The sequence below is a fragment of the Carassius carassius genome, chromosome 9, assembly GCF_963082965.1.
Source record: "Carassius carassius chromosome 9, fCarCar2.1, whole genome shotgun sequence".
NCBI lineage: Eukaryota > Metazoa > Chordata > Actinopteri > Cypriniformes > Cyprinidae > Carassius > Carassius carassius.
The window spans coordinates 35,516,360-35,660,538 of record NC_081763.1 but is presented as its reverse complement, the minus strand read 5'-3'; the positions used below and the strand labels follow the sequence as shown (position 1 = coordinate 35,660,538).

The 144,179-nt window shown below is 39.1% G+C and overlaps 3 protein-coding genes and 1 long non-coding RNA gene across 5 annotated transcripts; 1 reads left to right on the top strand and 3 right to left on the bottom strand.

The window, feature by feature from the left end:
* Positions 1 to 53,585: 53,585 nt before the first annotated feature.
* On the bottom strand, positions 53,586 to 64,326 carry LOC132149706 (uncharacterized; the record flags this gene model as incomplete). The annotated part of the gene is made up of 6 exons (XM_059559115.1): positions 64,215 to 64,326; positions 56,260 to 56,592; positions 55,478 to 55,798; positions 54,573 to 54,698; positions 53,980 to 54,291; positions 53,586 to 53,656 (listed from the first exon to the last, which is right to left on the bottom strand). Coding segments are annotated over exons 1-6 (1,248 nt in total), but the record flags the coding sequence as incomplete, so codon positions are not given.
* A 12,558-nt stretch (positions 64,327 to 76,884) lies between these two features.
* LOC132149697 (uncharacterized) lies at positions 76,885 to 116,333 on the top strand. 2 transcript variants are annotated; one of them, XM_059559097.1, is made up of 17 exons: positions 76,885 to 77,118; positions 80,020 to 80,367; positions 80,463 to 80,807; positions 93,603 to 93,704; positions 101,151 to 101,237; positions 101,331 to 101,423; positions 101,628 to 101,702; positions 102,163 to 102,276; positions 105,102 to 105,236; positions 109,970 to 110,053; positions 111,183 to 111,281; positions 111,393 to 111,476; positions 114,165 to 114,260; positions 114,839 to 114,937; positions 115,245 to 115,273; positions 115,854 to 115,910; positions 116,038 to 116,333. In XM_059559097.1, the coding sequence occupies exons 1-17, from the start codon at positions 77,067 to 77,069 to the stop codon at positions 116,203 to 116,205; spliced, it is 2,067 nt and encodes a 688-aa protein (XP_059415080.1). In that variant the 5' UTR covers positions 76,885 to 77,066; the 3' UTR covers positions 116,206 to 116,333. The 2 variants fall into 2 exon arrangements, with proteins under 2 accessions (XP_059415080.1, XP_059415081.1); XM_059559098.1 differs by having other exon boundaries at positions 76,886 to 77,118; positions 116,080 to 116,333.
* Positions 116,334 to 124,752: 8,419 nt separating this feature from the next.
* Positions 124,753 to 125,502, bottom strand: LOC132149725 (uncharacterized). The gene is made up of 3 exons (XR_009435054.1): positions 125,352 to 125,502; positions 125,163 to 125,231; positions 124,753 to 124,998 (listed from the first exon to the last, which is right to left on the bottom strand). It is a non-coding gene; the product is annotated as an uncharacterized LOC132149725 (long non-coding RNA).
* A 37-nt stretch (positions 125,503 to 125,539) lies between these two features.
* On the bottom strand, positions 125,540 to 131,670 carry LOC132149716 (uncharacterized). Its single transcript, XM_059559126.1, has 4 exons — positions 131,526 to 131,670; positions 130,867 to 131,193; positions 130,459 to 130,764; positions 125,540 to 125,740 (listed from the first exon to the last, which is right to left on the bottom strand). Exons 1-4 carry the CDS (start codon positions 131,584 to 131,586, stop codon positions 125,691 to 125,693), a joined length of 744 nt encoding a protein of 247 aa, XP_059415109.1. The 5' UTR covers positions 131,587 to 131,670; the 3' UTR covers positions 125,540 to 125,690.
* Between the last annotated feature and the right edge of the window lie 12,509 nt (positions 131,671 to 144,179).

Genomic DNA, 144,179 nt, shown 5'->3' with positions numbered 1-144,179 from the left:
CAACAGCTGTTCATCTGCTAATCAGCCGTCATACGAACAGCTAAGAGAGTACAGGGGGTGTTGCCCAACATTCTAAATCACAATCAAACAATAATATGTGCATAGAAAATAATCAAAGAAAATCAAAGGAAAAACAACAGTGCAAAATACACACGCACACAGAACACAGCCAAATAAAATAACCCATAATCTCTACATATGACACATGCTTTTTGAGACATGTATGATGTTGGGTAATGTAAACACTGTGTGACGACAGCCGATGGCACTGAGCGAGGCCGGTGGAGCTCATATCGAGTCGCTTCGGAGGATGGACTGATGACAGTGTTGGACGAGAGAGGACCAGGCTCGGACTTTATTTTGGGTTTCGGTTCTGTTTGTGTGCGACAGTCGTCCACGAGAAGGGGCTGTCGCGCTCTTTTAGCTATATTGTATTATTAAAGTTTTGTTTGAATGTTCGTCGGTTCCCGCCTCCTTCTTCCCGTGACTACGAACGTTTGTTACACACTGGATGACTAAATTCAGTACACAGACTACACACCATATTATTAAAGCAAAATATAGTATATATAAATAAATAAATATAAAATATTGGCTATTATGCACAGGAAAGCAGCCAAGCCCAGAATTATGGAATGATATTGCGGACTTTATTCAAAAGGAATAGCAAATTGTATTTGCAATTGCGTTTTCAATTTGTGGACGCATAAAATATTAATTACCACATTTGCCTTTTCACTCTATCTGCACTGTGCATGTAAACTGCCAAAACTCAAATGGAATCGCAATTCCTTTTGCATTTGAATTTCCAACGTCTACATGGAAACCTGTCAATCAAGTGACAGGGGTGGGGCCATTTTATTGGGCGTGTTTGCATTGGGAAGTGACGCCACTCACAGTCAACGGTAATAAATAATTATTAATTAATTTGTGTGGACTTTGTCATCTAAATACTTAATAACCAATAAGATTAAGGATGTGTCTTACAAATTACTTCATCTTTTCTATCCTGTGAAGCTTTAAAAAAAGATGTTTCCTGCTATTGACACCTTATGCTCTTTTTGTGGTGCTGAACTACGAATCCATTTCTCATCTCTTCTGGGAATGCACATATACAAGTCTGTTCTAGTAGAATTTTTGTATCTTCAATCGTACTAAAATGAACCATGTTTTTACTAGGGTAAATATGAGTTAACGATAGTGTTTATAATTAAGCCACAGTAGCCACAAATGTACAGTTGTCTGAGACGTAATGAAATGTTCTTTAACATCATGTACCATAAAATGTAGTCAGTGTTCTGCTATTGTTTATTTACATACAATAAAATATGTAATTTTGACAATTTGCAATTCCTTTTGAATAAAGTCCGCAATATCATTCCATACAGAATAGCTAGAAACAACCCAAAACCTAATGTAAATGTAACGTGGCGGTACAAAAGCAAAGGAGGTCGTAAGGGTGTTTTCCCACACTCTTAACACAAAATATGCATATGTATGACAATGTATGGTCGACTACGCCACCCCAGACCACTGGGGAAATAACAGCCCTAAGGGCACACAGGTTCGTCTTGAATGAGTGGGTGAGGAGACATGAATAATATAAAAAAAAGTTTATTATGTTTGTCAATATTGACCAATAAATAGCTAAAAACTTCCAAGTGAAAACTCTACATTGGCCATATAATAAACAGGAAGGCACACCATCAATCTGCATCTACACACACACAATAAATCAATTCCCATTAAAGAAAACCAAATGGCCAACAGGAGCGGTAGCTGGGGGTCCGGGTCGGCTGCCAAATTGTAGAACGAACCCCCCCCACAATAGTCCACTACAAATACCCAAATGCACACGTGAAAGTTAGATGGCAGCAGGCACACAGCACTATAACGTGAACACACCACACAAATGGCAGCCTCGCCTTCACCCCCCAGAGACCCAGCTCCTATAACCGAAAAAAAAAGAAGAAAACACAAACTGATAACTACAATCTGACAGAAACTCAAATAAATAAATAAAACAAAAATAACAAACCAAGGAAAACCAAATAATCAAACAACCACACGGTAGACACGAGATGCTGATTCCAAGTTAGACCAAGGGAATTCCATATGCGGCGGCCCGGGGAGACGTTCAGCCTGCCCTCGAAACCATGCACTACACCCCGATAGCAACGTGAATCAACCGCTGGGTTGCTATCGTGATAAAGGTCGAGGCAAAACAGCGACGCAGTCGCGATCACGGTTCAGTGTTGATGCTCACTTCCCACTAATTAGCCCAAAAAGACTCAGTTATGCAGGAGAGCCCACGGGATGATCCTGCACGCAAACCGCTTCATAGTTGCACACCATATTCAATATAGCGGCTCAGTCAGACCATATGAGTGACGTGCTATCAATGCCACGGTGAAGAGTGGGCAGCCAGCACAAAGCAGCGGGAAGGAAAAGAAAAGAGCAGCTTACAATCCAAGCCTGTGGCGACCACGGATGACGTCACGAGGGAAATACAAGGACGCATCCCAAGTGGCCATAACATGTCCTTTATATATCTCAAACCAAATAAGGAGGAGGGGTTACTAAACTAAGCACAGGTGGATGACATTCCCTACAGTGGATTCAACCACCCTGCTACAGTCTACCCCCCAGTTACACATCGTCGCCCCGACGATGAACTCGCTTACTTTCCCCAATTAGTCCCAAGGTCTAAAGAAAGCAAGTATTGTATTAGACATCAGGCCCGGGGGTACAGCCACCATTGCCGTTTCAACCACAGCCCTGGGCAAGCGGTGAATATTAGAATGCTGGCCAGCTGTGGCCCGCTTCGGTCTCCCTGGGACCACCTCAACAGCAAAAAGCTGTTCCATGGCTGAGGAACCTGGAGATAACACCGGGCAAACCTCAACAGGAGCCTGCTCCATAGCTGAGGTACCAGGTGATAACACTGGACCAACCCCCATGCCACAGGGTTGGTGTTGCTCACCTGGGACTCCAAGCTCGGGTACTGAAGGGGCAGAGTCGACCGAATCCAACACGAGTTGGGGGCCTTCGGGTCTTACTAGCCAGAAATCTGCCTCCTCCATCTCCTCCGCCGGCTCCTGTTCGAGCTCCCCTACTGGCCCACCAAGTACAACCGGGGTAGGATTCCTTTGAATCCTAGCCTTTAGTAACGACCGATGAACTCTTTTCACCTTACCCTCCTCATGTATAGGTGCAATGCTATACACTGCACCCCCAGATCTAGGAGCCTCTACCACCTTATACACCACTGGACTCCACAGATCCTGGATTTTATGGCGCCCTCTAATGCCATAATCGCGGAGGTAAACCAACTGGCCCTCTTCCAGGGGCGTATCTCGAACATGTCGATCAAAATGCGTTTTACGCCGGTCAGCAGTCAGTCTCAGCCGTTCTCGTGCTCCCTCAAACGCCACTTTCAACCTTGTCTGATGTTCCACTACCCATTCGTGCACGTCGCCAGCCACCGGCTCTGGAACTCTACCGAGCAAAAAATCAATGGGAAGTCGTGGCTCCTGGCCAAACATTAAAAAGTAGGGGGACTCACCAGTGGCTTGGTGCGGGGTGGTGTTATAGGAGAAGAGCACCTGAGGGAGACTGGAGGCCCAGTCCCTCTTACGTGAAACCGGTAAGGTGCGCAATAGGTTGTGCAATGTTCTATTGAACCGCTCGCACTGCCCATTACCAGAAGGGTGGTAAGGGGCAGTACGAGATTTCTCAACGCCGTACAATTTACAAAGTTGCTGGATCAAGAATGACTCAAAGCTACGGCCCTGGTCAGAATGAATTCTCCCAGGCACCCCCAACCTGTAGAACCACTCAGTAACCAGTACCTGAGCTACTGTCTCAGCCCGTTGATCCCGGGTAGGAACCGCAATAGTATACTTTGTAAAGACATCCGTCATTACTAGAACATTCTCCAATCCCGAACAGGATACTTCAAGCTGGGTGAAATCGATGGCCACAATTTCATTTGGTCGGGAAGCCAGCAAATGACCCATAAAACTACGGGCACCCGGCTGCAGATCTTTGGCAGCCTGGCACCTCTCGCACTCTTGACACCATTTCGCCACCATGGCCGACATGCCTGGCCAATAACAGCGCTGGCGCACCAGTTCTGTAGTGCGTTCGATACCCTGGTGCCCGTGCTGCTGGTGTAACCCTGTTAAGACCTCCACCTGCAAGGCAGAAGGCAGCACTAATTGAAAGAGCTCCTCGCCACCATCAGAGCGGAAAATGCGACGATATAATACTCCCTCTAACTCCATCAAACGATCCCACTGACGAAGTAAAGTCAAAGCATCCCTAGGGAGCTGCCGACGCTCATCAGGCCCAGGGAACTTACCCCTCCTAAAAAAAAATAAGACCTCCCTAATCACTGGGTCTCCCTCTTGTAGTGAGCTCAAGTCGGTGGGGGAATGCCCAGGCAAGGCCACCACAGAGGCTTGGCTGACGAAAGGGACAGACCTTGGTTTCTCAGCATGCCGTATGGAGGCAGGAACCGCCGCTCCTGGCAGCATGCTGTCCAACACCCCTCTACTTGGGGGCTGGCATCTTGATAGGCCGTCAGCATTTTTATTGACCCTGCCTGGTCGATACTTGACCTCGAAATCAAAGCATGCCAGTTGTGCCGCCCACCGTTGCTCGGTGGCACCAAGCTTCGCCGTCATAAGATGGCTGAGAGGGTTATTGTCGGTGAACACTACACATTTATTGCCCAATAAATACTCTCTGAATTTTTTGGTCATGGCCCATTTGAGCGCTAAAAATTCAAGTTTCATTGAACTATAATTCAGCATATTACGCTCGGGGGGCCTAAGACCGCGACTTGCATACGCAACAGGTCTCACCTTCCCATCTTGTTCCTGTGAAAGGACTGCCCCCAACCCACTCAGACTGGCGTCTACGTCTAAAATAAACGGTCGGGAGAAATCTGCGTAGGCAAGCACCGGGGCCTTAACAAACATTGCCTTGAGCTCATCAAAGCTATTTTGACACTGAGCTGTCCAAGCGTCAGCAAAACTCTGCTCCGCTCGCTTCTTGGGCCTAGCACTTCCACACTCCGCCACCACCCTATGCAGAGGGGCCGCCAACTTGGCAAACCCCTCCACAAAGCGACGGTAATAACTAGCGAATCCCAAGAAGGAGCGGAGCTCGGAAACACTGTTTGGCCTCGGCCACCGAGCCACCGCCTCAACCTTTCTTGGGTCAGTTGAAACGCCGTCCGCTGATATTACGTGACCAAGATAGACTACCTCTGGACGAAAGAATGAACACTTCTCTAACCTTGCTTTAAGGCCCTCACGCTTCAGCCTACTCAGGACGACCTCCAGGCGCTCCAGGTGCTGTGCCACAGAAGATGAAAATATTACGATGTCATCTAGGTACAATAATAGTGACTGGCACTGTTGGTCACCGAACAACCGTTGCATGAGGCGTTGGAATGTACCGGGGGCATTGCACAGCCCAAACGGCATCCGGTTCCACTCAAACAGCCCGAATGGTGTACAAAACGCAGTCTTAGATTTATCCCTTTCACTAACAGGAACCTGATTGTACCCGCTGGCTAAATCCATAGTGGAAAACCAGCGGGCACCTGTTAGAGCATCCAAGGACTCCTCGATTCTCGGAAGGGGGAAAGCATCCTTCCTAGTCTTGGAGTTCAGTTGGCGGTAGTCCACACACATGCGCAGACTACCGTCCTTCTTTTTAACCAAGACTATCGGGGAAGCATACGGACTGCAACTTTCCCTTATAACCCGTGACTCCAACAGTGTATCAATGTGGGCCTTCACTACCTCATACTCTGAGGGTGGTATCCGGCGATAACGCTGCCGAACAGGGATGTCATCCAGCAAAGGGATGTCATGTGACAGTAAACTGGTACACCCCAAATCTCCCTCATGAGCAGAGAACACACCCTGATACTCCAGTAATAAGGCCCTAACCTGGTCCTGATCTTGCAATGACAAAACAGATAGGTCAATAGACCTAATCTGTTCCTCCATAGTGGAAGCAACCTGAGCACTATGGGAGCCAACAGCAGCAATGACAGAGCTAACCTCAGTAACCCCCTTGGGCAAACTCACCACATAAACCCTTGTGAGAGAGCCCAAGAGGGTTCGAGGATATAACACTACGTCCGTAGTCCCCACGTTTACAACTGGTACGGAGACAGTTCCGCGACTCACCCGCACCAACGATGTTGATGCTAACAATCCAGCTGGTAGGCCCGACTCTGCAGGCTCAAATAACACAGTCTCCTTCGTGAATTTCTCAGAACAAGTTGCCAGTACTAGTTTTAACGTACCACCTGGAATACGCCATGCTCGACGGCCTTGCATTCTGACCTGACCTACCCGATCGACATCCAAACGGGCACCCACCTCATGACAGTGTTGAAATGCCTGTGTTACAAAATTGGGGGCCTGCAGTAAGGATGGTAATTCAAATAGAGCAGGACCATGTTGCCCAAAAAGCTCCTGGTAACAACGACTGAGAATATTCATTCCCACAATACCTGGTACTTTAGAACACAAGCCGCCAGGGGGATCCCTGACCACAAGCACCCCACAATTTGACACTAACCTGCCACAGAGTTCTACATCCAATTCTACGTACCCAATATAAGGGATGTCCAGACCGTTGGCCGCCCGCAACTGCAACCATTGGCACGAACGAAGGCGATCTTGACCCCATGGCTCGAAATGTTGTACGAAGCAACTCTCAGTAATGGTGGACACCATAGAGCCAGTGTCTAACAGACAAGGCACCTGAACCCCCCCAATAAGAACAACCAAATGCGGGCATGACGACATCAAATGAGGCACCGGACTGTTATTCTGACAAACGTCTAAGCCATTCTTTTCCCCAACCGAGCTGAGGCTCTGCAGCCCGGTGGGAATTAGTTTTCCGACGGCCGCTGAAGATGAGGCTGCCCACTCCCCCCTGCACGAGGAGCCGTAAAGGGAGACTTAGAACGAGAAGGGATACGTTCCCCATCACACTCCCTAGCAAAATGACCCGGCTGCTGACATCTTCTACAGATTACCGGATTAGTATTAGAAAATTTATTCCGTGGATACGAGGAATAACCCACCGGGTGAGGAGATTGACTCCAAGCAGCAGGGGCAGGGCCCTGTAATAATGCCAAACCCTTAGTGAGCTGATCCAGCTGTACCTGTTGGGATTTTAACATTTCCCTCAACTCACTTAATTCAGAGTTTGGCATCAAACTGGTAGTAGTCGACGATGATCCCCCTTGTACCCCATATTGAATCAAAGGGACTAGTGGAACGGACTGACTTCGCCCACGTGCACCACCCGGCATCCCCTCCCGCTCCCATCTTATTGCTTCTCTACGAACCTCCAGCAAACTAGAAGTAGGTTGGCGGCGTACTAGCTGTTTAAGTTCACGACGCAGAGAACTATCCACTACATGTTCCACAAATTGGTCGCGTAACAGATTCTCAGAATTTGACATTATGTATGGGGACTGTTGCTTAACGCCCTCAAGGAGGCTCATTAGAGCGAGGGAAAACTCCAACAAAGTCTCCCCTTCCCGCTGCTTTCGTGAGAAAAAGGCCTCCTGTAATGCCACATATGATTGAGAGCAACCAAATACCTCTCGCAATGCGGAGAGAATTTTGTCTGGGTCCCCTTTTTCAACCGCGGAACGGTGCCGGATCTCCTCCCGTGCCTCCCCCTCCAAATGGTCAAACAAAAAAAATGCCCTATCAGTCACAGAGAGGTGACGCAACTGCATGCACGCTTGTACTTCCTCAATCCACTCCTCAATGCTGATGCCCGTATGGCCATTAAACTTTGGGCACCTTCGATCTCGAGGCACAAAAACAAATCTTTCCGGCTGGGTGGCACCCGTACCCAAGGGTACGGGTGCCCCCACAGGCATTACTGGAGCACTAAATGCTGCACTGGGACCCGGAAATTCAACAGTACGTTCTTGATGGAGCTTTTCATTATCAGTTTTTAGCTGCGCCACCAACTCTCTTAACTGTTGCAACTCTTCCTCCATAATAATGCACTCACCAATCGTAGAGGGAAGCCAACTGACAGGGGAGGTCCAGTTCACACCAACTACGCCGCTGTTTTGCCTCAAAAACAAACAAACAAAAAAAAAAAAAAACACAAGATACAAACACACAAGTATGCAAAAGTATATATATTTCTTTTTTTTTTAAATATACATAGTCACGTCCTCACCCAACACACCCAAAAAAAAAAGTAATCCTGCCGACTACGCCAATTTGTAACGTGGCGGTACAAAAGCAAAGGAGGTCGTAAGGGTGTTTTCCCACACTCTTAACACAAAATATGCATATGTATGACAATGTATGGTCGACTACGCCACCCCAGACCACTGGGGAAATAACAGCCCTAAGGGCACACAGGTTCGTCTTGAATGAGTGGGTGAGGAGACATGAATAATATAAAAAAAAGTTTATTATGTTTGTCAATATTGACCAATAAATAGCTAAAAACTTCCAAGTGAAAACTCTACATTGGCCATATAATAAACAGGAAGGCACACCATCAATCTGCATCTACACACACACAATAAATCAATTCCCATTAAAGAAAACCAAATGGCCAACAGGAGCGGTAGCTGGGGGTCCGGGTCGGCTGCCAAATTGTAGAACGAACCCCCCCCACAATAGTCCACTACAAATACCCAAATGCACACGTGAAAGTTAGATGGCAGCAGGCACACAGCACTATAACGTGAACACACCACACAAATGGCAGCCTCGCCTTCACCCCCCAGAGACCCAGCTCCTATAACCGAAAAAAAAAGAAGAAAACACAAACTGATAACTACAATCTGACAGAAACTCAAAGAAATAAATAAAACAAAAATAACAAACCAAGGAAAACCAAATAATCAAACAACCACACGGTAGACACGAGATGCTGATTCCAAGTTAGACCAAGGGAATTCCATATGCGGCGGCCCGGGGAGACGTTCAGCCTGCCCTCGAAACCATGCACTACACCCCGATAGCAACGTGAATCAACCGCTGGGTTGCTATCGTGATAAAGGTCGAGGCAAAACAGCGACGCAGTCGCGATCACGGTTCAGTGTTGATGCTCACTTCCCACTAATTAGCCCAAAAAGACTCAGTTATGCAGGAGAGCCCACGGGATGATCCTGCACGCAAACCGCTTCATAGTTGCACACCATATTCAATATAGCGGCTCAGTCAGACCATATGAGTGACGTGCTATCAATGCCACGGTGAAGAGTGGGCAGCCAGCACAAAGCAGCGGGAAGGAAAAGAAAAGAGCAGCTTACAATCCAAGCCTGTGGCGACCACGGATGACGTCACGAGGGAAATACAAGGACGCATCCCAAGTGGCCATAACATGTCCTTTATATATCTCAAACCAAATAAGGAGGAGGGGTTACTAAACTAAGCACAGGTGGATGACATTCCCTACAGTGGATTCAACCACCCTGCTACATAAAGAGAAACTGAAAGTATGGCCTCACGTACCGCTCTCATTCATCACAAAACCAAATGTTTCCATATTCGAAATGCATTTGAAGCTAAACCATTATTGATTAAATTAACTGGGCTCTGTACGTTCCAATTAATGTACCAAAATAAAGTAACTAAAATTTATAAATAAGTGAGTGATTTTGTTGTTTTTACAGAATAATAAAATAGAATACTCTCTACAAATGTGTTTGTGTGTGAATGTACGTATATATATATATATATATATATATAGAGAGAGAGAGAGAGAGAGAGAGAGAGAGAGGCTATATACAGTTTGCAAAAGTATTTTTTATTATGTTTTTAAGTGTTCATTTAATGCAAATCAGCAAATAAACCAAATATTTAACAGATGTTATGTCAGATTAAACAAATGGTTTAAACTGCAGTGGTGGCTGGATACTGCACAGGTGTCAGGAGGTGTCAGATATAATAAAGGGAGACGTGAAAAACTGACATCGTGTTGTTTTCATATTGAATTACTTTATCACAGAATATTTGTTTTCAGTAGTAAAACTTTAAAAGTAGACATATCAAGCTTTCTATAGATATATCTATCACGTCTCTTTGTTGAGTATTCACTGAGTTAAAGTTCATTTTAATGATATCCACTGTCTCCCAGCAGTCAGCTATCACCAAAGCCATGCACCCTCTTCAGACACCTGGCAAACTGCAGAAGTGGCCCACACAAAAGAGTCATGTGTGCTTCCATCACCCACCCATCAGCCCATCACCAACCACCTCCATACATTTCCAACAGCATAATAATGCAGTGTAGCTAACAACTGAATTTAAAGCATTGTTTCTTCTTATTGCCATCTGAAGATGTGAAGCCTGATGATAGAGGTCCAGACAGGAGGGGGTCTGATGTTGGAAGTCAAGGGTGGAGAGGGCCTGATGTTGGAGGCCCAGGGTGGAGAGGGCCTGATGTTGGAGGGTCAGACTGGACGGGGCCCGATGTTGGAGGGCCAGGGTGGAGAGGGCCCGATGTTGGAGGGCCAGGGTGGAGAGGGCCCGATGTTGGAGGGCCAGGGTGGAGAGGGCCCGATGTTGGAGGCCCAGGGTGGAGAGGGCCCGATGTTGGAGGGCCAGGGTGGAGAGGGCCCGATGTTGGAGGGCCAGGGTGGAGAGGGCCTGATGTTGGAGGGTCAGACTGGACGGGGCCCGATGTTGGAGGGCCAGGGTGGAGAGGGCCCGATGTTGGAGGGCCAGGGTGGAGAGGGCCTGATGTTGGAGGGTCAGACTGGACGGGGCCTGATGTTGGAGGCCTGAACTTTGAAGGCAAAGGCCTGGTTGATGCACACGTATACCTGGATCCTTCCATTGCAAAGACCCTCCACTTATTCCTGACTTCGTCTGGGCTTTGTCCATATCCATGGCCAGCATCATTTATTTTTTGGGTGATTTCTGCCCAGATTTTATTTTTGTCAGATTTTGTAATGCTATTTTTCAGCTTTGAAAATAGACTTTTAGACAAAATAGACACTTCCTCCAAAAGAATTGCAATTTCATGCTTTGAAAATTGGGGTGTTAATGTAATTTTAATTAACACATGCATGAATGACAAGACTTAAATAGGAAAAATTGAGCAAAATAAGCATCAGATGTCCAAAGCAGTACATTACAGTTTACAGAAATTTCATTACAGAAATTATTGACATTGGGATAAAAAAAGAGCACATTTTTAGCTCCGTGTGTGTATACAATGTAGGCTATTGCAGAACAAATGAATGATTCGTTACAACTCGACTCCTATGTAACGTCATTTAAAAAGCATAATTCAAGTCGAAGAAAAGAGAAAATAAAACTAAATTACTGTATGTGGCGGTATGTGCTCATGTCTCCAGTCATCCATTAGATCAAAGAAGAAGAAGAAGAAGAACGACTGCTCAAACCAACATGTGCTGTGTCCGAAACCGCTCACTATCCACTATATAGTGCACTATATAGGGTGTCAGCCATTTTGTAGTGCTGTCCGAATTCTGAGTGAACTATTCCCGAGTGTACAACCGATGTACACTCGCTGAAGCACTATTTCCCACAATCCAATGCGGAGTAGCGTCGAGCTGGAAGCGAGAGCGGGAGCGAGCGAGTTTGAATGAGAGATGAAGTTTACATCTTTTTTTCTGTTTTAACGTTTTTCCTACATTATTTATATTAAAATATGTTATGTAGGCAATAACTCAGTTTAATATTTGACTACTTTTACTGAGGTGGCATCGTTGTTAACTTACAAAAATTATGATAATTTGGTGGATAATTGACATTTTTCCGTTAATAACAGGTAGTGTATTCCGATGTAAAATTAACAGTCGCCTGTGGACGCTCAACAACCATCTTATCTGAGCTCAAAACACTGCTTGAGCGAGTGTCTAGGTACTAAAAAACAATAAATACATAATTATGAATGTGTTTATGTGTGTTTGTTTTTGTTCTCAGTACCTTATTTTAATAGCATTTACTGATTATGAACATAAAAGCATTACTATATATATATATATATACACCATCGATGACACCACAAAGCTGACGCGGAGGTATGTATAACTGCAATATAAAGTAATTTTGAGTATTATTGCTATTAGTATTATTTTCTAAAATTAGGTACATGTAGTATAAAAGTACACATGGCAATGTTTTTGCAACAGCTCCAAGTCTCACGCGCAGTGCAGTGTAGGTTATACGTCACTGTCCGAATCCGTTCACTTATTTATTTGTTCACTCCTTCCTGATAAAGTGAACTCAACTGCCATACACTATATAGGGATTAGTGAATGAGTGAACGAGTGAGCGATTTCAGACACAGCAATAGTTTGAACGATGGATCTGCGACACAGGTATCATGGTTTCGGGAAACAGTCATGACTAGCCAGTTCGTTTCCATAAAGATGCATTGTACTATGGTGGTTAATCAGCCACTTACGTCGTTGTACGGGAAACGTACCCCTGCTTGTCTGTATGCTTTATTAATTAGGGTGTGTACTGAATTGACTCATTCAATGTTTTACATTAAGCTTTTTAGTATGTCCCAAAACTGTACCTTTATAAGCATGCTATTTCGTCCAAGTTCAGTATAAAACTGAACGGTTCTATTGTGAACTAATGGAGCTGTATGATCCACTTCAAGCTCTAAAGAGAAGTGTTTGTCCGAGTTTAGCTGGTTTTGCGAAAGCACGCAAAAAATCGAATCATTTTTTTCTTCACACCCCAAATGGTTTCACTCACTCTGATTATTTTCCACCACAGTGATCCTTTAGGGGCTCCGTAGAACTAATTTAGATGCGCACAATTTCAAGATCATTTTATATTTATAAATTACACATCTGAAGGAGAGAGATGTACGCATGTAGTGTTTATTGATCAAACACTCTGAACAAATAAATTGTTTGAACTGGCGTGTAGCCTCTTTATTATCAGAACATACAATTCTAACCTGAGCTTAGCTCTCTGTCACTTCTTTTGTGACCCTTTTAGGTAATTGTTCACTCTATTAGGTATTACTGCCATCTAGAGGACGATCATAGGAAACACACCTAATCACCACATCCCCTTTCCTTTAGAAGAAAAATATAAACTAAAATGCATGAAACAATAGAAATAATATAACACAATTATCCATTTGACACTAAACAGAAATTTCAAAACAACACATTTGTTTATCACATTTCAAAGGTAACTGAGCAGAGTTATTTACAAATTAAGTCGATCAGGTTTCTTTATTATGCGTGATGATCTTCTTATTATAGGAGGGTCATTTGTTTTTGCAGAATGACCATTTTCCAGGGGAATGGAAGAAGATGAAGAAGACTGCATGCTGGGTGGTGTTACATCTTCAGGTGAGACCAGAACTTCTTCTCCTTTAATGTCAGTCAGTGTCTGGCTCGTTTCTTGCGTCTTAAGAAGACTTCTGCGATTTCTCCGAAGGACCTGCCCATTCTCTGTTCTGACAACATATGATCTCGGATTCACCTCTTCCAAAACAACAGCTTTCTTGTCCCAGCAGTTGGTATCTTCCACTCTCACAATGTCATTCTTTGATAACACTTTCAGCATTTTGGTTTGCTTGTCATAGTTTGTTTTTTGTCTCTTTTGAAGAGCCTTCTGTTTCTGCTTTATTGCTGCACTGTTCATCATGTCTTGTTTTGTGTCAATCCGGCAGGGAAGTGTCGTTCTTATCTTGCGATTCATTAAGAGCTCTGCAGGAGATGCACCATGTTCCAGAGGGGTTGCTCGATAGCTCAGAAGAGCTAGATATGGATCTGACCTTCCTTCAGATGCTTTCTTCAACAATTGCTTTACTATATGCACTCCTTTTTCTGCCTTCCCATTAGACTGAGCATGATGGGGACTTGAGGTCACGTGTCTGAAATCATAGTGAGCAGCAAAGTCCTGAAATTCCTTTGAGTTGTAACATGGGCCGTTGTCACTCACTACAACCAGAGGAATGCCATGCCTGGCAAAAATCGACTTCATCTGCTGTATCACACATGCACTTGAGGAGCTAGACAGCAGGGCTATTTCTGGAAAATTTGAAAAATAATCCACTACCAGCAAATACTCTTTACCATGGAAATGAAACAGATCAGTACCTACTTTCTGCCAAGGATGCTGAGGTAGGTCTGTTGTGATCATTGGTTCTCTTGCTTGCTTGTTTTGATGCTTCAGACAAACTTCACAAGTACTGACCATTTTTTCAATGTCAGAATTTATTCCAGGCCAATAAACTGAATCCCTGGATCTCCTCTTGCACTTTTCCATCCCAAGATGTCCCTCGTGTATCCTGGAAAGCATCTCTTTTCTCAGCGCTAGTGGAACAACTATTCTGTCCCGTCTCAGAAGAATGCCATCTGCCACACTGAGCTCATCTCTAACATTGTAGAATTGTGAGCAGGAACTTTTGACCCAGACATTGTTCAGATTTTCAATTACAGCCTGGAGAACTGGATCTTTTGCTGTCTCCTCAGCTATTTGCTTGAGCTTCTGATCAGACACGGGAAGAGATTCAACAACAAGATTCACATGTGTGTTCACATCATCTTCTGTGGAACTCGCATCTGAGGATGTGCATGTTAATGGTGCACGGGACAGCGCATCAGCTAGGACTATGTATTTCCCTGGTGTGTAGACTAATTCGAAATCATAACGTTGCAGTCTCATCATTAGACGCTGAATACGTGGAGACATCTGATTCAGATTCTTTCTGATGATTGCAATTAAAGGCTTGTGGTCCGTCTCTGCTGTGAATGACGATAAGCCATAGACGTATTCGTGAAATTTCTCAAATCCAAAAACAAGTCCAAGACATTCCTTTTCGATCTGAGCATATCTGCACTCAGATTGTGTCATTGTTCTAGAGGCATAGGCTATCGGTTTCCAGCCATCAACATCTGCTTGGAGCAAGACTGCACCTAGACCATCTTTTGATGCGTCCGTGGATATTTTGATACACTTAGAGGAATCAAAGTAGGTTAGCACTGGTGCATTTGTCAAGGTTGACTTGAGCATTTTCCATTCTTGCTCATGCTTACTTGTCCACTTGAACTCAGCTTTATGATTCAACAGTTCCCTGAGGTTCGCAGTTTTTGCGGAGAGGTTTGGTATGAATTTGCCAATGAAATTTACCATTCCCATTATCCTCAGCACACCTTTTTTGTCCACAGGACTCGGCATGTCCAGAATCGCCTGAATTTTGCTTTTGTCAGGTTCAACACCACATCCAGACAACTTGTCACCTAGAAAGGTCATTTCAGTGACACCGAACAGACATTTAGCTCTGTTTAACTTGAGGCCATATTTCCGAACTCTCTGAAGTAGCTGGAAAAGTCTCTGATTGTGTTCCTGCAAAGAGGATCCCCAAACGACTATGTCGTCGACATATGCACGAACTCCCTCCAGTCCTTCTATGATATGCTCCATGGCACGATGAAAGATTTCTGAGGCTGAAATTATGCCAAAGGGTAGACGAAGAAATGAATACCGTCCAAATGGAGTATTGAACGTACAGTACTTGGTACTGTCTTCATGAAGCTTCAATTGCCAGAATCCCTGTGAAGCGTCCAACTTGCTGAAATACTGTGCACCAGTCATTTCACTCGTGATCTCCTCACGTTTGGGAATCTGGTAGTGCTCCCTTTTTATGCTCGCATTCAAGTCTTGAGGATCCATGCATACTCTCAGATCACCATTTTTCTTTTTCACACAGACCATCGAGTTCACCCAGTCTGTGGGTTCCTCCACTTTCTTAATTACTCCTAGAGCTGTCATCTTATCCAGCTCCTTTTTTAGTTTCTCTTTCAGTGGCGCAGAAACCCTTCTCGGAGCGTGAACTACAGGGTGAGCATCTTCTTTGAGATGAATTTTGTAAATGAATGGTAGAGCTCCCAGTCCCTTGAAAACATCATCAAATCTGCGAACAATGTCATCTGTAGTTTCCTGCTGTGTTGCTGTTACACCATGACTATTGATACAGTACACTCTTTTTACCAGTCCTAATTCCTCACAGGCTTTGTCACCAAGGAGAGACTGATGATTATCTGGAACTACAACAAAGAGCAGGTGATGAATTTTGTTCTTGACACATACTCGGAGTCTGCACACACCTTGAGTCTTTATTTCCTGTCCATTGTAGGTTTTGAGCGACACAGTGTTTCTTTTTATCTGAGGCTTGATTTTCATTTCCTTTATGTCACTTATGCTTATGAGATTGGCCTTTGCTCCTGTATCAAGTTTAAGAGGCACAATGGTTCCATTGACTTGTAGTGACACAATCCATTTGTCATCAGATACACAGTTCACATCGGAGTCATTTTTTTTATTTTCTTCTTGTTTTTGCTGAATATTTTCTGTGTCTCCACTGACCATGCCCACAAAGAAAGTGTCAGACAACTCTGTCTCATCCACAACATGAACAAATGACGATTGCTTTGTTTTATTCTTCGAAAAACACTGCTTAGCGAAGTGGTCCATGCCTTTGCATTTTGCACATTGCTTTCCATATGCTGGGCATTGTTTAGGCTGATGCTTTGAGCCACATCTTTTACAGCAAAATGAATCTGTGCCAGCCTTAGGTACTGCTTTTTGACTCTGCCTTTTCATTTTGTGGGTAACAGCACCAACTACTGGACAGTCAGCACCTGTAATGCCTTCTTTACCGGTGAAAGTCCTAGAATGCAACAGAGCGAGCTCACTCGCATGACAAATCTTAATAGCACTTTCTAATGTCAGCTCTGTTTCTCTGAGCAGTCTTTCTCTTATTTTCTTGTCATCGATTCCGAAAACAATTTGATCTCTGATCATTGATTCAGCTAAGACTCCAAAGTTGCATGTTTTTGCCTTTAGCTTCAAGTCCGTCAAGAATGAGTCAAAACTTTCTCCCTGAGATTGAATGCGTGAACGAAACACATACCTTTCGTATGTTTCATTTTTCTTGGGTGAGCAGTGCTCGTCAAATTTCTTTATGACCTCATCATATTTTTCTCCGTCCGCAGCGTCCGCGAACGTAAAAGCAGTGTGCGAATTACCCCACCATAATTGGGGGGTACTGCTCCTTCACTTCTATGACCATCATGGTCCACTACCATATCAATCCCCACCGTGATCGCCAAGTGCAACATGTGTTGTGCAACACACATACAAGGTCTAAACATGCGACAAACTGATAATCAGTAGGCTACAGAACATCTCATTGTTATTATATATCCAGAAGAAAACTGTTTTGATCAACTCCCAAAAGTTAGAAGTTAAGTGCACTGAAATACCATTCTAATTACTAGTAAAAGTAATACCTTTACAGGAAGCCTATTTCATGAAATATTGATTTGGTTTATTTTTAGATTTCATAAGACCTGGAGGTAAGACCCAACCCTCTCATATACTGTATAAACAGAAACCAATTTTCCATTATAGTCTATGGTAGTCAGTGCCAAATCAACACAATGACTTGGAGATATGTGAAACCTGAGCAATCTTTAATGTGATTAAGGAGCATACTATGAAAAACCATACCACCACAGAACTACATAGCGGTAACATACAAGAATCCGATAACCTGTTAATGTCAGAACAAGCTGGGTATCATCAACACTACAGTATCCTACAAATGAGTCACATATACACACATGCACAAACACAGATACACTACTTCCATTGTATTTACATTATATAGCACTACATTTCTAGACCTGTCCAAATCTGACATAAGTATGTTATGTATGAGTATGTGTAAAAGGTGTATATTGTATATGTATTATGCTTGAAGTGCACTGAAAAATAGTAAACGACTATGTATTCCAACAAACACTGTTGTAATATATGCAGCAAAGCAGGCTTGTTTTAAAATACTGACCACAGTGGTCGGGGTTTTGCCTCTTTTGCCTTCCTCCCTGGCACCCATGATTTAGAAAGGCGATGCCCTGCCTTTACCCAGGAAATCACATATGGAGCAGGGTTAAAGATCTCCAAAGGAGGGCCATTAAGGTCCACAAAAAGCAGAGAAGACAGACTCTTTGCACGGAGCTTGTTGCGCGTTTTTCTATCTGTATCATTTACTGCCGAAAATCCTCTCTCACATTCAGCAGAGGTGGCCAAGTACGTGTTACTTGCAATGATAAGTTTTTTCAGAGTCCCTCCCTCCAGTGTTCCTTGTAATTTATAATTTCTGAACTCCTCCACTGCTTCTCTCCCTGGCTCACCAAGGAGCTTTGCCAATGTACCGACCTCAGTCTCTCCAAACAGTACTAGGTCCTCACGTTTTTCTGGCCAGCTGGACTTCTCAAGTGGCTGGAGGATGCAAATGAGGTCATCAGCTGGCATTCGGGCCGTCAGATTGTCCACTACCGCTTGATAAAATTGTTGCCTGTTGATCTTTCCTTCTCTGTCACCCACAATGTTCACCCCCTTAAAAACACCAGCTGACAAGCCTTGTTGTGCCTTTGTGGCAGACTTTCCACCTTGCGATTTCATGGCATTTAGAATTTCTGTTGTCTGTTTGATGTGGTGGTAACTCTGGACAATGGTTGTCTCCCGTTTTTGTAGTTTAAGTGACAGGCTCTTCAATTCACGCAAGACATCTTTCATACAGGCTAAATCATGCACAAAGCTGGCATTGCTAAGGTATTTCAATAGTCCCAGGAACTTCTTCCTCACTTTATCAGAGTTGCCAGTATTTTCACTTTCAATTTGAAAAAGTCTAGCCAGTGCAGGGTAATTTTTCCAAACAGCTCTCACAGTGTTAAAGCTGCTGGCAACCCATCTGATTGTAAAGATCTCCCCTATCCTCAGAATTTGAACATTGAGCTCATCTGCTACTTCTTGTAGCAATCGGGCCAGTTTGTGGGATTGATTAAATAAACTGTACAATTTAGAGATGAATATTTCAAAATGATTGCAGGCAGTCAGGGATTTTATGGAGTCATGGACAGCCAATTCCAACCTGTGAGCCATACAGTGGATGGATTTTAGCTTTGGAAATTCAGATTTAAATCTAGTAATGACACCAGACTTGCACCCTGTCAAAACTGAGGCCCCATCAGTTGCAATGCTTATGAGTTTTTTTTGTAAGAAGTCATCATCTAATCCAGCTGTCTTTAGGCTTTGTCTCAATGCATCATAAATGGAACTGGCATCTGTACCCTCCTTTAATTCAACAAGATCTAAGAAGATGTTCTCAACATCCCCATCACCTGTAACATCACACCTGATAAACACTATCAAATATGCCAGCCCAAATACTGTGCTCTCATCAACTGTCAATGAAATTTGTGAGTTTTTTTCTTTAATGTTCTTCACTACTACTTTTTTCATTTCTGTGGCAATGTGGTTCACAATTTCAGCACAAGAATGATCTGACCTATGCACATTCCCTATGACAGAACCATTAAGTTCTTGCAGAATCATGAGAGGTGGCATCTTTCTGAAAGCTAGCCTTTCTTTCGCTACTGCATATGCAGTTCTGAAAGAGCTGGTTGTTTCTTGCACTAAAGCTGCATTGATTTCCAAAATGGCTTTTGGCAGGACCTCCTTTTGTTTCTGTTGTGCTATCTCAGTAGACCTCTGGTGCGAAGCACTATCTCTGTGTTTGTATATTTTTTTTGCTAATGTCCTTTTGCAGGTACTCCCTACTGCCCCATTAACCCATTCACTAGCAAAATTCATCCCCGGACATTTACCAGACAATAGCAAAGTCTTTGCGTCTGCATGGCTTGCAACCAAGGCATCCATCTTTTATGTATAACCAGGGGTTACGTTCTATCCAGCCCTGCCATTGCTCTCTGGTCCAGCAGTGTGGTGTCTGTCCTCACTGTCCCTCCATCTCCAATGGCCTTCAGACATAAATATTTGCTTGTAAGACTAATTTCATTCTTGATGACACAGTAGGCCTTAAAGGGATTATCTGGAGTGAATCAACCCATAGCCCTGTTGTTTGATGTTGCAGAGTGCTGTAGGGAGGTATAAGAACAAAAGAATTTGGTACAACATGGGCCAAATAGCGAAATAACAGCCAACTCTAACTCATGAGGGTAAGGAAGCTTTGTTTTAGTTTTGTTCTTCTATGCCCCCATTAGTTAGCATTAGCTAGCAGTTTGCAAATTCGGTTTACATGAACCAAATTCTCTCTTTCCTATACCTGCCCGGACAACAGGGCTATGAGTTGATTCAGTCCAGACAATCCGTTTAAGTACAGCCTAATTTCTAACTCACCTCTTTGCCACATGCTGCCTGCTCAATGTCCTGCATTCTGCCCTCATCCTGTTGTGTGCCTGCTGCCTGCTCAGTGCCCTGTACACTCTCATCTTCCTGCCATCTCCTTTCTGCCTGCCGAATGTCCTGCACACTGTCGTCTGCCTGTTGCCTGCTGAATGTTCTGTATACCGTTGTCCTGCCGTCTGCCTGCTGAATGTCCTGCACACTGTCATCCTCCTCCCGCCCTCCTGCTGCCTGCTGAATGTCTTGTGCAATGTCGTCCTCCAGCCATCTATCAACTGCCTGCTGTATGTCCTGCACTCTGCCCTCATCCTGTCGTCTCCCTGCGGCCTGCTCACGGCTTTCATCCTGTGCCTCTCCTGTCTGCTGGGCACCCCTTTCCTTAACACATATTCAGTGTATAAAACCTAACCGCACCTACACTTTTAATGTAATTGTTTGTAGATCTTAGTGCTAATATTTCCTGCTTACTCTTTTAGCACCAAAAAAGTGCCTGATGTCTGTGTGCCCTTTCCTTTTCCTCATAGTGTCTCTGTGAATAAAATCAAATCCTAGTTTCATTAAGATATTATTAGGGTTCTCAGATGAAACTACATTTATATGATACGAACAAAAAATGATACGAACAAAAATATGAAATAATAGAATGTAAAAACAATACTAACCAATTAAAAACAAATTCAAATACTAGCATGTACTATTTAGCCTAGGCTACTTGGCTCTTTTTTATGTTTCTCTCAGTCTCAGTCTCATCTTGCCCTGTCTCTTCCCCTCCTAAAGCTGAACTTTTTTAATTTACTAAAGGCTACAAAATGTATATTAATTCTCAACATGTACACATTCATTATTAATCTTCTGCCAAACATGATGAAAATGGCTTTGTTAATGCTCTGTTAATGTCCCCTTACAATGACAGTAAACTTATTATTAGTCACATTACATAAGTTAGGCCTATTTTCAGTTAAAAATGGCGAAATTCGACAATAGTATATTCGTTTGTCTGATTATTTTTGTCATTCGTTTCACATCTATGACTTAAAAAAGCGGTCAAATATGAAATGTTTCAGTTACTTACATCTCATCTCGCACTCGACGTAAACTGAAGCGAGTCACCCTGCTCAAATTCGCGCTCAGCAGCCTCTGGTTATATAAAGCCCGCCTACTTTGATTTGATTGGCCATCTCAAAAATTCTGACATTGACAGACCAATGAGACTGAGGTGAACACAAACACACACACACACACACACACACACACACCATGTACTCTGTTTCTGACGTCTGCTCTGCTCGGCGCCGCTGCGGATTGAAGATGAAGAACGCGCTGAATCTGATTATAACAAGACTGAAGCGAACACTATTTCAGATAGCCCTTCGGGCAGGCCGGTTATGCATTTTGGTAGCCCGACTGGAAAACACAATAGCCCCGGGACGTCGGGCAGGCGATTTTGCGAGCCCTGGTTGCTTCTAGCCACGGTGGTTAAAAATGGTACGGTCCACAATAGGGATGTCTGAAATCGCTTTACATTAAAATGTTCCTACAGTGAAAATAGCAGTTGACTTGTATTGTAACTGTAATTATATTTTTTCACAATATCAGAAAAATTATCTGACCCCCCCAAAACTGATATTTCTGTCCCTTTGGGGGGTACTGGGTCTTCATTGGGGGGTATAGTACCCCCCAGTACCCCCTGTAATTCGAACTATGCGTAAAAGTATTGTATACTTCAATCGCCTGAGGTCCAGCAACAGTCAAGAGCAACGCTATTTTCCGTGAATCCGCCTTACCATCCAGACCAACAGCCTGCATATATAGCGTGAATTGCTGCTTGAATGTCCGCCAGCTGCTATCAACACTCCCGGTGAGTTTCAGCGATTGCGGGGGTTTGACAGCATCCATCTCTGTTGTATCACAGGACAGTTCACTCCTGGTACCATGTAGTGTTTATTGATCAAACACTCTGAACAAATAAATTGTTTGAACTGGCGTGTAGCCTCTTTATTATCAGAACATACAATTCTAACCTGAGCTTAGCTCTCTGTCACTTCTTTTGTGACCCTTTTAGGTAATTGTTCACTCTATTAGGTATTACTGCCATCTAGAGGACGATCATAGGAAACACACCTAATCACCACACGCACATATGGTTTTTGTACGTGTTCGTTCTCTGAATGACTTGGAGGGTGTTTTTATGTAAACTGGCTGGAGATTTGAACGTGTTTCTGCTGATGAAGGGGTTTACAGTGGCACTTTTCCCAGATCCAGTTTCTCCGAAACCAGTCTTTCCTGCAGGAATCACATCAATCTCAATCTCATCTGGATCTTCTGCTGGAGACTCTCCTGAAACTACAACAGAAAGATCAAAATCACAACATGATCAGTATGGTGTTCATTTATTGGCTGTGGCATGCATCAAGTCAATCATGTTATCATTTTAAACACTGCACCATGTGTTCTTCGTTTAGTTTAGGGCTTTTGAATTTGACAGATGAGGTTACATAACATGTATAGATAATTAATTACTATTTATATAAATTATCTTATTAATTATTTATGAAAAAAATAAATGGCACGTGTGTCTACTCTCGAATCGTTCTTGCCGTACTTTGATGTCAACAACGAGTTGATTTGTGTAATCAGGTGAATCAATGATTCAGTGTTCAAACAGAGAGACATTTGAACAAATCTAGTGAACGAACCAACCAATGACCTTATACATTTAGAATTCATTAAGATATTTTTACTGACAGTTTTAGTTTCTTATTTAGAGTAGCCTATTATTTCATTAAAAACGAATTTAATACTTACATATTGATTAAAAAAATTCTAAAAGCAAAAATAAAAATCTATATTAATAAAACTAATAAAAGGGATAGTTCACCCAATAATAGAATAAAACAAATAAAACCCGCCGTCAGATTTTAAGGATTATTATTGACGCTTTCCTTAGACAGCAGTGTATTTAACACACACACAAACATCAGTGTGTATTTGACAACTGTCTAAAGATGAATGTGGTTGAAAACACTGAATTCTTGTGAAACAGCTCAAGATAGTTTGGTTCGATATTCAGATTTCGTTTGGAGGATGTTCAGCGCTCCTCAGTCTTTATCAAAGGAGCCCAAACAAATATCTAGGATGCTAAATATCTGGTTGTCCTCCAGTCAGAATCACACCGCTCCGCTCATCCTCTGCTCGGCAGTGTGTCTCAAACACACGGGGAGGGTTGAGCCCAATCAGAACTAGCCTACGGGAGCATTGGCAGATGTAAAAAAAAAAAAAAAAAGATTTTCATTCAAACAAAACGATGTAAACTAAACATTCGAATTTATCGATAAAACTGGGCTCTGGGCGATAAATCGATTATATATATGCGATATAATCGATATGCGTGCTTGCAGTAGCTTGGCATCTTAACCCCCCCCCCCCCCCCTGCAAAGAACGAGATGAGGCTCCTCCCACCAGCAGTGATGTCATGTACATGTTGAGTCATGAAAAGTTATTGTGCACCCGCTGCAAGTAGATCTCCACTAGCGGACTCGTGCACGCGGCGTATAACAGGCTGGCACAGCATCAGGGGAGCTGGGGGTTTATACAGACATCCTTGAGCAGCATTTCTGTTTAGCACTGTGTGTGTGCCTTCTTCTGCACTGAAGCTCCTGTCGCCAAGTCAAATTCCTCTTGTGTTCATGGCTCCTTCTGATTCTGTTTCCCTGTTTATCATATTTTTGTGCTAGGAAGTGGTGAAGAGGTGATCAGGTGAAGAGGTGAAGAGGTCAGGTGTGTGACAGAGTCCAGGGACACGTTTTACTCCCAGTGCTCATGTACACTACACAAGCCAAATATAATGAACAGTACTCTCTTCCACTCTCAGTATCCACAACTAGAGTGTCCTTGAGCAAGACACTGAACCCCCAGTTACTCCCCGGACCACTGCTCCGGGTGTGTGTGTGTGTTCACTGCTCCGGGTGTGTGTTCACTGCTCCGGGTGTGTGTGTGTGTGTGTTCACTGCTCTGGGTGTGTGTGTGTGTGTGTGTGTTCACTGCTCTGGGTGTGTGTGTGTGTGTTCACTGCTCCGGGTGTGTGTGTGTGTGTGTTCACTGCTCCGGGTGTGTGTGTGTGTGTTCACTGCTCCGGGTGTGTGTGGGTGTGTGTGTGTGTGTGTGTTCACTGCTCCGGGTGTGTGTGTGTGTGTGTGTGTGTTCACTGCTCCGGGTGTGTGTGTGTGTGTGTTCACTGCTCTGGGTGTGTGTGTGTGTGTGTGTGTTCACTGATTCCGGGTGCGTGTTAACTGCTCAGGGTGTGTGTGTGTGTTCACTGCTCAGGGTGTGTGTGAGTGTGTTCACTGCTCCGGGTGTGTGTGAGTGTGTTCACTGCTCCGGGTGTGTGTTCACTGCTCTGGGTGTGTGTGAGTGTGTTCACTGCTCCGGGTGTGTGTGAGTGTGTGTGTGTTCACTGCTCCGGGTGTGTGTTAACTGCTCAGGGTGTGTGTGTGTGTTCACTGCTCTGGGTGTGTGTGTGTTCACTGCTCAGGGTGTGTGTTCACTGCTCTGGGTGTGTGTGAGTGTGTTCACTGCTCCGGGTGTGTGTTCACTGCTCAGGGTGTGTGTGAGTGTGTTCACTGCTCCGGGTGTGTGTGAGTGTGTGTGTGTTCACTGCTCCGGGTGTGTGTTAACTGCTCAGGGTGTGTGTGTGTGTTCACTGCTCTGGGTGTGTGTGTGTTCACTGCTCAGGGTGTGTGTTAACTGCTCAGGGTGTTTGTGTGTGTGTGTGTGTGTGTGTGTTCACTGCTCAGGTTGTGCGTGTGTGTGTTCACTGCTCAGGGTGTTTGTGTGTGTGTGTGTGTTCACTGCTCAGGTTGTGTGTGGGTGTGTGTTCACGGTGTGTGTGTGTGTGTGTTCACTGCTCCGGGTGTGTGTTCACTGCTCTGGGTGTGTGTTCACGGTGTGTGTGTGTGTGTTCACTGCTCCGGGTGCGTGTTCACGGTGTGTGTGTGTGTGTGTGTGTGTGTGAGTGTGTTCACTGCTCCGGGTGTGTGTTCAAGGTGTGTGTGTGTGTGTGTGTGTGTGAGAGTGTGTTCACTGCTCCGGGTGTGTGTGTGTGTGTGTGTGTGTGTGCGCGCGTTCACTGCTCCGGGTGTGTGTTCACGGTGTGTGTGTGTGTGTGTGTGTGTTTGTGTGCGTGTTCACTGCTGTAGTCATCATCCTTGGCAAATGTCACGACTTTCACTTTCACTCTCAGTCATCAGAATCATTTTTTTACTTTCCAAGACAGTTTAATCTGACACAAACACTCGTGACTCACCTGAGCTTTCTTCCCACAGCATGAAACAAATCATGATGATGAGAAGAGCAATGATATAAGAGCAAATAGCCCCCACATCTGATCTATAAAAGCAATGCAAGAAAACAAGATAATTATCAGATGAACTGAATTAATAAACCAACAAAACCTGATGTATTTAAAATGATAAAACAGTATACATTTTTGTTTTTTTAAGTCTTTGGACTGAGTGTGTCTTTTATTTGACACAAGCTGCCATGATGTGCATCGTCAGCTGAACTCACATGAGTTTGGGGTTTGTGTCGATCTGCTGATGGGCTCTGTCTCATTCCTCACTGAAACACACAGACGAAATTAATCTTCTGTCATCATCATATCCTTCAAACCTCTGTGACTTTCACTGTGTGGGAGATATTTCTCAAAGCATCTTCCTTTGTGTTTGACAGAAGGACATTTTGAGGGAACTGTGTCTATGAGGATCATATGTGCATCATCATGAGAGCTGAAGAGTTTCTCTCACCTCTGAACATGGTCTTCAGTCTGAACTGTGATGAAAGACAGGAGCATCAGAGCAGGGTTTATAGTGTTCATGAACAATTCAATATGAAAACAGATAAACGTGATGTTGAGAGAGAAATCATTTACTCCTGAAGCGTGACAGATGATCTCATGATTCAGATTCACACAGTGAGACGTGACGAGACGATCAGGAGAGACAGATGTCGCAGGATCAATCAATGTTTGAGGATCTGATGGATCTGCTATCAGACGATCATCCTGAACAAATCAAACACACGAGGATCAGAGTGTGTGTGTGTGTGTGTGTGTGTCTCTGTACACACTCACATGTGAATACCAGCTCTGATCACAGTCAGTGTGTGTGTGTGTGTGTGTGTGTGTGTGAGTGTGAGTGTGAGAGAGTGTGTGTCTGTGTCTCTCTCTATACACACTCACCTGTGAATACCAACTCTGATCACAGTCTGTGAGTGTGTGTGTGTGTGTGTGTGTGTGAGTGTGAGTGTGAGAGAGTGTGTGTCTGTGTCTCTCTCTATACACACTCACCTGTGAATACCAACTCTGATCACAGTCTGTGAGTGTGTGTGTGTGTGTGTGTCTGTGTCAGTGTGTGTGTGTGTGTGTGTGTAATGGTGTAGTCTGAGGACAGAAACACACTCACCTGTGAATACCAGCTCTGATCACAGTCAGTGTGTGTGTGTGTGTGTGTGTGTGTGTGTGTGTCTCTGTACACACTCACCTGTGAATAGTCAATGTCAATGTCACCTTTATTTATATAGCGCTTTAAACAAAATACATTGCGTCAAAGAAACTTAACAACATTCATTAGGAAAACAGTGTCAATAATGAAAAAATGATAGTTAAAGGCAGTTCATCATTGGATTCAGTGATGTCATCTCTGTTCAGTTAAATAGTGTCTGTGCATTTATTTGCAATCAAGTCAACGATATCGCTGTAGATGAAGTGTCCCCAACTAAGCAAGCCAGAGGCGACAGCGGCAAGGAACCGAAACTCCATCGGTGACAGAATGGAGAAAAAAACCTTGGGAGAAACCAGGCTCAGTTGGGGGGCCAGTTCTCCTCTGACCAGACGAAACCAGTAGTTCAATTCCAGGCTGCAGCAAAGTCAGATTGTGCAGAAGAATCATCTGTTTCCTGTGGTCTTGTCCTGGTGCTCCTCTGAGACAAGCTCTTTACAGGGGATCTGTATCTGGGGCTCTAGTTGTCCTGGTCTCCGCTGTCTTTCAGGGATGTAGAGGTCCTTTCTAGGTGCTGATCCAGCATCTGGTCTGGATACGTACTGGATCCGGGTGACTGCAGTGACCCTCTGATCTGGACACAGACTGGATCTGGTGGCTACGGTGACCTCGGAACGAGAGAAACAGACAAATATTAGCGTAGATGCCATTCTTCTAATGATGTAGCAAGTACATAGGGTGTTATGGGAAGTGTTTCCGGTTCCGGTTTACCTAATTAATGCAGCCTAAAAATCCTTTAACGGATTTGGATAATAAAAGCATATTAGTATGTTATGTGTATGCCAAGTTAAAGAGATGGGTCTTTAATCTAGATTTAAACTGCAAGAGTGTGTCTGCCTCCCGAACAATGTTAGGTAGGTTATTCCAGAGTTTAGGCGCCAAATAGGAAAAGGATCTGCCGCCTGCAGTTGATTTTGATATTCTAGGTATTATCAAATTGCCTGAGTTTTGAGAACGTAGCAGATTTTAATGTAAAAGGAGCTCATTTAAATACTGAGGTGCTAAACCATTCAGGGCTTTATAAGTAATAAGCAATATTTTAAAATCTATATGATGCTTGATAGGGAGCCAGTGCAGTGTTGACAGGACCGGGCTAATATGGTCATACTTCCTGGTTCTAGTAAGAACTCTTGCTGCTGCATTTTGGACTAGCTGTAGTTTGTTTACTAAGCGTGCAGAACAACCACCCAATAAAGCATTACAATAATCTAACCTTGAGGTCATAAATGCATGGATTAACATTTCTGCATCTGACATTGAGAGCATAGGCCGTAATTTAGATATATTTTTGAGATGGAAAAATGCAGTTTTACAAATGCTAGAAACGTGGCTTTCTAAGTAAAGATTGCGATCAAATAGCACACCTAGGTTCCTAACTGATGACGAAGAATTGACAGAGCAACCATCAAGTCTTAGACAGTGTTCTAGGTTATTACAAGCAGAGTTTTTAGGTCCTATAATTAACACCTCTGTTTTTTCAGAATTTAGCAGTAAGAAATTACTCGTCATCCAGTTTTTTATATCGACTATGCAATCCATTAGTTTTTCAAATTGGTATGTTTCACCGGGCCGCGAAGAAATATAGAGCTGAGTATCATCAGCATAACAGTGAAAGCTAACACCATGTTTCCTGATGATATCTCCCAAGGGTAACATATAAAGCGTGAAGAGTAGCGGCCCTAGTACTGAGCCTTGAGGTACTCCATACTGCACTTGTGATCGATAGGATACATCTTCATTCACTGCTACGAACTGATGGCGGTCATATAAGTACGATTTAAACCATGCTAATGCACTTCCATTAATGCCAACAAAGTGTTCAAGTCTATGCAAAAGAATGTTGTGGTCAATTGTGTCAAACGCAGCACTAAGATCCAATAAAACTAATAGAGAGATACACCCACGATCAGATGATAAGAGCAGATCATTTGTAACTCTAAGGAGACTAGTCTCAGTACTATGATACGGTCTAAATCCTGACTGGAAATCCTCACATATACCATTTTTCTCTAAGAAGGAATATAATTGTGTGGATACCACCTTTTCTAGTATCTTGGACAGAAAAGGGAGATTCTAGATTGGTCTATAATTAACTAGTTCTTTGGGGTCAAGTTGTGGTTTTTTGATGAGAGGCTTAATAACAGCCAGTTTGAAGGTTTGGGGACATATCCTAATGACAATGAGGAATTAATAATAGTCAGAAGAGGATCTATGACTTCTAAATAAAAACAGCTACACGGAGCTACGATTAGCTACAGAAGGCCAACAGGAAGTAGAGAAAACACTGTCCAACAGCGACACCCGCAGGCTAGTTAGGGTTCAAGCAAACCCTTTTAGAATACCAGCTCTGATCACAGTCAGTGTGTGTGTGTGTGTGTGTGTGTGTGTCTCTGTACACACTCACCTGTGAATACCAGCTCTGATCACAGTCAGTGTGTGTGTGTGTGTGTGTGTGTGTCTCTCTGTACACAATCACCTGTGAATACCAGCTCTGATCACAGTCAGTGTGTGTGTGTGTGTGTGTGTGTGTCTGTACACACTCACCTGTGAATACCAGCTCTGATCACAGTCTGGATCATCAGTGTGATTCAGTAAAACAGACAGAATCACGTACACGAACCCCACAGGAGTCTGAATCTCTGCACAGGACACTGTGACGTTATTCATGATTCAAAGCTGGAAACAGAAGCGTGTTTTAGTTATAGCTTAAAAGAAAAGATGTATTGTGCATTTACAGAAATGAAAATGCCAAAAGCCTAATTTTCGATAATTTCTCATTTAAAAATAAAATCTTTTGATGAATAATTAGAGAGTTTTGAGGGCAATACAATATTAGTTACTTGCACAAATGTGCACTTATTTTCAGTGTATTTTTGTTACTCTTTTGTAACCTTTGTTTCTAATTTTCACAGACATTTCATGGAAACCCTTCAGAATAAAATCAAGATGGTGACGGTTACTGCATTAACTGCTCCTCGATCTGTTTTTGGAGACTCGCCACAATTTTAAAACTGATCGATTTTCAAAAAGGCTTCGCTGAATAAACATGAGTAACATTAACTACTGCACGTTTAATAATAATAATTCCTTACATTTATATGTTTAAATATCAAAACGAGGCACAGGTGTATGGCTGTATTTCTGAAGGAAGACTTGCGTGTTATATGCCTGATAAAGCAGCGTGTGTGAGCGTAGCTCTGCTCTGTTTACAGCCGTTACTGGGGAAACCTCTATTTCTCGCGCTCTATGCATCTCCTGCTCAGAAATAAGTGAAGTGACATTCAGCCAAGTATGGTGACCCATACTCAGAATTTGTGCTCTGCATTTAACCCATCCGAAGTGCACACACACAGAGCAGTGAACACATACACACACTGTGAGCACACACCCAGAGCAGTGTTCATCTGCTGCGGCGCCCGGGGAGCAGTTGGGGGTTCGATGCCTTGCTCAAGGGCACCTAAGTCGTGGTATTGAAGGTGGAGAGAGAACTGTACATGCACTCCCCCCACCCACAATTCCTGCCGGCCCGGGACTCGAACTCACAACCTTTTGATTGGGAGTCCAACTCTCTAACCATTAGGCCACGACTCCCCAAATAATTAATTAGGATTTTAATTAAGTCCACCTGATTTATGCAGGAAACATATTTTGTTTGTTATCAGAAAAAAAATCTACTCTAGAGGGACTTGGCTGTTGTTATTGATTTTTTTTTTTTTTTTTTTTTTTAATAAAACAGATATCACTGTGGCTGAATGAACACTTTGACTCACACGATTACTACAAGTGTGTGTGTGTGTGTGTGTGTGTTTTAACTCATCTCCATGTGTTTCCAGAAGAATAAAGCGTGCTAATTGACATATGCAATGAAATCATGTTTTACATTTTATAATATGCATGATAACTTTATTCAAATAAAATAAAGTGGTATAAGCTACATAAATAAATCATAAAAATATTATTTGGAAAATACAGGGAAAAAAAATATTAGCCTAAAGCAGTGGTTTTCAACATGTGGTCCTGTGGTATTGCAGGTGGGCCGCCAATTATTTTGTTCATTTCCAGTCCATTCTAGGGCTGTGCGATTAAAAGAAATCGTCATAAAATCACGATTTGAGCGTGCGCAATTTCTAAATCGCTTTATAGCACGATTTTCCGCGGCCCTGACCTCCCGCAGTATGCTATCAGAACCAATCAGAATGCAGCGCTCCTAGCGCGAGATCAGAACAGACTGGACATATGCCTGTAACTCCAGGGTTCACACGCTGTGTGTGCATTATTTTAATGTGCTTTCGTGTTATATTAATACGCTCTCGCTGCTCACCGCATACACATACTGTCAGAGGTGGAAAGTAACGAATTACATTTACTCGCGTTACTGTAATTGAGTAGCTTTTTTGTGTACTAATACTTTTTAAAGTAATTTTTTAAATCTGTAATTTTACTTTTACTTAAGTATATTTTGTTTAAAGTATTGTACTTCGCTACATTTTAAAACACATTAATTACTGAGTAAAAAAAATAAATAAATCGCTCCCTGGAAACTACGTCAGTAAATAATGGGCAGGAGGGCCAACTGGCGCTAAAATCACAAGAAAGATGCAGACGGACAAAACAGGCGTTAGTGGTGCAGACACCGCTGAAAACGAAACCCCGTCATATTCTGAAGTTGAACTCGAAGGAAATGAAGTGAACCCTGGCCATATGTGTGCTCTATTATGCAGTGTAAGCTGTACTTGCTTAGGAAGACCAAACTAGCAGCTTATAAAATCTTGACAAGACATCAACCCTTCGCAAGAATGTAGAGGTAAGCTAAATGTTTGCATCGTTGCATTGGTGGTTAAAATGAAGCTTTGACATTTTAGCAAGAGGTTTTGCACAAATTAGCCAAAAAGACAGTGGTGAGGAGTGTGCTATTTTTGTTTTAATAGGGGCAAAAAAATCACATTTATATAATTTCATATATTAAATCAAAATCACACAAAGAATGCCGTCTTTTCCTCCAAAAACCATCATGAATATATACATACATATATATAACAGTTCAGTAAACAAGTTAATTAAGAGACTTGCGTTTTAGACACCATATTGCCTTTTTAGCTCTATTTCTAAAACAGAAAATAATTCCAAACACAGCCACCAAAGCACAGTTTTGCGTCTCTGAGCAACGTGACAGTGTTTCGTTCCTGAATGAATCAACCGTTTAAATGATTCGGTTCAATCGCAATGACTCACTTATTAACAGTGACTTGCTGACACATACTGGCCATTTTAATTTCACATTTAAAGTATCTTTTGATTTTTTTAAATAATTAATTTCTTATCATTTCAAATGAGTATTCAACATTTTATGTCTTGTATATCAAAACATTATTCATGCATTTGTAACTGCAGGTTAAATGCATTCTTGTCCTGCACTAAACAGTGTAATACTTCTAAATGCCACTTCCAATTAATCTTCTGCATTTCCTCTGCATTAAAAGATGAGTTTGTTGATACTGATTTGCCTGGTAACAGCCCAAATGTTTTATTATTCTAAATAACTGATTCCTTTAATTAAAAACCTAAATGATTAGATTAGCTGGATCAGGTGTGTTTAATTAGGGTTAAATCTAAACTGTGCAGGACTGTGGCCCTCCAGGAACTGAGTTTGACTCCCTCCCACTGTTAAAATGTAACTAAGTAATTTTTACTCTGAGTAAATTTTAAATGAGCTACTTTTTACTTTTACTTGAGTAGATTTTTAGACTGGTACTTTTACTTGTACTTAAGTAAAATTTCATTAATGTAATGGTACTTTTACTTGAGTAGAATATTTTTGTACTCTTTCCACCTCTGCATACTGTATACACACTGCAAACACCTGAGGCTCTACTACAATTAATGAGCTCTATGAACAGTGCATGGCAAAAAAGAAAAAAAAAAGTCCCTGGACACGGGATTTTTTTATTTATTTTTTTGCCATAAGTCTATTCATTTTGTTACATCTTAACTATAGTGATAATTTTGACTTATGTCTGTTCTAGAGACGTTACAACTTTTTGATAACGCTCTAATTGGTTTTCTTTTGGAAATATTTCAAATTAATCCTGAATGCATTTATGACTGTAAAAGCATATCTGTGTGTGTCACAATCGCAAAATTGATCAAAGAAATCGCAATAGGTTTTTTTTGTCACAGCGGGGTCAGTTATTTTTTCTTTGCAGTGTGCCGCGCAAACATGTGTGTGTGGTTATGTGGGCCGCGAGCTGAAAAAGGTTGGGAAACACTGGTCTAAAGAATACATTTTTCAGCAGTGTATTGATTTCTCAGCCAAAGAATCAATAATAAGAGATCAAACATGTCTCATAATATCAGGACCGCTGATGGCCAAATTATATATTATTTACAAATGAAATTTGCAGCTCTCGTCAGTTACCTATAGATATGACTTTATTAGTACAGTGGATTTTATAGTTTCAGGCATTCAGAAATCATGCAAAAGAAAATTAACCAGTGATAAAACCATGGTTTATTTTTTTAAGGGTTGTTATATCCGCATTAATTTTGTTGAAGAAATTATAGAGGTTGTGTTATCTATTGCAAAAAGCTGACCAAAAATGAAAGATTAAGTGAATATTTGAATTAAATGTTTGGCCAATAGCCTAAACAATGATTTTATCCTAATTTTTTTTTTTTAACAATAACACCATGATTTTGGTGTTATTGTTAAAACCATGGCTAATCTTCGTTCGTTAGGGAACCTGGGAAGTCAGAGAGAATATTAAATGCGTTGGACGGTGAAATTATCTCGGACAATAAAACTCGTTAACAGCCAAAAACATACATTTCACAGGATTATGAATGTGCCTGAAAGTGATACACTGCCCTCGTTTTAACCTTTAACAAATGATTTACAATTTATTTCAATAATTAAGAAAAATGTAAAAGGTGTGATTTTAGCTGACACCCAAATGAACACATTACAGTTGTTTTATGACTGTAAGTCTTTCTCCTCAATTGCTATTGAGCTTTACATTTTAATTTGAGCCCATTCGTTGTGAAAAAGTAGCATAATTTACATATGATTTACAGTTTATTTTAACGAATATAAAAAATGTAATGATTTCAGATCGGAATGCAAGGGACTTCATCTGAACAGGACTGAACTCACGGCTGAAGATGTAGATGTGCTTCTGCTCCAGTGATAAACCTCGTGCTGTGTCAGTACAGAGTGCTGGAGATTACAGACATAATGATTTATTAAAACACCGAACTTCTGTGTACGCGCAGTTTCGCGCTATGAAACTACGTAAGCGAGACTTTTCGTTTTATAATGTAAATATAAATATTTTCCATACCTCAAACACAGCCTTTCCCAAAAACAGAGTAGACAGCACCATAGACATGTCTATGGACAGCACAATGAAACTCTGACGCTGCTGAAGGAGCTTATTTAAACCCGACGAGACTTTGCTGTGATTGGTGGAACGAGACGGAGAGGGCGGAGCCTCTGGAACGCAAAGGACCAATGAGTGACGACCACTTGAGCGATTCTTTGGAACTGAGCCGCCTTGTTCTTTTAGAAGAATATTTAGAGCCTAATGAAATCTGTATAAATACGTGTTTAATACTGGAAAACCGGCTCGATGTTCCAGTCAGTGTCCTGCAGTCCAGAATAAAAGAGAACAGGGGTCGACAACCTTTTTCATTTTTCTGATTAACCACTTGTGCCATCAGCCCCCCCCCCATTTAATGCGTTGATCAGTACATACACATTTCTAAATTATACGATAAAAGATAGCATTTGATTTTCATGCAGATAGCTAGTTTTTTCATAAATTTATTTTTTAATTTTTCAAAAGTTAATTGAACCACAGAAATACAGTGTGGCCGTCCTGAACATCACTATATGTGTGTGTGTGTGTGTGTGTGTGTGTGTGTGTGTGTGTGTGTGTGTGACAAGGCCAATGCATTCAGTTTAATCACCGTTCAATATCAATCCGCTACTTTCATTGATGCGCGTGCACACACACAAACGGGACAAAATCTTCCAGAAAGAAAGTGATAATGTCTGTCAATAAGTTCTGAGGTCAATCTCTCTTGATGTCTTAACTTTTGAAGTTTTAAAAACACATCAAAAATCATCATCTTACTTGAATCACATAATAATCAATTAAACAAAGAGTCGCCTAAATAAATAAAATAATAAGAACTATTGCTAAATGCGTCTTCTAAATGCATAACACGTAAAAACGTATTAACTGTAAATACACATTTGAATACTGTAGGGGAATTACAGTTAAAAGCCAAGGCCCAGATTTGATGAATGAAGACCAGGAGTCAATGAGATGAGAGATGAGTTCAATTATTAATAATAATTTTACTGAAGAAAATGGTTAGCAGGTTCATCAGCAGAAGTCAGCTTCAGTTCTCTCGACGGAGTTCAGAATCAACCACAGTTATACCCTGACAGAGGAAACTAAATGCTCAAGGCATTAGTCAGCAAAGTTCTGATTGGTTCCAGAACCTGGATAAACTCTCCTAAGACGTGTATCTGATACGCTGGACATCGATCGTTTGTCCTGGGACTGTCTGAGCTTCTCCCTGTACAGACAGATACTAACACACACACACACAAAACAGATCAGATCTTCAAGGCCTGGTCCTAGCTTGGATTTTATCAGTATGGTTTGTTACACACACACTATGAAACATCATCTCAGAGAATAGAAGTACAGCATAACGCAGGATTCTTTAATATCTCATAAGTGCACATAAAGTTACACATTTCAATCTTTTCATAACTTGATTAATAGTCAAACAAGAAATAATGTAACAATATAATTAATATCAGTAATGAAGGATATAACACTGTTTAGGTTTGGCCAGCAGCAGCCCTGATAAAACCAGATTGAGTTTGTAAAAGAAAAGGAAATCAAAAGCATTTGTTGCATGGGCTAATGAAGAAAACACTCTGGATTTCTCAGAAATGGGCTACAGAAGAACTAGATAGGAAACCACTTCCGGTAAGGCGTGAAAACCTCATTTTGGTCGTTTGTATTGACGGAGGAGATGCCCAGTTGCCATGGCTAGGCCTAAAGCCTGTTTTTCTCCACTGCAGAAGTGCTGCAGACACGTGATATGATATGATATGATATGATATGATATGATATATCTTCATGGTCTGTTGTTTGCTGCTTTTTTTGGCATGTAAAATGAATCCCCTAGAAACAAATGTTAGTATTTTAAGGGGTCACAGACACTGATCCTTTCTAATATAATTAAATTCCAGTTTAAAATAATGGTATCGGTTAACGGTTAATAATCGGTTAACCAGTGTCGGTCGTCGGTGATGAATAACCGAAATGAACATCCCTTCTGGAGTGCATGATCTCAAAATGTTTATTGCTAAATAACACTTTATATGAACTGTATTCAAATTGAAATATTTTAGCTGGACCCTAAACTTAAAATAAGGGAAAAAATATCTAAGTAGGCCTATCTAAATAAAGATTCCCGCTTTACGTAAATTCACGTCTTCTGAAGCTCAAATCTTTTGAAGATATCGCTGAACATTTATTTCATCACAGCACGAGTATATTTCTGACTGGAGCACTACATTGTTCATCTCAGGTTTTAGTTTTTATTTAAAACGAGACAAATCTGCTATTATTTTAGCCTTCAGTCTGTTATTTAGCAGTTTATGTAGTTTTTAAAGCTTTGCTAACTAACCAATGATGTAACTTCACACTTTCCACATCTATTAATCAACTCTCTGTTATTCTAGACATCAGCGATGCAGTGTACAATATTCACTTTTACACGTGTGAATGAGAAAAGAGTCAGTGTTTAATAATCAGTTATAAAGCACTTTGGCTTTTTTATTTATTTTTTATTATTTATTTGAAAACGTTAATTTTATTATATTGACAAATGTTTTAGTTTGTCTTGTATATATTAATTCTATCAGATAAGATCTTAAGCTGTCACGTGATCGTGAACCCCAGCTACGGGGCATGTTGTCACATCTCACCCGCTGTGGATTTACACAAACTGAGAAAGTTCTCCTGTGTGTACCCATGCGAAATAATCCACGCAATTATGATAAAGAAAAAAAAATCCGTTTTTTTTACAGTGTATTTCTCTCTCTCTCTCTCGGCATGAATTTCGTTTATTTGGAGATAGAACCACAACTTGATAAGTTTATTTATCCCCAATGTAATACAATTGTTAATTGAGCATTTGTAGCCTTGAAAATAGGAGCCAATTTGTGCTAGATGTTACAGCGCAAATGAAAATGAATCACATGTAAATGTGCAGAAAATGATATATATTGCATTCTGGCATTTATGTGCTGCCTGCTCCCGCCCTATATTCACTTTTTTTGTACATGGAGATTCAAAAGAGAACATGATACATTTATTTAATATAATGACGGAACGAATGATTATTATTGTGCATGATTTAGTTTGTGTTCCTCATGACATGCACCGAGCTCCGCACTGCTTCTGTAACAACCACGAAAATATTCTACATTCATTTTTCTTAGTTCGAGTTAATTGTTCTCTCTCTCTCTCTCTCTCTCACACACACACACACACACACACACACACACACACACACATAGCTAGACATGCTCGGGCATATTCAACAATCTTCCTCGTGTACAGGTTGTAGCACTGGGGACACATTTATTTTTAGCAAAACAGTTTCAGATCTCACTATCTTTGATCACAGGAAAGAGATTTTGTCTAAGAAAGTAAAATCAACATGCTTAAAAAAAGAATGAAGGGTTACCAACAGCATTCATCTGATCTTCTCTTTCAGACACGCATTAAATGAGACCGGGCTGACTGTGTGTGTGTGTGTGTGTGTGTGTGCGCGCGCGCGCGGCATCCATGTTGCCTAGTAAGGATCCCGTTACTAATAATTTACCCGGAAACAACACATTCTAATCTCTGATTGGCTGACAGGTGTCATTTAAACCTGTTTAACTCCAGACAGAGATAGTTGCAGTATGATTGAGTTTAATTCAAAGGTTTCTCTATCGAATTAACAACAAATTCCAACAGCAAAATATTACTTTTAATTCTTTAAAAACGAATGACGTATCACATTAGAGTATCTTTGTATATCAGTATATACCCGTGAGCACAACAGTGATCTTTAGAGCAGAAAGAGCGACATGCAGCGATTCAATCTCTCTCAGAGGAACGAGCCTTTAGTGAACAGACTGCACAGGTTTACAACAATATAAAGCACTCACACTAGACACGAGTTCTGCTGTCACTTCTCATGTGCTCCAGGATTTATTTCCTGATCTTTCAGTGAAACAATGACTCGTTTATCATCGCTCTGTTCTTCATCATCTCCTCATCTCAACAGACTGATGTGAATCAATGACCTCCTGGATCCAGTAGATCTGGACAGCTGTTTCTCATCCACATGTTTCTTCATCACACTCTTAAACTTCATGTGTCTTCTGTTCCTGAACTTACACTTTCTTGTCCTCAGTGCAGTGTTTCAGATCTCCAGAATCTGTGTAAAGTTCAGAGTAGAATTAAAGCTGTTCGCTCAAATCTCCAGTATCTCTATGAATGTTTATTATTCAGATATCAGGAAACAGATCACGTCACAATCGACGAGGAAGCACGAGAGCCAATGAGCATTCGAGGCGCCAATTTTTAAATCTTTCTGACGAGTGACATATTTGACTAATCAGCAAAAACAAGCGTCTGAACTTCCTGAAGATATTCGTGTATCACTGAGTAATGCAGAGTTTAATACACAATGGAAGAACTAATGCGGGCAATTTTACAGTCTCCAAACTCACGTGAGTACTAGAACAGGTCAATATAATAACTGTCTCAGAATAGCACTGTTAGACCCCCCCCCCCCCTCAGTAATATTGGCTGTATTCTTAAAGGAGCAGTTGATATGAAATATGAGCCTGTGATCGGGCTGCTGTGGCAGCTGAACTAATAGCCTAAATATATACTAGTGTAAATAAAAAAATAATAATAATTCTGTGAAAATTATACGTTCAAACATATGTGTGAAAATAGCTGTTCTCTTATTTTATAGTGTATCAATAATGAACTTGTATACGACTTGGTTAAATATGAAAGCCCTGAGCCACAACATGAGGGAAGAAATAAATAAGTAAAAGTGTTAATGTCTTTTTTATTGCAAAAAGGGTACAAATCACATGTGATTAGCCATAACATAAAAAACATACAGAAAACACAGAGGTAAACAGAAAATCAAATCAAATAAAATAGCCAGGGGAAGCTTACAAGTCATTACAAAGTGAAAGAGGACCATATGTTGGTAGGTTTAACAGCCTTTTTGTTGTTTGAGCCAGGAATCAGATTAATATAATGTTCAACTTCATGGATAAAAAGTACAAAACAAGGTTTTTTTTAGAGCTGAATTTACATTTATGAATGTGAAATTTTGCCAAAAGTATTAATACATTTATAATGAAGTACGTTTTTCTCTACTCTGACTTCTATAAAAGCAAAAAATAACATCCTTCCACAATAAGGCAAAGTCTTTATAAATATGGTCAATGATGAATCTGCTGAGGTTTTGCCAAAAGGTTCTGGAGTGTGGGCAATACCAAAAGAGATGCAAAAGAGTTTCAGGGTGGTGTTCACAAAAAGAACAGTTTGTATTGATGTCCCTTTTAAATGTAATCATGTAATGATTAGCAGGGTAATATCTGTGAATTATTCTGATAGATACTTCTTTCACCTTGTTTACTAATAAATAAATATCTGTGAGGAATCATCCAAACCTTTTTCCAGTCAATGCCATTTACAAATTGGTTCCAATAAAATGTAACATTTGGAATAGAAACAATCTCTTTCTGAAATAATGCACAAATGTTCTTATTATAATGTGGAAGTTGGGAAAAACAGATTTTTCCAACTGATGAGTCAGCCACATCAGGGAGGGAGACAGAAGTAGGTGGAAGTCTGCCAGTATACTTAAAAAGCATGATTGTGCCTGATGGAATGGCGTCAAATACGATTGCGAATTCTTTCGGTGTAACAGGAATGTTATATGTTGATAGAAATTCTGTATAGGAGAAAAGTCGCCCTTCTGCATTAAATAACTGGTCCACCAGCAGAATCTGATTACGTACCCAACTCTCAAAATAAAGACTTGTTCTTATATCAAATATCTCTGTTATTCCAAATTAGATAACGGTGGGGTGAGAAATTATGCTTGTAGATAAGAGACCAAGCTAAAAGGACCTGCTTATGAAAAGTGGACAGTTTTACAGGGAGTTTGTCTACATTGTAGTTACATTTCAAAATAAAGTCCAGACCACCAAAACGAGAGAATATATAATGGGGAATACAATTCCTAATCGAAACGGGGTTTTTAAGAAAATGCTTAGCCCGGTTAATCTTAAAGGTATTATTTAGAGTATTGAAGTCCAAAAAATTGAGCCCACCAGATTCATATTTATTCATAACAACACTTTCTTTGATATGGTGGATACGATCTTTCCAGATGAAGTCAAAAAGCATTTTATCAATGTCTTTACAGATTTTACTGTCCAAATGTAAAGAAAGAGCTGCATATGTAAGCAGGGATATTCCTTCAGCCTTGGTAAGCAACACTTTGCCTTTTAGAGATAAGTCCCTTTGCAACCACTGGTTCAGTTTGTTCTGAGTTTTTTTAATGATTGGAGAAAACTTTAACTGAGATCTAATTTTCTGATCTTTAGAGATAATAATACCCAAGTACGTTACTTCTTTCTTGATCGGAATGTTGCAAATAGTTTGTATATCACAGTCTTTTAAAGGCAGCAGCTCAGATTTATTAATATTTAGGCATAAACCAGAGGCCTCTGAAAACTGGTTGATTACTTGAAAGGTGACAGGTATCTGGCTTGCATTTTTTAAAAAGATTGTGGTATGGTCAGCAAGCTGACTAATGATGATATCCCTACCTGCAGTAGAGATTCCTTGTATAGCACTATTAAATTGTGAGAATCTGTGTACAAAGTAGAAACAAATAAGGGAAATTGAGCATCCCTGACGAATGCCCCGTTCAAAGTTAAATCTAGGGGAAGTTCCATTTTTCAGTTTTATAGCGCTATTGCCATTAGCATATAAGGTTTGAACTGCTTTGCTGAAAAAGTACCCAAAACCAAATTTCTCTAAAGATAGAAAAATAAATTGGTGTTGTATTGTATCAAAGGCCATGTAGAAGCCTAAGAGGAGGATGAAGCTATCTTCAGATATTAAGTCAGAGTAGTCAAGAATAATTAATACTAGTCTAATATTATTAGAGATATGCCTGTTTCTCATAAAGCCTGATTGTGTCTCATCTATAATAGTGTCAAGAGTTTCTTTAATTCTACTGGCAAATATTGAGGCCATTATTTTGTAATCATTGTTTAGCAGACAAATGGGTCTCCAGCTGTCAATAAAGAGCGGATCTTTCCTAGGCTTGGGAATCAGTGTGACCAGCCCTTGAGTGAGGCTTGGAGGAAGGGAATCATTCTCTATACTCTCCATAAAAACCTGTAATAAAAATGGGGCCAAAAGTTCTGAGAATGCCTTGTAAAATTCTGCAGTCAACCCGTCAGTGCCGGGGGACTTATTGTTTTTAAGTTGAGCGATCGAATCAGTGACAGTAAGAGGGGTGTCACAATAATTTTTGTCTGCCTCGTCAATCTTTCTTACATTATTTATTGAGTTAAGAAAATGAGATGTAACTTCTTTATTATATTTTGTGCTGTATAAATTGCTATAGAATTTTGAACAAAAAACTGATTTAATTTAGCATCATCAGTGACGACCCCATTAATATTTAACTTGTAAATGAAATACATTTTAGATCGGTATCTTTCAAGATGGAAAAAGTAAGCAGAATTTTGCTCCCCCTCCTCCTCCAGCCATCTTTTTCTAGACCTTACGAAGGCTCCCTCTGCTTTTTGTCGATATAATTCATCTAATTTGTTTTGGAGTTGTAAAAGAAGTAGTCTATCCTACTCTGAAACTTCATCTTCTTCTGCTCTTTTAGCTTTGGCAATAGAACTTCCATACTGTCTCAAGAATTTTCCAGACTCGAACTTAAGCAATTCCCAGTTAGTGTTGTAGGATTTTTCCTTTTTAGCGTTGTTGTAAAAATGAGTTATTAATCTAATAATTTCAGCCTTAACCTTTTCATGTTTTAACAGGGAATTGTTTAATTTCCAGTAGCAAGATCTATAAAATGTATTAGATGCACTAAATTGAATGTTTATATGAATTGCTCTATGGTCAGTAAGGGGTGTGGCATGGATATTAACTCTAACATTCTCTTTATCAATGTTACTGGAGATCAATACGAGACTGACTGGATCCTGACCTGTTGCTCAAAGTAAAGGATCTTCCATCAGGAAATTTCTCTCTCCATACATCTACAATGTTAAATCTTTGCATTCGTCTTTTAATGTTTGTGCTGATGGATGAGGGCCGCCCAGGGGGCCACCTATCAATAGCATTATCTAGGGCAATATTAAAGTCTCCGCCAATTAAAATTAAAGACTTTGGGTATCTGGTGAGCCAAAATGTAATTCTTTCCTCTATTGAATCAAGTAATTTATCATTCTCAAGTTTATTATTGAATGATAAATAAATTATCACCTGAGAAAGTATTTTTAAGCGTGATTACTCAGCAGATCTCTCTGAGCCTTGAGAGAACCAAACATCGTTAGCCCATTGAGATTTCCAAAAATTGACATCAGCAGATGTGGAATGGCTCTCTTGAAAAAAACAAAAATCAGTACGAAGTTGTTTGGCAAATAAAAATAAGGCTTTCCTTTTACAAATCTGTCTTAGTCCCCTGGCATTTAAAGAAACAATAGATAAAGACAAAGTAATTAACGAACACGAACAAGGAATAAACTAGAAAGTGATCAATAACCAGTTAGTTAGAAGGGTAATATCGGATAAGGAGACCGAGCTCTGCTTCATTTAAGACAACAACAACAACAACAAAAACGGTGGAAAAAAAAATAGTTACGGCAAACTAAAAAGCGCAGCGTTCCTAAACAGCTTCCTCGTTTATTAAACGGTCTAAAAAAACATATGAAAGAAATGGCAGCGTTTCGTAAATTAAAGTGCCTTTGTAAAGTCCTAGTAACAGTCCAACAAAAACTCTAACATTACAATATCAACTCTGAATGCAGTGCGAATCAAACCAGTGGGTATCCTTGTGTTAACAGGCAGCAGGCAAGTCCGTATCTTAGGTGGGCAGGGGGATTTCTGATCCATTGACAAATCCAAGACCACCAACGAAGAAGGCTGGTTTGCCCTCCTCTCTGGCTTTTTTAATCACTGGCCAAAGTTTGCTTCTTCGTTCTCGGTCTTCTTTAGAGAGATCCTCCGCAAATCTTAATCCGTTGTCTCGCAGGTGCGGTGATGTCTTCGCAGCTTTCTATACGGCGTCTCTACAGACACGTGCAATGAATTGGATGATGATGCCTCTGGGTTTGTAGTCATTCTGCCGCTTAGTGCCGGGCCGATGTACGGTGTCGATAGCGTCAGCCAGTCTATTCTTTTCCTCCGGCAGAACAGTCTGACAGACATCGATGGCCTTCTTTCGTACGTTTTCTTTTTCTGATTCTTCAACTCCGTAAAGTCTAAGGTTCCATCTCCTGGAGTATCTCTCTAACTCCGAGACCCTTTACTGATATGTGTCTATTCGTTTTTCTTCTTTTGCCATTTTCACCTCAAGTGTACACACTTTGCTTTTTACATCCTTGATCTCTGCACACACAAAGTCAATTGTCTTTTTAAGACCTTCAATTTTAAGTGCATTGGTACTGACCATGCTATCAATGTTGTCTGACCACGTGTTTATCAGAGCTGAGAGGCTAGCTATGATATCGTTGGAGTTGGTTTGTTCAGATCCGACTGAGTAGCTACATAATTTTCTTCGATGCTGGCAACTTACTGGGAGTGACAGGAAGCATTGGAAATTCATCCATAAAGACTTCCGCAGTGGCGAGAGGCAGAGAAGTGGAGGTATAATCGTGACAGTTATCAACTAAAACATTGCCAGCCTTAAGAGTAATGTTGCTAGCATCTGGATTTAGCTTCTGTCCGGTGCTTTCTTGGCCTCTTTTCCTTTCGTGTTGGTTTGGCATTGCTCAATATCTCATTTTACAAGTGCTGTAGTATTTATGAAAACAAAATAATAGTGCTTGGCGAGATAATAAATTTAGTTTTACCGTTCCCAAAACTTTCTTTGCAGAGCTCGGTAAAAAGCGCCTACTCACTCGGCCATCTTGGCGTCCTCCCTCAAAAATCGGAAATACTGTCTTACTGTGAGATCCTTCCAGAGCCTGACTGTAACCGGGTCAAAGGTCACACCAGATTCTGACCACAGCAACACAAGTTCAAGAGCCAGTAAATGAAGGAAGAACAGAGACTGACCTTCAAGTTTAACCCTTTAGGTAACATGCAAATCTCCAAATAAAATAATTAACTGGATATTTGGTTTGGTCCTCACACTGCATATAGTATGAACCATTAAATATAACTATAAAAAATGAATTAATACATTTATTTTATAGTAAACTTAAAAATAAATGCTATATTTACTACTACTTTCTTTGTTTGCCTCTTTAAGAAGAATAGCTTTATGTATTCCCTAATTTTAAGTAGCTTTGGATAAAAGTGTCTAAAAATAAATAAAGCGTTTTCATCATATTCAAACTTAAAATCAGCAGGCTTTTATTTTGGCGGGTTGCCGGCAAGTAAGTATATGCGCTTCGGAATTTAGCACCACTGCTGATCAGCGTCAGTCGATGAATGTCGCCGTTTTGCATTGTGCTTTGAAAACGCAATGAGATAGACTAGATGTCACAGTGTCTGGGTTGTGTTCCCTGGGTTTCCACTAGGTGTCCTCCTGTTTCCACGGTGTGTATCATATTATCACTTCCTGTCTCCTTATTTGGTCACCTTCCTCCTTGTTTAGTTAATTGATTGTTCCCCACGTGTCTCCAGTTTCCCCATTATCCTTTTGTGTATTTATACCTGGTCTGTCTGAGTCTTTGTCACGGAGTCCTTGTTGTATGTTTGATACTTCCCAGAGTCTGCTCTTATTATATGTTCTTGTTCTTGTTATGTTTTTTGGATTTTCTGGTTTTGACCCTGCCTGGACTGTTTACCCCTTTGGATTTGCCCTTGTAATAAATCTCACACCTGCAATTGGATCTCTCCTTGTTTCTTATATCACCGTACGTGACACTAGATTTATGCTTTCAGGTTGAAAATAAAACTTATATAGTGCAGTTTGTGATCTAAAATGGTAACAGCTGTCAACCATGTCGGTACGCAAATGCGCTGTCAGAACATATTTATATAACGCATTTTATTTTGTTCGCGCATGCGGACTTGCTATACCGCGGACCCTGACTATAACACCAGCTGGGAGAGATGAGACAATAAGAGATCATCTGGTGAAATAATATCCACACTTTCCAGATTTGGGAAGAACTTTATTGAAACACAAAGTGAACAATTTAAACTAAGAAAACATATTCTGGAGCTTTAAACTTAAGACTATAACACATTTCTGTGTGTGAGTGTGTGTGTGTGTGTTTGTGTGAGTGTGTGTAGTGTATATTTCATGAGGGTTGAGTCAGTCTCTCAAGTTGTCAGATGTAGATGGCTGTTATGTAAGTCAAAAAAATTTATCTACATTACAATGAATGCTAGGCAAAAAAATAATCTTGATAAAAAATAAAAAAAAAACCCTGAAAAACACTTTTTGGTGATAAAATTCACAGACACATGCCACTTCTCCTGTGTGCTCAAAAGCAGATGGGAGTGTATGATATTAATGACATCACAACAGGTTGTGTCTGATTGGTCAAACTGACAGCGTTACACCTAACCCCATGTGACTATCATCCGGGTCTCACACCATCTTCATCACTAACTCGGTTACACGCAGACCTTTTCTCTGTCTCTAAACTTTTATTATTTATTTTAGGTTTGTAATATCCTGTAAGACAGCAGAGACTAGCTGATAACTCTACTGTACTCTACTGAACTCTACGAACTCTACTGTACTCTGCTGTATTTTACTGAACTCTACTGAACTCTACTGAACTCCTCTGTACTCTACTAAACTCTGCTGTACTCTACTGTACTCTGCTGAACTCTGCTGTACTCTACTGAACTCTGCTGTACTCTACTGAACTCTGCTGTACTCTACTGTACTCTGCTGAACTCTGCTGTACTCTGCTGAACTCTTCTGAACTGTACTGTACTCTACTGAGCACTGCTGTACTCTACTGAACTCTGCTGTACTCTGCTGTACTCTGCTGTACTCTGCTGAACTCTTCTGAACTCTACTGTACTCTACTGAGCACTGCTGTACTCTACTGAACTCTGCTGTACTCTGCTGAACTCTTCTGAACTCTACTGTACTCTACTGAGCACTGCTGTACTCTACTGAACTCTGCTAAACTCTGCTGTACTCTGCTGAACTCTACTGAACTCTACTGTACTCTACTGAGCACTGCTGTACTCTACTGAACTCTGCTGTACTCTACTGACCTCTGCTGAACTCTGCTGTACTCTTCTGAACTCTACTGTACTCTACTGAGCACTACTGTACTCTACTGTACTCTACTGTACTCTGCTGTACTCTACTGAACGGTACTGAACTCTACTGTACTCTACTGTACTCTGCTGTACTCTGCTGTACTCTACTGTACTCTACTGAGCACTGCTGTACTCTGCTGTACTCTACTGAGCACTGCTGAACTCTGCTGTACTCTGCTGAGCACTGCTGTACTCTGCTGTACTCTGCTGAGCACTGCTGTACTCTGCTGAGCACTGCTGTACTCTGCTGTACTCTGCTGAACTCTTCTGAACTCTTCTGAACTCTACTGTACTCTGCTGTACTATGCTGTACTCTGCTGAACTCTACTGTACTCTGCTGTACTCTGCTGAACTCTGCTGAACTCTGCTGTACTCTACTGAGCACTGCTGAACTCTGCTGTACTCTACTGAGCACTGCTGTACTCTGCTGTACTCTGCTGAGCACTGCTGTACTCTGCTGTACTCTACTGAACTCTACTGTACTCTGCTGAACTCTGCTGAACTCTGCTGAACTTTTCTGAACTCTACTGTACTCTACTGAGCACTGCTGTACTCTGCTGAACTCTGCTGTACTCTACTGAGCACTGCTGTACTCTGCTGAACTCTGCTGAACTCTACTGTACTCTGCTAACTCTTCTGAACTCTACTGTACTCTGCTGTACTCTGCTGAACTCTGCTGTACTCTACTGAGCACTGCTGTACTCTGCTGTACTCTGCTGAACTCTACTGTACTCTACTGTACTCTGCTGAACTCTTCTGAACTCTGCTGTACTCTGCTGTACTCTGCTGAACTCTACTGTACTCTGCTGAACTCTTCTGAACTCTACTGTACTCTGCTGTACTCTGCTGAACTCTGCTGTACTCTACTGAGCACTGCTGTACTCTGCTGAACTCTACTGTACTCTGCTGAACTCTACTGTACTCTGCTGAACTCTGCTGAACTCTTCTGAACTCTACTGTACTCTGCTGAACTCTTCTGAACTCTACTGTACTCTGCTGTACTCTGCTGAACTCTGCTGTACTCTACTGAGCACTGCTGTACTCTGCTGAACTCTGCTGAACTCTACTGTACTCTACTGAGCACTGCTGTACTCTGCTGAACTCTGCTGTACTCTACTGTACTCTGCTGAACTCTTCTGAACTCTACTGTACTCTGCTGTACTCTGCTGTACTCTGCTGAACTCTACTGTACTCTGCTGAACTCTGCTGTACTCTACTGAGCACTGCTGTACTCTACTGATCTCTACTGTACTCTGCTGAACTCTACTGTACTCTGCTGTACTCTGCTGAACTCTACTGTACTCTGCTGAACTCTTCTGAACTCTACTGAACTCTGCTGTATTCTGCTGTACTCTGCTGAACTCTACTGTACTCTGCTGTACTCTGCTGAACTCTGCTGAACTCTGCTGAACTCTGCTGTACTCTACTGAGCACTGCTGAACTCTGCTGTACTCTACTGAGCACTGCTGTACTCTGCTGTACTCTGCTGAACTCTACTGTACTCTGCTGAACTCTTCTGAACTCTACTGTACTCTGCTGTACTCTGCTGTACTCTGCTGAACTCTACTGTACTCTGCTGAACTCTGCTGTACTCTACTGAGCACTGCTGTACTCTACTGATCTCTACTGTACTCTGCTGTACTCTGCTGAACTCTACTGTACTCTGCTGAACTCTTCTGAACTCTACTGAACTCTGCTGTATTCTGCTGTACTCTGCTGAACTCTACTGTACTCTGCTGAACTCTGCTGAACTCTGCTGTACTCTACTGAGCACTGCTGAACTCTGCTGTACTCTACTGAGCACTGCTGTACTCTGCTGATCTCTACTGTACTCTGCTGAACTCTACTGTACTCTGCTGTACTCTGCTGAACTCTACTGTACTCTACTGAGCACTGCTGTACTCTGCTGTACTCTGCTGAACTCTGCTGAACTCTACTGAACTCTGCTGAACTCTTCTGAACTCTACTGTACTCTGCTGTACTCTGCTGTACTCTGCTAAACTCTACTGTACTCTGCTGAACTCTTCTGAACTCTACTGTACTCTGCTGAACTTTTCTGAACTCTGCTGTACTCTGCTGAACTCTGCTGAACTCTGCTGTACTCTACTGAGCACTGCTGTACTCTACTGTACTCTGCTGAACTCTACTGTACTCTGCTGAACTCTTCTGAACTCTACTGAGCACTGCTGTACTCTGCTGAACTCTACTGTACTCTGCTGAACTCTTCTGAACTCTACTGTACTCTGCTGTACTCTACTGTACTCTACTGAACTCTACTGTACTCTACTGAACTCTGCTGCAGTGAAAGCTCTCTGTTAATGAGGTCTCTCTCTAGTGGTCACAATCACACATTACATAACACTCAATACTTCACCACACTGGATAAAACAAGTCCCTCAACAACTCTCAAATATACCAACACTATTATGTGAACCTTCATTTATTATTATTATTATTTATTAACTTTATCATCCTGTTTGTTAAAGTTATGCTCCAAAGGTGGGATCCTCCAATCCCCTGAGCACATACTCTCTTCCTCGTGCTAAAACAGCATCTTTAACTTCTTCAGCTGCTCAATCCATTTGATTTAGTCTCCTCAGAACCTCCATCAGATCCCTTACATGCTCCTCTAGATCTGTCTCTGTGACTGATATATCATCCACTTACACATTCACACACAGAGACAGAAATAACAGAATCAGTGTCTCGGGAATTGTCTTTTCACATCTCTTTTATCATCTCAAATTATTTGCAATAACTGGCTGTATTTCCGTGAAGTTTTTCTGTTCAATAAAACCAGCATAAGTTCCCAGTAATGCAGCTTTTGATTCTTTAGTAATATCAATGTAATCTTTACCCAGATATATATCAATAATATGCAAGTCAAGTATTTTCATCTAGGAGCCTACTGTTGTTGTTTTCTCTCTGTAAATTGTCCATGCAGTAAACCAGTCTTGTTATTTCTGACCGAGATTGAAGCTGTTTTGGACCCCATGACTGTCTTCTCATGCTTCTCTTGTGTTAATAGTCCACTCACAAGTGATGGCCATCTTTGTATTAGAAAAAATAAATAAATGGTTTATAACAGTCTGCATTTATTGATTGTTTCTTCTTCTATAAAATAAAGGTAAAACTTTGTTTTAAGACCAATACTCACTATTAACTAGCTTCTTCTTATGCTGCATATTTCTAGAATTTTAGCAGTTTATTAGTATTTATAAAGCACATATTAATGCTTTATTCTGCTTGAGCATATTTTAGATCTCTTAACCCGACTCCATACCTACAATGAACAACTACCTTACTATTAATAATTAAATTAGGAGTTTATTGAGGAAAAACTCTAAATATAAAGTGTTACTGAAATAATCATTATTAATAGACACAATTCATTTGTACCTGTCCCAGATATTGCTCTGAATATTTGTAATAAATGACTGAGAACTGCACACATGTGGATTCACAACTCAAATACATCAGTGATATTATAGATGCTCAGTTTTTAACCAAAAGTATAAAAAAGTTGCACACATCCCACAAACCCACACAGGGCTCAGATGCAGGACAAACAAGTAAAACTATAACAAAAGAAAAAAATGATTGTCCACACACTGATATAATAAGAAATATTTATTGCAATGTTTCGACCATCAGGCTTTCATCAGGCACAAAATACATGAACTGAGGTACAGCTCTTTACAAGTAACAGGTGGACATCATAATTAGACACGTTCGGTCACTATGTAGGTGTGCTCCGACAAAAAAAAGATAAAAAATAAATAACAATTATAAAAAAAAATAAGGAAAGAGAGAGAAGGCTTAAACTTGATTAACATACAAATCAATAAAAGTAAAATACAAATCAGTACAGATCAATAATCACTCAAAATATTCAAACAATACAGAAAACAGATAAAGAAATTCACACTATCCTACAGAAAAGGCTTAATGTCAAATTCTCCATTCAAACCCAAAATGTAACGATGTATCAGAGTACAAATCAAAAATCATTCCCTTTGTAACCACCACACACTCTCCTGCTAAAGTCTTAATTCCCTGTTTGTACTTTACTGTTTTAGTTTTTCTAAAGAGAGTGTTACAGTATCTGAAACACTCTTTTCCTTCTTTAAATATATCAGTACCATTGTTTTGTCACAAGATGCACACCATAGGCACCTTTATACAAGCTACTTAAATGTCCTAATTGACCTATGGCCTAACCCTGGCTTAACTTTAGCCCTTTCTGTGAAACCAGGCCTTCTGACACACACACACACACACACACACACACACACACAGGATTTAGACCGTATCATAGAACTGAGACTGCTCTCCTTAGAGTTACAAATGATCTGCTCTTATCATCTGATCGTGGGTTCAACTCTCTATTAGTTTTATTGGATCTTAGTGCTGCGTTTGACACAATTGACCACAACATTCTTTTGCATAGACTTGAACACTTTGTTGGCATCAGTGGAAGTGCATTAGCATGGTTTAAATCGTACTTATATGACCGCCATCAGTTCGTAGCAGTGAATGAAGATGTATCCTATCGATCACAAGTGCAGTATGGAGTACCTCAAGGCTCAGTACTAGGGCCGCTACTCTTCACGCTTTATATGTTACCCTTGGGAGATATCATCAGGAAACATGGTGTTAGCTTTCACTGTTATGCTGATGATACTCAACTCTATATTTCTTCGCAGCCCGGTGAAACACACCAATTTGAAAAACTAATGGAATGCATAGTCGATATAAAAAACTGGATGACGAGTAATTTCTTACTGCTAAATTCTTAAAAAACAGAGGTGTTAATTATAGGACCTAAAAACTCTGCATGTAATAACCTAGAACACTGTCTAAGACTTGATGGTTGCTCTGTCAATTCTTCATCATCATTTAGGAACCTAGGTGTGCTATTTGATCGCAATCTTTCCTTAGAAACGCGATGGAGAGAAATGAATACATGAGATGAGGTTATTTCTATGAAAAACTCCTTCACCTGAAGAAAACAACAGATTGAGGAGCTTGAAAACAGAGTCTACATCTACACCAGATCAAACAGAAGTCATTATAACTAGTGATGCTGTCTGCAACAACCGTCCATGTGTTTGATAATCAATGATGATATATGGACATATCAACCTATCAAATGGCTAGTTAACAATTTAACAGCATCACTTTAGTTTAGTTTTTCTATTTAACAATTACATTTAGTCTCATTACTGATAAAATCACATTAATAAATTATATTTTAATAGAGATTCTCATAGAAAGCAGTTCCTTTAAGTAGAAAAAATGTTTCACAATATTACTGCTCTAGCTGTATTTCTGATCAAACAAATGCAGGCTTTGATAGGCAGAAGAGACCTCTTTAAAAACATAATTTTTTTTTTACTGTTCAACAATGTTGGACTGGTAGTGTATATATATATATATATATATATATATATATATATATATATATACGTATATAAATCTGTCAAACACTAGTGCCGCTGTAGATCTTGAGCAGTGGTATCTCCTCTGTGTTTTCTCTCTGAGTGGACTCCACAGTGTCTTCTGGATGGATCTCTCTCTCTCTGTCCTCTGTAAGAAAACAGAAAGAATCACAGATGGTAAAACTACAGTAATGACTGCTGATGATGTCACAGCTACAGATTTAATTAGTCAGCAGTACACTGTATATCTTAGTAAAAGTGCAAAACCAAGAGTATTTACTTTAAATCAAAGTCAGTCTTTATTTATATATATAGGCTGTTGAGATATATATATATATATATATATATATATATATATATATTTTTCACTGGGACACTGACAGGACATCAACATTTTATTTTTACTGAATATAACTAGCAATTTATTGCTTTCAGATAGTATATTTAACATCTGAAGATTGATTTCATTAAGTGTAGAGTTGTGTGTATTTTACAGCATCTAAACGGTTCCCAGATATCATATTTTAATAATCAGTAACTCACCACAGACAGTAACTCTGAATCGCTTGTATCTGGTCTCTCTGCTGCTGATGATCTTGAGTTTATAAAGTCCAGAGTCTGTGTTCGTGGTGCTTGTGATGCTCAGAGATCCGGTCTGATGGTCCAGCTGCAGTCTGTCTCTGAATCGTCCACCAACACCATCATATGTAGATATCTTACGGTTCTCCAGGTCAGCTTTAGCTATGAGACGGTCTCTGGGGCCGAACATCCACAGGATCAGAGCGTCTCTCTGTAGCTCACTAACATCAGTGTTTAGTTCGGCTCGGTCTCCCTCCGTCACAGACACAGTGTTTTCTTCATTTGACAACAGCACCATGTAGAAGAGAAAGAGACACATGTGCTTAATTAATATATGTATATTTAAATAAAATTAAGATGACATATGTTTAGATAAATGTTATGGTTATTTTATTCTAATTTAAGATCTGCTTTTTAGGGTGAATTCATTTCAAAGCATACAAATTGTAGTTCTGTACATTGGAACACCCACAGTAAAAATGACTGTGAATATAACTGTACATTACTTTATAAATGCTACATTAATACCTGTTAAATGGTTAACGATAAATTCCCCTAGTATATACAGTGAAAAACTGTATTGAACATTACATGTTATTTTACAGAAGTAAACCATTTTCGGATTAATTTACAGTGAAAAACCATAAGTTGACACTCCCAGAATTCCCTGTTACATTCAACTTTTATGTTTTTTAGTTGAAATAACTGTTTCTTCTTCGTTTTTTTCTCCTATCAGTTTTGTATATTAGGGTTGTGTGTTACACCAAATGTTGTTAAATGAAAGTTTATTGCATTATTTCTGTTTCATATGTGTCACCGTGATGGTGATTAGTGTTTGTGTGAATGATGCATTCCTATATGTTTTATTGTTTAAAAGCTGCTTGTGATGAGCTTTGGTTTTTCATGTGACTTTCTCATCAGCACCTGCTTTTGGTGGATATCAGTGTATTACAAAGGTACAAAACTGATTTCAGTACTTCAGTAGGTTGGTATATTAACATTATATCAGTTAATGTACTTATGGTATTTAACTGTAAATCTATGACGGTACATTTTACGAATGTTTTATTTTATTTACAGTGCATCATTATTACATTAAATGACACAAGATTCTCACCATTGACAATAAGCACAAATCTTTTGCATTTGCTCTGTCTGCGGCTGCTGATCCCTCTGTAGTTCACTAACACCGGTGTCTAGAGAGACGTTTTCTCCCTCCGAGAATTGCAGCGAGTCCACTGCACCAACACCACAAAACATCAAGAAATATAAACACGGGAACAAATAAGAGTGGTCTGCTGAAAATCTGAGTAAAACTAATAAAGAAATAGTGTAGTACTAGTGGGGAACTCTCTATTTGTGCAGTGTGCGCATGTCAAAGCTTGTGTTGAATTGTCTGGCTATGCATCTTCTCACTGTTATACAGCATGAATACATATTACAGGCCATAGAGAGCACTGGGACTATTTTGGTGTAAATGATCAGAAGCAACATTTGAGTAGCATTATATTTGTTATAATTGTTATTATAGTTATTAGTTATTATTGACTGAGCAGCTCACCACAGAGAATAAGCTTGAATTTTCTGGATTTGGTTTGTCTTGCTTTGATGAGCTTCAGCTGATAGTCTCCTGAATGTGTGATTTTCACATCTCTGATGGTCAGATCTCCAGTCTTACTGTCCAGCTGCAGTCGGCCTCTGAATCTCTCATCATCCCTGAATGAAGTCTTACTGGTCCTTTCAGGAATCTGAGCGATGACAGAGCCTCGAGGTCCAAAGCTCCAGAGTATTTGATCATATCTCTGTGGTTCAGTTATACCAGTGTGTAGAGTGACAGAATCTCCCTCTGACACTTCTTCTGTCTTCATTTCATCTGTTCCTACCATCCAGAGTGGAAAAAAGGACATTTATATAACTGTCAGTAAACAGACACAGGTTTAAATTTGCTTGACTAATAAACCTCATGTGGTCTGCCAATACATTTAAATTGTATAAACAATCCAAAAAAGTCTAGAATATAAGTGTGGAAATGACCTTAAATCATAAGCACAAGAAGTATAAGTATTGCTAAGTTTATTTATAATTTGAAAACATGAAGTGAAGTGAGGCTGGAGGAGTGAATAGAGAAGGAAACCGGTCTCTGTTAACACTTACCCTTCAGTGGAGAATACTTGCGGCGAGAGTAACACACTCCAGCGATTCCAGCTGCAGCTAATATCATCAGCACACAAACACAGATCAGTGCTAAAACACCTGAAGACAGACCTGGATCAGGAGCATCTGCCACACATACAGACAGCCATTAGTGTGAACCAGTCTGACCTTAAACGGAGAATTGAGGGATTAAATCTGATTTACATGTAGTTTATGTTGCACTAAATGGCATTTTTTGAGATTTTAACAGAGTTCTTGGCGTTTACATTATTGAAAGCAATTATAGCATCTCTTAGCTGGTTAATTTTGAGCTTTTTTGCTCCACAACTGACTGTAGTAATTCAATGATATGTGTTATCCTTTGAGAAGATGCTGTCTCTTAATTAAAGATGATTGGTGCTCTCCAATGACAGACGAGTCAAGCAGCTATCATGTGGTAGTTAGAGGTGTTCATGGGTCGGACTTGGGCTTTATAATGTATTAATCATTACAGTGACACCAATTCAAATATGATTTATTGTTATGGTGCTCTTACAGATTTCTTATTTAACCTGTAAACATGACCATCATATGTCTGCAGTTTGATGAGACGAAACTAAAAGCTGACGCATTGACACTAGATTACACTCCTAAAAAGTACACACTTGAGTGTTTATTTATAACAGTGATGAATGGATATTAATTTACTACATATCTGTCCAGCTACAAGTCATTAAAATAATCAAGTTTAAACATGTTAAACAAGTTTGATATTCTTATGAAAACAGTTTCAAGGTATTTCCCATGATATATCATGAACAAAATATTATACACAATTTTTTCCACATGTTCTGTAATAACTTTAAAATAAAAATAATAATAATAGTAAGCATTAATTTAAAAGCATCAAAATATGATCTACTGACCGACAAACACATTGTATCTCTTGTAGAAGGTGTCTTTGCTGTTGGTGATCTGCAGCTGATAAAGCCCTGTATCTGTGCTTCTGCTGTTGCTGATGGTCAGAGATCCAGACTGATCATCCAGCCGTACTCGGTCTCTCAGTCTCACATCGTCACTATATGAGATCTGACTGAGTGTTGTGTTGATGTCAGCTATAAACGTGTCTGGACTCAACTGTCCGAACATCCACAGAATCACATCATGTTTCTGTATTTTATGAACACCAGTTTGGAGAGTGAAGGAGTCTCCCTCTTTCGTGTTTGTTAAACCAGCAAAAACCACATCTGGAGAGGAAAAATGTTTTTAGATTTCACTGCTCAATCTAAAAATACATGTGCATGTAAGAATGAAAGAATATGTAAATGATTAAATTTAAATAAATATTAAAATATCAATCCTTTGCTATGCTTATTAATAGCTAAAATGTAATTTAAACTTTAAAGTAAACTTTAAGTAAGGGATAACCAAAGGATAGCTGTGCTTTAAATAATTTAAATGTGCAACATGTATGAAGGCAAAGAAATGTCCGAGGTGGAGCAGAGAATGCACAGTTAGCTGTGGATTATCACATTTATACCATGGTCTGTTATTGGGGTTTGCAGAGAGAGATGTAACTGCACCTGTTCAGATTCTCTACCTGTTTTACTGCACACCTTCCAGCCAATCAGAATCAAGAATTCAGACAGACCATGGTACAGTTGTTTCTGCACTCAGACAGCTGATGATACTGATGTGAGGTGCTCACCATGGACAGTCAGACTGAATGACTTGTACGAGGTCTCGCTGCTGATGATCCTGAGCTGATAGTCTCCAGATAGTTTGGTCCTGATGTCACTGATGCTCAAGGATCCCGTCTGATTGTCCAGCAGCAGTCTGTCTCCGAATCTCCCATCATCAACATCGTAAAAGGAAATCATCTGATTTTTGCCATTGAGTTTAGCGATAATAGATCTCTGAGCTCCATACATCCACATCACCAGATCAACGTTGTGTATTTCAGTAATGTTAGTGTGTAAAGTAACAGAATCTCCCTCCAGAACGGACAGTTTCTTTATTTCACCCGTGTCACCAGACACACCTGCACACAGGAGCAGTTCCTCAAAATACACAGAAGAAGAGGCACATCATCCAAATATGAAGCAGCAGAAACCATGGAAACGGTTTAATGCTATTCTGACCTGGCTTAAATGCATTAAAACAGGAATTAAAATCAACAATGCTTTGACTGTAGTTTTAAAATTAAGGTTTTAAGTGTTATAATTTTCTCATTTAAACCAATTGAAGTATTGCCTATAAAACTAAAATAAATTTAATAACATTTCATACGAGTGCAAGACTATATCACACACTTTGATATTTGTCATAATTCTGTGGTACTGGATATTTTATATTTCTGAATAAAATTGTTCCAACTGGAACCAACACTACATCATACAAATTGCATTTAGCAGACACTTTTATCCAAAGCCACTTACAGTGCATTCAGGCTAACAATTTTCACCTATCATGTGTTCCCAGTGAATCAAACCCCCAACATTGGGCTTATTAAAGCAATGCTCTACCACTTGAGCTACAGGAAAACTTCAAGATTTTGTGACAAAAATAAGTGAAAATTTCACTTACAAATCTGATATAATTAAGTAAAATCAGTTGTTCTTGTAAATACATTTTACGCATTGCTGGTAATTAATTTTAATTTAATTTTACTGTTATAATGTCACAATAATACAATGTGTAGTTAAGAGTCTTTTATTAGGAACAAATAATGCAAGAAATAGCCAGCACACAGAAACCTATGATGCTTAAGATCACTTTAAAATAGTTTAAACAGCTTATAACCTTATAAAGTGCAATAACCCAGCACTGCCTGCTGTCTGGGTTGGGTCTGGGCTATATAAGGCTCAGATGTGGCTCAGATTTGGGGATTCTGGTTTACTTAAGGCTGAGAATTGGCACCAATAATAAAACCTGTTTTGACCCAGTTCAGGGCCAGCTAAGGCTGATTAACTGGCTGAGATTCGGGCCGGTTATGGCCCATATGTGGCCCGATACTTTAATCCAGTTCTGGGCCACTTCCAGGCCGTCATTCTTTGCGGTACTTGGGCCAAGGGAAAAGTCATGTGTGGCCCGGATCTGGGCCAGAAAACCTTTGCTATGTGGGGTGGCGCTGCAGTCATCAAACGTCTAACTTCTCCTTAAGATATTGTAGTCTATATACATTTTAAGGGGGTGGGATACACAGAGGTGGAGACATCCTAAACAAAGCATGCAAATGCAATACAGGGATCGGCCTGATACTGGCCATTTTCCCATCTTTGATCTTGTCAGTATAACAGTTTCATTTAAATACAGAGGTGCCTGACAGTATCGCTGATACCTTCACATTATCATAGATACAAAAGGCACAGCTTTGCCTTGAGCTTAAAAAGCCAAATGGCAAGGAAGAGCACAAAGACAAAAGGTTAATGTCTCAGACACTTGCTTTTCCTGATTTGAGCTTCTTGGATGTCAGCTTTATTACCCCAAAAAGTCTACTATTATATTGGAACCTAGATTTAACATTTTATAAATTTGTAATCCCACACCTTCTTTTCCTCACTCTCCTTCGCTTTTAAATAGCTTGTAAATGCCCATGCGCGAATTAGCAGTAATTCGACATCAGTTGCATGAACAGACAACAAAACGATAACTCACTTATATTAAACATATAACTTTTATTAACAGAGCAAATAAACATACAGCTTGCTATAGGTCTTATATAAAATAAATAACTTACACAATAAATACATATAAAAAAAGACAACCCTCTAAGGTGAGGGTAGCACTGCCTGGCTTGTCCCGAATAGAGACAGCTTATCAGGGAAGCAGCAATTGGCCCAAATACCTGATGTCACTGCCACAGAGCTCAAGAGCAGAGCGTTCAACTCCTGGCGAAGAGAGAGAGGGACCCAGCTGAAACGAAGAAACCAATAACACAGGGTAGAGGACCTAACTCTCAATACCAGAAGAGGACTCACCCAGTCTGCCCAGGACCGGCGAGCTCAAAGTGACCCTCCCGCAGTGAGGGGAGCACAGCCATGCCCAGTGCAGATAGATCTCAAATAGGACATCAGAAATGGGATCCTGCTAAGGGAACAACATGCTCCCAACACAAAGGCAACTGACCAATGAGGCAACAAAGATGGAACTGAACACTTAGTTTGTTGCATATGGGGTCCTTTGGGAGCAGCGCTCTCAGCTCTCAAGCTGAGGTGGCCCTTACAGCACATATTGGGAGCGACTCAAAGCTAACCCTCACAGAGAGGGGAGTACTTCTTAACTCGACCAGAAGGGGCACTAGATTAGAAAAGGTAACCCAGAAGGGCCCAATAAGAGACAGTCCCCTGGTGTAGCTGTACACGGTCTCATGATCGATGGAGAGCGTGGGTCCTGTATAAACAGAACCGATAGAATCTGAAGAAATAGCAAGACCAAATAATAATTAATGCTTATAGAGATTACTGTGCCTCTGAGCAGAAGCACAAAAGAGGGTTAATTACTGGTTCAACCATAAGGGCAGTGTGACAGTGAGGAACCACGAGCCCGACCGTCTATGGATCGCTGAGCAGCTCAATGCATCAGCGAGACGAGCTGTAGTAGGAGGTCCCTCTGAAACTGAAATCAGTGTGTGTACAGTAACTCCACCAACACCAGAAATGTGGCCATGACCCTTGAAGCCACAGTTATGCTGTTCTGATATTTGAAATTAAGAAAAGATATTTAGAAATAAATGTCCCTCCTATGCACGCTGCGGATCTATGTAACCTTACAGAGTCACTTGTTAGTTTAGTGTGCGTCAGTGATGCGCGGGTTGATCCAAAATGAGCGGGTGCCTGCGGTTACGAGTCATCCAAAAATATTTTTAATGATATTCGGGTCACGGTCGGTCGGTCAGATCGTTTGAAATAAAGATGCCAATTAAACTTTTGTAATTTATATAGTACTAGACACATTATTGAAATACACAGGCCTACACTTTATTGGCTGATTAACTGGCCCGAATAGAATGACCACCTGTCCCGGTTTACGTTGTACTGTACAGCAATTTTACCCTTTGTCCCGCCACACGCAAATTGAACATCTGTCCCGCTTTTTCATCCGACCCTGCCTAATAAATACACAGATACGTCCATAGGTGTACTGTTAACTTATGTCCAATAGTTCAGAGGAGAACAATAAAAGCGTTAGTCGATAGGCTGAGTCATAAGTCAATCAAACTGTTGACTGGTGCACGAACTCCTCCTCAATAATCAACAATTTCAAACTGGAGAGCGCGCGCGGCCACGAAAAAGAGAAGATGCACTTTTAATAGCGAATGGACCGCAACATACTCTTGGTTAAGACCTGTAGATGGCAAAGCCTTTTTTTTCTTTCTGCGGGAAAAGAATGGTGCATGTGAGTACCACAGAAAAAAAGCACATCATCAAGAAACATGCAAATCAGTGCAATCGTTTTCCAATAAACCAAAAGACCACAGGCTGACAAAGTTTGGGCAGCAGAAGTGACGAGCATTTATCATGCCGTACATCACACACATTCATATCTCTCTATCGACTGCAGTAAGCTAGCCCCAGTCATTGTTCCAGATTCTGAAATAGCTAAGAAATATCTGTTGAAACTTTGGGTGATATTTTGGGTCAGGTAGTGTCCTAATCTTTTAGTCGGTTGGTTTAAAAAGAAATATAGGCAATATATTACAGAAAGCTTGAAATGTCTACTTTTAAAAGAAAATATTCAAACCACAATAAATAGTCTACTCTCTGATGATGTAATCCATATGAAATGTGCATTTCTCTCTGGGTTCATGGCGAGTCTGCATCGTCAACTTCATCTTTGCAGCGATACAGAAAACACCAGTTAATTACTAAACAATTAAATGACTCCTTGCTAATTTAAACACATTCATAATCATTACTTTAACCGGCTTTAACAAGCCTGATGTGTGCGGTCATAACGCTTATTATCCTGTAGGCTAAAACCTATTTAAGTAACTTAATTAAATTAATATAAAGGGATTTACTACTTTTAAAAAATGCGGGTCGGGTACAATATTTTCTTTTTCTTTTTTTTGGGTCCGAGTTGCGGGCTGGTTAGTTGAAAACGTCGGTCGGGTGTGGGTTGTTTATACATTGACCCGCGCATCACTGGTGTGCATGGATGGGTTAAATGCAGAGCATGAATTCTGAGTATGGGCCACCATACTTGGCTGTATGTCACCTTACTTTAGCTTAATGCTAACATAGACAAACAGCAGTGAAGAAGAGGATGACGTGTGATCGCACAGGGTAATGATGTCATAAGCTGTCACCTGGTAATGTTATTGCATTTTTTCAGATGTATTTGCTTCAGACACCAGTCACACTGAAGGCATTGCCCAGAGCCACTCCTAGAGGATGCAGTTCAAAGTTCCCTCGAAAGGGAACAAGTTCTGCTAACAATTCACACATAATAAGATTTAACTTAAAACTGGAAGCTTTAGGGAAAAAAAAACTTAATTTGTTCTACAGCAATTGATATTTGTGACTCATCTTTAAGAAACAAAGTAGCATCATTGACTAGCTGACTAATAATAAGTATATGCTTATTGGCAACAGTCTTTTGTGGCTGTTCAAACACTTTCGACCACATGACTATCTACACCAGGGGCGTAGGAGCCATTATACTTGAGGGGGACACATCCCCCCCACATTTCAAAATCTTAAGTTTTGTCCCCCTCACTATTTCCAAATGTCAGATTTTGTTTTGCATTGCTTGCCTATCTCTGCCGATTTCAGAGTCTCCAAATTAATCCATTCTGAAACTTTTAAATGCATATTTAAATTTTTTAAAACGAAATTATAGGCTTAAGTGCAGGTTCCGAAAGTTGGTTGTTTTGTCGCTATGGTTATACACACACACACACACATGCACCGTTGGCGGTGCGCTCAAAGTCTGTCAGTTGTGCAGTTACCCAAAATCTCCTGAATGAAGTTAAAACCCATCATGTCACTGGATGAAATAAAATCGACTAGCAAAGATACAAGAGGCCGCCTTATAAACGAGTGTGTGGAGGATATTGTCATTTCGCCGTAAGGTTTTGATGGTGTCATTTATTTATAAGGAGGGCAACACTCCAGTCCAAAAGGTGGCGCTAATGCACATAAAACGGTTTATTTTATGTATGCTTCGGCAGCCAGTGTTTATTTCTTGTATGTAAATGTAACCAACCGTAACATAGTAGAACAGAAAAACGTGGAAGTAAAAATACTGAAATAAATACTGATCAGTGATAACATATTTTTGGTGGTTTTGTGTGCATTTTGGCAGTTTTTGAACAGTTTTTGAGCTGGAATACATCAGCTGGATCTGCCAAACCGATTTGGACGGTTGATTTTAACGTTAAACAACATTATTTACAGACGCACTTTGTATTTGAGGGAGATTGATCAGTTTGATCATTAGTTTTATTGTATTTTTAAAAACTGTAAAATTTAGCCTACTTAGGAGCAAATTTTTTAATTTTATGTTGTGTAAAACAGGCAAATGATAGCTAATTAGCTAATGTAAATTCAATGTGCCATTGATACGTGTCCATAAACTATGTAGAAGTAACATTAATCAAAATGTTCAAACAGATAAGTATTCTACAATACTTTAAGAGGAAGAAGACAGAGGAAAACGAGCTTGTAAGTTGTATGGATAGCTACATACAGTATATTCTAAAATTCACATAGTAAAAGTACTTTAGATCAGTAAAATTAGGCCATGTCATCAGAGTTTGCATTGAAACCAGTTCTGTGTCCTCAAACATGTTACTTTCCTAGACAGGAGATGAAGAGACCACAGAACAGGGAGAGTTAGGTCCAAGTGAGAAACAGGTAATGGGAATATGACAGAATGCTAATTTTTGTAGGATAAAAGAATACATGGGAACTGTGTCCAACTAATTTAACTAGTTGTTGTTATGATTACCGTATTTTCCGGACTATAAGTCGCACTTTTTTTCATAGTTTGGCTGGTCCTGCGACTTATAGTCAGGTGCGACTTATTTATCAAAATTAATTTGACATGAACCAAGAGAAATGAATCAAGTTAAAACATTGCCGTCTACAGCCGCGAGAGGGCGCTCTATGCTGCTCAGTGCTCCTGTAGTCTACACTGAAAACATAGAGTGCCCTCTCGCGGCTGTAGATGGTAATGTCTACTCTTGGTTCTAAATAAATGCAACTTATTGTCCAGTGCAACTTATGTTTTTTCCTTGTCATGACGTATTTTTGGACTGATAATAAGACTTATATTTAGGTGCGACTTATAATCCGAAAAATACAGTTTATATATTTAAATGTAAAAATAGTTTATTGCTGAAGCTTTATAATGAAAAGCTACATAGGGGCCCTTTGAAATCCTTTTTTTTTATTCCAATTTTGTCAGATTCTGTGATATTCTACATTTAAAAGCTGATTCCATTTTTTTATATTTCCACCTTTACTGCATTGCGTTTACTGTAGTGGTCCACAGATATTGCCTTTTTGATGGCCGATATATAAAGCCGTATAAATCTATATATGTGTGTGTGTGCGTGCGTGCGTGCGTGCGTGTGTGTGTGTGTGTAACGCTGTAGCGGTTCAGCCTCCTTGTTAGTGCGTAACGCTGTAGCCATTTAGCTTCCTTGTTAGTGCGTCTGCTTCCCATGCCGGAGACCCGAGTTCGAGCCCCACGAGGAGCGTCAGGAGAGAGGAGTTATATATATATATATATATATATAAATCTGGGGAATTTACTGTCCCCCCCAGGTTCAAAATCGCTCCTACGCCCCTGGTCTACACCACAAACACAATCCAGGAGAATGTGTTTCGACTTCCTCTGGAAGTGGTTGAGAGTGGATAAACTCAAAATGTTTTACATCCCATTTACACATGTATTTAGTGTTACACTTGTGCTGCGATCGACCAAAACACATCTTAATACTAAGTATAAACAGAGCCTGCTATTCAGAGATACATGTGTTTCATCAGACAAGTAGAAATGATAAACAAACAGGAAGATACAGATAAAGTGGTTGTTGAAAAACTTAAATAAGGTGATGTTGGTATTAATTTCATTATGTGAGGACTTTCCTTTGACATCTATTGTTTTTATGCAGAGCTAAAACTACCATTGAATTAAGAAAAAGTGGACAAATTGATAGGAATATAGCAAAGAATTACATTTTCTACTAGTGAGTTTAAGCTTGTGCAAAAAATAAAATAAAAGTAAATAAATCAAAATAAAATAAAAATGAATAAATAAATAAACACATCTGCCACCGCAGCTAGACAAAAATATGTTTTCTCTGAAAACAGCTATAGTACATACATTTCAAAAATGTTTTATATTAGACTTGAATTTTACAGGAAAACATGTAAATAAATAAATAGCAAGACGTTATATTTACCTTAGTATATGTCATTCAACCTTTAAACCAGACTGCATTAAATCCACTCTCCACTAACGTCCAGTATTTGCAAACTTCTTTAATATATTTTCTGAAATTGTACTTTAACCCTTGATATGGATGAGTTTTTTTGAGTTGCAGAAATGGAAATCTGTCATTTCAGTGGTTTGCGTCTTGATTGTGGATCCTGTCACAGCGCATGCGCAACACCAGAAAGTGAAACCAAAGCTGTTAAATGTCCCACTCACCGATCCAAAATGCCAGGAAGACCGAGGGTAAAATAATGTCCCTCGCTCCGCTGTAGACTCCCGTCAGATCTGTTGTAATAAACATTATCTTTCGGTGGAGGAATCTGCTCCGTCTCTCTCGAGCCTGCGCAGTTATAAAACACGCCTAAAGCAAATAGATTTTTATAACGACTGCGTTTCACTAACTGTTCATGGTTATTTTATAGAAAGAGGAATCCTTAGTGCAAAACATAAAAGATTCGTTGCTTATCGACTGTTTGAATGGGATGTTGTTAACACCCATCCAGTGTTGCCAGATGAAGTCGAAGACGTTCAGCCCAAAAAGCTCTCGAACCCCGCCCACTCAACAAAAACTAACCAATCACGTGACTTCATGGCCACAAGAATGTGATCGAATCCTATACTGACCATGGTTGATAATACATTTTTTACTTTTTTTTGTAGCTTTTACTAAATATTGAAAATGATAAAAATGAATTAATTTCCCAGAGATAAGAGCAATACAACACGAAAACAGATCAAAACATTGGCTACATAGTTGGCAAATACAAAGTAAAAAAAGTAAAAAAAAATTTTTATATATATTAGCCTAATTATTAACAATCACGCGCTTAGCTTCCCGTTTCTTCAAACAGAACAGTCCATGGTCTGGTCTGAGAGTTGGGTCTTTCTTTCCTGTAGCTACAGCTGATATTCATACAGCTTTGATTTTCACATTTGGATTTCACTGCGCGTCTATTTGTGGATTTACGGAACAGAGAGTGGCCAAAAAGCTTCGAAGCCCTATATTTCAATGGTTAAAAACATTAATATTGGACATTATAAAAGATACAGTTATAATACATTAGACTATATTTCACTGTGCACCCTTCCTGTTGAGAAAAAACGCGATTGGCCATCACATTTGTCTCAGGGGGTTTTTGCATAATACCACAGAGCACCAGTCTACAGGCTATTGTCCTTATGTCTTGATGTTTGGACAAGAACCAAATTTACCAGTAGATGTTATGTTAGGATTGGATGACTATGGTCAAATGAATTGTGATTGGATGGCTGACCATCAAGATAAACTGGAGAAGATTTTTAACTGTGTCCAAGCTCGTCTCCAAAAGGCTGCAGCTCAGCATGCAAATGATGCTAAGGAGTGTCATGTGTCTTTACAGGAAGGCCAGCTGGTATATCAGAGAGCTCACGGTCACAAAGGTAGAAGTAAAATCCAGGATGCCTGGGATCCAACCACGTACAGAATTGTCCGATGCCCTGAAGGTCAAGGGTCTGTATATTCTATTGTTCCAGTCGATGGTGGTAAAGTGAGACACATCCATCGTAGTGAGCTGCGATCAGTTTATGTCCCATCAGATGGCCAAGCGGAGTATCTGGGATTACCCCCTTTGAACAACGATTATGAAGATTTTGATTATGAAGATATTGGAGGGGTCATGGTGTCGGGTGAACTGCCTGATGTAATTGAGGAGGATGAATGCATTATGCCCCCTTTAGCAGAAGAATATGTTGGGGGCATCATCCCAGTTGCTAAAAAAAAAAAAAAAACTTGCGCCTTTCCCCCATCAACGCTCGCGATAGCTCGAACCTCCTTTTTGCGGCTGAATGTTCATATTTGATGGATGGACATCTATGCCCGGTTAAAAGACATCAGCAATCCGGCGCAGGAAAAAAAAAAAAAAAAAAAAAAAAAACAGACATAAAGTTGGCTTGACGTTTGTCGTTCGATACTCGCAAATTTAGGGACCGTCTCTAAAGTTACATGGGATATTGGCAGGGTTCGAAATGAGGGGGGTCTGGGGGGGGGGGGTCCCGGACCCTGTGTTATGTATGTAATACTGCTTTCCCCCATTGTGTCTGCAGGTGGCACTGCCCCTTGTAATTATTAGTTGTGTTCCTTAAAGAATAAATACAGAAGAAATTAAGTATCCCTGAGTGTTGGCTGTTATTTTGAACGATGTTATGTCAGTGAAAAACATAACATAATTGGCGACGAGGTGGATTAAATTACCACGAAGCTACTACAGTGAATCGTGAGTAGTTAGGCGTAACAATACTACAATTTTTATTTTATTTTCGCTGCGTAGCTAAAGTGATCTAGGTTAGCTAGGATGATGGCTGCTACCATTGGCCACATGGAAGGTTTTGATGAAAGCGTCGAACCGTGGACCACATATATTGAAAGATTTGAACACTTCATTGAAGCTAACAGTATTGAGGCCGACAAGAAAGTTCCTGTGCTGCTCAGTGTGATTGGAGGAAAAACATATGGACTACTCCGAAGTCTGATCGCGCCGGACAAACCGAGAGAGAAAAGCTTCAAGCACATCACAGACACACTACAGCAGCACTTCTCTCCGAAGCCCCTGGTCATCGCGGAGCGTTTTCGTTTCCATCGACGGAATCAGGAGGAGAGTGAGTCGGTGACACAATATGTTGCAGTGCTTAGAGGATTGTCAGAACACTGTGAATTTGGGGGACATTTGGATGATGCACTTCGCGATAGATTTGTATGTGGCTTGAAGAGTGAGGCTACTCAAAAGCGCTTGTTGACTGAGTCTACGCTGACGTTTCAGAGAGCGGTAGAGTTGGCGGTCTCCATGGAAACAGCGTCACGCGAAGCACACCAACTCAGCGGATCACTGACGGTAAATGCACTGTCTTTATCAAAGAGTCAGACTGCAAACAAATGCAAACGATGTGGGAAGAATAACCATAGTGATGATGACTGTTGGTTTAAAGACAAAAACTGTAATGCTTGTGGAAAAAAGGGCCATATCAGTCGCGTTTGCAGGAAAAGTAACTTTAATGATGACAGAAAAACAAAGACTGGAAACACAGCAAAAGCTGCACGGCCAAAGAAAGCATTTAAGCAGAAAGGCTATATAAAAAAAAGAAATGTACACCGCCTTGATGCTGATTTAGTGTCCAATGATGATGACACAGACTCTGATTTAGCTCTGTATAAACTGTCACAGCCAGGAGAAAAGTCCAGTATCACTGTGAAACCAGAAATTGAAGGCATGTCACTGGAAATGGAACTGGACACGGGCGCAGCAGTGTCATTGATTTCAACAGAGACTTATGAGCGAATTTTGAAACACCTGCCCCTATGCTCAACGGACATTGTTCTTCGAACATACACTGGGCAAGCATTGCGTCCTGAAGGTGTAATCCATGTACATGTAAAAATGGGCAAGCAGACAGCTGTTCTTCCATTGTATGTCGTGCAGGGGGACTATCCACCACTCTATGGCAGAGAGTGGTTGCGTCAGATCAAACTGAACTGGAAAGAAATAAAAACAGTCAAATTGAAGACGCTAGAAGCTGTGCTGCAGAAACATGCCACTATTTTCTCTAAACAGTTGGGAGAAATGAAGAACATCAAAGCTAAAATAACATTGAAATCTGAACACAAACCCAAGTTTTGCCAGCCCAGAGTCGTTCCGTATGCTCTTCGTCCAAAAGTCGAAGTGGAGCTGAACCGTCTCGCTGAAATTGGAGTATTGTCACCGGTAGAGTACAGTGAATGGGCTACTCCAATAGTCCCTGTTGTAAAGAAAAATGGAGATGTGCGCATCTGTGGTGACTTTAAGGTGACGGTAAACCCTGTCTTACAAATTGAACACTATCCATTACCGCGCATTGAGGACCTATTCGCTTCATTAGCGGGAGGACAATGTTTCAGCAAATTGGACTTGTCACATGCTTACCTTCAAATGAGGGTCGAGGAGGAATCTAGGAAGTTCCTCACAATTTCCACACAGAAAGGGCTATTTCAGTACAATCGCCTTCCGTTCGGGATTGCTTCGGCGCCAGCCATATTCCAGAGAGCTATGGACCAAATATTACAAGGTCTGCCTAATGTCCATTGTTACCTGGATGACATTCTGGTTACCGGGCGGACTGAAGCTGAACACCTGGAAAACCTGGATGTAGTCCTTGGACGACTGGAGCAGTTTGGCTTGCATGCTGAAAAAGGGAAATGTGACTTCTTCAAGGACTCACTGGAATACCTGGGTCACATAATTGATGCAGAAGGTTTGCACAAGTCACCTAAAAAAGTAAGTGCAATTGTCAATGCGCCAATTCCATCAAACATCACACAGCTGAGATCATTTCTCGGCCTGTTAAACTATTACGGGAGATTCATACCCAATCTGGCAAACATAGCAAATCCTTTGAACGCCCTGCTGTGTAAAGGAAAACGCTGGCAGTGGTCTGCAGAGTGCGATGCTGCATTCAAAAAGGCTAAAGAACAACTGGTGTCACAAAATGTCTTGACACACTATGACCCTCAGAACGCCATTCGGCTTGCATGCGACGCATCACCTTATGGCATTGGTGCCGTCATTTCCCACATGCTACCCAACGGTGAAGAAAAGCCAATAGCCTTCGCGTCACGCACACTTAGCAAGGCAGAACAGAATTATGCACAGATTGAGCGCGAGGCTCTGGCCATAGTATTTGGCATCAGAAAATTCCACCAGTATCTCTACGGACGGAAATTCACGCTTTTCACAGATCACCGCCCTTTAACTACAATCTTTGGGCCGCAAAAAGGAATTCCGTCTATGGCGGCTGCGCGGATGCAAAGGTGGGCATTACTTTTGTCTGCGCACAACTATACAATAGAGTACAAAAGAGCTGAGCATCATGCAAATGCCGATGGTCTTTCCCGTCTGCCGTTACAAGTAGAGCACAGTGAGAAAAAGGATGCTGTAGAGCTGTTTTACCTCGGACAGATGGAGAAACTCCCTGTCAGTGCCACTGATATCCGACGTGAGACTATGAGTGACCCAACCTTGTCTACAGTCGTCGAAATGGTCATTAAAGGGACTCAAGCTGTCAACCTGACTAATAATAAAGAGCTCTCACCTTTCATCTCCAGACACAATGAGCTGTCTGTCCAACACGGGTGCTTAATGCGGGGCATGAGAGTCGTTGTTCCCCACAAGCTGCGGAAAAGAGTACTGGAGGAACTGCACACTGGCCATCCAGGAATTGTCCGAATGAAAGCCATTGCTCGCAGTTATGTGTGGTGGCCTGGTATTGATGCTGACATTGAACTGTGTGTGAAAATGTGTCAGTCATGTCAACAAATACAGAAAATGCCATCCCAAGCACCCCTCCACCCATGGGAGTGGCCAAGCAAACCATGGGAACGCATACATGTAGATTTTGCTGGGCCATGTGAGGGTCACATGTACCTAGTCGTGGTTGACGCACATTCGAAGTGGCCTGAGGTGCAGTTGATGACATCAACAACTGCAGGGAGAACAATTGAAGTTTTGCGGAATTTCTTCAGCCATTATGGACTGCCTGAAGTCCTGGTGAGTGATAATGGACCACAATTTGTCTCTCAGGAGTTTGTAACTTTCCTGAAGACCAACCATGTGAAACATATCCGTTCCGCCCCATATCATCCAGCAACCAATGGGCAGGCTGAAAGGTTTGTTCAGTCTCTAAAACATGCACTGAAGACGTCTAAGGGCTCTTTTACTCTTCAGAGACGGCTGGAAACATTCTTGCTGACTTACCGTAACACACCACATCCGACGACAAGAGAGTCCCCGTCCTTGTTGTTTTTGGGACGACAACTGCGCACACGTCTGGATGCCTTGAAACCCAGTGTGTCAACTGCCGTGCGACTCTCACAGACCTCCCAGGTCCTCCGCCGAGCTGGTCGTTCGAAGCCAAGACAGTTTGAAGTCGGTGATGCTGTGCTGGCTCGTGATTACAGAGGGAGAGAAAGATGGACATCAGGTGTGGTGACGGCTCAGAGTGGTCCAGTATCTTATACTGTGGATGTAGGAGCTTCTGCAGAATGGCGACGCCATGCTGATCAACTCTTGTCCATTCCAAATCAAACAGCTGAAACTCAGGTGACACAACCACCTGACATCAGTGATGTGTCTGTTCCTGTACAAACGTCTGTAAATGACACTTCTTCAGCACCACCAACAAAGGAACAAGATGTTAACAATGACACATCAGCAGAGTCTCAGATAAACCATCGCAAACTCAACATTCCATCAGTGCATGTCAGACGTTATCCAGCCAGAGTGATTAAACCGCCCAACCGTCTGACATTATAGAGCCATGAGAAACCTCTGCTCGACATAAATGTAATTAGTTATGTTAGTGAGCCTGTTCTGACATGGGGCAGAATAATCCCCGAACTGGCTCGAGGCAAGAGGCAGTCTACCCTCTACCTCTAGAGTAAAAATAAATAAATGCATCATTTTTGTGTAGCTGAGAATGCATTGTTTTCTTTGTTTCTTGATTAAGAGGGGAGGAAATGTTATGTATGTAATACTGCTTTCCCCCATTGTGTCTGCAGGTGGCACTGCCCCTTGTAATTATTAGTTGTGTTCCTTAAAGAATAAATACAGAAGAAATTAAGTATCCCTGAGTGTTGGCTGTTATTTTGAACGATGTTATGTCAGTGAAAAACATAACACCCTGCATAAGTCGTTAGGGACCCCCATAAGAATTAATTTTTGGATTTTGGGGGGTCCCCGACAAATATATTTTAACATTTAAAATGATTGTGAAAATTATAGGTTTTATTTACGTTTTGTATTTATAAAAGGAATTAATTGATTTCCTAGTGCGAAGCAGCAATCTGTGCAGGTATTAGCCGAGTGAGTTCCTATACAGCGTCACAGATTACTGTGGTGCTCCCGCAGACACGTACTAGATGAACGCGGCAAAAAGAGACATCATAAAGAGTGAAATCCTGAATGAAAATCCTGTAAGTTCGAGATCATATATCAAAAGTTGCATTAACTAGAGATACCCAGTGTAATGTAGAAGAGTACGTTTGTCAACGTTTCTCGCTAGCTGTAACATGTGTATGAAGCCAAATGTTCTGCCAGCTAACAGCAGACCTAGCAGCTAGACTAGTTATTCAAAGCTATCTTAACAACCTAACGTAACTCGTCCAGTCAGTGATTACAAAGATAACCAGGGCTTAATTCAAGTCTGTGAGTTGATTAAAGCGAATGTGATTTGAGCATGACTACACATGAGAGCTTGGTAAGCAATCTAGGAAGCTAATATTATTTTTCTTAATTTGGAATCCTGCACATGGAGAGAAAAAGAGGAAAAAGAAAGATCACCGACTTTATTCAAGGGTAAATTGTGCTTATGTGATGGCTGTTGTTGGGGGAAATTGTAGATCAAGGATGCAAAAACAGCGCACTTTTCGGCACCTCCCGCCTAGTGTTTCTTTTTCTCTATGGTATCTGCAACCGCATCAAATTCTACTTTAAAAAACTTCCTGTCAATACAGAACGAAATATGCTGTAGTCTATTTTGCCGTCAATACTGCCGACGTTGTCTTTGCTGTATCTGTAGGCTATATATTTATGTTAAACATCCAAATGTAGACTGGTCTGTCGGCGCACAGAGCCACGCAGTCGCAGACAGAAGTTCGTGAACACCGAATTCCCTTGTCTTTCTTATCGGTGTTTGAATGGGAAAAAAAATAACGATGTGTTCGAAAAAATAAGTCAAAGTGTCCGTTTCAATGAGTTTCCCCGTAAACGCAGTCAGAGAAAGAAAACGGATGCGTGTCATTACCGGTATTATATGCATTCGTCTTAAAGGGACAGCAACCCAATATACCTGCAGCTGTTTGAGTCACCAGAGTTAATCAAGCAACAAAAGAGAAAGAGAAAATACACTTTTGTAGCTAAAGATGAACTGTATTATTTATATGAATCATATTTAATGTATACATTGTAGTGTTATTTTACATTTGATTATTCGATTTCTGTAACTAAATACAGTTAATTTACCTGAAAAACCAAAAGCACTGCTTTATTTCACATGTATTTTTGTTCTATTGCATTTATATATGCTTGTACTTTATTATTGTCTATGCAGAAGCACTAGGCCGGCCCTACAAAATTACCCCAATCATCCTAGAACTTTACAAAAAGAGCTACTCAAATCATCAGGTGAAATTGTTTTCGGGAAGTATTGGAAGGAGTAAAGCAAGAAGAAGTGATAGATAGTTTTTCGGAATTTCATTTTACTCTGTGTCTATATGGGTGGGCCGGGGATGTAAGTATCTAGATATTTGCAGCAGGGCGAAGGCTTCGATTACCTCTCTCTTTTTTGATCATACATTTGTTTGCTAATTAATACAATTTTAGGGGACCCCCAAAGAGTCCCAAGTCAATTCGAACCCTGGATATTGGTATACAGTTATCTAACGTCAGTAGCATATCATACAAACAGCTGTAATGCACACCTTTTACATTTTTGATATTTATTAAAATAAACTGTAAATTAAATGTAAATTATGCTGCTTTTTCACAACCGAATGGGCTCAAACGAAATTTGAAGCTCAGTAGTATTTGAGGAGACTTACGGTCATAAAAACAACTGTATTTTGTTCATTTAGATGTCAACTACAATGCACACCTGACATAATATTAATATTTATTAAAATAATTTGTAAATAATTTAGATTAAAATCAGGTTTTAACCATAACACCAAAAATCATCGTTCTTGTAGCCATGGTAACTGCAAATTAACCATGTTTTTGTTACTTCAATTAATCATTTATAAAGAAGTATTAATATACTGTAATATTGTTTTGTTGTTGTTGTTGCTATAATAACTGACCTAAACCATCAATAGCCTTTAAAATGACTTAAAATGCATTATATAAAAAACAATGAGGTAATAATGATTGGTTAATAACACTGTTAAAATACATAATGTAGGCTTATGCAATATAAACAATTTATGTACATAACATCTTATTACAATTGCCTGCAAATGGAGCTAAAGGCCTGGGCCCGGTTCCCCAAAACGTTCTTATCGCTAAGTAGTTCTTAACCTATTCCTTAACCTCTCTCTTAACCTTATGGCACGTTTCCTGACACGTTCGTATGCTAAATATATCTTCTGTAAGTCACACTTTCGTAAGGTTGGTCTGGACGATTCGTAGCTCTCTCTTAGCGTTATTTGAGCTCATGACGCTACTGTACAGCAGTCTTTAGAAACCAGTGCAGCGAAGTACAAGTCAAACTATGGTATGTTGACAATTTTGTGGCTCAACAATGATTTTCTGTTATTTTTTAAGACTCATAATAAATTATGTTCGCAATGGATACAGGCCTATTTATGAAGTTGACTTTATGTGGTTACAGAACTAATAAAGTGGTAATTAGCCTAGGCTTTTTCGTAATGTAATTAAAGCGAATTGGCAATCATTTATTTGATAATTAAAATCTGGCAAACAATTTGTCTCTAAATGGCTAAGATCTATAAATGGGTAAGCATGGTGGTGTCCAGTAAGCGACCAACTATGGCAGCGATCCAACATGTCCTTGTATTGAATCAAAGACGGAGTCGGACTCGGAGCCGTTTAGTTCATGTCAGTTTTTTTATTCGGCAAAACTTAAGCCCTTTTGACATTTTGCCTGACGTGGCTATATAAAAAAAAATCCCCTCCCAAGACAACTCATTATGGAGCAGCTGGACCTTCTCAGACCTGCGCTTGCCAGACTAATGCGGCGAAATCCTGCTTTAAGCCCTGAAGCCCAGCGCTACGTTTTTATTATTATTATTATTTATTCATTTATTTATTTTGCTACAGAGAGATTCATCGAGACCTCTGTGTGGAGGTGTGTCCACACAGTCACCAACGCCCTTCTGCGCCATGCCGGGATTACATCCTGGTGGATGGGACTCATCCCTATCGCCAATCCATCAGTGATTGATCGGGAGGAAATATCGCGAAAGGGATACGCGACCATAAACCTGCAGGTTATAGTGGACCATAGGGGTGTGATCTTCGACTTGGTGGCAAGGTCCAGCAACACTTCAAGTTCCCTGACGAGAAGCTTGGTGCCCTTGTTTACGTTGCTTCCCCAGCATATTTTGTATCTAACTCTCTCTCTCTCTCTCTCTCTCTCTCTCTCTCTCTCTCTCTCTGTTCATTGTAGATAGGTTGTTTTTTATTAAAAACATAAATCAATTGCAATCAATACCGCATTAAACAGAAGTAACTGCAGCTGCTTGCCAATCAATTCTGATTGTAAAGTACCTTACCATTAATATAAAAGTGTATTATATAATTTTCATAAGTCGTTAAACCCATGTCAAGAAGCGGCACAACGGGATAAGGTGGGTGGATGATTAGCGAGGGATCCCCGGTTCGTCTAACCGTCACAATATCATGTGAACATATTACTGACCATTTGATCATTTAATTTATAGTCTATATAAATATATCAGGTCTCTACAACAGAGCATCACCAAACTATAGTTTTTCAAATCTGGTCAAGCAGCTGTTTGAAAATACACGCTCGAGACAGATTAAATTAAAAAAAATTTGTGTGCTTATATTTCTATGATTACGGTCATTTCACGAACAACACAGAGAGAGAGAGAGAGAGAGAGAGAGAGAGAGAGAGAGAGAGAGAGAGAGAGAGAGAGAGAGAGAGAGAGAGAGAGAGAGAGAGAGAGACAGATTCCACGGATGTGCGCTCCACTCAGTCGCACAAGCAAGCGCTCCGTTAATATTAAACCAATTCCCATTCAGATAATTTCTCTAGTAGGCATAATTGTTCACTGTTTGTACCGAAATTAATGGATAATTGTCTAAAATTATGCATGCTGATAAACATCAATTATCATGTTTGAAAACGCAATTCTTACATTCTTATTAATTTTATTAATTGTATTAGAACATTCAACAGGCTCATGCACGCACACACACGAGACGAAATGTGCGTAGATCTTTATGTCATCTCGCAAAAGAGAAGGAGAACTCAAGAAGGGCCACAACCACAGTGTTTTGTTGCAAATATAACAAATATATATATATATATATATATATATATATAACTTCAGGGCCGCTGCTGGCCAAATGGGTGCCCTAAACATGATTGTATTGTTGTGCCCCCTACTACAGGGGTGAAAATATAACTTTAATAAAATAACTTTAATGTATAAATTGTGGCTATATGGCTATAACTTTATTATGACTCTATTTTAGTCTCGAGCATTCAGAAATCTTGAAAAAGAAAATTAAGTAGTTTTACTATGATAAAACCATGGTTGATTTCTGTAAGGGTTGTGATATCCCCTTTTTTGAAGAAGAAGAAGAAGAAGAAGAAGAAGTTATAAAGGTTGTATCATCTATAACAAAAAAAATGGCCAAAATGAAAGATTAAGTGAATATTTGAATGAAATGTTTGGTCAGTAGCCTAAACAATGATTTGATCGTCCTGTAAGTGTAACAGCAGTAATAACCAGGGCCCGGTTCCCCGATAACGTTCACTCTTAGCGCGGTAAGAAGACATCGAAAGATATATCTTACCAAAGTTGTTGATGTTTCTAAGTGTGTTCCCCGAAGTGTCCCTTAGGAAGCTTCTTAGCACGCTGCCTCTTACGTCATACGTTACAAGAGCGCTGTCCAAAGTGAAGGTGCTGAATTAGTTGGCATCGATTGCTCAGGAATCGATTTTCCACTTCACATGAAGGTGCAATACAGCGTTAAGAAAGACAACACATTCTATGCAAATGAAACATTCCTCAAATTATTACAGTAACATTTATTTTAACATAGTTTAAGTTATCAGTAAAATATAGACTATAAATTAAATTATCAAAGGGTCAGCAATGTTCACACGATATGTTGTGATGGTTAGACGAACCGGGGATCCCTCGCTAATCATCCACCCTCCTTATCCCGTTGTGCCACTTGTGCCGCTTCTTGACATGGGTTTAACGACTTATAAAAATTATATAATACACTTTTATATTAATGGATCAGATATCACACCCCTATGGTCCACTATAACCTGCAGGTTTATGGTCGCGTATCCCTTTCGCGATATTTCCTCCCGATCAATCACTGATGGATTGGCGATAGGGATGAGTCCCATCCACCAGGATGTAATCCCGGCATGGCGCAGAAGGGCGTTGGTGACTGTGTGGACACACCTCCACACAGAGGTCTCGATGAATCTCTCTGTAGCAAAATAAATAAATAAATAAATAATAATTAAAAAAAAAACGTAGCGCTGGGCTTCAGGGCTTAAAGCAGGATTTCGCCGCATTAGTCTGGCAAGCGCAGGTCTGAGAAGGTCCAGCTGCTCCATAATGAGTTGTCTTGGGAGGGGATTTTTTTTAGAGACAAATTGTTTGCCAGATTTTAATTATCAAAAAAATGATTGCCAGTTCGATTTAATTACATTACGAAAAAGCCTAGGCTAATTACCACCTTATTAGTTCTGTAACCACATAAAGTCAACTTCATAAATAGGCCTGTATCCATTGCGAACATAATTTATTATGAGTCTTAAAAAATAACAGAAAATCATTGTTGAGCCACAAAATTGTCAACATACCATAGTTTGACTTGTACTTCGCTGCACTGGTTTCTAAAGACTGCTGTACAGTAGCGTCATGAGCTCAAATAACGCTAAGAGAGAGCTACGAATGGTCCAGACCAACCTTACGAAAGTGTGACTTACAGAAGATATATTTAGCATACGAACGTGTCAGGAAACGTGCCATAACGTTAAGAGAGAGGTTAAGGAATAGGTTAAGAACTACTTAGCGATAAGAACGTTTTGGGGAACCGGGCCATGATTAGTTTCTCTGGGATTGATCATATGAGAATGTGTTGTCTATATTTCAGTAAGTTAGACTGACTTCCTGATCATCTGACTCGACGCACTGAAATCGAAAGTAAAGAATACAAGTGAAAGTAAAGTTGATCCGAGGACATTTCACGAACACGAGCGAAACCTCTATATTTGAGCTGATTTATGGCTAAAGGACATGATTGATTTGGTTTAATGTGAGAGCTGAAGATGCGCGGATCGAGCTGTGTTTTGATGTCAGTGCTGCTGATGATCGCCGATGGTATGTAGAATATTATTATAGGATTATATTATCCGGCTCTCTCTCTCTCTCTCTCTCTCTCTCTCTCTCTGTCTGTTCAACAAAACTATTCTTAATGTTTAATTCTTCATTTATCTTCCTTTCTAAACTGTATTTTGGCTTTAATGCCCCTGAATCCTGGCTGCTCTTCGTCTTGCTTAATCACAAGGCTTTGTGAGATGATAAAAATAGCCTCTTACAGTCGCTGACAAATGACTACAAAAATAAATGATTATATTCGGATCAGACCAGTGTCTCTGTAGCCTACAGATTTAGAAAAAGATGTCTTCATAATGCAGTATATCTGAAAACAGTGACAAATGTAAACCACATCCAGTGGCGGCGCTAGGGCTGGGCTAGAAACGTGCGTGTTATAACTGAACATGTTCTTATATTGATATTGTTTATTTCTTACTCATCAACAGTTCATCAGGCTCTTAATGATTTAATCTATGCCAGGTTTATCCATCACTCACCATTATAATATATTTACACATGACTCTCGGTTCTGGCTGGCTCTTATGAAAATGTACCATAGTTCTTAACAGCATTTGTTATTATAAAGCAAGCCTATATTATTAATTAACAGGCTAATAAATAATTTTTATTATTATTAATCTATATAGCATCTGTTACGAAGAAACAACAGCAACAGCTACATGCCACAGTTGTGATATAAATCTATTGAGGAAATCTATTTCCTTAACAGATTTATCTATTATAAATTCTACATCAAGTTCAACAAAATGTACCACAACAAATATAATCTACAATAAAACGTGATGATTTCTTCTAGTAAAGGTGGTCATGAGTAGTTTACAAAGATTTGAATATTTGTTAGTGCTGGTAGATTATGTTTTCTCATCTTTTCTTTAGTCTTTTTAGTTTATGTTCCTCTTTTAGATAGTGTTCAACTTTTTTTTCCATAGCATTTTAAAGAATCAATTTCTCAATAGAATTCAAATGAATCACACATTTTAACATCAGTTTTGCGATAGGAGCAAATCGCACAAATCTGATCAGACTTTGAGCGCGCCAGTGAACAAACAATAGTGATTATAAAGGATTTAAATAATTGATTTCAAATGCAATAAATATATTAATGTCTGATGTATAAAATAAAAGTAGCACAAAAAGGAACGACAGACAACTTTGGACAAGAACCAAAACAGATCGCACATTACCGAGTATATAGGCCCTGGAGAAACTAGTTACATTTACATTTAATCATTTAGCAGACGCTTTTATCCAAAGCGACTTACAAATGAGAACAATAGAAGCAGTCAGGTCAACAAGACAACAACAACAGTATACAAGTGCCATGACAAGTCTCAGTTAGTCTAGTATAGAACGCATAGGTAGGTTGTTAGTTGGTTAACTAGTTGGTTAGTTCATGCCTTCATCACCAGCAGGGTGGACTATTGTAATGGGCTCCTTCCCAAAAAGACCATTAGACAGCTGCAGCTCCTCCAGAACACTGCTGCCAGGATTTTATGTAAAAATCATTTTTCTTTAACTGTCTCAAATTCTTTTAAAATCAGTTTTTTTTTTTTTATTTCTAAAGTTTTTAAATTCCTTGTTTTATTTTAGGGATTACATTTTTCATGATTATTTTACTTTCTTTTATGTAAAGCACTTTGAATTACCATTGTGTACGAAATGTGCTATATAAATAAACTTGCCTTGCCTTGCCTAAATCCTCTTAATATATACCATTTTTATGTTTTTGACATTATCTCTGGCTATCATCGACACGATACGATGCAGCTCATCACGGGGAGATTATAAAAATGTAAACTATGCCTTTTTCGAAACTGCTGTATATAAAAAACACAAAGTGGCTGAATTTTAATGCTATTTAGATAGCTAAAGCTAAGGTGTTCATTACTTTCACTCAACTGAATTAGTTTTTTAGCACCCTCTCTGAACTGTTAAGCCCCTCATTAACACCCCCAGCAGAACAAATCCTGGAGCCTCCACATCTCTTCCCTACAACTGTATTAATTTAGAGAGAATCTCATCCTCAGTTCTTCATCTTCTCAGAATGATGTGCAGTCTCAAATTACATTTCTTCATAGTGATGTTTTTCCATCTTAATCAGAACTGGTTTATCTGGATTACCTTCAATTCAACAGAACTCCACCGTAAACTAGAACTGGTTTATAAAAATACTGTTTTAATCAAGTATTTGTATTATTTTTGTTCTTTAATGTGTGAGCTGCAGCACATGTTGAGTGTCCAGAGTGATCAGATCTGAAAGACCAAGCAGCTCAAATACTGTTTCACTTGTGATTATCATTGGTTTGGTAACATTCATGTCAGCTGTTGTCATGTTGAGGTGTGTCAGTCTGTGTCCTTCATTGACACGTATTCATTTTAATCAGGTCATATTTCTGGTTACCTGATTTGACCCAGTGTTTACAACCTGTTTTTCTAAAACAATGAAAGTGAAAGAATTTCTGTCAATGTTTCATAAACTCTGTTTGCGAAAGCAAAAAAACAGAACTTAATTTGTCAAAGATAGGGATTTTTAAATTTGAAGCCCCATGGAGCATTTGATTTAAAACCGTTCAGGACTGAATCCCTTTTTTATATAAATTTTACATCTAAAAGAACAATGTGGAGTGAGGAATGAACAAAGAAACAACTCTATCTCTCTCTCTCTCTCTCACACACACACAAACACACACTGCACATAACGTGAGTTTCTTCCCTCTCCTCTGTCATCACAGTTTGATTATAATAAAGCAATCGTGTTAGCGACACTCCTGAATCCACCTACTGTACATAAATACTTGTTCGTGTCAGTAATGATGCTCTGTGTTGTTATTCATTTATGTTCTGAGAAACTACAACAAGCTTTATTTCCCTTCTCTGTCTCAGGTTTGATTGTAAAAGGCCCCTCTGGTCCTCTGGTTGCTCCTCTGGGATCCTCCGTGGTTTTGCCCTGTTCTGTTGATGAACTTTTATCAGTGAAGGATCTGGAAGTGGAATGGAGAAGAACAGACTCTGAGACTTTAGTTCATCTGTATCAGGACGGTGAGAGTCGAACAGAATCCCAGCAGCAGGATTATCAGGATAGAGCTCATTTCTTTACTGATCAGATTCAACATGGAAACTTCTCCCTCCGGCTGGATGATCTGAGAGCTGAAGATGAGGGACAGTATAAATGTAAAGTTTACATTCAGCAAGAGTCTGGTGAGACTGTGGTTCAAATAAAGTTTAATGCTGGTGAGTATTGACCACATGAGCTCCTTCCATTATTTTCACTATGATTTTACAGAAACTAATTACTGAATGTGTATTTACACTGTTTGTTCTCTCAGAGCGTTTGCTAGTATCAGGATCAGATCAGTACATATCTGCGTCTGTGGGTGAAGACGTCACTCTGAGCTGCTCTGTAGACTCCCACATCCCACCTGGAGACTTTGAAGAGGTTACATGGACGAAAACAGATGAAGATATTCAGGTTCTACTCTACCAAGACAATGAGACACATTCATCAAATGAGCGATATATAGACAGAGTTGAGCTCTTCCCTGCTGAAATCCACAAAGGAAACTTCTCTCTCAGACTGAAGAGCGTCAGAACTGAAGATAAAGGAGTTTACATGTGTAAGGTGTTTGCTGGAGGACTTTCAGCCAATACGACTGTAGTACTGGAGAGACTGGGTGAGTAACACACGTCATACTACAATACTACAATAATTTTAATTAAACAATAATAAAGATTTTGTGTAAAGTTTGCATGCCTGTAACTCAAGAATTATTAAACATATCTCATCCTTTTAGATTTTGGATGTTACTTTGGTTCTGTAGATTTTGGTTCAGGGCAGTCATGGCCTAATGGTTTAAGAGTCAGACTTGTAAATGAGCTTTCTTCAACACCACGACTGAGATGAGAACCTTGAGCAAGACACCGGACCCCCAAAACGTGGCTTTAATGCATATTTATCTAACTTGATGTGTTAACCTGTGTTCTGCTCGAAGCCTGATTTGTGTTGTAACATGCCTATCTTCTGAGAGGAAAATGTGATTGATGGGAGGGTTGAACTTGGGGCATAGGAGGTTTTTTTTTGGAATGATCGTGGGAGAAAAAAAAGAATCCGCTGAGATGAGCACGCTGAGTGTTGCTCGCTGTTTCTTTTAATTATGCTTTTGTTTAAAGTGTAGTTTTTCTCTCGTCACATTTAAGAACTGAAGTATCGAGATACTGTTGAGATCGCACGTCATATGTGCGTTTAATGAGTCAAGTTGCTCTCGGTTTGTTGTGTGCTGCGTTTGTTCATCTCGGGAGAATGGATCATTAATCAGAGTTGGAGGCCCTTGGACAATGCTAGATTTCCTCATCTAGTAATGTTCCTGAGATGCTCGTTGTTTCTGCTGACAACGTTGAAGAAGCATTCTCATCTTTCTTCTCATCTGCACCGTTCTCTTCTGCTCCTCACGGAACACTCGGACTGAGTAACATTGAAGAATCGCTACGGATCGTAAGTGCATTGTTTATATTTGCTCATCAGAGTGAAGGGGCATTTGGTTTAACGCCACAACGCTCCCAAGCACCGTCCAGGCCTGTACCCGGGTGTTTTTTTTTTTTTGCCGGCTTAGGTTGACATTGAGTCTGGGCCCAGTGAACACTGTTACTGAACATTGAATGGGAATGGTATTGAATTGTTAAGTGAACACTCACTGAATGTTTGTGGTTGAACTATGGGGTAAACATTGTGCCAATGAGTGTTTAAAAACAATGAATATTGAGTGAATACCACTGTTGAACATTTGAGTGAATAGTAAACACATTTAAGTGCATTATTTTTTTTTATTTCCATATTTGAATGCTGTAAGAAAAATCATTAGAGTTGTGAGATTTTTCCCACTAAAGCTGTTACATTTCTGAAAAGCTTAGTTGTTTTACTTATTTTTATGTTTAAGAGCTAATCTAGACCTCTACTACATTGTTACATTGTGATTTGAAATAAGACAAGTTCAAATACACATTTTGAAGAATTCAATTTTATATAAATTTTTACTGATGTAAGTTTTTTTCCCTCACATTCATTGAAATTCCTCACATTTCATTAGGCTAAAAGAAAATTAAAGGATTTAATTTCTCCATAGAGCTGGTTGAAACTAAATACGTTTATAGAACTATTCTAGGAACCCAGAGCCCTCTTCCTCCATAAAGTGATGAGAGTGCTACATATAAATTGGAGGCACCGCTGGGATCCTTTTTTTTCTTTAGCCAGATTCGTAATTCATCCTTGAGAGGAACAGTTCTTGTAGAATGGATACTCATTCAGAATTGTTGATCGCTGAGTTGATTGAATGGTGTGATGAGTCACGTGTAGACCCCTCTCATGCTTTAGTCCTTAGTGGTGTACTGAGTGGCACTGAGGTAGCGGACATTGAAGATGCTGTTCAGACAGTGAAAGCCTTCGGGAGGTTGCGGGCAAGGGCTGAAAATTATAATTCAAAGCTGGATTGTAATTTAGTTCTATGTGAGTGCCGTCAGCCTTTAGATCCTGGTCACACTCCCACTGTAATTATACCACCAGAAGGGGGAGCCCCCTGGAGAACGATTCTACTTACCCACTCGGTGAGTACCCCTCAGACGTTTTCTTCCAAGCTTCAAAAGTTGATGAGGGAAGAAGGCAAAACTATAGCTGATGTAAAGGCTCTTTTCTCTAGTGAGCTTATGCAAGGCAGTTCCCCTGACAGCATCATCAGAGCAGTTGGAGACCTACTAGAGAAAACAATGAAGCCTAGTAGCTACAATAATATGTTTCGACGCTTGCAGACCTTTTCTGGGATTGTCCCTACTCCCCCTGGGGAAGAGCTCTCACAAAGGTTTTGCAAAGAGGAGATATATCTTATCAACATACTGACCAAGCTAGGCTTGAACAGCTTGTGCGAGGTTCTTCTGAGTCTGACTTAACATTGGTACACCTCCGTCTAAGGGATAGAAGAGAAAAACCTCCTAACTTTTTGCAGTTGTTAAATGAGATTAAGAAGGAAGAAGAATATAAGGCCTGTCGACGCAAGTTGAATCCTGCCGTTAGACAGGTTCAAGGCTAGGGAAATAACAAAGTCAAAACCCAAGAGTTATACAAGAGTTAAAATCTGACATAAAAGTTTTGCATAACCGGTTTGGGGAGCTAACCAAAAAGCGAGAAGCAGAAAATGAGCAAAAGACTGGAACTCTCAAGAAGAGTTTCAGTTCAGTTATGGAAAGTAATGTTGAAGCTTTGCAGAAACAGGTGCTTCAGCTTCAAGAATAAGTCAGTGTATTTACCAGTTCACATGGTACTTCAGTGTTCAAAGAAGGATGAAAGAAGGAGGATAAAAGACACTTGAGTCAAAATCATAAGTCTCAGCCTTCAAATAGTTCCTCGGAGTTCTTTTGTTACCAATGTGGTGAGGATGGTCCCTTTTCCACCAAGTGCAACTCTCCTGAAAATTCATCCAAGGTCATTCAGAAACTGATCCGTGCACTTCGTAGTAGTCAAGGGGACAAAGAACCAGAAGGAAACCCCTCTTCCTCTGTGGATAATTGTTCTGTTAGACGAGGAGCAGTAGACTCTTGTAAGCCCAACTCCCCACCAGAAGGTTTAGTTGGCCCGTGTCCTTTTGCTGATGTGACTAATGAAAGTCAGCCATGCAAAGCCCTTCTTGACAGTGGCTCTTGTGTCAAAATCGTGTTTGAGAGTTGGTATAAGCAGCACATTCCTCACATTCCAATTCTGCCAATTACTGACCTTGCTATATGGGGTCTTAGTGATTCTACTTACCCTTATAGGGGATTTGTATCAGTTGATGTGGCATTCTGTACTAATGAGGGGGTAGAGAAAGAGAGAATCTCACTGTTGGCATTAGTGTGTCCGGATCCCAAGAGCCCTTATTCTGTGCCAGTTATTCTTGGTACCAATACACCCCAACATCGAGAGTTGTTGGCTCAGTGTAAAGAGTTAGACAATGGTGGTATTATTCGATCTCTAAGAATCTCGCCTTATGATTTGGAAACTAGAGACCAGGGGCCGGATTCACGAAAATCTTCTTAAGAAATAAATTAAGAAATTTCTTAAGATAAATTCCATGAAGTTTGTAAGAATGTTTTTAAGTTGCAATTCTTGAAAAATTCTTAATAAGTTCTCAAATATATTCTTAAGAACATCTTACATTTTTTCTTAAGAATAAATGAATGAATACATGACGTGCTGCTAAACTCTCACTATTGTCTCCTTGCGCTTCCTGTAGATTACCCTAATAATTATAATAAGCACGCACCATAGACTGTATATTTTTGTTGCGACTTTGACTGGAGCTCAACTTGTTTTTAATGCAGCCTGTTTTTGGAACAGTTACTTTTTAAATAGCCTGTCACATGCAGCAGCGATACGTTTAATTTATTTTGTGCTGTTTTTGCGCTCTCATCTGAGTGAACGCTTCCAGTATTTGAGTCCGCGCTTCTACAGCAAATGCGTCCTGTGCATTCATATGAGCTGAATACTGCCAAGGATTCTGTATTTATAAACTCAAATTAATGCGTTCAATTAAAGCTCCCTATCTGACTCGTTTTAGAGCTGCTAATGAGGTTTGAAGTCAGCAAAAAGCAGCGTCACAGTCAAACACAGGCTAATCATGAGCGATCATGTTTACAGTCATCGCTGTCCCTTCAGAAAACTTGTGCACATACCTAGTCTTCTTATGTATTATATGTAGCTGTTGTTGTAATGCTTAAATATAACAATTAATTTGAAATAACCCAATCAATTCATTAAATAATAATTATTGTCTGAGATTTAAGACAAGTCTGGGGCTGTCCTGAATTTAATACGTTATTTACGATGATTTCTAAGACGATTCTTTTCAAGAATTTGAATTCTTCTTAGGTTTTGTCTTAAGAACAATCTTAAGAAAAAAGATAAGAACATTCTTAAGAAGATATTTTGGGGAATACAAAATATTCTTATCTTTTTTTCTTAAGTTAGAATATAAGAAGAAATTGTCAGTTAAGAAGAATTTTATTCTTAAGAATGTTTCGTGAATCCGGCCCCAGTCCCTGCCATCTTGCTCTCTAGCCCAGGAGGATACTGTAGGATTTGTGAAGTGGCAGGGTCCAGGACCATTGGCCGTTCCTCCTCGTAGCACTGGCTATGCTGTTTGTCAGGTGAAACAAGTCCAGCCGTTAGGTAATAACATTTAGATGAGATTTCTGAAGATAGCAAGCTTCCTGGAGGTGTGCTAGTGCCTTCCCTGGTTATGACTCCCTCCAGTCTGGACGTAAATAACATTGTGTTACCGTTGTGCAACCAGTCTCAGATGGAAACTGCCATTCCAGTGGGTACTCCTCTTGCCCAGATGTATACTGTGGACATAGCCACTGTACCACAGAAATCAAAATCCTCACAAACATTTGTAGACCCTCAACTGTTCAACTTTGGAAGTTCACCTATCCCTGAGTCATGGAAAGCACATCTGGTTAAAAAGCTGTCAGACAGAGCCAGGGTTTTCTCTCTGGATAAATGGGATGTGGGGCTAGCCAAGAATGTTGAACACCACATAAGACTGAGTGATTCTAAGCCATTCAGTGAGCGGTCAAGGCGTATTGTGCCTGCTGACATTGATGATGTTCGCTGTCATCTACAAGAGCTTTTAGCAGCTGGGATAATCAAAGAATCCCATAGCCCTAATGCTTCCCCTATCCTTATCGTCAGGAAAAAAAATGGACGTGTGCGTATGTGCATTGATTATCGCACATTAAACTCCAGAACCATTCCAGATCAATACACTATGCCACGTATTGATAATGCCCTTGATTGTCTGACAGGAAGCAAATGGTTTTCTGTTCTTGATATTATCAAATTGTGATGTCAGATAAATATAAAGAAAAGACCGCATTCATTTGTACACTTGGCTTCTATCAATTTGAGCGAATGCCGCAGGGGGTTACTGGAGCCCCCGCGACATTCCAACGGCTCATGGAGGCCACAGTGGGAGATATTAACTTGTTGCAGTGTCTGGTGTACTTGGATGACCTCATTATTTTTGGAAAGACACTTGAGGAGCGCCTTCTAAAGGTGTTGGATAGACTGGAGGAAAGTGGTCTTAAAATATCACTTGAGAAGTGCCAGGTTTGTCAAGCACAGGTGAAATATGTAGGCCACATTGTGTCAGCTGAAGGAATATCAGCTGACCCTGAGAAGGTCAGGGCGGTATTGAATTGGAAGAAACCTACCAACCTTAAGTCTTTAAGATCCTTCCTTGGTTTCTGCGGTTATTATCAGCGTTTTATCACTAATTATTCCTCCATCATCAGATGTTAACATAGTTGACCAAAGGTTACCCTCCAGCTCAAAAGAAAGGGAAAGCTGGAACTCTCAAAAAGCATCAACATTTCAGGGAGTCTGATTCTTTTGGTAGCTGTTGTGATCAAGCTTGTGATGAATCTTTTACCAAGATCATACATTGCCTCACAAACGCCCCTGTGTTAGCTTTTTCTGACCCAAGCAAACCTTATGTTTTGCATGTGGACGCGAGTCTAGATTGGTTGGGAGCTGTGCTTAACCAAGAATATCCAGAAGGACTCCGTCCCGTAGCGTTCGCCAGTCGGAAATTGAGTCGTTCTGAGTGCAATTATCCCATACATCAACTTGAGTTTCTTGCCTTGAAATGGGCATAGTAGATAAGTTTCATGATTATCTATATGGTGCCAAGTTTACGGTGAGGACGGATAATAATCCCCTCACATATGTATTGAAAACGGCAAAGCTCAATGCTACTGGCCATCAGTGGTTAGCCACATTAACCACTTATGACTTCAACATTCAGTACAGACTTGGCAAGAGCAATGTTGATGCCGACCTGTTATCCAGGCATGCTCAAGAATTTCAGGAGGAATGGGAGGACATAACACTATCCGGTGTAAAGGCTCTTTGTCGTCAGGTTGGTGTTACTGAGACCGATGTTTCCACCAGGTTTATTGATCAGTTGGGTGCTCTTCCTGTGATGCAATCCCTGGTGTTTTTTTCTTTTGCCTCCCAACTTGAAATGGGTCCGTTGGAGCAGTTAAGTCAGAAAGACTTGATTGAAGCTCAGAGGTCCGATTCAGCCATTGGTCCGGTGTTGAAAGGGATGGAGACTGGAACACCCATTTCAGTTTTAAAAACTAAAGACCTTGAGGTTTCTCTACTTCAAAGGGGGAGACCTAAGATTCAAGTAAAGGATGGACTTTTATATCGAGTTGTGCAGAGATCAGATAAAAGTGTGTCAGTTGATACTGCCTGCCGAATACCGATCTGTGGTTCTAAGAGCCATGCATGATGATATAGGTCACTTTGGAGTTGAACGGACCCTGGAGCTCATTAAAGACCGGTGTTACTGGCCCCAAATGGCTTTTGAAATCACACAGTATATCAAAACTTGTAGCAGGTGTGTGGCTAGAAAAACCTTGCCCCAAAGATTTGCACCCTTGCAACATATTACAAGTAAAGGCCCTTTGGACTTGGTGTGTTTAGACTTTCTGTCTATAAAGCCTGACCCGAAAGATATCTCAAATGTGTTGGTTGTCACAGATCACTTCACCCGATATGCACAAGCCTTTACTACAAAAGATCAAAAGGCTTTTACGGTTGCAAAAGTGTTGTTTGGGAAGTTCTTTGTACATTAGGGACTGCCAGCTCGAATTCATTCTGACCAAGGGCGTGATTTTGAAAGCAGAGTTATCAAAGAGCTGTTGGGAATGCTCGGTGTCCGTAAGTCAAGAACGTCTCCGTATCAACTGCAAGGGGATGCGCAACCTGAAAGATTCAACTGCACATTGCCATCCATGTTGGGAATCCTTGATTCAGACAAAAAGTCAAAATGGAGTCAACACATAAGCCAGCTTGTGCATGCATATAATTGCACCCCAAATGATGCCACTGGGTTTTCTCCCTATTTTTTAATGTTTGGAAGAGAGCCAAGGTTACCCATTGATCTGTGCTTTGGTATACCCCCACATGGTGAAGATGAGGTAAAATACCACCAGTATGTAGATGAGATGAAGCGTGAGTTGAAGAGTGCATATCAACTGGCAACCTCAGCAGCTGCTAAGAACCATCAGAGGAATAAGAGACTTTATGATGCTAGGGTCAGAAATCAAACTCTTAATGTTTGTTAATGATAAAGTGTTAATACGTAACTTAGGGATCCCGGGCAAACACAAACTGAAAGACAGGTGGAATCCTTTACCTTACCAGGTGATTGGGAAACTTCCCAACTTGCCTGTGTATCGTGTAAAGCCAGAACAGGGTCCAGGTGTTGTAAAGACCATGCACCGTGACCACCTGTGGCCCATTGGTTACATGGTGAGATTGCCGATGAAAAGCCAGGGACCAACTACGAGACAAAAACCAATGACATGAGCATCTCAGGCTGAAGAGATTGAAGAGCCAAATGAAGGCAGTCAGTCAGTGTACAAAACATTTGGGAGGGCTTGGCCTCTGAATCAGACGATGAGGATCTTTGTACTTTGGCTCAGTTTACTTTTAAACATTCAGGGTTGAGAGACAGATTCTCTGAACCTAGTAATAACTTATCTGTGCAAAATGAAACAGCTCCGGCTGATGATATCCCGGTTCCTGATGTACCAGGGAAAGAAGACAGACATGATGAGTTAGTTCAGAGTGTTGAAGCAGAAATTCCTTTTTCACCTGTCCATGGCCCTGGGGTGGACTCAGGACTAGAGGGGTGAGACGTCCTTTCTTCTAGTATCATGGATGGGGATGAGGAATCTGCTTGTGAACGTAGAGCACAGAGAAAAGTAAAAACCTGTCATCCGCCTTAGCTATGATGAACCAGGAAAGCTGACAGATCGAACAATAACAATAATACATAGATGTATGATAATTCAAATCTCTTAAAATTGAGTAATACAAGAAGTTCTTACTTTGCATCACATTCAGATGACTTGCTGTGAGTTTCTTCAAATTATAGCAATGTCTATGTGACACATGCAGAGTTGGAGTCTGATGGGGGACATACAGGGGGAGGATGTAGCCCTGGTAAAATGAACAATATTGTGGCTCACAATATTAATAACATTAAATTTTTTTTCTTTATATAAAGTTCTGAGATTTATATAATTTATGTGAAATGGACACAGCGAAAACGTGGCTTCAATGGATATCTATCTAACTTGATGTGTTAACGTGTTCTGCACGAAGCCTGATTTGTTTTGTAACATGCCTATCTTCTGAGAGGAAAATGTGATTGGTGGGAGGGTTGGGGCATAGGAGGTTTTTCTTTTTTTTTTGGAATGATCGTGGGAGAGAAAAAAATCCACTGAGATGAGCACGCTGAGTGTTGCTCTCTGTTTCTTTTAATTATGCTTTTGTTTAAAGTGTAGTTTTTCTCTCGTCACATTTAAGAACTGAAGTATCGAGATACTGTTGAGATCGCACGTCATATGTGCGTTTAATGAGTCAAGTTGCTCTCGGTTTGTTGTGTGCTGCGTTTGTTCATCTCGGGAGAATGGATCATTAATCAGAGTTGGAGGCCCTTGGACAATGCTAGATTTCCTCATCTAGTAATGTTCCTGAGACGCTCGTTGTTTCTGCTGACAACGTTGAAGAAGCATTCTCATCTTTCTTCTCATCTGCACCGTTCTCTTCTGCTCCTCACGGAACACTCGGACTGAGTAACATTGAAGAATCGCTACGGATCGTAAGTGCATTGTTTATATTTGCTCATCAGAGTGAAGGGGCATTTGGTTTAACGCCACAACGCTCCCAAGCACCGTCCAGGCCTGTACCCGGGTGTTTTTTTTTTTGCCAGCTTAGGTTGACATTGAGTCTGGGCCCAGTGAACACTGTTACTGAACATTGAATGGGAATGGTATTGAATTGTTAAGTGAACACTCACTGAATGTTTGTGGTTGAACTATGGGGTAAACATTGTGCCAATGAGTGTTTAAAACCAGTGGTGGCTCCTGCCAATTCTCTCAGGGGGGGGGGATGTTTGCTTGATTAATGAGGAAAGTCACCCTTTCAATTGATAAATTAACGGCTAGTTAAAGATGTAAAGGGAACTGAACTACTATAGTATTATTTACAAATAAACTGACATTAGGAATCATTCTCTTGTTCTCCTTATGTTTCTATATGCGTGTTAACACAATTCAGCAGCAAATGAAGACTGACGCCAGGATGTGGTTTTTCCAAAAAAAACTTTTTTCTTCGATTTCAGTTTAAGAAATAATTGGAGTCAAATAAATTACTGTTTACACAATTCACTTATATTACACTGCTCATTTATATCACATTCCTCACTTACATTACACTGCTTACTTAAATTACTCACTTATATTACACTGCTCCCTACTATCCATATGCATCTTTGCTCTTTCATGTTTTTTCACCTTCTCCGAGAGATGTTGCATTTCGGTGACACCTGTAGTTGTCCATGCGATGTCCAACACGCTCTCGCGATGGAACAAAATGCAGCGGTATATTAGCAGAAGCGTCAGCTACTTCGCAGCCTATTAGCCTTTTTCTCCGCTCATACCACGTCCTCGAAAATCCTCGTTTATATGACTTCCCGCCCCTTGTAGATATTTGTTTGATGTTTTAATTTGGTCTTGGTTGTCCTAATTCTTTAACTGCCAATTTATCCTTATTGCTACGACGAAATGAATGGTATTTCTTTCAATGACAAAATATAATTAATCTGTCCTGAGATAAAGTTCGCTGTGATGTCGATCAAGTTCAGCTGACAAAGGCATAGCTGTCCCCGACTCGCTGTCATTTTTTTCTTACTCACATTTAATAAAGATATTAAAGTAGTTTTTCGTGTCATTTTCCCTTTTTCGTAAAAATTCTAAATAGTTTTTAAATATTATTGAACGTCATTGTTCCCACCAGTCGTTGCACAAGTTAAGGTTACGCACGATGACGAAAGCACGTTAGGGCTAGCCCTCTCGAAACTCATTGAGATTGCATTGCCTGCAGTTCGAAAAAAAAAAAAAAAAAATATGGAAGTCTTTGAGAGCACTCGGGGCGATTCTCAGTTTGACAGAAATCACAAAAAAGGGGCGGTACTACGCAACTCGAGGCTGATTGGACTATTTAGAGGCAGCACAAACACTCTAGAATAGTGAAAGCTAGCCTAACACTGTGGTTGAATGTAAAATAAAATAAAAATCCCTCCCTTTCCTTTGGTGGTGCGTCGCCCAATCGCCCTAATGGAGAAACCGCCACTGTTTAAATCAATGAATATTGAGTGAATACCACCATTGAACATTTGAGTGAATAGTAAACACATTTAAGTGAATTATTTTTTCCATATTTGAATGCTGTAGGAAAAATCATTAGAGTTGTGAGATTTTTGTATAAACGGAATCCACAGTTTAATGCAGAACGTCACAGAAATTGTCAATATTTTAATTAACTAATCAAAAGTAGGTCTTGACACTTAATGACACTTAATAAAATTGCGATATGGATTAGTATATGTAAATATTAAGCCGCAAAAGTGGATTTAATATGAATCCTGCATGTTCTGAGTGTCTCTGTTAATGAATGACGCAGATGCTAGGTTTAATTTATTACACACACACTGAAGCGCACATGACGCTTGCAGTTATTTCAGCTTCTGTTATCTCACTAAATGAGGACATAAAAACATTAACAACATCTCCAGAACTGCTCCAAGAGTCACTTCATGAGCATTTGACCGCTTGATTTGAGTAAAACTAGCTCATATCACATACAGAGAACTATAAAGATATTCATGGCAACCCGTCAAATTTGATTTGAAGACAAATGTGTGTTCTCATCTCGAGCAGCAGAAGTGGTTATAAAACTGCCTGAGAGGATAATATGAGCTGTAAATGTTGCACTGACATGTTGCAACTACCTGCAAATTTGTCCTGATCATGAAGCCGTTGATGAGCTTGTGCAGATGTGTTTGATCAGGGTTGGATCTAAAATCAGGAAGGTGGATCTCAAGGTCCAGAGCTGAGGACCCCTGGTATAAATTATACAAGCAACTTCCCAACTGTGTTCCTGGAAACCTCTGGTTGAGGAATGACCACACAGTTATAATTATAATTTTCTGTTTTAGTTTATTTGTAAAACACATTTCACAGTACATATTGTTCCAAAGCATCATGACAACTAAAAGTAGGTAAGACAAGTAAAATGGTTCTCAATCTCAGTCCTCACGCCCCCCTGCTCTGCACATTTTGAACATCTCTCTTATTGACTCAGACATTTGTTCTATTACATTCAGTAAGTGCCCTGCAAGGTGGACATACCAGGATTAGGGCTGCAACTAGCGAACTAGCAATGCTCATGAAACATGCATAAAGGTCATTGTCGCAGACTTCATCTCTTAAACCGAAAACAGAAAGCACTAGTGTAGCAATAAATAATGACAGTGTACCTGCTGTTTTTCCCTAACAAATTCATAATTAAAATATTTGCCAGTGTGCTTTGTCAAGCCTTTTTGTGTGTGCGCTTGAGTGCTCATTAGGCTATTTAGACAATTAAAGGCTCATTATTATTATTTATATGGTTTATAAATAAAAGTGAAACTAATAGTTGACTAATGCTTAAACTGAACGACTTCTAGTCGACCAGAAAAATCTTTAATCGAGGGCAGACCTAATGCATATTGACTAATTGTTTACGAGAAGCATAGTCTACATATAAGAGGCTGACAATTAGCTGAATATATAGCTTACTTGTTTAATTAGTGACACTTAGCCTGCTTTTTAAAATCTTTATTTGAATGTGGCAATTAACATTTTTATTTTAAAACTTTTATTTGAATATGGCAGCATAACATTGTGCTCTACAATATTTCTATGAATAAATCTCTGACAGAGACTATCAGCCAATCACTGTGTGAGTAGTTGCTGACATTATCCGTGGCAACGAGGTCAACCCCACCCCCTTACTCTTAGCTTAAGACTTCTGTCTGTTCCTTAGTAAAAGTTTGTTTCAGCAGCTTTGTAAATCGTTTTAAGAAAAACTCTTCGCTAAAAACATTTACTGCTATTTTGGAGAACTTACCGGTAAGATTAAATGTTTTGTGAATACGGGCCCAGGTGTGTAAACAAAGAGAGACGTGCAAAGTATGCAGAGCTGGGGGAGTGAGGACTGGACTTGAGAACCACTGCCTTACAACCTCTAGTAAACTAATTTAAAAGCATTTATTTGAATATTTTTTTTCCCTTTCATTTTTTTCTATTATTGCATGAAAAATTTGAGAGAGAGAGCTTAAAAGTTAATAAGAGCAGTGACATGTTATTGCCTGAAGCAAAATGTGAAGGAACAGCAAGGTTATTCTTCAGGTTTATTAAATAGATGAACATTTGACAAAACATCACAACATCAGTAGAAATGTTTATTTGAAGGATATATACTGGGAACAGTGCTATACACAATACTGTTCCTGTTTGTTCAGTAATTGTCTGTTGTTTTTCAGGTTTCTCAGTTGTACACATAATGATGCTGATTCTCTGTATTTCTGCGTCTGGATCTGCACTTCTGCTCTTCTGCCTGATCTACTGCAGATCTAATAATACAGGTATGTGTTTAACAGGAAAACCTTCTTATCAGTTGTAATTCAGCAACTCTAAGATTATGACCCGATGACAATTATTATGATTCTAATAATAATAATAATAATAATAATAATAAAAGGTAAAAGTTGATAAGCCTATGTATCCAATCAAACTCTACAGTATTCTGGTATAAATGAGCCCCGCACATGACATGCAGGAAAAATAGTTGGGTAAATCGTGAGCACGATTTACTAATTCATTCCCTCAATGTGCTAAAACGTGCACACGATTACTATTGCGTTCCCTCAATTTACTATTTAGTTCACTCGCTTTATAAATTGTGTGCACAATTTATTAATAATAAAGCAACTTTGACTAAAATAACCACTCATTACAACCGAGGTATGCAGCAAAGCATTTGTGAAGCCACAACACGCACAACCTTGAGGCGGATGGGCTACAACAGCAGAAGACCCCACCAGGTACCACTCATCTCCACTACAAATAGGAAAAAGAGGCTATAATTTGCACGAGCTCACCGAAATTGGACAGTTGAAGACTTAAAAAATGTTGCCTGGTCTGATGAGTCTCGAGTTCCCAATTTGTTACGACCCCTGGCTCAAAGGAAAGAAACAAAAGACAAGGGAGACACGCAGACCAAATATTAAACTCAAGAAAATGTTTATTTACCACTAAATTAAAGTAGTATTAAATAATAAAATGAAAACAATTAAAGGAAATCACAATGTATCTGTATCCGTCAGTAATTACAGTGTGTAAAGCAGAGTGCATGGTCGGAAGTGTAATACAATTTTGAGGCATAAAATGCAATAGAACAAGTCAAACAAAACAAAGTCCAAACCAAACAAAGATCAAAGTTCAGATTTCCCCAAAGTTCCTCCTTGGCTCAAGTGGAGATCTCGTTTTAAAGGAGCGCCTGAAGCACTGGTCTCAGGTGTCTCCAATAGACTGCCAATTTGTGGAAACAAGTACCAAGCTACAATATCCAAGACCAACAGCAGAGATCGTCACACCCCTCCCCATAAGACAGGGACTTCCATAAATTCCCCTTAAGAAAACATCAAAACACAAAACAGTCAACAATAAGTGATACCTGATACCGATACCAATAAGCTGCGTATCAGACAAACGTTTCAACACTAAACAAAGGCGCTTTAAGGGAGTCTCCCAACTGTCACTAAAAACAACAATAGTCTAAATAGACGGCAAACCAATCCAAACCAACCAACCTTAAATCAACCAACTAACCTTATTCAACCAACCAACCAAATTTCTGTGCAGAACTCTTAGACTTTTTTTTTTTTTTTAAGGACGGAACAATCCGCTTTCCGATGTCCTTTCATGACAATAATTGCAAGTCTTATTCGGGTCAATTTTTTTTGTGAAAACACGGTTAAAAGTTATACGAAGCCTTGGACAGAGACACAGCAGACTGAAGGTCATGAGCATGCCAATCAACAAATGCAGTTTTATGTGTCAGTACAAAATCATCGGCCAACACAGCTGCTTCTTCTGGTGTTTTAACATCATGCTCACTGATATACATAGCGATACGACGTGGGAATGAATTTCTAAATTGTTCCAACACTATCAAGTGAATCAAATCCTCCAATGTGTTAATGTCTACTGCTGTACACCAACGATTAAAGTGCTTTCTCAGATCGCGCACAAATTCTAAGTGCGTTTGCAGCCCTTCTTTTTCCTGTCTGTATGCTTCGGGTACACACTCATAGGTCTTTAAAACTGCGGATTAAATTTTTTATAAACTTTACAATCATCGATTGACAATGAACAAAAAGCTACTTGTGCTTTCCCCGTAAACACACTGTAACCAGTGACCACTGTGACCAGTCCCTTAATTCTGCCATCCGTTCAAATAGGTTAAATAAAGTATCAGGATTGTCTTCACTGAATTTCGGAACAAGTTTTAGATTTGACACGAGTGGAAAAAAACATACTTTGCTCCTGACCTCGAGACATTCAGATGGTAGAGTCAGAATTTGGCGTAAACAGAATGAGAACATGGATCCATTATGCCTTGTTACCACTGTGCAGCTGGTGGTGGTGGTGTAATGGTGTGGGGGATGTTTTCTTGGCACACTTTAGGCCCCTTAGTGCCAATTGGGCATTGTTTCTGACCATGTCCATCCCTTTATGACCACCATGTTCCCATCCTCTGATGGCTACTTCCAGCAGGATAATGCACCATGTCAGAAAGCTTGAATCATTTCAGATTGGTTTCTTTAACATGACAATGAGTTCACTGTACTAAAATGACCCCACAGTCACCGGATCTCAACCCAATAGAGCATCTTTGTTATGTGGTGGAACGGGAGCTTCGTGTCCTGGATGTGCATCCCACAAATCTCCATCAACTGCAAGATGCTATCCTATCAATATGGGCCAACATTTCTAAAGAATGCTTTCAGCACCTTGTTGAATCAATGCCACGTACAATTAAAATAGTTCTGAAGGTGAAAGGGGGTCAAACACAGTATTAGTATGGTGTTTCTAATAATCTAATATATATATATATATATAGAATCTAATATATATATAGGCCTAATATTTTGTTTAATAACAATAGCATGCATATGATCCTTTGTGTAAAGGTCTTTCTTATAACTTTTGATGAGTAGACTGTAGCCTAAGACTATCCTACGTTTTGAAATTAACTCACTGTAAAAAAAAATATTTTTTATTTTAAAGATGTTACAATGTTATATGTTATGTTATTGTAGTTTTACTTCCTACTTTTATCTCTAAACCTGACAGTAGTTTCGCGAATGATTTTTTTTACCGTGAGTCATATTTTTCCCTAATGAAAATTAACTATGGTTTTTATTACAGTAAAAGTATAGTAACTATAGTTTTTTAGTGGATTGATTACCATTTGAATAAACACAATTTTAGTACAAATTGCATGATTAAACTATGGTTAGTGTAGCAAAACCATAATTTGTTGGTATAGTAACCCTGGTTTTTGGTTTTATGTGTAGTAAAAACATGGTTAATTTTCATAAGGGTTGTGTTGTTGTCTGCCCTAACTTCACAACAGATAATAATGTCCTTTAGCATACAGTATTCTGAATGATGATAGTAATGTGGTGCTACTGCTAACTGTTGCTAGTGGTTTAATGTGTGTGTGTGTGTGTGTGTGAGAGAGAGAGAGAGAGAGAGAGAGAGAGAGAGAGAGAGAGAGATTTTAAAACTTTCTGTGAGATGTCCAAAGTACACAACTCTATTGAGTGGAAGTACAGATATAACTACACATATAATACTTTGTTACAAGTGAAAGTTGTAAAAACATAGTAAACGTACAGAAGTATTTGCTTTCAAAAAGAACTCAAGTACTAAAAGTACATTTCCTTGTTTATGTCAATGTCCTTTTTTATCATTGTTGTATTGGGATTATGGGAAATGGAGTTCAGACACAAAATGCCAGAGTCCTGAGTGGAGTGCCCTCTACTGGAGTTCATGGACACTCCAGCTGATGATCGTGACCTGACCCACCCAAACAGAAACAGTACAGTAGTGATATCTTACAGCTCTGGCAGTGTGTGCACATCTATATTCAGCCATTCAGGATGGAGAAATTGCTGTAAAAATGCTTTAAAAACCAACAACACTACTGTAGCTGTATAACTTTACATCAGAAGCCCTGCTTCAACAAAAACACTGCTTTAATTAATTTGATATCAAATCAAACATTTTAAAATCGCTCTCGTAGTGCTTTGCTGTCACACACAGAACGATCTGCTGCTTCAAGTCCAACAGCTATTGTGTTTTATTTAGAGACACACAACAGTTCAGCTAATATGTTTATTTATACAATTAAGCAAAATCAGACAATATTGCGTCTATTATATACCACAATATTAACTTCTTATTATTGAATTGTAAATAAATATTACATTTGCAACTGGTCGTGTTAAAATCCTGGGAAATCACTTTTCTGCAACAGCGTTATTATTACATACCTTACTGCACGTTTCGAAATGTTCACTGAGTGGCGGTTAAAACACAGCTTCTTATGTTGCTCTCTAAGGATTTTTCTGGTCGACTAGTAGTCGTTCATTTGAAGCATTAGTCAACTAATCACATGATTATTAATAAACCATTTAACTCATACGAAATGAGCCTTGAGATTTGAAGTATGTGTTACTCTTATCTGAATGACCAAAAATGAGGGATTATTTAAAGATTATCCATCTCCACATAGACACACAGCGCACATTTCTCTATGATAACATTGATTGAGCCGCCATGTAAAGTTGATAATACTAACATATTTCAGATGATAAACATTAACCAGATTTCTACTCGTGTATGTTCCCTGTTATCAAATGTCTACCTGATCTACAATACTCTTATTTACTTGAAAAGGTACAGCCTTATGATCAACAGGCCTTCTATAATGAGAAGAACAACATGAACATAACAACATACAAGTCAGGTTTCCTTCATCTCAAACCTCTGTCTATAGAGTAAAATCTTTTCTGTCCTCTAAAGATCTTGAAAGAGTTACACATGCTTTCGTTAATAATCTCACTTGGATTATTGTAATTCTTTATATGCAGGAATGTCACAGTCTTCTATTACAAGGCTTCAAATGGTTTAAAAAGCTGAAGTCAGATGTTTAACTGGAGCCTGCAAACATGAACATATTACTCCTGTTTTAATGGCTCTAAACTGGCTGCCTGTTCATCATAGAGTTGATTTCAATGTAGTGATGTCTGTTTTTAAAGCTGTAAATGGTCTTGTGTCCACATATTCATCTGAACTCTTAAGTGTGAAGACATAAGTCAGGTGTCTCTCACAAACAGTTGCTCTCTGGCCCAGCCTCGATGATGTTTGAAGTCTTATAGGAGATCGTGTTCACAGAACTCTACGCTCTGTGCATGAGTTTAAATCTAAGTTAAAGTCTTATCATCTTGTTCAGGCATTTAACAACTCTTAATTATGTTTTTATTTCATTATGTGTTAGTTGTTTCCTTTTTTCTTTATGATGTATCTTAGTCTTATAGTCTGTAAAGCACATTGGTCAAAATTAAATGAATGTGAAGCCAAAACTTGAGCTCTTTTCTGGAGCTCTTCTGTAAGTAAACGAGTCCCCTGCAAAAATTACTCAAGGGTTTTAAAAGAGTAAAGATTCAAGTTGTTTAATTGAAGTAATAACTTATGTAAGCGTAACCATTTTAATCATCTGCTTTACATTCCAAGAGGGGAATTTGATCTTCTTGATCAATGAGATGTTATCTTAACATAAGACAGAGTGTTCACTATCATCAGGGCCGACGCTAGTTATTCTGGGCCCTGTGCACTGATTTTGTCATAGGACCCCCTCAAAATCAGGGTCAGTTAGGGGTGGGGGTTAAAATCAAGCCCAGCCAGCTCACAGCGTCCCCCGTGAATGTTTTGCTGGGTTATAGGGTTTTCTATTGGAGTAAATAAATGAATAAATAAAACAGGATTGAACCAAAAAAATGATAAATCTTACTGAATTCATGACACATGCAACAAGTGTAATATAATAACAGATTTGTATCACACAGAAATGCACTTGACAGTAAAGCATTGGTTTTGAGCTAGATAAATTCTGTCATCATTTCCTCACTCTTCTGTGGAACACAAAAGAAGATATTTTGTATTTTATCAAACCATTTTGTTTACCCTGGATTTCTACTGAAAATATACATTTTCTGCCCCCATGTCTTTAATTTGAGATCATTCTGAATGTATTTTAATAGACTGAATCATGCGGTGAAAGAGCACACTAAATGTGCATGTGCACTAGACTTCACGTAATACGTGCACTTTGTACTCTGATAAACAATGATTTTGTGGTGAAGTACATACTACATAAAAACAAATTAAATTTCTACATTAAATAATTAAATTAAAGCAAGAATAAATAAACAAAAAAAGTAAATTCTATATTAGTACTCAATCTTGCAGAAATTAAAGTCTGAACTCATAAGTATATTTTACTTGGATTTGTTTATGTTCACAAGGATTCTTTAAGTAAATATTAAAGTTATGATCCCACATTTCCCATCATGCAATGGGGCATGAAAAATTAAAAATGTTCAATTTTTCACTGTTTTCGAGTTGTGTTTACACTGTTTTATAGTTGCTTTTGTAGTTAGGTTTAGTAACATATTGTTTTGTGACATGTAGAGTTCATTTTCTACTCAGAATGATCCATTCATACTCAAACTCTATTCACTGTCATTGTGTGTGGTGCACCAAGTATCTAGGTCTCTGTGTTCATTTGGGTAATAATTACATTATCTTCAAAGGATAACAAGCTGTGTGCTTGGCTTGCTTATATGTTTGGAAAATGAAGCATTTGCGTTTATAGCATGTGTGTTTTCGAGTATTACCTTGTTAAAGTAAATTTTATAAACTGCAACTAAGGAGAGTGTACTGGAGCATTGCATTTAAGTAAATAACTAAGTAGTGTTAGGAATCATGTTAGGAATAAACAAAACATTTAGAATTTTTACCTCAGTGTTTGTTCTGAATTTATCAATATCCATTATCAATTGCCATTTACCCTGAATGTAGGCTAATAAAATTAGGAGAACCATTCTCGTGTTTCAATGCTTCACTTATTATTATTTATTTATTTTGATTTAATTTTTTTGTCGCTTATGTTTTTATCAGACTATTTGTAAGGTCAGGCAATTAAAAATAAAAACCAAAACATTTTAAACTAGCTGGAAGGTTGATCAGTTGTAGCTCGACCTATACTATTATTATTATTATTATTATTATTATTATTATTATTGACAACATTAGTTCGATCTGTATTCTGCTTCTGTGATTGTCTCTGATGACGCAGTAAATATCGCAGAAAAAACAAATCTTCAGTCTGTCCAATGATTGTAAACAGTCATTATGTCTGTCAGACTTACGATATTTTAGCGGTAATGTGAAATTTAGTTTTAATCATTTAAAACAATAAGCTGGAATTAACAACGAAAACATTTGTTTGTCATATAATTATCCTTTAGTCAATCTTATCTCCATCATTAAGCACTCTTGTCCTCCTTTTCATGCTTTTTTTTGCTGCTGCTAGAAGAAGAAGTCTTCAGTATTTATTTTTACTGAAATGATTTTAGTGATTTTATGTGACAATATGACATTAATTTCAATGTTGGGTCCCCAGAGACCCTGAATACCATATGTTTTCCTCACTCAATCATACCATGTTTTTTTTTTTTTTTAGTTAAGGGATGTAAATATGATCATGCAATATGTTCACACAGAATAAGGCATTAATATGTGCTTTATAAGCACTAGTAAACAGCCAATATGCTAGTAATATGCATGCAGATAAGCAGCTAGTCTCCATACTAAAGGGTTACCAGTAGGATGAAAATTTAATGAAATCATAATTTATTATGTGACTGAATGTGAGTTATTGTGTGTTTTCTCTCCAGACACAGTCTTTCGTCTTCAGATGTTTCTCGTCTTCTGTCCAAATGTTCTGATGTTTCTAGCGTTTGTCCTCTGGGGTGTTTCTGAAGGTCAGTGTTTCACTTCTGATTAATCATCAGTGCATTATAATAAATCATTCAAATAGTTGTTTAGATGTTCAGTGATGTCTGGTTTTGTTTCAGGGTCTCTGTTTGAGTGGGTCTCTTGTTGTGCTCTTTATTTTCTGAGGCCTTTCATGTTGCTCTGGACGGCTCCGTATATTAATAACTTCACAGGTGATTCATTATTACCAGTTTATGAGAGGAAATATGCTTCATGAATTATAATACCCAGACTGTTTTCACATTAACTAAACAATATGTCAGGACCTCAATTCATTTACATTAAAACTGATTTAGTGTTTTATTGGCATTCATTTCATTGTGTTGGTGTTGTGAATGATATTGTGATGTAATTACTTCATCTTTTCTGTTTTACAGGCAACATTAAAACATGGGTTCAGAATTACAGTTATGAGGCAGAATATATCGTTTTCTCTGCTGTTTTTTATTCAGGTAAAGAAATCAACAATTACTATCATAAACACATCAAAATGCACATTAACACTTGAACCATAATTATATTTAAATATTCTCAGTATCCTGCAGGAACTCTTAAACATGACATGACATTAATAATTGATTCATAATCTACATTTCATCACTCTTATAATCTACACTGGTTAATGATGAAGAAATCACATTAATAAACAGACATGATGTTATAGTGACAGACTGAAGCTGAAGCTACTTCTACATCACTTCTCAGCATGTTTTGGGGTCATGTGAGGGTCAGGGGTCATATAATCAGCACAAAGGTCACAGGGTCAGTGTCAGGAACAGTTCAATGAATGAGTCGTAAATAATGTTGCATCAGTTCAGTGAGAAGATAATTTGTAATTTTTGTGATCTGTATTCATTATGTTTGGTTCTTCTATTTTAGTAATTGTTGTTTTTCATCTCTTGTTTCTTCCAGTTCTGTTTAAATCTGCCCTGGACAAGAGTCTGAATTACGCTGGATTTGAAGGAGTCATGATTATAGCTCTGTTTGTGATTGTGATTCTGTTCACCCTCCTCTATATTATTTTCTGTAAGTATTTCCTTCCATCAAGAGTCAGTGAGATGTGCTGTAAATCATGATTTATCTGATTAATGCTGCTTGTTAAAGGCACAACATATTAAACCCCAATATCAGACCTGATTTATCAGTTAACTGAAGCATTTCCATTAGATAAGAGTTATTATAGCAAATATAATTCTCAGTGTTTTACACAGACACGAGAAAGAGAGAAAACTGAAGAAAGAATAGAATAAAAACAAAGTGTCAAATAAAGTGTAGATTTTTAAATGTATGAAATGTATAAAACCGACTGTCACTGTTCATTAGACGATGGGAACTGAAATAAGAAGTGAATCAGCAGATGAAGTCTCTAGTTTATTTCAGTCTCAGGCCATTGAGTGATTTAAAGACACATAAGAAAATACAGATTCTTCTACTACACGCAGAATACTACATTTTTCATGACACCATACAGTATAAAAAATATATATTTTAAGTTTAAAACGCTTCATTTTTGTCAGGTTTTTCTATTCTGTTGGGGACGTCACTATTGTGTGTTACCACAAACCACTATGGGCTGTCCCTGTTATAAATTATCTATAGATGATCTGTTTTATAAGAATTATAAACCATTATAAGATTAACAACACAGTTTAAGTTTGGACAATCATTAAAGAGTTGTTTAAAAGGGATAAATTCTGTCTGTATTTATATTTCTACTGAATTCTTTTTTTTTTCTTGAAAAACGAGCCTTACATCACTTCCTGTTTAACACATCTAATTTTCTTCAGTTTTGAGAATCTGAAAAGGTCCAAATAATAACTAAGATATGTTATGTTGTATGACAAGCAAGAAATGTTCATGGAGCTTTGACACCATGGGTATCATGGTCTAAATAATACTGATCTGTGCGTACTGGAATCCACTCTGAATTAAAACACCACATGCCTGCCATTCATACTGCTATATATTTATATAAATATTAGGTTTGTAACAGTACACAAAACTCTGGAGTAGAGCAATAGATCAAATGTATCACTTTTTTATTCAATATTCAATACTACTTGCACAATATGAAACAAAATAAAAATGTGCAAAAATGAGCTTCAGCAATTGTTCACATTAACATGGTCTTTGTGAATCCAAAAACTCAACACCAAACTGACTTAATTCTCTTAAACACTTATTTAATTTGTCAGTGTGTTAACTTGAAAGCTCTATTAATGTACTGAAATTAGTTTTGTAAGCAAACACATTTTGAACATGTTGCTTTCAACAAACAGGAAAAAACATTGAGATAAAGGCCCTTCCACCTTTCGCGTTACATTTTTCGCTTTAAGGAATCAGCACAATTCTTAACATAAAATGTCACCCCCTCCCAACTTCTCCCTTGAAGTGCTGCTGGGGAGCTTTCAATGCACTCCATTCACTGAGCTTTCCCAGGAACCTTTCCTGACCTGAAACAGTCCATCAGAGTCTTCTCCACAGCCTCAATCTCCTCTGTAGACCACTTTCTCTGTGAGTTTTGTGAAGATCCTGAATAAAATAAGAGTACTTAGTAATTGTGATCGACTCAACAAAACATCTCAACACATTTTTGCTCAAATCTAGTTAGCATGGTTGAAAATGTGTAAATTCTGGCACGTTTACATTCATGTCACCTAGTAACAATGGGAACCAAAAATGCTGGTAATTCAGTCAATATCTAAGATACTGTATGTGCTGGACCTGAGACAAAAATGACAAAATATTTCATAAATCTTAAGCATAAATTACTGCATGTGAAATGAGTGAAGTGAACTTTGTTCTGGAGAACCCTTCTCTTTATTTTCATGTTTAAGCCTTCAGTAGCTTAACATTTTAGATACAGGTCTGAGATAGCCTGGAGTGAGATCCTGTAGATACAACTGGTTGAACAGTCTACAGTCGAAATATAAGTTGGTTGAGACAAAACAGCAGCGTGGCAGGGAAAGGAGGGGCTGGTGCAGATAACAGCACAAGCGAGGTTAATTTACAACCCCGTCAGTGAGCCTCACACCAATACACCAATAGTGCCCATAATACAAACTCAACCCGGTTCTGTTGCAGGAAGAATCAGGTTCATGACATGGAGACAATGCACGCTGTGATGGCCATCCTAACACAAACGAGGCCTTTAGATAACAAATTAGCCACACTGCATTACCTGTCGAATTACTGTGACTGCACCGCAGCCTCGAAAGAGTCCAGAGCCGAAAGGTGCATTTGGCAACAAAGAGTAAGGAGTGTCAATATAGTGCCTATATAGCATGCAGTTAAGTCCTGATTGGTCCAATCAATCAACCTGCTACAGTAAGTTACATCAACATCACAATTACTTTCCCCTCGTCCATGTCGTGTCATCCTCGCTGTGTCTCGAGCATCTCATCATCACCGCAGGTGTGATAAGTGATGAGTCGTTCTTGAATGATTCGTTCATTTTTAATGAATCTTGAATGTGACTCGTGAAGAACGAGTCATCTCGGGAGTAATTCATTCAGTCGCGCATGCACAGTATTCTATAGGTTCTGTTCTGGCATTAGTCTAGTTCACCTGTTCCACTTACTGTAAAAAGATGTTCATCTTAATATCTTCATAACACTTCTAATGTGTGTGTAATATTGAGCGAACATGAGGCAGTGAGCAAACTGAGTTTTTCTTCTGTGTTGAAGATTTTGAGAGTATATAATATTTTATATGTTTGTATAGTTTCCAAGGAGAAACTGTGATTTAATTACATTATATTACTTCTGTACTTATTTTTTAATAATGAAATTAATTCAGCATCAGATCAAATATTTGTATTGATTTATTAATTATTGTTGTTTTCTTCACAGTGTTGCTGAGATTCACTGGTAAAGCAAGTCAGCGGATGATGACTATATTCAGGGTTCTGGCTGGAATCAGTTTTGATGTTCTGCCTTCACTTCAGTTCATCCTCATCTTCTACTCCTTTGGATCGATTAGAGGAGGTGAGTTTACATTTATCAACTATTCACATTCATCCATGAGGAATAGTGCAAGAAAACATTATTCAACATTATTAAAATCCAATCAATACAAATTTGTGGAAACTTATTATACATAAACACTAAAGTATATTGATCTGATTAATGAATTACAGTTTATATCCAGTAGAGAGGGTGGAAGAAGAAAAAGAGAAGGGTGTTTTTCTTTAACACACCTATTATTATTAAATATTAAATTATCTCTGAAAAGCATATCATTTATTTCAAACTTTATTTATTTTCATATTTTTATTTATGTCAGGAATGAGTCCAAAGATGAAGGAAACGGTTTAATACTAGAATAAAGTTGATATTAAAGCCACAATGTGAGAGTTTTGGATTAAAATATCCTAAAAACATTAGATCAGTGTTATAAATATTGATGACGTACTAACATTATCTCAGATGTTTCCAGGACTGTTTAAATCCAGAGAGATCATTAATTTTAATCAGTGAGACGGAGAGTCATTGTGTCGTCTGCAGTGATGTCACTCCCTCGATTTCGGTTTTGTAGAAACCAATGAAAAATACACTTTAATATATATATATATATTATGTTATATTAGACAGGAGAGCAACGGTGTGGATAGATTGATGGACAGAAACAGATCTGTGTTAAAGAGCTCAACACTGTTAGTTATGGTTTGAACCTTGTTTTCTTGGTTTACCGTGAGTACCATGTTTTTACTCTGCTTCAGAGAAAACACTGTTCTGTCAAGCAGCTAACAACATAATCAGATGCAGCTTTATTTTTAATAACAATAATACATCATTCTATTGGTCATACAATCAGTCTCAAAATAAATTACATGCCATTTATCAACACAAGCCATCCAGCCTTAATTAACCCTCGAGTGTCCTTCATCGAGCAGCACTTAATGAGTCCTTCATGGACAGATCTGGACACAAATCTCTCAGCTGTGGTCCAACAAATATTAATATTATTAAAATAACTGTAGGCATGGGCCGGAAGGAGATTATGACGGTGTGAACACCTTTAGCAAAAATATCACGGTTTTACAGTATTGTTGTTACAGCTCAAATGTGTTTTTTTTTTTCTCACAATTGGGTAAACTTTTTTTTTTTCCTCGCTGAACACAATATATTTTGTTTTTGAGCAACATATAGAATATTAGAAACAGTAGAAAGTTTTTTTTCTTTGATTTGTTTCTTAAAAAGGAAAAGGATTAAGACTGACATCTTTATTTAACCTAAATCTGTAATTAGTTATTTAATTTTAGTTATATAATTCATAAATATATAATTTAGTTATATAATAATAATCATACACATAATTAGATTTAATAATAACCCAATCTGAAGCAGAAACAGAATGTTGTGTCAATCTTTGTGAAATTATACCACATGCCTGAAGAAGCTCTGAATGAGATGCAGACAGCAGGAGGTGCCTCTGGAACAGCAGACACAGACCAGATACAGACCTGAAACACTGCTTTAATATGAACTATACAGAGACCAGATAAAAAAGAACATACCATGTAAACATCCCAGAAGACAGTCAGCTCCCCTCCCCTCGGAAACACATTCATATAAACCCCTAAATCAATATCCAATAATTCGTACATCATGAACAGTGAGTGATCTGCTGCTGCAGTATGTTTCTCTGTGCGTACGTCTTCAGTGTCTCTGGTCTGTGTTTGCATCTTAACACACTTCATATTATCACATAAATGACATTTTTTGGAGAAGGATTGCATTGCAACGCAGTTTGTGCAAGTACAGAACAGAGAGAATAAGGCAAAAAACGGCTAGTTGCCGATCGCATACAGGCCAAAATATACTTCGGCTGTCCGCACATTGTCAGCATTACGTTATTCTCGTCATCACGATGGCTTGTGTACTGCACATGTGTCGAGCTCAGCTGTCCGCGCTCATCTGCGGTTGAGTATACTTCTAAAAGCTGTGGGACGCGGCTGTGTGTGAGACGGAAATGAGTGCTGAATTTGATGTGTCTTAAGTTCGGTCATACTACACACACTGACTGACCGCTCGCTCGCTCAACAAGAGGAGGGTCAGTGTTACTCTCTACACTGCTCTCAGTCTGAGAGATTCCTCAATCTCTGAGGACACATGGAGAACAGCGCATACCGCAGGAACGGTATAATGGAGAATATCAGTGATGTAGAAACAGTGACATCTTCAAATCATGGTATACCTGGAAACTTGTAATGACCCATGCCTAAATAAATGTCATAATTCTATCTTTACTAAAGTCAAACCAATCAATTTATGCATGTCTTTTGTGTGTTTTTGGTATTTTTAACCTTATTTGCCTCTAAAATTACTAAATTACTCCATTGACTTATTTGTATGTATATTTATTTATTTATTTATTTATTTTCCCTTCAGTAAAAATATTCATTCCAGTAAGCTTCAACAGCCAAAATCTTAAACTTTGGCTTATTTTGGTGTGAAATGTTGGTACAAAAATAGTAATTTCATATTAGCCACTAGATGGCAGTAGAGCTCATTGTCTGCATGTAGACTGAGATCTAAACCACTGTTAAACAAACTGAACCTCTGAAGATTTACATTTAATCACAAGTTAAATTGTAGAGGAAAAAAAATGCTTACAGAACAAGCACAAAATCCACAAAGGACAAATTCTATACTTTTTTTTTAACCACTTAACATTGTTGAGTCAAGTCAAGTTTTGTGTGTGTGCGTGTGTGTACTCAGGTGGTAAACTTAGGGAAAACGTAGCCAAGTTTTGTATTGCTCAGATTAAGGAAACCATTTTTATAAAAGAAAGAAAGAAAAAAGGTTTTGCCCACATTTGTCCTCAAGGATGATTTATCATTTAGTGTTACTCTAGGGTTAATGATATTCTAACATGGATGTGTCTTTACTGAAGTGTGCAGCAGTGTCTCGCAGCAGCCTCCGAGCGAGCGCTCAGAGTAAAGTTATACTAGCGCTGTATTTATAATAGCCCTGATTTATCGCCACAGAAATAATTGTGATAAGTGATAATATTGTCATTTTAAAAAACATTTTATGCCCTTGAACATATAATCATAATGTAACAGCATAATGCAAGAACACCTACACTTCCAGATGATAAAAAAAACTTTTAATTCTATCATGGAAATTAAGTAAGAATAAGAATATTAGATACATCAAATACCTGAATAAATAGTAAATAAACATTTAAAAGTACAAAGTAACAAGCAGAGAAAAAGAAAACGGCACAAAGAACTAGAGATGTGTCCCTGAGCTTGTTTTCTCTGTAAATGAAGGGTGCACACTATTACTGAGAAACACAATCACTGCTCAGCAGTCAGACGTCTGTATGCACAGAGATCATATCTGCAGATGAAACTTGTGTAGAAGTGATGTTTAAATTTGATCTAGCAGCTCAGGACTACTCCACATTGTGTTGAGAAGCTGCTAAAGACACAGGTACAAGTGAAATGTACAAAACATGGTGACAGTAATTGAAGAAAATATAGTGGGCGGTCATGTACATATATGAGGTCATGTACACATATTGTGCGATATATTGTTGATATATTGATTATTAATATTATTAAGGCAATAACTCCCATGATTCCACACTGAATCTCTGCATCATTAAGCTACACCTAAATTAAAGACTTTATAAAACAGACTGAACTGAATTGAAGTGAGAACAGAAGAAACAAGCTGATTTGATTAGCACAAAAGATTCACTCTGATGTCCAGGTTAATGTTAAAACCCCCTCTCTATTATAGAGTGTAATAGAGTATGAAAGAGCACTGCTGGAGCTGATCACTGGTGCTGTGACAGATGAACACATGTTTAGATGTCTGTGTGGACTGTGTCTCTCTGTCATGAGTCTGTTCTGCTCGAGGTGCCTCTCAGTTTGACTTCTGTCACTGCGTACAGAGAGTCTGACATACTCTACTCTTTTAGAGACAGATAACACTGGGTTTGAGTTTCCCAGGGATTGAGGAAACTCAGGTTCTTCATGTTCAGTTGATTTTTTCAGGTTTGTCCAGTTGCCCCAGAATCTGTTTGCATTGATGACTTCTTGATTATTTTCAGCTGTTTCTGGGTATATTGTGTTTTTGGTTCTGAGTGTGTGTGTAATGTTTGAGTGTTTGACAGTAAAGAAGGATCTTTTGAGCTGTTTGCACATTGCTAGACAGTCTTGATCAGAACAATTATTATCCAGTTTTATTATCCAGTTATTTCTATCTTTCACAGCTAGACTTATGTCTTCTGTAGTGTGAGTGAAAGCGTTTCTGCTTCTCGTGCTGTTTTCAGCTCATCTGTGTGGTGTTACACTGTGTGTTAGTGTTAGTTTCAGACAGTGAATGCTCTGAGATATGAAGGATCTGTTATTATATTAATGATGTACAGAGCTGCAGGAGATCTTTCACACTCTTACTGACAACATGGTCAGGTTTGTGTCACAGAGACGCATCTTTCTGTTATTATATGTGCTCTCTTGTGCATCAGTGAAGTGCTGTTCTCAGATGAGTGTGGAAACACACTGTAAATATGATGAGTGATGATATAATAACTGATGATAATCACTGACAGACTCTGATGGGATGTGAATGTGTTACTGTGTCTGTCAGTGAAGATCAGTCTCTGCATTAATATAATCGTAATATAATCTTAATATCTGCATTAATATAATCTTAATCTAATCTCAGTGTCTGTATTAATATATTCACTCTTCTGTTTGCAGGATTCATCATTGTTGCAGTTTTACCAGTGTTTACCACAGTGACGAGATATAACTGGAACGCAGTATGTGGTCAACGGATGGGCTGTAAGTGTTTGATGAATTCTGATCTGATCCCTGATATAAACACAAATAACTCATGACATCATAATCTGATCAATATCTAATTCATTAATGCTCTCTGTTAGTCATTATGTATTTCTCATCTTCACAGATGTTGAGTGAAGGGTTAAATGAGAGTGGAAATACTTCCAGTGATTTCAGATGTAATAATCTGTGTTCAGCTGTTTTGAGCATTTGTGAGGTGTTTTAAACATTATTCAGTCAGTTTTAATCACAGATGTGCAGTTTTTATATAATATTACACACAGAGCTGGGCAGATTACTCACAAACTCTAATCTGTGACTGATTCCAGATTACACACACACACACAAGTTGTAGTTTGTAAAGTAATGTTACACATTTCAGGAAATATGATCCGATTACGTTTGATTAGTTTTAGATATTTTTTGATCTTATCACTCATCAGATTGTTTTAAACATGATAATCTTGCACCATATTGATATAAAAAACAAAAAGAAAGAAAATATAATCCATTCGCTGAAATAAACATGAAGTGGATTAAACATCACATTACTTCAAGGTTTCCCAAGCTGCGGTTTGTGAAGAACTGCTGGAGGTTTGTGAGTTTATGAGAAGTTAATCATTAATTAAATCATACAAATGTCAAATTAAAATAAATAATTTTAAAATAACATAAAAAGAAATAAAACACTTCCTAAAAAATGAATGATTTCATTTGTTTTCCTGCATGTAACCAGTGTGCAAATACACAAGCAAATGTGTTACTTAATTATGAAATATTCATTTTCAAATCTCAGGTACTTTAAGTAAATATATCAGATGAAAGATGTTCAGATGACAGACAAATATACATTTGGGAATCCCTGCATTATATGTACAGAAGAAATAATGTGAATTTGTGTATTTTAATGTTTGAAAGAGAAATGCCTTCCATAGACATTAAAACAGACGGTTAAATAAGATACTGAGTGATAATTCAGATAAATATGATTGTGTTCATCAGTAGTTAGATGATTTCTGTAATCAGTTTCTACCCAGCTCTGATGATATCACTGAAGAAACACTAAAGTACAGATAATATTAATATTATAATATTGTTCATATGTAGTAATATTAAAGCTGTTTTTCAGGTTCACCTGCGCTCATGAGATCAGTGTGGTTAATTCTCATGATGCTGATCAATGCTGTATTGGTCTATTTCTATATCACAGCTCTGGAAAATGAAAAGGGTATGATAATATGATATATATCATGAACTGAATCATTTTACATGTGTGCTACAGTGCAGTGTTTATCAGTGATGAACTCTTGCTGAAGCTGATGTGTTTGTTGGTGTTTAGATCGTGTCGGATGGGTCTGTGTGATTGTGTTTCTCCAGACGCTCTGGGCACTGGTCAACTTCACATGGTCATTTCAGTCATGGGGTACAGTATAAATCATTTCAGTCATGGGGCACAGTATAAATCATTTCAGTCATGCGGTACGGTATAAATCATTTCAGTCATGCGGTACGGTATAAATCATTTCAGTCATGCGGTACAGTATAAATCATTTCAGTCATGGGGTACAGTATAAATCATTTCAGTCATGGGGCACGGTATAAATCATTTCAGTCATGGGGCACGGTATAAATCATTTCAGTCATGCGGTACGGTATAAATCATTTCAGTCATGCGGTACAGTATAAATCATTTCAGTCATGGGGTACGGTATAAATCATTTCAGTCATGCGGTACGGTATAAATCATTTCAGTCATGCGGTACGGTATAAATCATTTCAGTCATGCGGTACGGTATAAATCATTTCAGTCATGCGGTACAGTATAAATCATTTCAGTCATGCGGTACGGTATAAATCATTTCAGTCATGCGGTACAGTATAAATCATTTCAGTCATGCGGTACGGTATAAATCATTTCAGTCATGCGGTACAGTATAAATCATTTCAGTCATGGGGTACGGTATAAATCATTTCAGTCATGCGGTACGGTATAAATCATTTCAGTCATGCGGTACGGTATAAATCATTTCAGTCATGCGGTACAGTATAAATCATTTCAGTCATGGGGTACAGTATAAATCATTTCAGTCATGGGGCACAGTATAAATCATTTCAGTCATGGGGTACAGTATAAATGATTTCAGTCATGGGGTACAGTATAAATCATTTCAGTCATGGGGTACAGTATAAATCATTTCAGTCATGGGGCACGGTATAAATCATTTCAGTCATGGGGCACGGTATAAATCATTTCAGTCATGGGGTACAGTATAAATCATTTCAGTCATGGGGTACGGTATAAATCATTTCAGTCATGGGGTACGGTATAAATCATTTCAGTCATGGGGTACGGTATAAATCATTTCAGTCATGGGGCACGGTATAAATCATTTCAGTCATGGGGTACGGTATAAATCATTTCAGTCATGGGGTACGGTATAAATCATTTCAGTCATGGGGTACGGTATAAATCATTTCAGTCATGGGGCACGGTATAAATCATTTCAGTCATGGGGTACGGTATAAATCATTTCAGTCATGGGGTACGGTATAAATCATTTCAGTCATGGGGTACGGTATAAATCATTTCAGTCATGGGGTACAGTATAAATCATTTCAGTCATGCGATACAGTATAAATCATTTCAGTCATGGGGCACGGTATAAATCATTTCAGTCATGGGGTACGGTATAAATCATTTCAGTCATGGGGCACGGTATAAATCATTTCAGTCATGGGGTACGGTATAAATCATTTCAGTCATGGGGTACGGTATAAATCATTTCAGTCATGGGGTACGGTATAAATCATTTCAGTCATGGGGTACGGTATAAATCATTTCAGTCATGGGGTACGGTATAAATCATTTCAGTCATGGGGTACGGTATAAATCATTTCAGTCATGGGGTACAGTATAAATCATTTCAGTCATGGGGTACAGTATAAATGATTTCAGTCATGGGGTACAGTATAAATCATTTCAGTCATGGGGTACAGTATAAATCATTTCAGTCATGGGGTACGGTATAAATCATTTCAGTCATGGGGTACGGTATAAATCATTTCAGTCATGCGGTACAGTATAAATCATCTGCTCTGATCATCTTCTCACTGTCATGATTTCACTATCAGCTCTCGTTTATTCTCTTCACTCCTCTGAACAGAGATTGAGTCTCCACAATGTAAAATATGATCATGTTTGTAACAGTAAAGGACTGTAATAATGCTACAGTAAAAACACTTAACAGTAATTTCACTTAACATACACAGTTTGTTTTTGTTTTTTTCTCATAAGTTATGAGCATAAGGACATCATGTTATATCTTATGTTAATGTTAACTGCACTATTTCAGTGCTGTGTGTGTTTATTATTTGTGCGAATAATGCAGCTTCTGTATATTAATATTTCCTCATCAGTTTGTGATGAGCTTTGATTCATCAGTAACTCTTGTCAGTGTATCATACATGAACAGAACAGATTTTTAGTCTTCAGGAGGCTGGAATATTAACATTATAGCAGTTAATGAAACACAGGTTTCTCATTTAAGACAAATCCATAAATCCTGGATATATTTTAAGATGAAGTTTTTTACTATTTTTATTTTTTACTGTAAAACTTATTTTTATTTTTACTGTAATTATTTTTACTGTATTTTTACTGTAAAACTTCACAGGTGTTTTTAAAGTGTAGTTAAGTTATTCAGCGTTTTCTATCCCAGCGAAGCTTTAAATCTGTTGTTGTGATGATGATTTTCATGAAATCAAGCTGATATTTCACTGTAATGTTTCCTCAATCAAACACAAACGTGTCTGTGAAATATGAGGGTGTGTTTGTGTATGAATATTGTTATGTTTTATTCAACTTCTCTCAATGAACAACTGAATGATGAAAAACCCTATTATTCTGCAGAATATTGTCTGTATGATTTATTAGTTCTCATTATCTTCCTGAAGCACTTCTGTCCTGATGATAATCAATGCCTCAAATCAAACTCCAAACAGACCAAGACTCAACTTTAGAAAGATGTGGATATCAAATACCTTGTGTTATTAAAGTGGTTAAATTGTATGTAATGCTGCTGATATTGAACTGTATGATTTGATCTTCCAGATCCTCCTCGTTTCGCAGCTGTGTATGTGTTTGGATCAGTCGGTGTTGTGTTACTGAACTCTGTTGCTCTGATGATTGAACTGATCCTCAAAACAGGTGAATGAACACTTGCTCATCACACACTACACAATTACACTCATACATCTGCATATTAATGATTATTATAAACTGAGGACAGATCGTGTCTGGGCTCTGTTTTAAGACTATTCGTTTTTTATCTACACTCAAATAAATTAAAATAGCCTTGATGACGTCAGTGATTTCTCTCTTTGTAATGATGATATCAAGAATTCTTCTTGACTTTTAACTTTTTCTTAAAAGTTAAGAATTTTTAAATGAATTTCATAACAAATGAGCTATTCTTCATGATGAATTTTCTTCATAACTAATATAACTATGAACATAATCAATAGTTATTGATTATGTAGTTACAGTTTATATATTTAGTTTTGTGTCAGATGGATAAGGATATTTCGATCTCATGAAAGAGTGTTTTCTGTCAGAAATGGACTTTGGCGTGCACATGATACACAATGGTTAGGTTTATCGGTCAGTCTTAGGATGTTTCAGCTAATCGTGTAGTGTGTCCCCAGCCTAATAATCAGTGTCATCAGCTAATCATGCTGTTTGTGGTGAATATGATATATAAAACACTTGTTTATTGTCATCTTCAGTTAATGGTGAAGGAGCGATGGGAGACATGAGGATCAGCGTCTTCTCCTCTGAATTACTCTTCACTTTAATTCTGATGATTTTAATGGTATTTGAACCCTGTGAGTATAACTGAACATTAAATACATTCACTTCAGGTGTTTTGGGATTTTCATTTTCCTTTAAGAGATATTTCTATTGTTTTTATAATGATTGTGACTCAGTGATGCTGTTTGTTCAGTCATTTCTGAACTGATCTGAAGCGCTTCATCTTCATCACTCACTCGACACACAGTTAAACTCATTCTCATGTATGCAGACGGACATCTGAGGGTTTATTTGATTCGTTCTGAGACTGGTCTGTTATTGAGTTTGATGTGTTTGAATCTGATCAGATCTGAATGATGCTGTAAATCTCTTTCCTCACAGGGATCACACCATGTCTGCAGTCTTGTACGGTGAGTATCAGAAACCAGATGTGATTCATTCTCCTGCAGTGAGTTAATGGTGCTCTTGGTGATTTAATGTTTCTCTGAGTCTTTAAATACTTCATACAAACACACATCAGTTTCTGCTTACAGACGTCACTGTGGAAATAGACCTGCTCTATTCACATTTCTATTGTCACCTGTGATGAACTGATTACACAAACTCTATAATAATCTGTGAATTAATTCTGCTTCATTACTGAAGGACTGTTTTGGGGAAATTTCACTTCACTTGAGTTTTATTGAAATAAAATACCTGTACTTTTACTCAATTACATTTGCAGGGAAATGACTAGACACTTGGACATTTAACGGAGTAAAATGAAGCACAATTTATATGAATAAAAAGTACTTTTAACAGCTGGAGAGGGTTCTGAGAGGACTATACACCAGTTCAATTGGATTTATAGAATGTGCTATTATTTACGTTAAATATAAACCTTTTTAAATGTGGACAAAGTAACTGACTGCACCTTTAAACAACTGTCTGAAAAGCAGAAGCATGTTTAGTGAAGGTGTGTGTGAATGAACTGTCTTGTCTTGAACACAGAAGGCAATGAAGTCTTGTCGAGCTGCAGATGCTGGATCACACAATCAGGAATCTCAGGTTAGTGTCAGAATCACTGTTCTCCAGAAGCACAGAGATGACTGTAGATCACTGCTTCTGTTTCCTTCATTTATTAATCACTGCTGCTGAAGAACACATGTTAAAGTCTGTCTGATTCTGACTCCAGAATGCAACAGCAGATTCAGCCACTGGATCGAACCAGAACCAGAACCAGAACCAGAACCCAGCAGAGTCACATGAGATGAATCCTCTACTGAACACACAAAACCAGGAGAACAGCAGGAGCGACGGGACGGAGGAAGCTCAGCCGGATTCAGTGGTTTCACAATCATAATCCACAGTCAGAGAAAAACACTTGTGAGGGGCTTTCATCTGAGATTTAAGAGTTCAGTCTCATTCTTCATCTGTTATTGAGGCCGTTATTTAATGTGTGCTTGCTCAAGATATAAGCAGGATGTTTAACTGCTATTGCACGTGTTCTTTATATTGATGTAATAGGGATTTGCTTTTATAACTAATTCTTGCAGTAAACCAACTTCAGCAGTAGAACTGAGACTGAGACTCCTTTAAGATCAACAGAGAGAAATCAGTGTTATAATATTAACTTTAATAAACACGTCTGTGGATTGATGCTGGAGTCTCAAGATCACAGAGATCACAATTCAGGATCATGATGTCTGTCATACATCAGAAACACTAAGACTGAACATCTACAGCTTCAGATGACCACTCAGATCCTTCATTATGACTCTGTCCTGAAGAGTAAAACATTAGGACACATGGACTGTTATTATTTTAACTTCGTCTCAGATGGACTCATGAGAACAGCTGGACTAGAGTTAGGGTCAAACACTGGAGGAGCTCAGATAACTACTGTATGTGTTTATTGTATCTGTTTCTTCTTCTTCTTCTGCTCTTGAGTCTGTGGCAGACCATCCAACTGCTTGTGGGACATTAATGTATTAATGTAATTTGATCGAGGACAGTCTGAACTTTAATCAGCAAATTTGGAGTCTCTAACTTGGTTTGGCTGAAAATGACACTAATCTACACGCTCTGAAGTATAGATAGACTGCAAAACCAGAGCTGAACAAGATAAGTGTAATAATTGTGATGAGCGAACATGTTTCCAGAGCGGTGACACTTCTCCACCTCTGAGAGGATTCGTGAGCGAGCAGAACTTTAGTTTGAGGACACTTAGCACCTCTAGCACTCTCTATAACCAAACCTGCTCTTATTTTAGGCCCTTGGCCAGTTTTGAAGCACTGCTTCATGAAGCATCAAAACCTTTGCGAATCATCTGTTTTGAAATAATGGTTCCAAGCGCTTATCAATAGAGCTGAACAATTTCGGAATATAATCTAATTGCGATTTTATTTCTAATTTTTACCAATATTGCGAATGCAATTTAATATGTGATTTAAAAAAAGTTCTTTATGTTCTGTATTATTCAACAAATACAAGCAATGAATCATTATTAGATAGATTAAACTGTTCTTTTCTGTTGTCCAGGCCTACATATTGCGATGAAATTAAATGATGCATGAACTGATATGAATAACTGTTTTAGTTAAGAACTAGAATCACAGAAGTAACTTCCAGCCTTACAAACATGTATTAAAGTGAAAGTCATGACATTTGCCATGTATGGTGACCCATACTCTGAATTGGTGCTCTGCATTTAACCCATCCTAGTGCACACACACAGCAGTGAACACACACACACACACACACACACAGTGAACACACACACACCCGGAGCAGTGGGCAGCTATAGATCCAGCGCCCGGGGAGTAACTGGGGGTTCACTTCAAGGACACTTCAGTCATGAGTATTGAGGGAGGAAGAGAGTGCTGTTCATTAACTCCTCCCCACCTACAACTCCTGCCAGCACCAAGACTCGAACCTGCGACCTTCGAGTTACAAGTCCAACTCTATAACCATTAGGCCACAAACTATCACACAAACTAAAGTGTAGTTTGCAGAAAAAAACAACAATAACAAAAAACACGTTTCATTTTAAATAAAAATGTCGTGGCCTAGTGGTTACAGAGTTTGACTCCTAATCCTAGGGTTGTGGGTTTGAGTCTCGGGCTGGTAATACCACGACTGAGGTGTCCTTTAGCAAGACACTGAACCCCCAACTGCTCCCCGGACGCCACAGCAGAAATGATGAACACTGCTCCGGGTGTGTGTTCACAGTGTGTGTGTGTGTGTTCACTGCTCCGGGTGTGTGTTCACAGTGTGTGTGTGTGTTCACTGCTCCGGGTGTGTGTTCACTGTGTGTGTGTGTGTTCACTGCTCCGGGTGTGTGTTCACTGTGTGTGTGTGTGTGTTCACTGCTCCGGGTGTGTGTTCACTGTGTGTGTGTGTGTTCACTGCTCCGGGTGTGTGTTCACTGTGTGTGTGTGTTCACTGCTCCGGGTGTGTGTTCACTGTGTGTGTGTGTGTGTTCACGGTGTGTGTGTGTCTGTGTGTGTGTTCACTGTGTGTGTGTGTTCACGGTGTGTGTGTGTCTGTGTGTGTGTTCACTGTGTGTGTGTGTTCACGGTGTGTGTGTGTCTGTGTGTGTGTTCACTGTGTGTGTGTGTTCACGGTGTGTGTGTGTGTGTTCACGGTGTGTGTGTTCACTGCTCCGGGTGTGTGTTCACTGTGTGTGTGTGTGTTCACTGCTCCGGGTGTGTGTTCACTGTGTGTGTGTGTGTTCACTGCTCCGGGTGTGTGTTCACAGTGTGTGTGTGTGTTCACTGCTGAGTGTGTGCACGTTGGATGGGTTAAATGCAGAGCACTAATTCTGAGTATGGGTCACCATACATGGCTGAATGTCACTTCACGTCACAGGTCTTTTGCCAGGAGAACCAGCAGATCCTCTTTAGCAGGATTTAAGGATCGGCGAGAGCAAGTCAGTATATTACCTCCAGTGCTTAACAGACTATACTTCACTGTCAATGAGGGTCACAGGTAACTGTTTAACTCTGCCTCCACGACATCTTCTTGTTGCGCAGGCAAAGCAGAAGAGGCCAAATTGGTTTTAGAAAGACTGCCAAGAGACTTTCTTCAAGAGAGGGCTGTGTACTTTGAGGATTCGGAGCAGTTTCAGTTCCAGATCTCTTCTTCTGCCAGAAGAAAAATAACAAATCACATTAGTTTAGCAGTTGAATAACATATAAATATATATGTGTTTGTGGAAGTATCATATTCAAGCACATGATTATTATTAACCTGCTTATATGTACGTCTTGCTGATATTAGCAGCATTTTCGTCTTCAGGCGGGTCTTAATGACAGGGATGTTGTCCAGAGTCCATGAACAACTCAACATCCACAAGCTCCTGGGTGTTGGGGTCACTACTATATATATATATATATATATATAAACAGTCAGAAGGGAGCGTTTGTGATATATTTTTTTAGTTTTGGATATCTGGAAAATCGATTGTTCAGAGAAGAAAAGGTGAACGCTACCATGCGTCCTGTATTTTGCCAACAGTGAAGCATCCTGAGACCATCATCCATGTGTGGATCCATGCTCAAAAACACTGCCAGGAATAAAGAAAGTGTCAAAACATCCTGCAAGAGTGACTTCTAACGATCCAGGAGCAATTTAGTGATGATATGTGTAAATAAACAAACATAAACACGTGTAAATCCTGACTCTGTCTGTGTTCTCTCTTCAACTGGACCTTTACTTCACTGTCTCTGAATCAACACTGAATCAGTGATGGAGTTAATTAGATAATTAAGTGATTAATTGAGTTTAATTGAAGGCATCTGATGATAACAAGCAAAATCACTGAACATGAACAGAAACACAATAACTACAGCCACAGCATTAATGAAATAAATTGAAGATAAAAGACATTATGGGACAGATCTACTAACACTAAAACTGGTATATCGTACAACACTGATCATGACGACACTAACACAAACAGTCTGATCTTAATGCACATGTAGTTGTAGGAGTTTACCTTTCAGATGCAAACTAATGTTAGGAGAGTATTTTAATAAATGATGCCACTTTGTGTCTGTGTTTTTAGTAGATCACCTGCACATTATGATCATCACTCTGCATGTCTGAGACTCTATAAAACCTCTGTTAACTCTCAATAAGAACTTTTGTTACACGTAAGAAAGAAATGAAGTCAAACTGGTTTGTAAAAAGTGAAGCTGGTGGTGTTTGTGACGTTCCTTTGTTGAGATCTTGAGAGATTTAATGTCTTCTTTTATTATCAGTTGATTTCATAAAAGCTGGCTGTATTTTGTAGTTGTTGTGTTTCTGCGGCCTCGTTTATAAAATGTTGCACAGGAACCGTCATTCATTTGATCTTTTGAGATCATTTATCAAATGTGTGCGAGTGTGATTCAGAGAAATGAATGTACACACAACCAGACAGGAAGGCATCAAGGCACGTCCCCGAGTCTAAAGTTAGCTTCACTTCCTGTCTCCTGATATATATCTGATTTGATTTTTAAAGGCAGCATAGATTTATCCTTCGCTGCCTTTGGTATCCCACAATCCTGTGCGTTCCATTCCATGACGGTTGAGCTAAACAATAAAGATGGCGTCTAAAAGTTGTGTTTGGTTATCAGTTCGAGTGTAAATGTATATTTATGACCAACCTTTTGCACTTTTGATGTCAGTTCTAGCGAGTAATCAGTATTATAGTGAATAAATAGTTGTTTAATTATTATCAAAACTCGTTACGCTGCTTCAGAAGTCTGTCCTAAATCAGTTTCATGAGGTTCCTTCATGTGCAAACGCTGCGATTAGAAGTCCTTGCTGAATAAGACAGCAGCCGGAGGTTTCAGTCATCCTAAAGACACTGAGCTGCTTCAGGTGAATTTGAGCTGAACTCTGCAAATGTGTGCAAAACACTAGATTTATTTTTGTAATTCAGTTTTTTATGATATAATGTTGGTAAAGTGTACAAAAACATAGTATTAAAGGAAAAAAAAACATAATTGACAACTATTAAACCATAATAAATTAATAAAAAGCTACCCTACCCTCCCTCGCCCGACCCAACACACATTTACATTTAGTCATTTAGCAGACACTTCTATCCAAACCAATAGAAGCAATCAAAATCAACAAAAGAGCAATCATTTGTAAATATACGTAAATGAAATTAAGTATGGTAACACACCTCAGGACAAAACTACCTAAAGAATTATATATAAGTACACAGATAGGCAGGATTGGTGGTAATACCAGCAGCAGATGTAATGGTCAAACACACTGTGATGTCCACATACAAGTTCTGAGACTGGGGTGTTGTTATCGGACCCATTCAAAGTAAGAAATAGAGCCATTGGTTTTTATTGATAACTACATAAGAGTGAGCTCTTTCTGGATGAGTCAGACGTGAATGTCTTTTTTGAAAATTTGCCTCAATGTAATAAAGTGCCTGGTATTGATGGCCTGCCAGTTGAATTTTATAGGACTTTTTGGGCGGAAGTGAGTTTGGACTCAATGAAAGTTTGGTGAATGGACAGTTAACTTTAAGTTGCAGAAGAGCAGTTCTTACAAATATTGCCCAAGAAAGGTGATTTAAATGATATTTGATAATATAAAAGAAAACTTTTTCTTTTATATATTAATGACATTTGTGATGTTTCCAAATTATTACAGTTTGTTTTATTTGCAGATGATACTAATTTCTTCAGCTCTGGAAATAATATACAGGAACTAGTAGAATCCATTGAATATGAAATGACAAAATTGAAGAAATGGTTTGATATAAATAAGTTGTCGTTGAATTTAGAGAAGACAAAATTCATGGTCTTTGGAAATAGGAAAATAAATGAACCTGTTGCTTTATCCATAGATGGAGTTGATATTGAGAGAGTGTTTGAGTTTCGTTTTCTTGGTGTAATTATGGATGATAAGCTATCATGGAAACCTCACATAACACACATTAAAAGAAAAATCTCCCAAAATATTTTTGTTTTAAACAAAGTGAAGGAGTTATTAAATAATAAAACAATGAAAATACTATATAGTTCACTCATCGTACCATATTTTATTTATTGTATAGAAGTCTGGGGGAACACATATCAGACAAATATAAAACCTTTATCTATTTTACAGAAGAGAGCTATAAGAATTATTCATAAAGTCAACTACCGAGAACATACAAGCAAATTATTTGTTAAATCCAGAATATTAAAGTTAGAAGATTTGGTTAAGTTTCAAACACTAATAATTTTATTTAAAGCAAGACATAAAATCTTACCAGAGAAAATACAACACCTTTTTCAGTTAGAAAAAGAGTTCAGTAGGAGAAGGTATAATGCACGTACAACAATAAAACAAATGTGCCGCTCAGTTATTGGAGTAAAATTGTGGAACTCATTGCATGAAAATCTTAAAAGTTGTAGTAATATTGGACAGTTTAAGTATAAGTATAAACAGAGTATATTCAGTCAGTATTAATATGGTGAGGTCTATGTTTTTGGTTTTTGTTTTGTTTGTTTTTTGGTGTATTGTATATGTATTGGATTACATGTTGATTTGTTGTTAGGGCATTGCCTGATTTATTATACTGCATGAATGCTGATATTTAAACCAACATTGTTTTTGTCAGTGTAATTTTGGCTGTAAGTTGCGTAACCAAGGTTATTTTTTATTTTGTTTTTGGAATAGGGGACAGATATTATAAGATTTAATCTTCTTTCTGTTCCCTTTTGCACATGGGAATTTAAATTATCTAAAGAAGAAAATGAAATGTTTTGTGTTTTTACCATGGAGCAATAAAACAATTAAATTAAAAAAATATATATATATATCTCCTTCATCTGAGATATTTTAGATGCTGGTAAAAGATGCTGGCCTAGTGTCTCTTGAACAAGAACAATCCTTTGACAGGGTGGAGTACACATATTTGTGGAACACATTAACAGCTTTTGGTTTTAATAATGATTTTCTGTCCATGCTAAAAGTTTTGTATAATGAAGTTTAATGTGTTTTAAATATTAATGGTGATTTATTTGCCTCTTTTAAGGTCTTCAGAGGTATCAGGCAAGGCTGCACTTATCTGGCATGTTGTATACTTCAGCCACTGAACCACTCTTAATCAGAATAAGAGAAAAACTATGGGATTATCTATTCCGAACTGTACAAATGTATTTAAACTGTCTGTATATGCTGATGATGTTTTAATTAATGGGCAGAGAGACATGAATATGTTGTTGGAAAATTTGAAGGATTTTAAAGAGATTTCTGCCACAAAAGTAAACGGGTCCAAGAGTGAAAAGGTCAAAGGTCGCTTGTTAAATGGAAGTTTTTGCTCCCTAAATTGTCATACAAGGGACGGATATTGATCATCAACAACCTAATTGCATCTGCACTTCGGCATCGATTAATTTGTGTGGATCCTCCACGAGATCTACTGCCAAGACTGCAATCATTTTAAATAGACTTCTTTTGGGATGAGATGCACTCTATACCTACATCTGTTTTGTACCTCCCCAAAGAGGAAGGAGGACAAGGTTTAAAGCATGTGCAAAGCAGAATAGCGGCCTTTAGGATTTAATTTATTCAAAGGCTGACATTTAACATTTGTTCAAACTGGCTGGTTTGACCTTTGAGAATGTTGATGCTGTCACCAGATGTCTGGAGGTAAAGTGAATGCGTAATGGCAAAATTGTTTGAAAAGTGGAAGTCAGCACTTATACCCGAACAAGTTAAATGGATGGGTGAACATACTGAAGGGTTAACAGCCCCAAATTGTAATGATTATACAGATTTATACTATATATTTTCCTGATTTTAATGAGAGTAAAGGTGTTTTTACAAGACGGTATCTTGTTTTTATTGGGGCCTAATTCTGTATCTGGGAAAACTGTTTAGAAGAGTTGTGTGAAGACACTTAAGATTATTATTATTATTATTATTATTATTATTTTGCACAATAGAGTTGATACTCCTTGGCACACTGTTATCCATTTAGGAGAGAATATTAAACCAGAATGGAGAGCTTTGTACAAACCACGTTGTCAAATAAGGTAGGAGACCTACAATAGACAATCCTTCATGGCGCTATAGCTGTGAATGCTCTTGTTTCTATTATAAACCCAGGTAGCAGTGATAAATATCCTTTTTGTTTCCAGAGGGAGACTGTATTTCACACATGTTTGTTTTCCACTAGGCTTGATTCACTGTTTGAAGTTTTAACTGCTTTATTTAATCATTTTGATGAGACTTTTTCACTCAAAGTGTTGAACAAGACATTGAACAAGATTTTAGTAGAAATTTATAAATTGTGTTTTTTAACCTGGTGAAATCTAGAATTTTGATTGATTTCCGGTATTATAAGGCTATGGGAGAAAGTATGTGTTTTGAAACAATTTGGTGTTATAAAAGGGCTCTATTGATGAGGATTTAGAGTTTGCAATTTGTTTAATCTTTGTGTGCTGTTCATTTGTTTTGGTTTTTGTATTTTGAGGTTTGAATGTAAGGGTTAATTATGTACTGTGTTTTGAATTGTAATAAAGGTGTGTTCAAATTTTTATTCTCTCTCTCTCTCTCAAATAACGGCATTATTCTGCATATCAGTAGTTTAAGCGTCTTTTATTTGCTCTAAAATATCATTTTGGAATCAGCAACGAGAGTAAGGACTACATTCGATCTTCAGTGACTGAATGAAAGCTGAACAACTTGTCACTTACTGTGATCGAGAACGCTGTAATGGTGTTTCTTTTCTGTGGTAATATTATATATTAACTTCTTTTGATATCGCAAGAAGAGGTAAATCCGGCTCTGACCTGATAACTTTTTCTTCATAAAACAGCCTATACGCATGCTGAAAGAAAGAGTAGTTTCTACTGCATTTAGTTAAAGAATATGAAAAAAAACATTTTTATAGGACTTTGATTTTGAATTCAACAACTATCTGACATAAAAGTTCTGTTCGTAGACATACACATGTCTAATTCTTCCAAACAGCAGAGCCCTGAATCTCAGCAGTCGTGGAAAACGTCTCGTCTGCTGCTGATACGAGGAGCTCATGCAGTGATCTGCTTAATGAATGTCTATTTGTGAAGCTCTTGTTCTTGTAAAGTTCATCCTGTGCTTCATATTCTGTTCATCTGATGGCAGCGTAAGTCACTGTGTCATTATGATCCTGGAAGAACAGCACAGAGTTTCTCCGTCAGTGTTTGAACCATGGACACATGTTATAAGAGCGTTTTTATCAGAGATTCAGATTCAGAGCTACATCTCAGCAGCGTATGGATGAGAGAAGCAGACAGTGATGAAGAACAAGGGAAAGAGCTGCTATCTACTCACTTTGAGTGATTTCACAGGCTTTTTACTGGTAGAGGAGACTTCAGAGTAAGTCACATCATCTGTCCGCTCCTGCACAGTTAACACACAGAACAGACATATCTGATACTGTAATATATCAGATAACACTGAAGCGTTCACTCAGTCACAGTATAGAGGAGGACTGAATGTCTTATGCTTTATTTGACTCACATGCTCTCTCGCAGCAGCAGGAGTGTCCATGTTGATCGTCTCATACGTCCTTTTATCATCATTCTCGTCTTTAACCTTCAGACAACAAACAGTTAAAACTGCACGAATGTCACTTTATTGAGCTCTAAAGACAGAAATCAGATCTAAATCACTGGCATTACCGAACTCACCACCGCTGTTTTTCTCCAGATCAGCCAGAGAACAGCAGCCAGAAGAACAGCGATCACAGCGACAGACACAGAAATCACTGCGACTGAAGAAGAGACATAGTCAGAGACGGGATGATTGATCTCTATTATAGTCAAAGATGATAAGTGACTGACATATTTCATTAATGTTTTATGCATTACCTTCTGTAGAAGATAGTTCTGGCGTTGAATCAGCTTGAGCTGTAAAAGATGAATGTTAGTTCAGATGCATCACACGATAGAATGGGGATCTTCAAAGTGCAGTCCCCTATACCATACCCCCCCATTAAAAAAAAGAAATCATCCGAAATGTGCTGATTTACATCCCTTATTGTCACTTATATGATGCACATAATGACAATTGAGCCAGACGTAAACACTCTAAAGCAGGCATTTCAAGGTTTTTATAGCTGTATTTCTCATGTCTGTGTCATGTCATTTTTCACTGAGGGTTTCAGAACAAAGTTTATGGTTTGATAATCAGATTTCTCTTGGATATGAATCTGCAGTGCGCTGTCAAAGACTTGTGAACTCAGGTGTTGCAGTCTTCTGTTCCAAAATATAGCATTAAGCCCCGTGAAGCCGTGGTTTACAGTGAATTTATAACAGCTGAGGGGCGTTGATAGGCACGACGCGAAGATCAGTAAACACCCTTAGGTGTGATAAATTCACTGTAAACCATGGCTTCACGGGGCTTATTGGTTTTATAAAATGGTTATTCCATATACGTAGTAAGGTTTCACAAAATAAAAAAGAGCATATAAAGTGTAATGATATTAATAACAACTGTATTCTTCCACCAAACAATGTAGCTCCTCAGAATCAGTTGTGGTTGTAACAAAGTGGTTGCCGAGCAACACACAGAAGTAAACAAAGGTGTATGTTTGTGTTGTAATTTACAACAGCTTTGAATGCGGCTCAACCAATCAGAATCAAGGACCGGAACTATCCGCTTTATAATATGTGTTGTTGCACAGTGACTGTTTATTTTATAATGCGTATAGACGGTTTCATCGGGCGCACGCGCCTGGCCCTAAGTTAACGTCCGGTCTGTGTTGTGTACATCGGTCTGGCTGCAGTGCCTTCTACAAACGCAGTTAAAGTCAAGGTGATGAGTACACTGAAGTTGGGGTCAGGTGGTTGTGCTGCGGGATGTGTTTCCCATACATTTATTTATTTTTGGAGACTCGCCACAATTTTAAAACTGATCGATTTTCAAAAAGGCTTCGCTGAATAAACATGAGTAACGTTACTACTGCACGTTTAATAATAATAATTCCTTACATTTATATGTTTAAATATCAAAACGAGGCACAGGTGTTTATATATCGCTGTATTTCTGAAAGAAGACTTGCGTGTTAATGCCTGATAAAGCAGCGTGTGAGCGTACCGCCTCTGCTTTGTTTACAGCTGTTACTGCGGAAACCTCTATTTCTCGCGCTTTATGTCTATGCTTTAAAACATCTCCTGCTGCCAAAGAATGAATTTGCATTTTCATTAAGTACGCCTGATCCACGCGGCAAACATATTTTGTTTGTTATCAAAAAATATCTACTCTAGAGGGACTTGGCTGTTGTTATTGATTCTATTTGGAAGTCTACCGGAAGTTAAGTTAGGTCCAAAAAAGCGCGCATGCGCAGTAACATTTGTTTATGTTGTTGCCGTTGAAACCGTCTATAACTGCAAAAGTTGCACACATAGGAGACTGAAGCCAGTGTCATCTTGACCTGCTTGATTTATGATTTTTTTCACAGTCTTGTCTGTAAAACCTTCAGTATATCCACTGGTCAGGGATGTGAAAAGCAGGCATTCTTCACGGTTGATGGCCATTTCCAACAAATATGGTGTCTGAGACAATACTAAATCACTTGTAGCCTGATTTGTGAAATCCTTCACTATCACATTTGATCATGTTTCAGTCTGTCTCGTTGCTCGTTCCTCTTTTTCATGTGTAATAAAGACAAACAGGCTAAACCAGTGAATAACAATCAATGGTCATCTAGTCGGGTCATGCTAGACTGTCATGCTCAGAACAGTTTTGATCTGTTAACCCTTTTCTTACTATTTAAAATGCTAATGATATGGATTTTTACTTATTATTTTAATATTAATAAAGATAACCGTCACTGACAGACAAAGCATTATGAAATAGTTTGCTTAATGTTTGCTTGCTTTCACTCTATTTCTTTTTCACTCTGTCTCTCTTTCTTTCATTCTTTCTGTCTTTCTCTCTTTATCTCTTTGACTCTTTCTCTCTTTCATTCTTTCTGTTTGCCAGTAAAGGGTTAACAGACCAAAACTTTACTGTGAACTGTTTCACAAAGGAAGCAGAATAGGGAAGGAGAACGGGTTATTCTGGCCAAAACTGTATTTCTGTAAAAAGTATTTCACAAACTCACAATACTCCATTTAAGTCTAGTATGATCATTTTAAAAGGTATAAGCTAGTTCATCTAATGTCTTGGGCCGGGGTTCATTGGCACAGCCAGCTTGTCATTTTTACACAAGTAACAGAGGATAGAGCAGTGTAAAACACTGAAACATGATAAATATGATTGTGATATTTTCCACACATTAGGCTACATCTGAAACGGTTGTCCAGACCCTGTCCTGGAGATCCTGAGGAATAAATACAAGACTAGGACCAAACTCACGAATCAAGCAGGTCTAACCTTTGGATCTATACGCATTATGAAATTAAGAGTCACTATGAAAAAGCTAAATTGCCATTATAAGTGTATATTGGGACACGAGACCAGCGCATAGCCTTCTGTACATAATAAATAATAGTTTAGCCCCCAGTTATTACATTGTGACTAACAATTCATTCACGTAAATGACTTACAACGAATGACAGGACCGAGAGCAGATCAGTCTGGCTTAAAATCAGTTTGTTATTGTTTTATACAGGTTTTTCTCTCTCAACAACGCAAGTTTGATCTGGTGCGACTTATTTTTCGAAAAAAAGAAAAGAAAACAGCATTGTGTAAATACAATAAGACTGTTTAAACTAATAAAACAAGCATTTTATGTTAAACTCTCCCACCAGATTTACTTTAGTCTGAAACACTGTTATAATTTTGAGGGTCCCTGGGAAAATTTCAGTCCCTGGTTCCTAAAAGTTTGAAAAACCCTGCTGTAGATTATGTCAATAATATTTTGTTGTTATTAATATTATCCCTTTAACTGCCCCACCATCAGCATTTCTTGTCTTCTTATGTCGCTAGTCTCCACACTCAGTGTATTTTTTTTTCCAACACATCCCATAATTTTAGTAATATCCGCCTCTACCAAATGGTTGATATGTCACTTATCGGTAAAAATGCTGGATTTCATACACATACTATAAAGATCAGAAAATTTGAACTATAATACTAATTTATAAAAAAAAAAAATCTAAATAAAATAGTTTTGTATATGGAATCTTCTTTATTTATTGAAGTATGCCATAAAATATTTCAGGTTTTCATTTTAACACAGGAAATGAGCAAAAGATAGCAAAAGATAGTAATATAATGGCATTTTAAGCTTTTATGATTCAAGAAACACGTCGTCAAGTGTGGTAGCGCAACAGGATTTCATTTCTTTCTTTTTGCAGATAAATGAACATTTCTTTGTAAACCAGCAATCCGGTACAGTGTAAGTTTTGAGCCAAGGGTGTCCTCTGGCTCCTTCAAGGAAACCGTTTTTTTTTGGAGTGTGTTTGCCTTTTCTTCTCTTCTAAAATGGAAGCTTAGTAGAGGATGTGCTAGTTGAGGGAGAATCATCTTCATCCAGGGACTCAAAAGAACTGTCACTAGCTACCTCTTCTCAGACAGGTTGATAATCCAGATCCTCTATTGCAGTGGATCTCTAACCTCTAGATGAAGTACACCCAGCACTGCACGTTTAGTATGTCTCCCTATGTCTGACACACATTAAGTTTAAGTTCTTAAGTTCTTGTATAATAGAAACGGTTGACATCCATCTAGTAATTGTAAAAAAAACATTACATCTATCACAAGTGATGTTAGTACATCAGCATTTGTCATTTAATAAGTAATTGCCTCTGATAATTATGATTTCCACACATTAATTCTATGAATTTATTAAATTTACTTCAAAAAAAGAAAAAAAAAATGAAATTATCTCATTATATTAATGAAAAAATAACAAGAGCTGTGTCATATTCATAGCTATGAATGATCAGAACTTTATATTTCTCAGCAAATTGTACATTCTGACTGCAGAAATGGATGATCTGAAAACATTAGCATAGCTTTTCTAACTTTACCATAAAGTGACAAATCAACCGTTTGGTTGTGCAAGTTTTTGTTTTAAATAAAATTTATTAAAAACATACTAAAGTTTTTTCATGGCACCAAGTAACACAATTTTGTAAAGTTAGGGCTCTTACAGTGTAATAAGTCAAAAAATAAGCTTACCTGGCAAAATTTGACCAAAAAGGGCTCACATGGCAGGGGTGATTTCTGTTTCTGACATCCATGTTAGAAGAAGCATTGTGACAAGTGCTGTTGATTGACACTCTGACATCTAATGTATTTTTCTGGCATAACATACATCAGCCAGATGCTAGAGATGGCTCAATCAGCTAGAGTTAAGTTAGGTACTCCTCTCAGTGAAATATATTGTCTCAAAATGTTATTTTTAAATATTATTTTTATTATTGTAATTATTTTTAATTTTTAATTTATTAATTTTTTTGCTGTCAAGTCTCAATTTGTTCATTATTCCCAGCAGCAGGTTCTGGACTGTTAAACTCGACTGCAGTTCATTAGTTTGCAGCAGTGCTTTGAGTTTCTTCTGTCAGACTGAAAGAAGCTTTTGTTTCTTGGTTTGTTCTGCTTCAGTGACACTAACAGTTCTTAATGATACTGACATTATGAGACTCTAAAACTGATTGATGAGATGTTTTCTCACCTGAACTCTTGACAGTGTATGTGACTGAGCTCTTGACTTGATCTCTGTGAGTAACTTCACATCTCCACTCTCTGTTGTGATCTTCATTCAGGAGTGTTGTATTCAGAGAGATGATACAGTGATCTGATGAGGATGATATCTGATATCTGGAGTCTGATCTCAGTTTAACACCAGCCTGATTCACCCAGAACAGATCAATTCTCTCAGAACTGACCGAATCATCACAAGAGACTCGATGATATGAATACAGCTGACAGAAGAGAGTCACAGAGAGACCTGCACTGATCTCAGTGTGTGAGGATGAGACTGAAACACAGAATAACACATACATCACACACTCTTCAATCATCATGAGAGATTAAATCAAGAATTTACCCTTTTTAAATTGATCACATAATAATAAATTACCATGAAGAACATGCAGATAAACACGAGCATCAGGTTCTTGTTGTTGGTCTCTCTTCTCACCAGTCCATTGTTGACAGATGTAAGATCCAGAATCTTCTGTTGAGATGTTCCTGATGTTCAGAGAGCAGTCAGACCCCAGACTCAGTCTCTCATGACTCTCTGTGTCTTTCTTTCTCCCTAAATGAATCAGTTCAACTGCTTCTGAATGACTGAATCTGTTATAGAGCCATGTAGTTGATGTACAGTCATGAAGAGCATTATTACAGGGCAGACGGACATCTTCACCAGAACTGATGAACACATGATCATCATCCACTCCACTGACACCTGAAACACAAGAACATGTGACTGATCAGTATACTATTAATTATATTAATGTCAGCATAAATTGCAGAAGATTCAGATCATATGGTATTTTTATCATTTAATGCAAACAACACACTCAGAATAAACAATTGTTCTTCATCAGAGAGCTGTTCACAAACACACTCTCAATATGAAATTAACTCAGCATCAGATGTTTGTCTAGTTTTAGTGCGTTCAGGAATAATCCAGTATGTAATGTATGAAACACAAGAATAAACTGATCGTGTTCAAATGAACTCTTTCTCAGTCTGATTCTACTGAGTGTCTTGAAGAGAAAACACAGATATCTTTACCTGTGAGAAGTGAAGAGAGAAAGATCAGTCCCAGCAGACACAGATGATTATTATCAGACATTTTCTCTTTCTCTTAGTCTTTCTCTTCAGTATATGATCTCAACTCTTTCTTTAAATACTATCAGCTCTTCCTGTTTATTCACTTCCTCTGATCTACAGAAATCTACAGTGTTGAAATGCTGCTAAAGTAGCTAGTAACATTATGCCAGTCGTAATGGAGAACTGAGATCAGCTAAGTTTAGTCTTTCTGCTTCCACCTCAACGGGTCAAACTTTTCCTCCAAGAGCCGAGCACTGACTGATGCCCGCGTTGTGTTGAGCTCTGCTCCTCCTGTGTTTCTAATGAACTGTGTAAATCTAACCATAACCACTAACATGTCACAACAGCGATGATGAAACATGTTCTTTAGTGTGACAGCTGAATATTGCTAACCACACTGACTCACACACATTTACTCTGAACCTGATCTACAGCCTATTCTGTGCATTCCTGTTAGTTTCACTTCTTTCTTTGAGCAGATTTCTCTAACTTACTAAATTCTAGGAATAAAATCATTACAGTATGAGTAATAAAACTGGTTTGTTACTGAAAAGGTATTCACTATCAATGTCTTCCTATTATTGCTCTCATACTAAGAATAATAATACCAATTACGCCACAGTCAGTAAAACTAGCTGTTGGCCATTTTGAAAAATCTTTCAAAATCTACTTTTTCAAACTACTTTAACTTTAAACTCCTCCTAAATCATTGGTTGAACTTTTGGCAAAACCATTTTTGTTTAACACATTGACAAATTTGATGGCACAAAGCCCAACCACTTTCTTATGTAAGTACATTTACTTAGAAATGACATATTATTTGGTAGTAAAACAGAAATAGTTGCAAATTGCATTGATGCAAAGATGTATAGCCTATGTATGAAGATGCATGTATTTTTACTTATAACTTATAAGATATACTAATTATAATTATCACTTAATTATAAGCACCAGAATTACTGAACACAGTTGCACAGCGACTACTGAACAGACACTCAGATGTGCATAAACCTGCATTTTTACAGCACTGTGTGTTTTTCTCTCCTCTCAACACTGATGTTTGTCTCCTGTCTCTGTGGGTTCTAGTATTTTCAGAAGTGTGTAGCTGCTGGCTCTGGGAACTCAGATAGATTGACTGCACTGGTCTAACCCACACAGATCTGAGATCAATCTCTGAACACAGACTGGACACATGCCGACTGAGCCTGGTCTCTTCCAAAAGTTTTTTTCTTAATTTCTGTCACTGATGGAGTGTAACAATTTAAAAACTCCATAATCACGGGAAGGAACGAGGCGGGAACCGGCCGACAAATCAAATTAAGACTTTAATAATAAAGTAAACACAAAAGCCCCTCGCGGACGACTGTCGCACACAGACAAAAACCAAACACCAAATAAAACCCAGGCCTGGTCCTCTCTCGTCCTTCACTGTCGTCGCTCCTCTTTTGTATCCTTCCGATCTCCTCTATGGGACTTGAGACCGGTGAGTCGAGCAGGTGTTGCTCATTTCCCAATCCCTCCACCAGCCTCGCTCCGTTCCCACGGCTCTCAGCCCCGCCCCACTCGTCACATACCCCCATCGCCCCTCGCAGGCCCCTCCAGGGGGGGGGGGACCGCTCACAGTGACCTGCGGGAACCTGGGGGTAGGACAGACGAGGCGAGAGAAAAGGAGATGGAAGGATGAGGAGCGACAGAGACAAGAGAGGGAGAGAGGAGAGAAAAAAAAATTGTGGTTCCACGACGCGCAGCCTCTTGGCCCTCCACCAGCTGGGTAAACTCCTCCACGGTGCCTGGCGGTGGCACTGGACGGCCCTCGGTGGACGGCGCGACACTCCTCCGCCGCCCGACGTCCATCCCCGGCAACTCACTCCAGCCCACTGCCTCGAGCATCCATGACGGCACACTTCGTCGTCCCACACGATGGCACCGCGGACTCACCACAGCGGCGAGGAATCTTCACAGGAATCTTCAGAAGCGCGTCCCTCCTTCCTCCTGGGTTTCGGCACCAGTGTAACAATATAAAAACTCCATAATCACGGGAAGGAAGGATGTGAGAACTGGCAAACAATCAAATCAAGACTTTAATAATAAAATAAACACAAAACAGCGTGACAGCCCCTCACTGACGACTGTCGCGCACAAACAAAAACCAAACACAAAATAAAACCCAGGATTTGTCCTCTCTCGTCGTCGTCGCTCCTCTTTTGTATCCTTCCATCTCCTCCGTGGGACTCGAGACCGGTGAGTCGAGTAGGTGTCGCTCATTTCCCAATCACTCCACCAGCCTCGCTCCGTTCCCACGGCTCTCGCCCCCGCCCCATTCGTCACATGGAGGTTCGGTTCCTTTGGCTTGCTTAGTTGGAGACACTTGACTGATTACACAGACACTATTGAAGAGAGCTGAAGTAGATAATGACATCCCATTATCATCAATGAACTGACTTTAGCTAAAAAATGGCTGTTTAATGTTGTCCTCTTGCATTATCAGCACGTGCTTTTCCTGTTTTATACTATAAAGATGCTTTGACGATCAGTATTGTATAAAGTGTATTATTAAATAAAAGGTGAAAGTGATACTGTGAATTCTCACACATTCAGATAACAGTTCCTCTTCTTTCGTTAACTGGGTTTTAACAACTAAAACTCAACTTTTTTCCTTTTGTACAAATGTTTGCTGTAATTCATTTACATGTTCATTGTTAGTTTCATTGGCCCAGTGTATCTAAAGCATTTATTTCAGTGATTTTATGTGAAACAGGGCTTCTCATCCACTATTCTTTCTGATATTTTCAAGTTAACCCGAAGACCTTTATTAATTGATTCAGGTCAGTTTAATTAGAGCTGTAAAGTGGTTCTCCAGGAGCAGGAATAAAGAACATGATGTAGCTAAAGCACAGATCACATATTCATGTTTGCATGTATATATAGACCAGCGGATCCCAAACCTGCTCCTGGAGCAGCACTACACAAGCTGAATGTCTCTAATAATGAGCTGATGACTGAATCAGGTGTGTTTGATTAGGGAGAGACAATATAGAGACTCATCTTTTGTGATCTTGTGTCCTTGTGTACTCGTTCTACATCATTATCAATCATCAAAGTTCAATTCCAGTACTGTAGACAAGTACTGAGAGCACATGAGAGTACCTGGATGTGTTCTTGATAAAGAGGATACATCTGATGTTACCTCTATATCAAGAACACTCCAGGTACACATCTGAGTAAGCTTTGCCTTTGCTGTTGCTGCTCTGATGGACCGATACAGAGGAGCAGAAGATTAACCCTAACCTGACCGTAAGTCACTGAATAGAGCTTACGCTCCACGATGCTGTAAAACACATTATAGCAGAGAGTCATTTTCAGATGTTCATTGATTCTGTTCTTGTCCTACTCATCTGTGATGGCACTTAGGGAAAACTATGCAGTTGGTCAAACTCTTTGGAGAGTTAAGAGAAGATCTGATCTGATCAAGATCTGCCATGGAGAAGGCCAGATGTAGGGTCATTTGTGCTGAAATTAGTGTTTTTGTGATGGAGATGTGGATGACCCTGCAGGCCTTACTCTGTTTTCTTCAGAGGAGCGATGCCTCAGCTGTCAGCGCTGATTCTGACAACACTGCATGAATGAGGAACTTGAAAGTTTCAACACATTCAAGACTGTAAATCTGTCAACCAAGTAATGGAGGCCATCGGTAGGTGGAGGAATTTCATGAGTGATTTTTCATTTCTCTGATGACAACATTAAGCACTGGCTGGATGAGAACTGCATTATTTCTGCTGCAGCTGCTGTAAATCTGTCAAACTGGACATCTGATGAAGAATAACAGAATCTGCACTCAATACTGTCTCCACGCTTCCAGTCTCAAAAGCCGAGTGTGAAAGAGGATTCAGCATCATGAACCACATTCTCACTGACGCTAGAAACAGAATGAACGTCTCCTCCCTGAACATCCAGCTGTTCGTCCCAGTAAATGGACTGGGCTTCCTCTGTGAAAAATGGGTGAAACCACAGATAATGCTTCCAGGAAAGAAGAAAAGACAGAAGTCCATCATCAAAGCAGACCATTCTCTCAGTCAGAAAAGCAGGCAAAGGCTTTTTGATGTTCCATATTGTTCTATGCAGTAGATATTGCTCTACTTTATATTTATAAAAAAAAAATATTTACATGAATGCAGGTACGAGTCATCTGAGGGATGCAGAATATTGAAATTATGGCATTAAGAGGTTGATTTTATGTTAATCAGCTCATTTCTGTTGGAACTGGCTGATGTTAAATGAAATGAATTCTTTAGCATAAGTTCTGCCAGGAAGACTCAATTGTTAGCGTCACCTATTACCTTCTCAATTGTCCAATCACGTTCTAATGATAGAAGTATAAAAGAACCTGTGCTTACACTTGTCTGAGTTTGCAGATGCTGAACGCTTCACTCAGTTGCTCGTGTTCAGTGGCCGACCAAAAAAAAAAAAATGTCTCAAAACTTGCAATATATTAGCGATTATTCCGATTCTGACAATGAAATCGTCTTGCCGTATCCTTTTACCGCTCGCCGAAGTTCACGTTTACAGTTCCACACTTCACCATGGGCTCAGTGGTCTTCGGAAAATATATCAAAAGCTCTCGAAAACGTCGGCATACCAATAAGCCAAGGTCTCTCAAGAGAAGATCTAATTTCTCTCGCTAGTAACACGCTGGGCTATCCCCCTGTTCCTACCCAAACCACTCCAAAAGCATCAACATCGACAACACAGACAAAACAGACCGGAAGGAAAAGAACGGCTAAATCATCTTCACCCGTTCCCGCAAAAAGAACATCACAACCTGCCAGAGCACCATCTCCACCTCAATTCATCGAATCCACCGATACGAATTTCCATCTCATCTCTGCTGTTCAAAATCTCTCTAAAACAGTCAAAGAACTACAATCAGAAATGACTAACCTCGAACATTCTTTTACCAGTTCCCACTCAAGTGCAGATCTGGCAATACACTCCTCAGCTATTTCAAAGTCTCGTCCTCTTCCTTCTGGATTTAGAAATGATCAGAGCATGCCATCGACTTCAGCTTCCTTGCCACCTTCTCAATTCACTATCCAGACGCCTTTTCAAAATGTCTCCGCTTCACCGGCTTCCTCAAACTTTAACCTCTCCACAGCAACTCCAGCACAAGCATTCGGTAGGCGTTTTGTCCCACCAGCCACCGCAACAGTGTCTAACCATTTAAGAAGCAATATCATCCAAGGTAAGGACATCAATCTTGCTACCTTACTGATTCCTTCGCCTGCTGCCGACAGGAAAATGGTTGACTGTGGTGACGTGGCAGTACTTCTTAAAACTTCCGATCCCCGTTTACAACAAAATCTCTCGTTTGGCGAATTCTTCATTGCATTCAGCATTTACAGAGACATTCTGTGTCAAACCTACCCCGAGAGAAGGGAAGAGCTAGATCTATATCTATCAATGATGGCGGACTTCAGTCAAAGATACGGGGGAACTCTATTTTACGAGTACCACAAGTCCTTCTCAGCGAAATCTGCCTCCTTTATCTCACTTTTTAATTCAAGATTAGACTGGTCAGTTACCGACACCGAACTGCTCGTCCGCCATTTCGGAGTGGGTTTCTTCAAAATTAAAATTTGAAGAACAGGCTCACTGCTTTTTCTTCTGTTATGGGCGTATTCAAGCCGCGCGCTTCAGTTTGAATCTGAATAGCGCGTTCAGCGCGGGGGCATGGTCACATTAGATATAATGAAGGGAGACATGAAAAACAGACATCGCGTTGTTTTCATATGGATTACTTTATCACAGAAAATCTGTTTTCGGCAACACTTGTTTAGTTTAAAAGTAGACATGTCAAGCTTTCTATAGATATATCTCTCATGTCTCTTCGTTGAGTATTCACGGAGTTACAGTTCATTTTTATGACGTGTTTGTAAATAATGATCAGCGCAGACAAAGGCTGCAGACAGCACACCTTGTTTGTTATCTTTATTTTATAAGTGCACAAAGTTTTGTTGTTATTATATCTGTATCCAAAAAAAAGTAGACCCTTTACAGATTTGATTGATGTATTGCTCTTATCTGTACGATTAAAACTGAAAGTGTAATTTAAGTTCTTTTCGGGGTTATCAGGAGAAAATGACTCAAAACTCGAATCCGCGTTAATCGACTTCAAAGGGTTAAAATTGCAAAATACGGATAGGTGAGCGGGAGGGCAGGTTGGAGAGGCTGGCCATCGATGGAGCGGACCTGTTGAAACGCATGCTTTATTGTCTCATCCTGAGATTGCTCCAGAGGAAAGTCATCACGCTCCGAGAGAATCAGTCTCCCGATTTCGTTCAGTTCCCCTGAAACAGACCCCAGCGGTCCTGGCTCAGTTTCTCCCTCCTTCCGTGCCTTACTTCCCCAAGAAGCATCCGCACATAATGCCCCCAATAAAACCGTAAACGCGGGCCAATTCGTTCCCAAAATTATCGGATGCCGGAGGTGGGGAGCAACCGCCACCTCTACACTATGCTTTTGTCCTCGGAATTGAATAATAATTGGGACGACCGGATACTCCACCACATCCCCGTGTACGCACCGCACCTTAACCACGTGGCTTGTATCCAATGCCCCCGGTTGAATCAGGCTTGGATGGATTGAGGTTTGGTTGCACCCTTGATACTCACAGGTATTTGGTACTCGCCAGCCTGACCGGGGGTGACCTGTGGGACCAAGGGGGCCTTGGACTCGGAAAGTGGGCCTTGGACTCGGAAAGTGCCCTTGGTCAGAGAATCCTCCACAATTGCCTGGAAACCTTAATTGGAGATTTGAAGGTTTTAAGATACTAGGTATTTATTTTGGTACTATTGAATTTCAGAAATTAAATTAGGAGGGCGTAGAGGATAAAGTGTGCACCCACTTGTCTAGATGGGAATGGTTGCTACTCCAGTTGTACTACAGGGGAAGAGTTTTAGTGGCCAACAATTTGGTGGCATCCACTCTGTGGCATAAATTAAATGTGCTGCAACCACCAGCAGGTTTAATTCAAGCAATTCAAAGGCACTTAGTGACTTTTTTTTTGGTCAGGATACCATTGGGTTCGATCTGCTGTACTGCATCTTCCTATACAAGAAGGGGGGCAAGGGCTGGTGTATATAAAGGCAAGAATAATGACTTTTCGTCTAAAGACAGCTCCAAGACTGCTATACAACAGCAATTATGCCTTGATGAACATAGCAACAGTCCTTTTGCGGAGGGTAGGGGGAATGGGACTTGATAAACATTTATTTATTATGCATTTACAAGAGTTTGATTTAGTAGATCTTACTCCGTATTATAAATCTATGCTTGAGGCTTGGAAGGTTTTCACTGTGTCAAGATCACCTGATTTATCAGCTGGATCTTGGCTTTTGGAAGAACCTTTGTTTTTTAACCCTCCTTTTTCTTCAAGATTTTTATCATCTGAGATGATTCATGAGTGGAAAGGAGGGTTTGATTATGTTTTTCCTTCACTCATTGTTAGAGCTGCTGTGGAGAATTGGGAAGATGATGATCATTGTTTGTTGACATTTAAAACCCCAGTTTTGGAATGTTTAGAGTCAGCTGGGAAGAAGGCCTAGTACTTGATTTGTGTTAAAGTATTAAATCCAAGGTTTTTGACTGGTGTTTCTTCAACAAAATGGAAAGACTTTTTTGGACTTGACTAAAGGCTGCTGACACACTCTGCACAAATACCCAATCAATAAGCGGACAGGTGACTTGCAGTGGAGAATTGTACATGTTCAGTAGCTAAGTATCTTAATCCTAGTGTTGGGGCAGGTTGTCCTTTTTGTTCGGTGGTAGAATCTTTGTTTCATTTATTTGTGCAGTACTCATGTTTAGGGAATCTGTTTTTACCTTTTAAGTAATTGATTTTCATCTTTGGGGGAGGTATTTTCTTGCAAACTTTAGTTTCTTGCAAACTACAAAATTAGTCATTTGGAAAACAAGGAAAAATAAACTCCTAGGGCAGGATGCATGTGGTTCCTATGTTTTTAGGGCTTGTGGCAGCTAGATGAAAAGAGGGTTTGCTTACTCCAAATTAGAGGGCTGTTTACCAAAGTTTAAAGAAATCTGGGGTGTTAATGAGGTATTGTGTACTCTATGTGAGAACAATGAAATGGTGTTGACTTTTTAAACATGTATGTGAAAAAGAATGAAATGAATGTGCATTTCTGAATTAAGTGTGAATAATTATGTATTTTAAGAGAATTTTTTTATAATAAAGATACATTTAAAATAATAATAAAAAATTATTTCTCTTTCTCTCTCTATCACTTTTTATAAGAAATACTACCTAGTCAATATGTGACTATGGGGCAAATGTTGGAGCTTCAGTAAAGTGCAGGTTTTTGTTAATGCCACGGATCATATTAATGGGTGCTGGCAGATCAAGGTCTGTTCTTGGTTTGATCTGCCATAGTTCATGGGAGTGTGTTTACATTTTTTTGAATAGTGATGGGAAAGGTAGGGGTGAGGTTGGTATTGGATTGATATAGTGTTATTTTAAGAATCCCATTAGAAAAAGGAGGATGTACACCGGTGTAATAATAAGTTTTATGAAGTGGTATCTCATTCAGCTTTAGATACTAAAACCAAAGGTGTCCTAACATTGGTGCGGTGGACTTTAAATATTACGAATTTAGATAAAGCTTGTGCTACAGATGGTAGAATAGCAGATATAAAAACAATAGTGGATAATAGGAATATTGTATTTTGTTCAGTTTATGCACCTTTAACTCCTGACCCTATCTTTTTCTCAGTTTTGTCAACCTATCTCTTGAAATTTTCATATGTTGAAATTGTATTGGGTGCAGATATGAATTCTGTAATGTTGCATATCCTATATAGATCTAGACCAAAGAAATCACACCCTCAAGCTTTTTGTTCTGACAAACTTCGGCAATGTGTAACCTCATCCTCATCGGTGGATAGTTGGCATTTATTAAATTCTTCTGCTAAGTCTTTCACCTTTTTCTCTACTACTCATAAATCCTATTTGCAAATAGCCTATATTTTCATTTCTACTTCTTTATATTCAGCTGTTCGTAATACTAATATCTCTTCCTTATCTTTGTCGGATCGTGATGGAAATTTGTGCAGATTATCTTTGATCCCACGGCCATCTCGTGCTACTAAACGGTAATTTAACGCTAAATTGTCACAGGATGAAAACTTTTGAAGTCAATTCAGAAATAAATTTGCTGAGTTCATTGAAATTAACCAAGGTTCAGTGGATGATCCGCAAACTGTAACGTGGAGTCAGAGATGTTCGGATCCATTTGCAGTATTTTAATAAGAGAGTGGTCAAACAGGCAGAAATCAGAAAACAGCGTCAGGTATGTCAGGGGATATCCAAAATGAGAAACAGAAACAAGCAGAGGTCGTGGCAGGCAGCAGAGAATCACAGTCGGTATAAACAACCCAAGATCAAACACAGAAGGAACAAACACAACAAATGCCAGACAGATCTAAACAAGACTTCGCAATTATTGAGAGTCCAAACACAGTTTATACAGGGGAGTGGTAATGGGGAACACCTGGTAGTGATTAGCCCTAAACACGGAATTATGGGAAATGGAGTAGGGAGTGGAAATGGACAAAAAATGCAAGAGTCCTGGGTGGAGTGCCCTCTATTGGAGTTCATGTGCACTTCAGCTGATGATCGTGACACAAACACTTTGGAATGCAGTTAAATAATTTATAAGGAATAAATCAATTTCATATGCCTCTTTCCTTCAGAAAAACTGACACAAAAAAGATAATGGAATTGAATCACAAATCCAGAATCTGACTAGACAATACAAACTCAATACATTACTGAGATCCAGGGCAAAATTCCTGATTTAAAGATCTAGGCAGACTTACTATTTTCAAGGAAGTAGACCAAGCCAACTTTTAGCTCTAAGATTATGCAACAGTGAGAAGTTTGCTAATATTTCAGCAGTGAAATCCCAATCTGGGCTCATTATGACAGACCCAAAAGACATTAATATTGCCTTCCACACTTTTTATTCTAACCTCTATACTTCTTCTATTGATGGTGACCTTGACTCTTTTGCATCTTTTCGATCGAACCTTGATTTACGCAGGCTTTCAGATGCGGATTCAGATTACTTGGCTGAACCGATTACTCTACATGAGCTGGTGTCAGCAATGAACAAGGGAAAATCCCCATGCATAGATAGTATACCAATCGAACTGTAAACTACTTTTTGTTCGGATTTAGGCCCTATCATGTTAGATATGTTAATTTTTTTTAGTCACTCAAGGTTAATTTCACCCATCTATTAATATAGCTGTTATTTCTCTTTTGTTAAAAAAAGGAGATAAAGATCTGACTTCCTGTTCTAGTTACCGGCCACTTTCTTCGATAGGGACTGATGTTAAATTAAATTTTAAATTAAAATTTTAATTTATCCATTTAGCAGATGCTTTTATCCAAAGTGACTTACATTGCATTCAGGCTAACAATTTTTTCCTAACATGTGTTCCCTGGGATTCGAACTCCCAACCTTGTGCTTGTTAACGCAATGCTCTACCACTTGAGCTCAGCTTCGGATAACTTACGCAGGTTATATCATATTATTAATTTAACTAATAGTTCATCCTACCCTTTTGCAGTGTTATCTCTAGATCCTATGAAAGCTTTCGATCAGCTAGAATGGAAGTATTTATGGGCGGTTCTACAGCATCTGGGTCTAGGATCGAGTTTCATAAATATGCTAAAAGTTCTTTACACCAATCCAGCAGCCTCTGTTCTCACAGGCTCTGTTTTCTCTAACCCATTCTTCATACATCAAGGTACTTGTCTGGGTTGTCCGCTTTCTTCTCTGTTATTTGCCCTATCTTTGGAACCCTTAGCTCAAGCGGTCGACAATCTGAAACTATTTCTCCAATAATTACACTGAATACTCATCATCATATTTCTTTGTTTGCAGGTGATATATTATTGTTTTTGGAGAAGCCATCACATTATAATTCTCATATGAATTTATCTGAATTTATCTCATATTGAATTTATCTGACCATTTTGGATTTCACTCTGGGTTAAAAATTAATTGGAGTAAGTCATGTCTAATTTCCCTCAATTCTAAAATTGATCCCATTTCCCTTTCTGTATCTATTCCATTGTTTCAAAACTTTAAGTACTTGGGGATATATGTTTTTTCCTTCCCTCCAGGAAATTCTCTAAAAAAACTCTAATAGTATTCTAGCCAAAGTAGCCACAGATTTGGAAAATTGGTCCCGTCTTTCTAATCCACTTCAGGCTCGTATATCGGTGGTTAAAATGAATATTCTCCTTTTTTCTTTATTCTTATTTTCTCTTTTCTTCCATGATTCGATGACACCGGTTGGTTACTGGAACAAAATTGATGCATGTGTTTCAAGGTATATATGAGATGGGAAACATTAAACTGACTACCTTACAACGAAGTAGATTAGATGGAGGTCTTTCTTTCCCCAACTTTAGTTTGGTTTGGTCCTGATGCTTCTATGTCTTGGAGAGCAATTGAGGAATCTATTGTTTTTCATTATAAATTGAAACGTCTTGTTTCTTGTGAAGGTTTCGCTTAGACAGTGTAAACCTCGATTTTGGTCCCATTGCAACCCACCTCCTCTACACAAGGAGGGATGCTTAAAGACATTCACAATTAGTTACAATATGGCATAGGCATTCACCTATTTTCCACAACAGTAATCTTTTGTCAAGCAGTACTCCATTTCATTGTCTTCAATGGACTCATAATAAAGTAGACACTCTGGGAGATATCTATGATGATAGTGGTTTACAATCCTTCCAGAATCTCAGAACTCAATATAATCTGCCAGTTACCTCCTTTTTTATGTATTTGGGGATTAGATCGGTCCTGCGGTCATATGGGTTGCCTTGGAACTGCAACTGCCTATTCACCCTTTAAACAAACTAATCCTTCCCTCTGTGAGAAATGTCCCTCCTCTGCTGCAGTTATCTATCTCTTTCTTCTTGAGGATTCATACAAACCTTTATCTATTACAACTGTTTGGGCTAAGGATCTTAATGAAGAGGTGCATGTTTTATTTTTTCGAAATCAGGTATGGGGAATGTTTAAATTGTTTTCTAAGAGGCTTAACCACCAATTGATTCATTGGAAATTGCTGCATATGGTTTACTTGACTCCAATGAAATGTTCTTATATGAATCTGTCATCTTCTCCTAATGAAGTTAACAACATTAACAAGGTTCAGGAGGAGCACGTCAGATACTTAGCCTACTTAGCACAGGTAAAGCACACTTAAGATAATCAACACTAGGGTATAAATACAACTGACTTACCTGTCTCCATTGACAGTTTATCAGCATTCGGTCTGCACCTTTTGCCATTATACATCAGACTCCGCTTCAACCATTTAGACGACAAGGTCTATACTGGGGATTTTTTCAGTTCTCCGGCTAATTTGCCGGCCCCAGGATAGCTCCTTCTCCATCAGACACCGCCGCAGAGCTCCAGTCTTCGTAGCGTCCGTTCCTCCGCTCGTCCAGCCACACGCTTTCCATGATACTGAGGCTTAACCTCACTTTAATTTTTTCCCCGGCATCCTCTTATCTTTCGG

Bases quoted from the DNA above. Each gene is read 5' to 3' on its own strand.
- LOC132149697 (XM_059559097.1), top strand. From the start codon at position 77,067: ATGCGCGGATCGAGCTGTGTTTTGATGTCAGTGCTGCTGATGATCGCC. The intron at 80,808-93,602 runs GTGAGTAACACA...GTTGTTTTTCAG, and splicing joins TGTAGTACTGGAGAGACTGG to GTTTCTCAGTTGTACACATA. The intron at 111,282-111,392 runs GTATGATAATAT...GTTGGTGTTTAG, and splicing joins AGCTCTGGAAAATGAAAAGG to ATCGTGTCGGATGGGTCTGT.
- LOC132149716 (XM_059559126.1), bottom strand. From the start codon at position 131,586: ATGTCTGATAATAATCATCTGTGTCTGCTGGGACTGATCTTTCTCTCT. The intron at 130,765-130,866 runs GTAATTTATTAT...TCTGTGTTTCAG, and splicing joins TTATCTGCATGTTCTTCATG to TCTCATCCTCACACACTGAG. The intron at 125,741-130,458 runs GTGAGAAAACAT...CATCTTTTACAG, and splicing joins ATACACTGTCAAGAGTTCAG to CTCAAGCTGATTCAACGCCA.